This window comes from Arachis hypogaea, chromosome 16, assembly GCF_003086295.3.
Source record: "Arachis hypogaea cultivar Tifrunner chromosome 16, arahy.Tifrunner.gnm2.J5K5, whole genome shotgun sequence".
NCBI lineage: Eukaryota > Viridiplantae > Streptophyta > Magnoliopsida > Fabales > Fabaceae > Arachis > Arachis hypogaea.
This window is the reverse complement of record NC_092051.1, coordinates 19,576,195-19,720,373: the sequence shown is the minus strand read 5'-3', so window position 1 is coordinate 19,720,373 and position 144,179 is coordinate 19,576,195. Positions and strand designations below refer to the sequence as shown.

The 144,179-nt window shown below is 35.6% G+C and overlaps 7 protein-coding genes, 3 long non-coding RNA genes and 1 pseudogene across 24 annotated transcripts; 6 read left to right on the top strand and 5 right to left on the bottom strand.

The window, feature by feature from the left end:
- The first annotated feature begins 34,137 nt into the window (after positions 1–34,137).
- Positions 34,138–37,043, top strand: LOC112758527 (uncharacterized). The gene is made up of 8 exons (XM_025807223.3): positions 34,138–34,554; positions 34,630–34,899; positions 35,074–35,200; positions 35,423–35,484; positions 35,601–35,828; positions 36,050–36,171; positions 36,287–36,425; positions 36,525–37,043. The coding sequence occupies exons 1-8, from the start codon at positions 34,261–34,263 to the stop codon at positions 36,684–36,686; spliced, it is 1,404 nt and encodes a 467-aa protein (XP_025663008.1). The 5' UTR covers positions 34,138–34,260; the 3' UTR covers positions 36,687–37,043.
- A 530-nt stretch (positions 37,044–37,573) lies between these two features.
- LOC112758285 (receptor-like protein kinase ANXUR1) lies at positions 37,574–40,801 on the bottom strand. Its single transcript, XM_025806904.3, has one exon. It carries the CDS (start codon positions 40,475–40,477, stop codon positions 37,898–37,900), a length of 2,580 nt encoding a protein of 859 aa, XP_025662689.1. The 5' UTR covers positions 40,478–40,801; the 3' UTR covers positions 37,574–37,897.
- Positions 40,802–41,069: 268 nt separating this feature from the next.
- On the top strand, positions 41,070–43,989 carry LOC112758289 (uncharacterized). The gene is made up of 2 exons (XM_025806911.3): positions 41,070–43,076; positions 43,816–43,989. The coding sequence occupies exons 1-2, from the start codon at positions 42,494–42,496 to the stop codon at positions 43,896–43,898; spliced, it is 666 nt and encodes a 221-aa protein (XP_025662696.1). The 5' UTR covers positions 41,070–42,493; the 3' UTR covers positions 43,899–43,989.
- A 3,669-nt stretch (positions 43,990–47,658) lies between these two features.
- On the top strand, positions 47,659–48,659 carry LOC140179914 (uncharacterized). The gene is made up of 2 exons (XR_011873984.1): positions 47,659–47,868; positions 48,116–48,659. It is a non-coding gene; the product is annotated as an uncharacterized lncRNA (long non-coding RNA).
- A 7,790-nt stretch (positions 48,660–56,449) lies between these two features.
- On the bottom strand, positions 56,450–71,490 carry LOC112758291 (uncharacterized). 14 transcript variants are annotated; one of them, XR_011873975.1, is made up of 9 exons: positions 71,136–71,489; positions 70,969–71,026; positions 70,795–70,897; positions 70,629–70,706; positions 69,822–69,840; positions 69,654–69,741; positions 69,190–69,262; positions 68,026–68,099; positions 57,255–57,393 (listed from the first exon to the last, which is right to left on the bottom strand). It is a non-coding gene; the product is annotated as an uncharacterized lncRNA (long non-coding RNA). The 14 variants fall into 14 exon arrangements; XR_011873973.1 differs by lacking the exon at positions 69,822–69,840; XR_011873974.1 differs by lacking the exons at positions 57,255–57,393; positions 69,822–69,840 and adding an exon at positions 63,332–63,786.
- Positions 71,491–86,596: 15,106 nt separating this feature from the next.
- LOC112758286 (uncharacterized) lies at positions 86,597–90,407 on the top strand. The gene is made up of 13 exons (XM_025806905.3): positions 86,597–86,795; positions 86,883–86,945; positions 87,023–87,193; positions 87,307–87,438; positions 87,551–87,690; positions 87,879–87,965; positions 88,249–88,374; positions 88,584–88,736; positions 89,067–89,129; positions 89,477–89,578; positions 89,704–89,874; positions 89,980–90,059; positions 90,164–90,407. The coding sequence occupies exons 1-13, from the start codon at positions 86,765–86,767 to the stop codon at positions 90,219–90,221; spliced, it is 1,377 nt and encodes a 458-aa protein (XP_025662690.1). The 5' UTR covers positions 86,597–86,764; the 3' UTR covers positions 90,222–90,407.
- A 206-nt stretch (positions 90,408–90,613) lies between these two features.
- Positions 90,614–93,912, bottom strand: LOC112758287 (E3 ubiquitin protein ligase DRIP2). Of its 2 annotated transcripts, none has more exons than XM_025806906.3 (7): positions 93,577–93,912; positions 93,396–93,495; positions 93,093–93,327; positions 92,468–92,952; positions 92,334–92,384; positions 91,647–91,719; positions 90,614–91,029 (listed from the first exon to the last, which is right to left on the bottom strand). In XM_025806906.3, the coding sequence occupies exons 1-7, from the start codon at positions 93,683–93,685 to the stop codon at positions 90,856–90,858; spliced, it is 1,227 nt and encodes a 408-aa protein (XP_025662691.1). In that variant the 5' UTR covers positions 93,686–93,912; the 3' UTR covers positions 90,614–90,855. The 2 variants fall into 2 exon arrangements, with proteins under 2 accessions (XP_025662691.1, XP_025662694.1); XM_025806909.3 differs by having other exon boundaries at positions 93,093–93,322; positions 93,577–93,784.
- Positions 93,913–94,831: 919 nt separating this feature from the next.
- On the bottom strand, positions 94,832–95,442 carry LOC112758290 (pathogenesis-related protein PR-4-like). Its single transcript, XM_025806912.3, has one exon. The coding sequence runs from the start codon at positions 95,407–95,409 to the stop codon at positions 94,972–94,974; it is 438 nt and encodes a 145-aa protein (XP_025662697.1). The 5' UTR covers positions 95,410–95,442; the 3' UTR covers positions 94,832–94,971.
- A 5,553-nt stretch (positions 95,443–100,995) lies between these two features.
- On the top strand, positions 100,996–103,113 carry LOC112756794 (uncharacterized). The gene has a single exon (XM_025805413.1). The coding sequence runs from the start codon at positions 100,996–100,998 to the stop codon at positions 103,111–103,113; it is 2,118 nt and encodes a 705-aa protein (XP_025661198.1).
- Positions 103,114–113,754: 10,641 nt separating this feature from the next.
- On the top strand, positions 113,755–119,568 carry LOC112758284 (mediator of RNA polymerase II transcription subunit 14-like; annotated as a pseudogene).
- Positions 119,569–135,832: 16,264 nt separating this feature from the next.
- LOC112754187 (uncharacterized) lies at positions 135,833–138,234 on the bottom strand. The gene is made up of 4 exons (XR_003178418.3): positions 137,940–138,234; positions 136,804–136,908; positions 136,604–136,712; positions 135,833–136,108 (listed from the first exon to the last, which is right to left on the bottom strand). It is a non-coding gene; the product is annotated as an uncharacterized lncRNA (long non-coding RNA).
- Positions 138,235–144,179: the final 5,945 nt, after the last annotated feature.

The window sequence follows — 144,179 nt, the reverse complement described above, 5'->3', positions numbered from 1 at the left end:
ATGTATGCTTGCTCAAGATGATGATAATGGCAATGAAAGAGTAATTTATTATTTGAGCAGGGTTCTTTCTGATATCGAGATAGAATATTCTCCTATCGTAAAGTTATTTTTATCGCTTTATTATGCTTGTACTAAGCATAAGTGTTACATGATTGCAAAGACTATTCAAGTTATTTCATGAACTGGTCTTATCAAGTATATGTTGTCCTATTCAGTTTTACATGGTCAAATAGGTAAGTGGATGCTTGCTTTAACTGAATTTGATTTACAGGCTGTTAAAGGTTAGGTCATAGCAAATCTGATCTCCTGGTTGATAGACCAAATAATCTTCATAACCAAGGGGCAAATGATCAAGAGGTGAGTATTGTTAAAGTTGAGTCTTGAAAGTTATATTTTGATGGTTTGAAACACAAAATTGGTGCTGGCGTTGGAATTTTGATTATAACTCCAAATGGAATTCCATCAAAATTTTTCTTTGAGTTAAAATATCCATATTCGAATAATGTGGCTGAGTATGAGACTTTAATATTAGGACTGGAGATATTAATTAGTAAAGGGGCATAAGATGTGCAGGTTTTCGGAGATTTTCATTTGATGTTAAAACAACTTTTGAAAGAATTTAAATGTACAAATGAAGTATTGTAAAAGTATTTATTGGTGGCATGGGAATTATTGGTGTCATTTTAGAAGGTGATATTAACACATATTCCAAGGATTTAGAATGAAAAAGCAAATGAGTTAGCTCAAATTGCTTCAAAGTATAAAGTTTTTCCTAAGACTCTAGAGAAATTGGTAAAGGTAAAACAAATTCTTGTCCCTATAAAGGAACGTGAAATTTTCGTTATTGAGGAGTGGGATGATGATGATTGGAGAAAACCAATTGTTATGTATTTAGAGAATATGAATGTCTAAGTTGATCGAAAAATAAGATTAAGGGCAATAAACTTTGTGATGATAGGAGATGAATTGTATAGAAAATGTGTCAAGAGAATTCTTATGAGATGTTTGAGCAAGTCTGAAGCAGTGATCGCTCTTGGAGAAGTTCATAATGGTATTTGTGGAGCGCATCAGACTGGGAAAAGAATGAAATGGGTATTACGGCGTGACCGAGTGTTTTGGCCAACTATGATTAAAGATTGCATCGAATATACAAAAGCGTGTCAAAAATATCAGATACATGGTGTAATACAATAAGTACCTGCTGCTGATTTGCATTCGATAATTAAGCCTTGGTCATTTAGAAGTTGCGCTTTAGATTTGATTAGTATCATCCATCCGCCATCATAAAAAAATCATAAATTCATTTTAGTAGCGATTGATTATTTTACCAAGTGGGTGAAAGTTATCCCTTTAAAGGAAGTTGGTCAGTGTGAGATCATTGACTTTATTGAGAAAAATATAATTCATCGTTTTGAGATTCCTCAAACTTTAAGTACAAATCAAGGTATTATATTTACTAGTCCATGTATAAGTAGTTTTGCAGCATCTAGAAATATTAAGATGTTGACTTCGACTATGCACAGGCAAATGGTCAAGTCGAGACTGCATACAAGATTTTAATCAATTTGATAAAAAATCATATTAGTAAGAAACTGAGATATTGGAATGAGACTTTAAGTCAAGTTTTATGGGCTTATCAAAACTCGTCAAGAGGGTCAACAAAAACATCTCCTTATAAATTGGTTTATGGTCATGATGCTATGTTTCCTTTGGAAATTAATCTTAATACCATGCAAGTGATGAGGCAGGATCATTTGCCAATGGAAAATTATTGGGATGCTATGTTCGATGAGTTAAATGATTTGGATAGTGAATGTATTCTTGCTCTTGATAATTTTATTCATCAAAAAGAGGATATAGCTCGAGTGTATAATCAACGTGTAAAAGAAAACATTTTGGTATTGGCGAGTTAGTTTTAAAAGTTATTTTGCCATTAAATAGGAAATCGAGAGCTTATGGAAAATGGTCTCCCAATTGGGAAGGACTTTTTCAAGTGATCAAATTGTATTCGGAAAATGCTTATAAAGTTAAGCATATCGATTCAGGTGATGAAGTTAAATCAATTAATAGAAAGTATTTGAAACGATTTCGACATTTGGAAGATAGTACTTAATCATTAATGTACTAAAACAAAACAAAATCAAAGAATAAAACATACATATTGAACCCTCAAAGGTATGGTAATAGAAGCTCTTCCAGATCGAATCGAAGGCATACTCTTTCTTCGTCGAATGAACTATAGACATTGATCTCTTCATGTTCATCAAGTTGAAGCTTTTCATATTTCTTTTTGATCTCATCCCTAGTGTTTTCCTTTTCACATAGCTCTCGAGTCTCGATTGAGGTCTTTTTTCCGTTTATCGACTTTAAGAAATGGTCCTTCTAGTAAAGCTTCTTCCTCACGAATTTTAGCAAGTTCTCTTTCAAGTTCCTCTTGGCCTCGAGCTAGTTGTTCTCGAGCATTGGCAGCATGAGCAACATTTATTTCATACTTCTTGTAAATCTTCTGTGTTGATGCATAAGAAGCTTTGAGTTGCACAGATTCTGTTTCAATTTCTGCCATGCTTTTCTTGAAGTTAGTGAGCTTATTGTGGGAGATGAATAAGTTGTTGACAATTTTCTAGAATTTTTTCACCAATTCAAAAAAGTTGAGAGGAACTCGATATTCAAGAGTAGCACTCAAGATATAAGAGAACATGGACTTTAAGTCATCTCGATTCACCCATTCATCAATAATGTGCTTCAGAAGTTGAAAGAGAATTTTTAGCCCTTCAATAGCACGAGGAGTTAGTTCTTTAGGGATCCTATGCCCTAGTGACTCTTCAGTAGCCTGAACTGGAGATGAAATTTTTATTTTGTAAGAAATACTAAATATAACAGAAAGAAACTCATCTAAATATGCTTTTGGTGGGCTAGAGATTGTAATTGATGAAGGTTGATGGCTTTTTTGAGGTTGTCAGGAGTATGTCCAGCTTGATTGTCAGGATTGGATGTAGTATTGGTTTCTGGATTGGTGTGAGAAGTAGTTTTGCTCATTTCTTTGTCTTTTTCAATTGGATTGTTTTTTTTTAGAAGGAGAGGATACAAGAGTGGGACCGACATCAATTTGGTGAGGAGAAAATTCTTCTTCTATTGCTTGAACCTTTGAGGGATTCTCTTTATTTGGTTTATTTAGAGAATTTATCTCTTCGACAGGCTGGAAAACTTCTTCCATAGGTTCTTCAGTTTGTTCATCAAGCTGTTGGTTTTCTCGATCAGTTTGTAGGTAATGTAATAAGACATGGCCACTTGATGAGGAGTTTGAAGAATTTCCTCTCTTTTCATCGATAGGAGATTTTGTTGTCGAAAATAGTTATGGATTTTGAGGAGGAATCTCGATCTAAAATGGTTCAGTTTTAAAATTCAATTTTAGTTTTGGTTCATCATTACAGTTGTTTGCGGAACAAAAATCGATAGAATACCTCTACTTCTTGGGGTTGAAAGTTTGATGAGTGAGTAGAGCCTTTTGAAGTGCTACTGGAATCCGAAGTACTTGAGGTGGCAAAAGATTCACTCGAATGAATGAGAGTCTTTTTTGGAGATGAGATGGTGGGTTTATCAGATGACCCTTGAGTAGGAGAGCCTTCTTACATTGAAGTTTGAAAGTTTTTCAAGAGTTTAGGATCGAAAGCTAGTGATATTGAAATTCATATTAAAGAATTGAAGTTTGTCTAAAGTTACCTTGTTAGTCGGAGGAGCTTTTGTCGAGATTGGTCGTGCTTTCTTTCCTTGTCGAAGTTTTGGTGATTTAGGTTTCCTTTTGGAAGTTTTTTGAATGGGTACGTCAATGATATTTGGAAAAGTCTTGATAAGGTTTTTGGAGATATCATCAAGTGATTGATTGGAGCGAGAGTAGTCGCCCACCATTCGACAAAGGACTTGGTAACATAAAGCTTCGAACAAAGTTGAGTGGGAAGTAGTGGCTTTGATATTTCTTGTTGCACTCAAGACATTTGTGAATTTCTCTCTTTTTGTTGAAATTTATTTGGCAAAGAGGAGGAGACTTGCTTGGACATAGTGTTGGTATAGCTTGAGAAAAACACATTTGTCTTGTAACATAATAGGGAGCATGTAGTGTGACTTGAACTTGTTCCTTTTTGTATTGAGGAATTTCTGTCGGAAACACTTGGATGGCGAGGAAATTGGACCACATGGTGTTATTTGAGTGTTGTTGTTCCTCATCCTCATATTTTTTAACCAAAGGGAGTCGAAACCAAGTTGGTCCACATTTTTTGTCGACAAACGGAGCAAGCTTTAAGTCTTCATTTGAAAGTCTTTGCATGAATGAAGTTTCGAGAATGCTTCCCAGAAGAGTTCACTAGTAGAGTGAGAGTTCAAAAATAGCGTTCAACCAAAGCTGTAATAACCAAAGAGGGCCTCATGCGCTAATTGAAGTCTTGTTTCAAAGGCTGTCAACCATTTGTCCTAATTCGTCATAGAGACTGCCTAGGAGTAACTTGGCTAGGCTAAATTTGCGCTTTTCATGGATTAGGGCAGCTAATGGAATGAACAATTTTTGTATATAAACCCTTCTTGAGCAGAAAACTATAGCGTTAAGCCAGTAGTATAAAAAGGCAACATCTTCATCATTTGTAATCGAACTACCATCATCTCCCATGTTGTGTTTGATGAATTCCCCATAAGAATTTTTCTCAATGATGTTGTATCTCCGTTCAAGCATCATATTGAAGACAGTCGTAGGCCCACTTAAAGAAAGCCTTATGATAGTTGCAATATCGAAGAGTGTAGGTCTGATCATACCACACGAAAGATGGAAATTATTGGTGTTTTTGTTCTAAAAACATAGCGCATGTTGTTGGTGGAAAATGTGAGAGTCTGAGGAGATCATAAATTCTCCGAAACTTCCATTTTTCTAATTTCAGAGGCTCAATTCTCTTGTACCAAGCAAGAAAACTTGAGTTTTTTAAGGAAATCTTGGGATTATTGCGAAATGGTCGTTTGCTGTCAACAAAGGGAGCCACAAACAAGTCTTGTTTGATAAGTAAATCTTGACCTTCGATACTAGGGAAGTAATGGAAACCCATTTTAGCTTGCCCAAGAGAATTCAAAGGGCTTAGAAAGCAATGGAGTTCATTTTCGTCGAAGAAAGGGAAGAGAATCTTTTTGTTATTTGTTGTATCAATTAGGTCTTCAATAATGGTGTCTATTGTTTGAGTTAGGATTTTCAAGCTTGAATGTTCGGAAACTTGAGTGGTGGCATGTTCTTCTTGTTGTTTTTTCTTTAACTTCTGTTGAAGAGGTTATGAGAGGGGTTGATGTATCCATGCCTGTGAAATAAAGAAGGTGAAATCAGGTTTTGTAAGGAGTATGTTTGGTGAAAATTAGGGAAGATGAAATGTATGAAGTAAAGCATATAAGATGAAATAGAAACATTCCAGAGAAAGTGTGAAATAATGGAGGAGCCTGTAGTACGAAGTTTCTTGTAACAGTCAAGGAGAAACCGCGAAGTAGAAATAAGGAACTTTTTGAATTCTAAAGATGAAATTTTGGGTTTTTATTTTTAAAAAAACTTGTAGCCTTTTGGAAAGTTAAAAATTTAGACTAGAGAAAAAAGTAATTAAGTAGAAACATCCGAAGTGGGCGCAATTAATGAGATTGTGCAGATGTGATTGGTTAAGAGACATGTGACATTAACTCTTCCCATTTTTTAATTTTAGTTTGATGTTTAAGAAAAAAATTTCAATTAGAATTAAATGTTTTACCTTCATGCATGGAAACGATAATCCTAAGGAGACTGATGAGCGGATATTTTATACGCTTTTTGGGGTTAATTCCATATAGTTTTTAGTATGTTTTAGTTAGTTTTTAGTTTATTTTCATTAGTTTCTAGGCAAAATTCATATTTCTGGACTTTACTATGAGTTTGTGTGTTTTTCTGTAATTTCAGGTATTTTCTGGCTGAAATTGAGGGAGCTGAGCAAAAATCTGATTCAGGCTGAAAAAGGACTGCTGAGGTTGTTGGATCCTGACCTCTCTGCACTCGGAATGGAATTTCTGGAGCTACAAAAGTCCAATTGACGCGCTTCCAATTGCGTTGGAAATTAGACATCCAGGGCTTTCCAGAAATATATAATAGTCCATACTTTACTCAAGGATAGATGACGTAAACTTGTGTTCAACGCCAGTTCCATGTTGCAGTCTGGCGTCCAGCGCCAGAAACACGTTACAAGTTGGAGTTCAACGCCAGAAACAGGTTACAGCCTGGCGTTGAATGCCCAAAACAGCCCAGGCACGTGAGAAGCTTTAGTCTCAGCCCCAGCACACACCAAGTGGGCCCCAGAAGTGGATTTCTGCACTATCTATCATAGTTTACTCATTTTCTGTAAACCTAGGTTACTAGTTTAGTATTTAAACAACTTTTAGAGATTTATTTGGGATCTCATGACATTTTTAGATCTGAATTTTGTACTCTTTGACAACATGAGTCTCTAAACTCCATTGTTGGGGGGTGAAGAGCTCTGCCGTGTCTCGATGAATTAATGCAAGTATTTCTGTTTTCCATTCAAACATGCGTGTTCCTATCTAAGATATCCATTCGCACTTCAACATGAATGTGATGAACATGACAATCATCATCATTCCCCCACGAACGTGTGCCTGACAACCACTTCCGTTCACCGTAGAATGAATGAATATCTCTTGGATCTCTTAATCAGAATCTTCGTGGTATAAGCTAGATTGATGGCAGCATTCAAAAGAATCCGGAAAGTCTAAACCTTGTCTGTGGTATTCCGAGTAGGATTCAATGATTGAATGACTGTGACGAGCTTCAAACTCGCGAGTGCTGGGCGTAGTGACAGACACAAAAGGATAGTAAATCCCATTCCGGTATGATTGAGAACCTGCAGATGATTAGCCGTGCGGTGACAGCGCACCTGGACCCTTTTCACTGGAAGGATGGATGGTAGCCATTGACAACGGTGATCCACCAACCCACAGCTTACCATAGGAGGACGTGCGTGCGTGAATCAGGAAACAGAGGAAAGCAGAATTTCAGAAGACAAAGCATCTCCAAAACTCCAACATATTCTCCATTACTGCATACAAGTATAATTTGTGTTCTGCCCTTCTTACTTTTTACAATTCAAATTAAGAATTATTATTGATATTATATCCTGATTAAGAGTTACGAGATAACCATAGCTTGCTTCAAGCCAACAATCTCCGTGGGATCGACCCTTACTCACGTAAGGTATTACTTGGACGACCCAGTGCACTTGCTGGTTAGTTGTGCGAATTTGTGAAGAATTGTGATTTCCAATTTCGTGCACCAAGTTTTTTGCGCCCATTGCCGGGGATTGTTTGAGTTTGAATAACTGACGGTGAATCTTGTTGCTTAGATTAGGAAAATTTTGTCTTTTGGGTCAGAGTCTTTTATATTCTTTTCAAAAAAAATTTATAATATTTTTTTTCTTAGTTATTAAAAATACTTTTTCAAAACAAGTGTTACATTTACTGCCCAATTGGCTAGAGTATTGGTCTGTGTTCTTGGTAATTGGGTACCTTCTTTTTAAAATTCTTTTTCAAAAAATAATTTTTACATTAAATCTTGTGCCAAACTTTAAGTTTGGTGTTTTCTTGTTAATTTTTCTTTGATTTTTGAAAATCTTATTTTGGTTTTCTAAAAATTTTAAGTTAGGTGTTCTTTCTTCATGTTCTTGTGTTCTTGTGAGTCTTCAAAGTGTTCTTAAGTTTTTCTTGTGTCTTGATCTTAAAATTTTTAAGTTTGGTGTTCCTTGGTGTTTTCCCTCCAAAATTTTCGAAAACAAGGAGCATTAGATCTAAAAAAATTTTGAATCTTGTGCTATCTTATTGTTTTTCTCTCTCCTCTTTAAATTCAAAAATAATTTTTTTCTCTCTATTTTAAAGCAAATTTTCGAAATTTACCTTTAAAATTCAGATTTTTATTTCAAAATTTAAAACCTTTTTCAAAAAAAAAAATTTCATATCTTTTTCATAACTTCCTAACTACTTTCTCTCTCCTCATTTTTTTTCGAAAATCTTCACCCATTTTTATTTATTTTATTTTAATTTATTTTGTTTTCGAAATAAATAAATAATTAAATAAATAAAAATATTTCTTCTCTATTTTACATCATCTCCCTTTCTCCATCATGGATCTAAGCAGAAATGAACAGTCCAGAAGGACTCTGGGGTCATATGCTAACCCCTCTACTGCTTCATATGGGAGTAGTATCTGCATACCCTCAATTGGAGTCAGTAGCTTTGAGTTGAATCCTCAGCTCATTATCATGGTGCAGCAAAGCTGCCAGTATTCCGGTCTCCCACAGGAAGAACCTACAGAGTTTCTGGCACAGTTTTTACAAATTGCTGACACAGTACATCATAAGGAAGTAGATCAGGATGTCTACAGATTATTACTGTTTCCATTTGCTGTAAAAGACCAAGCCAAGAGGTGGTTAAATAACCAACCTAAGGCTAGCATAAGGACATGGAAATATTTGACAGAAAAATTCCTGAATCAATACTTTCCTCCAAAACGGATGACACAGATAAGGCTGGACATCCAAGGCTTTAAACAAGGAGATAATGAATCTCTTTATGATTCCTGGGAGAGATACAGAGAGATGCTACAAAAATGCCCCTCTGAAATGTTTTCAGAGTGGGTTCAGTTAGACATCTTCTATTATGGGCTTACAGAAAGAGCTCAGATCTCTCTAGATTACTCAGCTGGTAGATCTATCCACATGAGAAAGACAATTGAAGAAGCTCAAGAGCTCATTGATACAGTTGCCAGAAATCAGCATCTGTACCTAAGCAGTGACCCTTCCATGAAAGAAGAGGCTAAAACAGTAACTGCTGAACTCAGTCCTGTAGAACAAGCTGCTAAATTCAATCAGCAATTGGACTTTCTAACACAACATTTAGCCGAATTCAAAGATAGACTACAAGAGACAAGGATGGCTAATATAAATATGGAAGAACAATTGAAGCAAACAAAACAGCAGCTGTCAAAACAAATAACAGAAGAATGCCAAACAGTTCAATTAAGAAGTAGGAAAATATTAAATACCCTACCTCAAGGCAGCAGGAAGCCAAGAAATGAGCAAACCACCCAAAATCCATCTGAGGACAGTAAGAGCCCAGGAAAAAATAATTCTGGCATTAAAACGCCAGAGATTGGGTGGAAGGCTGGCGCTGAACGCCCAGACCATGCTCAGGACTGGCGTTCAACGCCAGAAACAAGCAAGGAACTGGCGCTGAACGCCCAAAAGAAGCACAGTTCTGGCGTTCAGACGCCAAGAGCAGATGAGGAGTTGGCATCTAACGTCACTCCAACTTCTAACTCTAGCACTCAATTGCCAGAGAGGGATCAGACACACACAAGTGCTGATGACAACCCATCTAAAAAGGCTTCTTCAACCACTTCTGTAGGAAATAAATCTACGGCAACCAAGATTGAGGAATATAAAGCCAAGATACCTTATCCTCAAAAACTCCGCCAAGAGGAGCAGGATAAGCAATTTGCTCGCTTTGCAGATTATCTCAGGACTCTTGAAATAAAGATTCTGTTTGCAGAAGCACTTGAGCAAATACCTTCTTACGCCAAGTTCATGAAAGAGATCTTGAGTCATAAGAAGGATTGGAGAGAAACTGAAAGAGTTATCCTCACTGAAGAATGCAGTGCAGTCATTCTGAAAAGCTTTCCTGAAAAGCTTAAAGATCCCGGAAGCTTTCTGATACTATGCACATTAGAGGGAAATTGCACCAGGACAGCTTTATGCGATCTTGGGGCAAGCATCAACCTGATACCTACATCCACCATCAGAATGCTTGGTTTAACTGAAGAAGTTAAACCAACCCGGATATGTCTCCAACTTGCTGATGGCTCCATTAAATACCCATCAGGCGTGATTGAGGACATGATTGTCAGGGTTGGGCCATTCGCCTTTCCCACCAACTTTGTTGTGCTGGAAATGGAGGAGCACAAGAGTGCTACTCTCATTCTAGGAAGACCTTTTCTGGCAACTGGACGAACTCTCATTGATGTCCAAAAGGGGGAAGTCACCCTGAGAGTCAATGAGGATGAGTTTAAATTGAATGCTGTCAATGCCATGCAGCATCCAGACACACCAAAAGACTGCATGAAAGTTGATCTTATTGACTCTCTGGTGGAGGAGATCAACATGGTTGAGAGTCTCGAATCAGAGCTGGAAGACATCTTTAAAGATGTTCCGCCTGATCTAGAGGATTTAGAGGAATTGAAAGAGCCTCTGAAATTTCCTCAGGGAGAGGAAAAACCTCCTAAACCCGAGCTCAAACCATTACCACCATCCCTGAAATATGCCTTTCTGGGAGAAGGTGATACTTTTCCAGTGATCATAAGCTCTGCTTTAAATCCAGAGGAAGAGAAAGCACTAATCCAAGTGCTAAGGACACACAAGACAGCTCTTAGGTGGTCCATTAGTGACCTTAGGGGCATAAGCCCAGCTAGATGCATGCACAAAATCCTATTGGAAGATGATGCTAAGCCAGTGGTTCAACCACAGAGGCGGCTAAATCCAGCCATGAAGGAAGTGGTGCAGAAAGAGGTCACTAAATTACTGGATGCTGGGATTATTTATCCTATTTCTGATAGCCCCTGGGTGAGTCCTGTTCAAGTTGTCCCTAAAAAGGGAGGCATGACAGTGATTCATAATGAAAAAAATGAACTGGTTCCTACAAGAACAGTTACAGGGTGGCGCATGTGTATTGATTACAGAAGGCTCAATACAGCCACCAGAAAGGATCATTTTCCTTTACCATTCATAGACCAGATGCTAGAAAGACTAGCAGGTCATAATTACTACTGCTTTTTGGATGGCTATTCAGGCTACAACCAAATTGCAGTAGATCCCCAGGATCAAGAGAAAACAACATTCACATGTCCATCTGGAGTATTTGCTTACAGAAGGATGCCTTTTGGGCTGTGTAATGCGCCTGCAACCTTTCAGAGATGCATGCTCTCTATTTTCTCTGACATGGTGGAAAAATTTCTGGAAGTCTTCATGGATGACTTCTCAGTATATGGAGACTCATTCAGCTCCTGTCTTGATCACCTGACACTGGTTTTAAAAAGATACCAAGAGACCAACCTGGTTTTAAACTGGGAAAAATGTCACTTTATGGTGACTGAAGGGATTGTCCTTGGGCATAAAATTTCAAACAAGGGAATAGAGGTGGATCAAGCTAAAATAGAGGTAATTGAAAAATTACCACCACCTGCCAATGTTAAGGCAATCAGAAGCTTTCTGGGGCATGCAGGATTCTATAGGAGGTTTATAAAGGATTTTTCAAAAATTGCAAAACCTCTAAGCAACCTGCTAGCTGCTGACACGCCATTTGTGTTTGACACAGAGTGCCTGCAGGCGTTTGAAACTCTGAAAGCTAAGATGGTCACAGCACCAGTTATCTCTGCACCAGACTGGACATTACCGTTCGAATTAATGTGTGATGCCAGTGATCACGCCATTGGTGTAGTACTGGGGCAGAGGCATGACAGGCTTCTGCATGTCATTTATTATGCTAGCCGTATTTGAATGATGCCCAGAAAAATTACACAACCACAGAAAAAGAATTGCTTGCAGTGGTTTATGCCATTGACAAGTTTAGATCATACTTAGTAGGATCAAAAGTGATTGTGTACACAGATCATGCTGCTCTTAAATATCTACTCACAAAGCAGGATTCAAAACCTAGACTCATAAGATGGGTGTTGCTTCTGCAAGAGTTTGATATAGAAATAAGAGATAGAAAAGGGACAGAGAACCAAGTGGCTGACCATCTGTCCCGGATAGAACCAGTGGAAGGGGCGCCCCCCCTCTATTGAGATCTCTGAAACTTTTCCGGATGAGCATTTGTTCGCCATTCAGGAATTACCATGGTTTGCAGACATTGCAAACTACAAAGCTGCAAGGTTCATCCCCAAGGAGTACAGCAGGCAACAAAAGAAAAAATTAATTACTGATGCAAAGTACTACTTGTGGGATGAACCCTATCTCTTTAAGAGATGTGCAGACGGCATAATCCGTAGGTGTGTGCCTAAGGAAGAAGCACAAAGGATCTTATGGCATTGCCATGGGTCACAATATGGAGGTCATTTCGGAGGTGAGCGAACAGCCACCAAGGTCCTCCAATGTGGTTTCTACTGGCCTACACTTTACAGAGATTCCAGAGAGTTTGTACGTAACTGTGACAGTTGCCAGAGAGCTGGTAATTTGCCTCACAGTTACGCCATGCCTCAACAAGGAATATTGGAGATTGAGTTGTTTGACGTATGGGGTATTGATTTCATGGGGCCTTTCCCACCATCATACTCAAACACTTATATTTTGGTGGCGGTTGACTATGTATCAAAGTGGGTAGAGGCCATTGCCACACCTACCAACGATACTAAAACAGTACTGAAGTTCCTCCAGAAACATATATTCAGTAGGTTTGGTGTCCCTAGGGTACTAATCAGTGATGGGGGCACTCACTTCTGCAACAAACAGCTTTACTCTGCCATGGTCCAGTATGGGATTCGCCAAAAGGTGGCAACTCCATATCATCCACAGATAAATGGGCAAGCTGAAGTCTCTAACAGAGAACTAAAAAGAATCCTGGAATGGACTGTAAGTACCCGTAGAAAGGATTGGGCACGAAGCTTGGATGATGCTCTGTGGGCTTACAGAACAGCATTCAAGACTCCCATAGGGACCTCTCCTTACCAACTTGTGTATGGTAAGGCTTGTCACCTGCCAGTGGAACTGGAACATAAGGCCTACTGGGCAACCAAATTCCTTAACTTTGATGCCAAATTAGCTGGAGAGAAAAGATTGCTCCAACTGAATGAGCTAGAGGAATTCAAATTCACTGCTTTCGAAAATGCCAAGCTTTACAAAGAGAAATAAAAAAAGTGGCATGACAGAAAGCTGTCATCTAGAATCTTTAAACCAGGACAAAAGGTTCTGTTGTTTAACTCTAGGCTCAGGCTATTTCCCGGGAAACTGAAGAAGTCCCGGTGGAGAGGACCATATGTGATTACAAGTGTATCACCATATGGTTATGTGGAGCTTCAAGATATTGATTCTGATAAGAAGTTCATTGTTAATGGACAAGGAATCAAGCACTATCTTGAAGGCAATGTTGAGCAAGAGTGCTCAAGGCTGAGGCTAGATTAAAAACTCAGCAAGGCCCAGCTAAAGACAATAAAGAAGCGCTTGCTGGGAGGCAACCCAGCCATGGGGCATCACTTCCTCTAAGCATTTTGCCCTATTCTTGATTTTATTTGTTTATATAAAGTTCATTGATACTAAGGTAAAGAGTCAATTGTATAAGTTTACAGGGTTACAGAAGGATTCTGCACACAAAACAGAGAAAAAGAGCTTACTGGCAAGAAAACGCCAGTAAAAGTCTGTTTTGGGCGTTCAACGCCCAAAAGAAGCATCCACTGGGCGTTGAACGCCAGTAAGGATAGCCATTTGGGCGTTAAACGCCAGAAAGAAGCATCTTCTGGGCGTTGAACGCCAGAAAGAAGCTCCTTCTGGGCGTTTAACACCAGATTTACAGCGTCCTGGGCGTTCAAAAAAATGCCCAGTGACAAAGGAGTTCCTGGCGTTCAACGCCAGAAAGAAGCAACAGCTGGGCGTTGAACGCCCAGGAGAAGTAGCAGTTGGGCGTTGAACGCCCAAAACATGCAGCGTTTGGGCATTCAAACGCCAGGATGGTGGGGAGGAGGTAAATTCGTTTTTTTCTTCATATTTTTCATTTTAATCTTAATTTTCATGTTTCAATTCATGATTTCTTGCATAAACATGTTACAAACCCTGATTTCTAAAATCCCTAATTTCTAAAAACCCTATTTTAAAAAAATATCAAATGTATCTTAATCCATAAGCACAAATCCTTTTTTTTATCTAATTCAACTTTTTTTTTCAAAATTTTCAAAACAAATCTATCTCTTTTCATTCAAAAATCTTTTCAACTAATCAATATCTTTTTCAAATCTCCATATTATCTTTTTCAAAAATCCAAATTTATCTTTTTCAAATATCTTTCATATCTTTTCAATTTTAAATTATATCTCTTCTTATCATACTTATCTCTTTTTAAATCATATCTTCTATCTTATCTTTCTCCCTATTTTCGAAAACCCACCCCCCTCCCTTTTAAAAACACATTCGGCCTCCTTCCTCTCATCCACCATTCAACACTAGCTCTCCTTCTATCCCTCTCCTTTCTTTTCTTTTCCTTGAGGACAAGCAATCCTCTAAGTTTGGTGTGTTTATCCGTGATCACCAAACCATACCCACTAAGATCATGGCTCCTAAAGGAAAATAACCCACTCCAAGAGGCAAGAAAGAGAGTGTTCCAAAACCACTTTGGAATCAAGGGAAGTTCTTAACCAAAGAACATTCAGACCATTACTACAAAATAATGGGTCTAAGATCTGTGATCCCGGAAGTCAAGTTCGATCTGAAAGAAGATGAATATCCAGAGATCCAAGAGCAGATTCGAAACAGGAACTGGGAAGTCCTAGCTAATCCTGAAACGAAAGTGGGAAGGAATATGGTTCAAGAATTCTACGCTAATCTGTGGCAAACAGGCAGGGAGAGAATATCTGGAGCTGCCCTCTATGACTACAGGACTGTGGTCAGAAGAAAGATTATTCACACCCACCCTGACAAAATCAGGGAGATCTTTAAGCTACCTCAGCTGAAAGATGACCCAGACTCCTTCAATAGGAGAATGATGAGAACAAACAAGGGCCTGGATAAGATTCTAGAGGATATATGCATCCCTGGAGCCAAGTGGACCACCAGCACGAAGGGTGCCCCAAGTCAACTCAAGAGAGAAGATCTCAAACCAGTCACCAGAGGATGGCTGGACTTCATTGGGCGTTCTATATTGCCCACCAGCAACCGTTCTGAAGTCAATATTAGAAGAGCAGTGATGATCCATTGCATTATGTTGGGAAAAGAAGTAGAAGTTCATCAACTGATCCCATCTGAATTCTACATACTTGCCAACAAGAACTCCAAGGATGCCAGGTTGGCTTATCCAAGCCTAATCTCTATGCTCTGCAAAGATGTTGGAGTAAAGATGGGAATAACAGAGTATATCTCAGTGGAGCAACCAATCACTAAAATCACAATGGAAAAACAACAAATGCAGGATGACTCCATCAAGAGGAGGGCGCAAGAATTCCTACCAGAACTCCCTCAATTTGAATACTGGGAGCATCTTGAGGCATCTGTCACTAAGTTGCAAGAAACCATGGACCAATTGATGGAAGAACAGCAAAATCAAAACAGCATGCTTTGCAAACTGCTCAGAGAACAAGAGGTGCAAGGGCGTGAATTAAGAGAACTGAAGCGTCAGAAACTATCTCTTGAAGGGCCAAGCACCCCACAGACTAAAGAAGCATCCGCTTCCCAAAGTCAAGGTTGTTGAGTTCTGATCTTAACCTTAACCTTGTGATAACTTTTTTTTCTATTATTCGAGTTTCACCTTAGGAGTCATATAATGGTAATTAGTATTTATATTTTGATTTTATCCCCAATTAAGCTATAATTTATTTTTCTCATCATCATTAAACATGAATAAAATAGAATATTTTCTTTAGAACAAGGAGGCAATAATTTTTGAGTTTTTAATAAAACAAATTCTAATTGTTTACATGTGGTGGCAATGCTTTCTGCCTTCTGAATGAATGCTTGAACAGTGCATATGTCTTTGGAATTTGATGTTCTTGAATGTTAAATACGTTGGCTCTTGAAAGAATGATAAACATGAGACATGTTATTGGTAATCTGAAAAATCATAAAAATGATTCTTGAAGCAAGAAAAAGCAGTGAATACAAAGCTTGCAAAAAAAAAGAGAAAAAAAAAAGCAAGCAGAAAAAGCCAATAACCCTTAAAACCAAAAGGCAAGGGTAATAAAAAAGGGATCCAAGGCTTTGAGCATCAGTGGATAGGAGGGCCTAAGGAAATCAAATCCTGGTCTAAGCGGCTAAACCAAGCTGTCCCTAAACATGTGCTTGTGGCGTGAATGTGTCAAGTGAAAACTTGAGACTGAGCGGTTAAAGTCAAGGTCCAAAGAGAAGAGTGTGCTTAAGAACCCTGGACACCTCTAATTGGGGTCTTTAGCAAAGCTGAGTCACAATCTGAAAAGGTTCACCCAATTATGTGTCTGTGGCATTTATGTATCCGGTGGTAATACTGGAAAACAAAGTGCTTAGGGCCAAGGCCAAGACTCATAAAAGTAGCTGTGTTCAAGAATCAACATACTGAACTAGGAGAATCAATAACACTATCTGAATTTTAAGTTCCTATAGATGCCAATCATTCTGAGCTTCAATGGATAAAGTGAGATGCCAAAACTGTTCGGAAGCAAAAAAGTTACTAGCCCCGCTCATTTAATTAGAATCTGAGCTTCACTCAAAAACTCTGAGATATTATTGTTTCTTGACTCATTTGTATTCTATTTTATTTATCTAGTTGCTTGAGGACTAGCAACAGTTTAAGTTTGGTGTTGTGATGAGCGGATATTTTATACGCTTTTTGGGGTTAATTTCATATAGTTTTTAGTATGTTTTAGTTAGTTTTTAGTTTATTTTCATTAGTTTCTAGGCAAAATTCATATTTCTGGACTTTACTATGAGTTTGTGTGTTTTTCTGTAATTTTAGGTATTTTCTGGCTGAAATTGAGGGAGCTGAGCAAAAATCTGATTCAGGCTGAAAAAGGACTGCTGATGCTGTTGGATCCTGACCTCTCTGCACTCGGAATGAAATTTCTGGAGCTACAAGAGTCCAATTGACGCGCTTTTAATTGCGTTGGAAAGTAGACATCCAGGGCTTTCCAGCAATATATAATAGTCTATACTTTGCTTAAGGATAGATGACATAAATTGGCGTTCAACACCAGTTCCATACTGCAGTCTGGCGTCCAGCGCCAGAAACACGTTACAAGTTGGAATTCAACGCCAAAAACAGGTTACAGCCTGACGTTGAACGCTCAAAACAGCCCAGGCACGTGAGAAGCTTTAGTCTCAGCCCCAGCACACACCAAGTGGGCCCCAGAAGTGGATTTCTGGACTATCTATCATAGTTTACTCATTTTCTGTAAATCTAGGTTACTAGTTTAGTATTTAAACAACTTTTAGAGATTTATTTGGGATCTCATGACATTTTTAGATCTGAATTTTATACTCTTTGACAGCATGAGTCTCTAAACTCCATTGTTGGGGGTGAGGAGCTCTACTGTGTCTCGATGAATTAATGCAAGTATTTCTGTTTTCCATTCAAACATGCGTGTTCCTATCTAAGATATCCATTCGCACTTCAACATGAATGTGATGAACGTGACAATCATCATCATTCCCCCACGAACGCGTGCCTGATAACCACTTCCGTTCACCGTAGAATGAATGAATATCTCTTGGATCTCTTAATCAGAATCTTCGTGGTATAAGCTAGATTGATGGCAGCATTCAAGAGAATCCGGAAAGTCTAAACTTTGTCTGTGGTATTCCGAGTAGGATTCAATGATTGAATGACTGTGACGAGCTTCAAACTCGCGAGTGCTGGGTGTAGTGACAGACGCAAAAGGATAGTAAATCCTATTCCGGTACGATTGAGAACCTACAGATGATTAGCCGTGCGGTGACAGCGCACCTGGACCCTTTTCACTGGAAGGATGGATGGTAGCCATTGACAACGGTGATTGGTGCACGAATTGTGAATCACACTTTTCACAATTCGTACCACTAACCAGCAAGTGCACTGGGTCGTCCAAGTAATACCTTACGTGAGTAAGGGTCGAATCCCACGGAGATTGTTGGTTTGAAGCAATCTCTGGTTATCTTGTAAATCTCAGTTAGGAGGTCAATTATAATTATCAGTTGACTTGCAAATGAACAAGGGAACATAAAATAAATACTTGGTATGCAGTAATGGAGAATATGTTGGAGTTTTGGAGATGCTTTATCTTCTGAATCTCTGCTTTCTCCCTGTCTTCTTCTTCACGCACGCAAGGTTCCTCCTATGGCAAGCTGTGTGTTGGTGGATCACCGTTGTCAATGACTACCATCCGTCCTCTCAGTGAAAAAGGTCCAGGTGCGCTGTCACCGCACGGCTAATCATCTGTTGGTTCTCGATCATGTCAGAATAGGATCCATTGATCCTTTTGCGTCTGTCACTACGCCCAACACTCGCGAGTTTGAAGCTCGTCACATTCATTCAATCCCTGAATCCTACTCGGAATACCACAGACAAGGTTTAGACTTTCCGGATTCTCAAGAATGCTGCCAATGGATTCTAGCTTATACCACGAAGATTCTGATTAAGGAATCCAAGAGATATTCATTCAATCGAAAGTAGAATAGAGGTGGTTGTCAGGCACACGTTCATAGGTTGAGAATGGTGATGACTGTCACAGATCATCACATCCATCATATTGAAGTGCGAATGAACATCTTAGATAGAAACAAGCGTGTTTGAATAGAAAATAGAAGTAATTGCATTAATTCATCGAGACACAGCAGAGCTCCTCACCCCCAACAATGGAGTTTAGAGACTCATGCCGTCAAAGAGTACAAAGTTCAGATCTAAAAATGTTATGAGGTACAAATTAAGTCTCTAAAAGTTGTTTAAATACTAAACTAGTAGCCTAGGTTTACAGAAAATGAGTAAACTATAACAGATGGTATAGAGATCCACTTCTGGGGCCCACTTGGTGTGTGCTGGGGCTGAGACTTAAGCAATTCACGTGCATAAGGCCATTTTGGGCGTTCAACGCCAGGTTTGGATCCATTTCTGGCGTTGAACTCCAACTTTTAATCCTTTTCTGGCGCTGGACGCCAGAATTGGGCAGAGAGCTGGAGTTGAACGCCAGTTTACGTCATCTATCCTTGAGCAAAGTATGGACTATTATATATTTCTGGAAAGCTCTGAATGTCTACTTTCAAACGCAATTGGAAGCGCGCCGTTTCGAGTTCTGTAGCTCCAGAAAGTCCACTTTGAGTGCAGGGAGGTCAGAATCCAACAGCATCAGCAGTCCTTTTTCAGCCTGAATCAGATTTTTGCTCAGCTCCCTCAATTTCAGCCAGAAAAATACCTGAAATTACAGAAAAACACACAACTCATAGTAAAGTCCAGAAATATGAATTTTTCCTAAAAACTAATGGAAATAAGCTAAAAACTAACTAAAACATACTAAAAACTATATGAAATTAACCCCAAAAAGCGTATAAAATATCCGCTCATCACAACACCAAACTTAAACTGTTGCTTGTCCTCAAGCAACTAGACAAATAAAATAGAAGACTAATAGGTTGAGAAGCAATAATGTCTCAGAGTTTTTGAGTGAAGCTCAGGTTCTAATTAGATGAGCGGGACTAGTAGCTTTTTGCTTCCGAACAGTTTTGGCATCTCACTTTATCCATTGAAGCTCAGAGTGATTGGCATCTATAGGAACTTAGAATTCAGATAGTGTTATTGATTCTCCTATTTCAGTATGATGATTCTTGAACACAGGTATTTCATGAGTCTTGGCCGTGGCCCTAAGCACTTTGTTTTCCAGTATTACCACCGGATACATAAATGCCACAGACACATAATTGGGTGAACCCTTTGGATTGTGACTCAGCTTTGCTAAAGTTCCCAATTAGAGGTGTCCAGAGTTCTTAAGCACACTCTTCTTTTTGCTTTGGACCTTGACTTTAACCGCTCAGTCTCAAGTTTTCACTTGACACCTTCACGCCACAAGCACATGGTTAGGGACAGCTTGGTTTAGCCGCTTAGGCCAGGATTTTATTCCCCTAGGCCCTCCTATCCACTGATGCTCAAAGCCTTGGGATTCTTTTTATTACCCTTGCCTTTTGGTTTTAAGGGCTATTGGCTTTTTCTGCTTGCTCTCTTCTTCTTCTTTTTTTTTTTTGCTGCTTTTTCTTGCTTCAGGAATCATTTTTATGATTTTTTAGATTATCAATAACATGTCTCATGTTCACCATTCTTTCAAGAGCCAACATATTTAACAGTCTTAAACAACAAATTCAAAAGACGTATGCACTGTTCAAGCATTTATTCAGAAGACAGAAAGCATTGCCACCACATGTAACTAATTAGAATTTTTTTTCTTATTAAAAACTTGAAATTTTATTGCCTCTTATTTAAAAGATCTACTATTTTATTCATGTTTGCTTATGATGAGAAAAATAAACTATGGCTTAATTGGGGATAAAATCAAAATAGATACTAATTACTACTATATGACTCATAAGGTGAACTTCTATAATGACACTATCACAGAGTTAAAGCAGAAATTGGAAATTAACAACCTTAGTTCTGGGAAACGGGTGTTCCTCGGATCTTTGGGGTGCTTGGTCCTTCAAGAGATAACTTCTGGCGCTTCAAGTCCCTTAGGTCACGCCCTTGCTCCTCTTGTTCTTTAAACATATAGGTAAGAATTTGACTGTGCTCCTTTTGTTCTTTTATTATTTGTTCCATAGCTTTCCGTATCTTGGTAACAAACGTCTCAAGATACTCCCAGTATTCAGATTGAGGGATTTTTGGGAGAAATTCCTGTGTTTTCTTCTTGATGGGATCATCCTATGCCTGTTGTTTTTTCATTGATGCTTTGGTGATTGGTTTCTCAACTGAGATATACTTAGTTATTCCCATCCTTATTCCAGCATCTTTGCAGAGCAGAGAAATCACGCTTGGATAAGCCAACCTGGCCTCTTTAGAATTTTTGTTAGCAATTTTGTAGAGTTCAGCTGAGATCAGCTGATGAACTTCCACTTCTTTTCCCATCATGATGCAATAGATCATCACTGCTCTTTAAATAGTGACTTCAGAACGGTTGCTAGTGGGCAACAGAGAATGCCCAATGAAGTCCAGCCATCCTCTGGCGACTGGTTTGAGATCTTCTCTCTTGAGTTGATTTGGGACACCCTTTGTGTTGGTGGTCCACCTGGCTCCAGGGATACATATGTCCTCTAGAATCTTATCCAGGCCCTTGTCTGTTCTCATCATTCTCCTGTTGAAGGAGTCTGGATCATCTTTCAGCTGAGGTAGCTTTAAGATCTCCCTGATCCTGTCAGGGTGGGTATGAACAATTTTTCCTCTGACCATGGTCCGATAGTCATAGAAAGCAGTCCCAGATAGTTTCTGCTTGTCAGTTTGCCACATATTAGCATAGAACTCCTGGACCATATTCCTCCCCACTTTCGTTTCAGGATTAGCTAGGACTTCCCAGTTCCTGATTCGAATTTGCTCCTGGATTTCCGGATATTCATCTTCTTTCAGATCGAATCTAACTTCCGGGATCACTGATCTCAGACCCATTATTTTGTAATAATGGTCTGAATGTTCTTTAGATAAAAACTTCCCTTGATTCCAAAGTGGTTTTGGAATGCTCTCTTTCTTGCCTCTTAGAGTGGGTTGTTTTCCTTTAGGAGCCATGATCTTAGTGATCTCGGATAAACACACCAAACTTAGAGGTTTGCTTGTCCTCAAGCAAAAGAAAAGAAAGGAGAGGGATAGAAGGAGAGCTAGGTGCAATTGTTGATGGAAGGGGAGGGAGGCCGAACCCATATTTAAAGGGATGGGGGAGTGGGTTTTCGAAAATTTGGAAAAGATAGGATAGAAAGAGTTTAAAAAAGATAAGATAGAAGATATAGTTTAAAATTGAAAAGATATGATGGATTTTTGAAAAAGATAAATCTAGATTTTGAAAAAGATAATATGGAGATTTGAAAAAGCTATTGATTAGTTGAAAAGATTTTAGAGTAAAAAAGATAGATTTGTATATAGAAAAGTTTTGAAAAGAGTTGGATTGAATTTGAAAAAAGGATTGGTGCTTATGGATTAAGATATATTTGATATTTTTAAAGTAGGATTTTTAGAAATCAGGGTTCTTAACATGTTTATGTAAAAAAAATCATGCATTGAAACATAAAATTTAAAATTAGAATGGAAAGATGTGTAGAAAAAACGAATTTGGCTCCTCCCTACCATCCTGGCGTTTGAACGCCCAAACACTGCCTGTTTTGGGCGTTCAATGCCCAAATGCTGCTCTCCTGGGCGTTCAACGCCCAGTTGCTGCCATTGCTGGCGTTCAACGCCCAGTGGGTGCCCATTTCTGGCGTTGAACGCCCAGATTGCTACCATTACTGGCGTTTTCTTGCCAGTGAGCTCTTTTTCTCTGTTTTGTGTGCCGAATCCTTCTGTAACTCTGTGGACTTATACAATTGATTCTTCACCTTAGTGTCAGTGAACTTTATATAAACAAATAAAAATAAAAATAAAAATAGGGCAAAATGCTTAGAGGATTGATGCCCCATGGCTGGGTTACCTCCCAGCAAGCGCTTCTTTATTGTCTTTAGCTGGACCTTGCTGAGCTTTTAGTCTAGCTTCAGCCTTGAGCACTCTTGCTCAACGTTGCCTTCAAGATAGTGCTTGATTCTCTGTCCATTGACAATGAACCTCTTATCAGAATCAATATCTTGAAGCTCCACATGACCATATGGTGAGACACTTGTAATCACGTATGGTCCCCTCCACCGGGATTTCAATTTTCTGGAGAATAGCCTGAGTCTAGAGTTAAACAGCAGAACCTTCTGTCCTGGTTCAAAGATTCTAGATGACAGCTTTCTGTCATGCCACTTTTTTTATTTCTCTTTATAAAGCTTGGCATTTTCGAAAGCTGTGAATCTGAACTCCTCTAGCTCATTTAGCTGGAGCAATCTTTTTCCTCCTGCTAATTTGGCATCAAAGTTTAGGAATCTGGTTGCCCAGTAGGCCTTATGTTCCAGTTCCACGGGCAGGTGACATGCCTTACCATACACAAGTTGGTATGGAGAGGTCCCTATAGGGGTCTTGAATGCTGTTCTGTAGGCCCACAGAGCATCATCCAAGCTCCGTGCCCAATCCTTTCTACGGGTATTTACTGTCCATTCCAGGATTCTCTTTAATTCTTTGTTAGAGACTTCAGCTTGCCCATTGGTTTGTGGATGGTATGGAGTAGCCACCTTGTGGCGAATTCCATACCGAACCATGGCAGAGTAAAGCTGTTTATTGCAGAAGTGAGTGACCCCATCACTAATTAGTACTCTAGGGACGCCAAACCTGCTAAAGATATGTTTCTGGAGGAACTTCAGCACTGTTTTAGTATCATTGGTGGGTGTGGCAATGGCCTCAACCCATTTTGATACATAGTCAACTGCCACCAGAATATAAGTGTTTGAGTATGATGGTGGGAAAGGTCCCATGAAGTCAATCCCCCATACATCAAACAACTCAATTTCCAAGATTCCTTGTTGAGGCATGGCGTAACCATGAGGCAGATTACCAGCTCTTTGGCAACTGTCACAATTACGTACAAACTCTCGGGAATCTCTATAGAGTGTGGGCCAATAGAAGCCACATTGGAGGACCTTAGTGGCTGTTCACTCACCTCCGAAATGGCCTCCATATTGAGATCCGTGGCAATGCCATAGGATTCTCTGTGCTTCTTCTCTAGGCACACACCTACGGATTATTCCGTCTGCACATCTCTTAAAGAGATAGGGTTCATCCCACAAGTAGTACTTTGCATCAGTAATTAATTTCTTCTTTTGTATCCTGTTGTACTCCTTGGGTATGAACCTTGCAGCTTTATAGTTTGCAATATCGACAAACCATGGTGCTTCCTGAATGGCAAATAAATGCTCATCCGGAAAAGTCTCAGAGATCTCAATAGAGGGGAGGGACGTCCCTTCTACTGGCTCTATCCGGGACAGATGATCAGCCACTTGGTTCTCTGTTCCTTTTCTGTCTCTTATTTCTATATCAAACTCTTGCAGAAGCAACACCCATCTGATGAGCCTGGGTTTTGAATCCTGCTTTGTGAGTAGATATTTAAGAGCAGCATGGTCAGTATACACAATCACTTTTGATCCTACTAAGTATGATCTGAACTTGTCAATGGCGTAAACCACTGCAAGTAATTCTTTCTCTGTGGTTGTGTAATTTTTCTGGGCATCATTTAAAATGTGACTAGCATAATAAATGACATGCAGAAGCTTGTTATGCCTCTGTCCCAGTACTGCACCAATGGCGTGATCACTGGCATCACACATTAGCTCAAATGGTAATGTCCAGTCTGGTGCAGAAATGACTGGTGCTGTGACCAGCTTAGCTTTCAGTGTTTCAAACGCCTGCAGGCATTCTGTGTCAAACACAAATGGCGTGTCAGCAGCTAGCAGATTGCTTAGAAGTTTTGCGATTTTTGAAAAATCCTTTATAAACCTCCTATAGAATCCTGCATGCCCCAGAAAGCTTCTGATTGCCTTAACATTGGCAGGTGGTGGTAATTTTTCAATTACCTCTATTTTTGCTTGATCCACCTCTATTCCCTTGTTTGAGATTTTATGCCCAAGAACAATCCCTTCAGTCACCATGAAGTGACATTTTTCCCAGTTTAAAACTAGGTTGGTCTCTTGGCATCTTTTCAGAACAAGTTTCAGGTGATCAAGACAGGAGCTGAATGAGTCTCCATATACTGAGAAGTCATCCATGAAGACTTCCAGAAATTTTTCCACCATATCAGAGAAAATAGAGAGCATGCATCTCTGGAAGGTTGCAGGTGCATTACACAGCCCAAATGGCATCCTTCTATAAGCAAACACTCCAGATGGACATGTGAATGCTGTTTTCTCTTGATCCTGAGGATCTACTACAATTTGGTTATAACCTGAGTAGCCATCCAAAAAGCAGTAATAATCATGACCTGCCAGTCTTTCTAGCATCTGGTCTATGAATGGTAAAGGAAAATGATCCTTTCTGATGGCTGTATTGAGTCTTCTGTAGTCAATACACATGCGCCACCCTGTAACTGTTCTTGTAGGAACCAGTTCATTTTTTCATTATGAATCACTGTCATGCCTCCCTTTTTTGGGACGACTTGGACAGGGCTCACCCAGGGGCTATCAGAAATAGGATAAATAATCCCAGCCTCTAGTATTTTGGTGACCTCTTTCTGCACCACTTCTTTCATGGCTGGATTTAGCCGCCTCTGTGGTTGAACCACTGGTTTAGTATTATCCTCCAATAAGATTTTGTGCATGCATCTAGCTGGGCTTATGCCCTTAAGGTCACCTATGGACCACCCAAGAGCTGTCTTGTGTGTCCTTAGCACTTGAATAAGTGCTTCCTCTTCCTGTGAATTTAAAGCAGAGCTTATGATCACTGGAAAAGTGTCACCTTCTCCCAGAAATGCATATTTCAAGGATGGTGGTAATGGCTTGAGCTCGGTTTTAGGAGGTTTTTCCTCTTCCAGAAGAAATTTCAGAGGCTCTTTCATGTCCTCTGAATCCTCCAAATCAGGCTGAACATCTTTAAAGATGTCTTCCAACTCTGATTCGAGACTCTCAGCCATGTTGATCTCTTCTACCAAAGAGTCAATAAGATCAACTTTTATGCAGTCTTTTGCTGTGTCTGGATGCTGCATGGCTTTGACAGCATTCAGCTTAAACTCATCATCATTGACTCTCAGGGTTATTTTCCCCTGTTGGACGTCAATGAGGGTTCGTCCAGTTGCTAGGAAGGGTCTTCCTAGAATGAGAGTGGCACTCTTGTGCTCCTCTATTTCCAGCACAACAAAGTCAGTGGGAAAGGCGAATGGCCCAACTCTGACAATCATGTCTTCAATCACGCCTGATGGGTATTTAGTGGAGCCATCAGCAAGTTGGAGACATATCTGGGTTGGTTTAACTTCTTCAATTAAGCCAAGCTTTCTGATGGTGGATGCAGGTATTAGGTTGATGCTTGCCCCAAGATCGCATAAGGCTGTCTTGGTGCAATTATCTTCTAATATGCATGGTATCAGAAAACTCCCAGGGTCTTTAAGCTTTTCAGGAAAGCTCTTCAGAATGACTGCACTGCATTCTTCAGTGAGGAGAACTCTTTCTGTTTCTCTCCAGTCCCTTTTATGACTCAAGATCTCTTTCATGAACTTGGCATAAGAAGGTATTTGCTCAAGTGCTTCTGCAAATGGAATCTTTAATTCAAGAGTCCTGAGATAATCTGCGAAGCGAGCAAATTGCTTATCCTGCTCCTCTTTCCGGAGTTTTTGAGGATAAGGTATCTTGGCTTTATATTCTTCAACCTTAGTTGTTGCAGGTTTATTGCCTACAGAAGTGGTTGAAAAAGCCTTTTTAGAGGGGTTGTTATCAGCATTTGTGTGTGTTTGATCCCTCACTGGCAATTGAGTGCCAGAGTTAGAAGCTGGAGTGACGTTGGACACCAACTCCTTGTCTGTTCCTGGCGTCTGAACGCCAGAACTGTGCCCATTTTGGGCGTTCAGCGCCAGATCCTGCCCATTTTGGGCGTTCAACGCCAGATCCTTGCCCATTTCTGGCGTTGAACGCCAATCCTGCCTTGTTTCTGGCGTTGAACGCCAGTCTTGAGCATGGTCTGGGCGTTCAGCGCCAGCCTTCCACCAAATTTCTGGCGTTTTAGTTCCGGAATTACTTTTCCCTGGGCTCTTACTGTCCTCAGGTAAATTTTGGGTGGTTTGCTCATTTCTTAGCTTTTTGCTGCTTTGAGGTGGGGTATTTAATGTTTTCCCACTTCTTAATTGAACTGCTTGGCATTCTTCTGTTATTTTCCTTGACAGCTGCTGCTTTGTTTGCTTAAACTGTTCTTCCATATGTATATTAGCCATCCTTGTCTCTTGTAGTTTATCCTTGAATTCGGCTAACTGCTTTGTTAGAAAGTCCAATTGCTGATTGAATTCAGCAGCTTGTTTTACAGGGCTGAGTTCAGCAGTTACTGTTTTAACCTCTTCTTTCATGGAAGGGTCACTGCTTAGGTACAGATGCTGATTCCTGGCAACTGTATCAATGAGCTCTTGAGCCTCTTCAATTGTCTTTCTCATGTGGATAGATCCACCAGCTGAGTAATCTAGAGACATCTAAGCTTCTTCTGCAAGCCCATAGTAGAAGATGTCTAACTGAACCCACTCTGAAAACATTTCAGAGGGGCATTTTCGTAGCATCTCTCTGTATCTCTCCCAGGCATCATAAAGAGATTCATTATCTCCTTGTTTAAAGCCTTGGATGTCCAGCCTTAGCTGTGTCATCCGTTTTGGAGGGAAGTATTGATTCAGGAATTTTTCTGTCAGCTGTTTTCATGTCCTTATGCTGGCCTTAGGTTGGTTATTTAACCATCTTTTGGCTTGGTCTTTCACAGCAAATGGAAACAGTAATAGTCTGTAGACATCCTGATCTACTTCCTTATCATGTACTGTGTCAGCAATCTGTAGAAACTGTGCCAGAAACTCTGTAAGTTCTTCCTGTGGAAGACCGGAATACTGGCAACTTTGCTGCACCATGATAATGAGCTGAGGATTCAACTCAAAGCTACTGACTCCAATGGAGGGTATGCAGATACTACTCCCATATGAAGCAGTAGAGGGGTTAGCATATGACCCCAGAGTCCTCCTGGACTGTTCATTTCCGCTTAGGTCCATGACGGAGAAAGGGAGATGATGTAGAATAGAAGAAAAATATTTTTATTTATTTAATTATTTATTTATTTTGAAAACAAAATAAATCAAAATAAAATAAATAAAAATGGGTGAAGATTTTCGAAAAACTGAGGAGAGAGAAAGTGGTTAGGAAGTTTTGAAAAGGATATGATGATTTTTGAAAAAGGTTTTAAATTTTGAAATAAAAAATCTAAATTTTAGAAATAGATTTCGAAAATTTGCTTTTAAAACAGAGAGAAAAGATATTTTTGAATTTAAGAGGAGAGAGAAAAACAATAAGATAGCACAAGATTTAAAATTTTTAGATCTAATGCTCCTTGTTTTTGAAAATTTTGGAGGAAAAACACCAAGGAACACCAAACTTAAAAGTTTTAAGATCAAAACACAAGGAAAACTCACGAACACTAGAACACCAAAAAGAACACCAAACTTAGAATTTTTTGAAAACCAAAATAAAATTTTCGAAAAACAAAGGAAAATCAGTAAGAAAACACCAAACTTAGAGTTTGGCACCAGATTTAATAGAAAAATAATTTTTGAAAAATTTTTGAAAAGGGAAATAAAAGACTCTGACTCAAAAGACAAAAATTTCCTAATCTAAGCAACAAGACTCGCTGTCAGTTGTTCAAACTCAAACAATCCCCGGCAACGGCGCCAAAAACTTGGTGCACGAATTGTGAATCACACTTTTCACAATTCGTACCACTAACCAGCAAGTGCACTGGGTCGTCTAAGTAATACCTTACGTGAGTAAGGGTCGAATCCCACAGAGATTGTTGGTTTGAAGCAATCTCTGGTTATCTTATAAATCTCAGTTAGGAGGTCAATTATAATTATCAGTTGACTTGCAAATGAACAAGGGAACATAAAATAAATACTTGGTATACAGTAATGGAGAATATGTTGGAGTTTTGGAGATGCTTTGTCTTCTGAATCTCTGCTTTCTCCCTGTCTTCTTCTTCACGCACGCAAGGTTCCTCCTATGGCAAACTGTGTGTTGGTGGATCACCGTTGTCAATGGCTACCATCCGTCCTCTCAGTGAAAAAGGTCCAGGTGCGCTGTCACCGCATGGCTAATCATCTGTCGGTTCTCGATCATGTCAGAATAGGATCCATTGATCCTTTTGCGTCTGTCATTACGCCCAACACTCGCGAGTTTGAAGCTCGTCACAGTCATTCAATCCCTGAATCCTACTCGGAATACCACAGACAAGGTTTAGACTTTTTGGATTCTCAAGAATGCTGCCAATGGATTCTAGCTTATACCACGAAGATTCTGATTAAGGAATCTAAGAAATATTCATTCAATCGAAAGTAGAACGGAGGTGGTTGTCAGGCACACGTTCATAGGTTGAGAATGGTGATGACTGTCACGGATCATCACATCCATCATATTGAAGTGCGAATGAACATCTTAGATAGAAACAAGCGTGTTTGAATAGAAAATAGAAGTAATTGCATTAATCCATCGAGACACAGCAGAGCTCCTCACCCCCAACAATGGAGTTTAGAGACTCATGCCGTCAAAGAGTACAAAGTTCAGATCTAAAAATGTTATGAGGTACAAATTAAGTCTCTAAAAGTTGTTTAAATACTAAACTAGTAGCCTAGGTTTACAGAAAATGAGTAAACTATAACAGATGGTATAGAGATCCACTTCTGGGGCCCACTTGGTGTGTGCTGGGGCTGAGACTTAAGCAATTCACGTGCATAAGGCCATTTTGGGCGTTCAACGCCAGGTTTGGATCCATTTCTGGCGTTGAACTCCAACTTTTAATCCTTTTCTGGCGCTGGACGCCAGAATTGGGCAGAGAGCTGGAGTTGAACGCCAGTTTACGTCATCTATCCTTGAGCAAAGTATGGACTATTATATATTTCTGGAAAGCTCTGAATGTCTACTTTCAAACGCAATTGGAAGCGCGCCGTTTCGAGTTCTGTAGCTCCAGAAAGTCCACTTTGAGTGCAGGGAGGTCAGAATCCAACAGCATCAGCAGTCCTTTTTCAGCCTGAATCAGATTTTTGCTCAGCTCCCTCAATTTCAGCCAAAAAAATACCTGAAATTACAGAAAAACATACAACTCATAGTAAAGTCCAGAAATATGAATTTTTCCTAAAAACTAATGGAAATAAGCTAAAAACTAACTAAAACATACTAAAAACTATATGAAATTAACCCCAAAAAGCGTATAAAATATCCGCTCATCAGTGATCCACTAACACACAGCTTGCCATAGGAGGACGTGCATGCGTGAATCAGGAAACAGAGGAAAGCAGAATTTCAGAAGACAAAGCATCTCCAAAACTCCAACATATTCTCCATTACTGCATACAAGTATAATTTGTGTTCTGCCCTTCTTACTTTTTACAATTCAAATTAAGAATTTTATTGATATTATATCCTGACTAAGAGTTACGAGATAATCATAGCTTGCTTCAAGCCAACAATCTCCGTGGGATCGACTCTTACTCACGTAAGGTATTACTTGGACGACCCAGTGCACTTGCTGGTTAGTTGTGCGAATTTGTGAAGAATTGTGATTTCCAATTTCGTGCACCAGAGACAATTTGTTCCCCGAAATAAATCATAAATTAAGAGATGTTGTGATCAAGATGTTGAAGATTGTGTATCATAAGTCTCATCGAGTGTGATAAGTTCTTGTCGAATAAAGGAGGTTGATAAGGAAAAAGGTAATTGGTTCGATGAAAGTTGTCGAGATAAAGAGAAGCAGATATGTTACAAATAATAAGATTAGAGATTCCTTTCAATTGGAAACGGTTATATAGTGTCTGCATTTGGCGGGAACAATTACTTTCCAGAGTTCTTCAGAGGGGACATTTGGCAACATTTGATTGGTGAAAGAAATCTATAAATGCATGAAGTTTAGGATAAGCAAGAGGTTGGAATTCATTTTCAAAAAATACTCTTGCACACTCACATTCCCAGCAGTTTTTTGAGTCTACCACAAAATTTTTTTCTGTAAAATTTATTCCATGTCTTTATATTTCTTTTCAAATTTTTCTGTAATTTTCTTTTATGTAAACTATTTTCCTTTGGTAAATTAATTGTCTTTTCTTTAAAGTTTTCAAATTATTGATTTTATTTTTAAGGGTTTTTTAACTTTGCTGAAGTTTCTTTATTTTGTTTTATTAATCTGTAATTTTCTTCTCTTTTAATTTAAATTTTTAAGTTTTAATTTACGTGATATTATTCTTTTGGTTCTGTTCAAAGAGAAATTTTTGGTGCATATTTAAAAAACTAATATTCATAATAATAAAAAAAAATTTTGTTGTCAAATTATTAGATATCGAATAAAAAATTTGTATAAGAGGATCATGTGAGTTTCCACCTTAAACGGTAGATGGGACTATCATCTAAATTTTATAACGACAAAAATACTGTTGAAAAAATATTTTTGGTCATTTAAATCCAAAATTTGAGGTTGATTGTTTAGGGGATGTTCCGATGCCCACTCTAAGCACTGAGGCTTGTGCTAGGTTAATTGACCCTGTCTCTTTTGCGGAAGTCAAGTCAGCAGTATTCAGTATGAGCCCTTTTAAAGGCTCCTGGTCCAGATGGCTTTCAAGCTTATTTTTTTAAAGAATATTGGGAGGTAGTAGGCACTGAGATTTGGAATATTTTCCGGAGCGCTTTTTTGGGAGAGTTCTTAAATCCTAGCATCATGGAAACTCTGATTGTGCTTATTCCTAAAATTGATAACCCTACCTTTATGAAGGATTTCAGGCCTATTAGCTTGTGTAATGTTGTTTATAAAATTATCACCAAAGTATTGACTAACTGACTTCGGCCTTTTCTTTTAGATATTGTTAGTTCTTTACAAGGAGGTTTTATTCCGGGTCGTGGTGCTCCTGATAATATTATTGTGGCCCAAGAAATTCTGAATTTCATGAAGCACACAAAATCCAAGAAAGGTACTCTTGCTTTTAAAATTGATCTTGAAAAAGCTTATGATAGGGTGGATTGGAGGTTTTTGGAGAGTACTCTCATTGCTTTTGGTTTTCCTATCATCACTGTTAATTTGATTATGAATTGTGTATGTGCATCATCTCTTTCTATTATGTGGAATGGGAATATATTGGATAGTTTTGCTTCTAGAAGGGGCTTAAACAGGGCGATCCAATGTCTCCTTACTTATTTATGCTTTGTATGGAAAGACTTGCTTGCTATATATCTCATAAGGTGGTCGAGGGTGTGTGAAAACCAGTTTCTGTCACTAGGGGTGGCCCAAAATTTTCTCATTTGATGTTTGCAAATGATCTCTTACTCTTCTGTCAGGCTACAAAGAGTCAGGTTCAAATGGTCATGCATTCTCTTAACATTTTTTTAAGGCATCTGGCATGAAAGTGAATCTTGAAAAGTTTAAAACTTTTTGTTCTAAAAATGTGACTGCTCGTAGAAGAGATATTTTTACTAGTGTTTCTTCAATACGTTTTGCTTTGGACTTAGGAAGATATCTTGGAGTTAACCTTAATCATTCCCGTACCAGTAGGGCTTCTTTTCATTGGTGATTGAAAAGGTGAGGGGAAGATTAGCTAATTGGAAAGGAAGGCTTCTAAATAAAACAGGAAGACTTTGCCTGATCAATTCTGTTGCAGCATCCATTCCTGTCTATCATATGCAGGTATCTTTTTTTCCAAATTGGGTTTGCGATAAATTGTCTTCTATGATGAGACAGTTCCTTTGGAAGGGTCAAGTTGATGGTAGAGGTCTTTCTCTTGTTAATTGGAGGACCGTGATCACTCCAAAAAATTTTAGTGGCCTGGGTGTTAGAGATCCTGCGTGTGTTAATATATCTTTACTTGGTAAATTGGTATGGCAACTTTTTCATTGTCAGGACAAGCCTTGGGTTGCTCTATTGAGGGCGGAGTATTTGAGGAATGAGGGAGTTTTAGATGACCCTGTCCCTTGCAATGCTTCTCATGTTTGGAAGAGTATCTCAAAGGCTTTTGGTGCTCTTAAGGATGCCTTCTCTTGGTGCGTTGGGTCACTTGATCAATCTTTTTGGTTTGACAATTGGAGTATTGAGGGTCCAATTGCTCAAGATGTCCCTTTTGTACATATATCTGACTCTGATTTAACTATTAGAGACGTTTGGAAAGATGGTCAATAGAATCTCCATGCTATTTTCTCTATCATTCCAGAAGATGTCAAACAGCATTTGAATGCTTATAATCCGGATTTGAATGCTGGAGAGAGTTCGGGTTGGTCGTGAGGTGTGACATCTTCTAGACTTTACTCAGCTAGGAGTGGGTACAGTTGGCTAGCCAAAAGAAAGTTTGACTGGAACGAGCATGATAATTGGTTGTGGGTATGGCGACTGCATATTCCTGAGAAGTACAAGTTCTTGATTTGGCTCAGTCTTCATAATGCTATTCCTGCGACAGAGTTTCGTTTGGGTCGTGGTTTAGTTTTATCTAGCACTTGTCATCGGTGTCAGAATGGTTATGAATCCATTCTTCATTGTCTTCGGGAGTGCCCTAGTGCCAAGGAGGTCTGGAACCTTTTAGGCATGTATTCAGATAACTCGAATTTACATGATTGGCTCTATAGAGGTGCAAGGAGTGGAGATATTTTTCTTTTCTTTTCGACCATCTGGTGGATTTGGAGAAGCAAGAATCATGACTTATTTAATATAGATGATTCATGGAGTGCTAGTAAAATGGTGAGTTTGATTCGTAGTTTAGTAAGGGAATTTCACACTATTTTTGCTATGCATCAATCTATGTCTCCTCCTTCACTTTGTTTGCATTGGGTTCCGCCTCCAGTTCATTCTGTTAAATTGAATTGTGATGCTAGTTGGTTTGCTCCTTTTGGCTATGCTGGTTTTGGTTGTATCATTCGCAATCCTGATGGATATTGGTTGAAAGGTTGCACGGGGAAAGTCGAAGTGTGCAGTGTTCTTTTTGCTGAATTGTATGCAATTTGGAGAGGTTTACTTCTTGCTTGGGAGAGTGGATTTCGTGAGGTTATTTGTGAAACAGACTGTTTAGAATCTCTTTTCTTGGTAAACTAAAGAATGCTTGGTAAGGATATTCCGGAATGGGATTTGACAAAGCATATACAGGAGGTTATGAATTGGAATTGGAGAGTCTCTATTCTTTTAATTCAGAGGACTGCAAATAGTGTTGCAGATTGTATGGCTAAAGCAGTTGCTTCTGTCGCGGACATTAACTCGAATTGGAGCCAACCATGGAGTGAGCTTCAACATCTAATAGATTTAGATATGACCCTAACCAATTAATTTGGTTTTGTCTCTTTTTCTTCTTTCTTTTCTATTTAGTCACAAAAAAACAAAAAGTCAGAATTGGAGCCAACCATAGAGTGAACTTCAACATCTAATAAATTTAAATATGACCCTAGCCAATTAATTTAATTTTGTCTCTTTTTCTTCTTTCTTTTCTATTTAGTCACAAAAAAACAAAAAGGAAAAAAATTTGAGGAGTGCCTTTCTTCCTACGGACTATTTCCAATCCCACATTTACTGAAATGCCCCCACTTGGCCGTATGTGGAATTTCGCCACCTTATGGGGCCATATTCACATTTACAGTAGTAGAGAATGCATTAAATTAAATAGATGATTCTATCATTCTATCCAAAGCAGGAACCATATTCACCTTGGCGCTTCTTTTTTTGGCAAGTGTTCCAGAATCTCAGGAACCATCAACCATGGTTAACACCTCCAAACTATTTCCCCTTTTTGGATTGTGTCCATTCCCAACTCAAAGCTCCACCATGAATGCCCAAACCCGAAACCCTCACTCAAAAACCCGAAAGAAGCCATCGTCGTACGGCGCTTCTAGAAGATCAGCTCTCAAGAAAACCTTCACTCAGGAACAGGTCACCTTCACCGCCCCGCTCTCCCCCGACCCACTCGTCGCCATCATCGGCGGCGGCATCTCCGGCCTCCTCTGCGCCTCCTTCCTCGAACAACGCGGCGTTCGCTCCACCGTTTTCGACACCGTCAGTGTTCTCTTCCTTCACTCCCCTCATTTTCGCATTCGTCTTGTTTGTTAATAAACTAATTTAACATTGCAGGGTGTTCATGGTCTTGGTGGAAGATTGGGAACGAGGGTTGTTGATCGTAATTCGTTGGTATTTGACCACGCTGCTCAGTTCTTCACTGTCAATGATTCTCGTTTTGCTGAGCTGGTTCATGATTGGATCGATAAGGGTCTTGTCTCAGAGTGGAAGGGTCCCATTGGAGAGCTTCAGAGCGGTGGCAACTTTGTTCCTTTCCCATCATCTCCTCCAAGATACATTGCCACCCATGGAATGCGTTCCCTTGCTGATTCTTTACTTGCTCAGGTTATTCCATATTCAAGAAAGTACTAGCATATTGTTGCATTCCACAATTAGGAGTGAATTTCAGTGTCTGTTACTTGAATTACACTTGTTTGCGGTTGTTGTTGTTGTTGTTGTCAAGATTTTTGTATTTTTTGGTGTTGTTCCCCTAACAAGAATCTAACTCTCTCAGTGCAGGCTCGCATGGTTAATGTGGTGAGACCGTGCTGGGTCAGCAAGCTCGAGCCCTTCAATGGGATGTGGCACTTGAGTGAAAATGGGAAACCGTGTGGCCAGTTCGATGCTATTGTTATTGCACACAATGGTAAATTTCCTTGTCTATCCTTTGCATATCTGTGACTATGATTATCACTATGCTTTCATTTTTAATCTTTAGAAACGGGAGAAGTTATCAAAGGTTTTTGTTTTTCGTACATGTCATCTCGAGTTTGGACTTTACCACAAAAATGTGCGACTGGAGTACCCTTTGCACAAACATTGCTTGATTTTTAGATTCTTCTAGTAACTACTGCTTCTTTGCTGACAGGAAAATGTGCGAATCGCTTGCTCATGACATCAGGGTTACCTTTAATTGCAAAACAAATGAAGGTAAATTCAGGAAATGCCCTGTTGACTTCATTTATAACCTGTACTCTTTTCTGGTTCATTTATTGATAAAGCACAGTTATATACATCTCATACTGTTTTTGTTTTGCTTGTATTAGAGATTGGAACTGAGTTCAATATGGGCCCTTCTAGCAGCATTTGAGGACCCTCTTCCTTTTTGGGATGCCACAGAAGTTCCTTTTGAAGGAGCTTTTGTGCGAGGGGTTGATTCATTGTCATGGATGGCCAATAATACAAAGAAACTACAGAATTCTCATAATGGCGGTCCTCACTGTTGGACCTTCCTGAGCACTGCTGCTTATGGAAAACAGAACAAGGTTCCTCAGGTAAGGGGTTCAATTTTCAGTACAGTATGAGTTAGTTTCTTACTTTCTTTCATAAGTGTGAAATTGGCTAGACTTAGGATATAATGATCCATCGTTCATTACCTAGCGTCAGCCGTCATGCATTGGCGAGGACAATATAGTGACATATATCACATGCATTCCCTTTTTTAAATTTTTCCCCATGTCTCTGGAAGTTGACCCAGCTTTTTATTGTTTATCAGGAAAACATCCCCGCTGCTACAGCATCAAGGGTAACGGCAGAAATGCTAGAGAGTGTTGAGGCTGCTCTTGGACTATCAAAAGGGTCACTTCCAAAGCCGTCTTATACCAGGCTCCAATTATGGTGAGAGTCATGTTCATTTCCTTTGATATCACACATGCTCTCTCCGTTGCATTTCTTGTGTGATTGTTCTCAGTCACAACTCAATCCTCAAAATGTTTCTGATTGAGATTTGCAGGGGTGCAGCCCTCCCTACAAATACACCTCGAATTCCTTGCATCTTTGATCCCTTTGGAAGGGCTGGGATATGCGGTGATTGGCTGCTAGGTTCTAATATAGAGTCAGCAGTACTAAGTGGAATCGCTCTGGCTAACCATGTATGTTATGGCAGTGCCTAGTTGGGCATTTTCAGCATACTGAATTCAATTTTACTCTGCCGTGAAGCGCATTGAAAATATTCTTATGTTGGGTTGCAGATTGCAGACTATTTTCAAAGCACTGGAGCTGATCCTGCAGAATTTGCAGTCGGTTTAAATCAAGAGTTCCAACCACTGGAAGGCCATGATATTGGACAATTCCCAGGTTTGCGGTCAGATGATAAGATAGATGAAGCACAATTATACGAACTTGCAAAATAGGCCATGGTGCTCATGATCACGAGGGTCTCTTCTCTGGAAGCAGAAAATTCATGACAGGTTTGATATCATATCCATGCAAAGGAAGCCCCTGCTCCCCAGCGGGGAAAGTATTAACGTTAGAGATTCAATTAGAAATTGCAACTCTACTTAGGGGAAAAGCTTAGGGGAAAAGGGGCCTTGTTATCTCCCTTAACAGCCACATGACATGAAAATATGATATATGATTGTAATTAACTTGTATATTTTCAAGCAATTAAAATTTTGTAAAATTTTCTTCACTTAGAAATTAGGATAATGATTCTGGAGAGCATGTCATTATTCTTTTGTTAATGAATCAATAGCATCATCTTTGCTCTATTTGTTGTCTGTCTCTTTCACCGGCTATCTAACATACTAATTTTCAGCATTTACCATAATTTTGTTGACTGAAAATTTGATGTCGGAATTAATTTAAAATGATGAGAAGTTATTAAAACATGATACAACTAGTGATCATATGTTGAATTGATGATCTTAACTTTGCCAAGCAATGGCTGGAAACAATTTTAGTACACTTTACTAAAAAATTATCTGAGCTACCTGTTGGTAATATGTTTTAGGATTCTAGGACAACCATTAATCGATAATTGTAATTGTTAACGACTTATATTTAGTTAGTAATAGTATAAAAGATAAAGTGCAACTAAAGATAAATAACATCAAAAGCGTTGAGCTATGACTATCATAACGCTGGTGCTCATTGATCTTTCTCTAGAAAGCTCAAGTTACTTTTTGCTTTTAGTACATGCATATTTGGTGCATAAAGGAAAAATAAGACAGATTTTCTGTTTCTATAATTCTAATAAGATTAACAGTACCTACATAATAATTTGCAATTTGCAAGCAAGTTATCCAAATGCTTCCTTTACTGAGATCTATAGAGTATATAATACATGAATGAGATTCGGTCTATGTAGAACCGAAACTTGCTAACTATAAATAAAAAATATATGTATATAAAATATATATATGTATATCTATATTATGAACAAGAGGCAAGTTGAACATGACAAATAGGAGAGAATAGAAAAAGAGCAATCATAGCATTACATCCTTTGAAGAAGCAACGAAAAGAAGCTGGTGTTTTTATTTTGCTTGAATCCCATGGCTTCCTTGTATCTCCCCTAATTAAACTAGACAATCAAGAATCATCCATAGACCATAGCAGTTCTTCATCTCCCATTGAGGTTGACAAATTGTGAGTAGATGGCACCTGTATTAGCACTGGTAGAATCCTCCTGCTGCTGCTGGCTAAGCTCATTCTGAACCCCAAGGCTCTGGCTCTTATTATGGCTTGCTGTGTCTTTGTCGTCTAAACTTATTTCTTCAAGCTCACCTTCTCCGCTGTCTGACGCTGAAGAGTGAGTTGAACCACTCTCTTGCAGGGTGAGAGCAAATTCAAGATTCCACAACAGATCGTTCATGGTAGGACGTTCGACTCCAACGTCAGACAAGCACTTCTCAGCAGTGTCTACAAACTTCTTCAAGCTTTCTGGATTGATCTTTCCCTTTAAAGAAGGATCAATGATCTCCTCTAGTGTTCCCCTTCTTTTGCATAGTAGTGCCCATTCTGCAAGACTAACCTGTTCCTTTGGAAGATTAGGATTCAAAACAGGCCTAGCACATAGAGCTTCAAACAGAACAACCCCAAATGAGTACACATCGGATTTCTCGGTCAGTTGCTGCCTTCTGAAGTATTCAGGATCCAAGTAGCCGAAACTTCCCTTCACCACAGTACTCACATGGCCGTTATTCATGTTTGGACCTGTTTTTGACAACCCGAAATCCGAAACCTTTGCAGCCCAGTTTTCATCCAAGAGAATGTTAGTTGTCTTGACATCTCTATGAATGATGGTGTACTTAGCTCCAGTGTGAAGGTAGTGAAGCCCTCTTGCTGCTCCAATGCAGATCTCCAATCTTTGCTTCCATGAAAGAGTACCTAGACGTTTGTTTCCCTTGTAGAGATGGTCCCTGAATGTTCCCAGAGCCATGTAGTCATAAACCAGGCACATCTCATCATTGTCCTCACAAAAACCAATCAGTGACACCAAATGCTTATGTCTCAGCTTGGAAAGCATCTCAATCTCAGTCTGGAACTCATTAACTCCTTGCTCAGATTCTGGATTTGATCTCTTGATGGCCACTTTCATTCCATTATCAATGACACCCTTGTAGACCTTTCCAAATCCTCCAACACCAATAACATTGGCCTCATCAAAGTTCTTCGTTGCATGCTTCATCTCCTGCAAGGTGAAATAGCGGCAAAGACCTTGAGCCATGGCAGTGACGTTGGAGCTACCGATGCTACTAGCAGACATGGAGGATTTGCTGGCTCCTGATGAGTTGCCATGTATGGGGAGCCAGCTTGAGTGCGTGTGTTGTCCGGCATATTTCTTCTTCTTATGGACAGCAAGACATATGGCAGCCACCAAGGCAAAACCAGCGGCACCACCCGCGGCGCCACCTATAACAACGGTCTTATTGTATGGTTTGTGGCTTTCAAACTTCTCTTCGCTTTCACGATTGAACCTGTCTGAAGGCGTAGGATTGGGGCCAGACAAGTCTGTGTCACTGAGCTTGAAAATCTCGAGACCATTGAGTATGGCATCAAGGTAAGAGGGCTTTGTAATACCATTTGGGTGAAGAGCAACCCAAAGTTGGTCACTATCAGCCCCATCTTTAGCATAAACCACAAAGTCTCTATATAATGGGATTCCTCTGCCTCCTGCCATTGCAATCACATCAATTCCAGCTTCTGCCATTTGGCTGTTAAGGAAGATATTGAAAGCAAGGTCATTGACTTCCTTGTTAAAGTAATCACAGAAATGCAGCCTAACAAGGTACATGGAGTTGGGATCAATTTGGAAAACCCATGTGAGGTTATAGCCCATATTGACATTCTTGTCAGTACCCATTGATCTTGATGTGAGGTAGACATCAGAAGGAGCAGTGTACTCTGGCATGCTTTGGTAGTTGAGTTTCACATCACTGGGAGCACTTGTGGTGATTCCAGTGGATGCACCATAGATGTAAGGATAGTCATCGTACCAAATCCTTGTAAGGCCAGAATCTTGTGTAGGAGAGAGGTATTTTCCACCAACGTTTAATCTGAACATTGTTTGCAAGTGCATGCTCTTAGCATCGAATGTTTGGTCGAAACCAACCATAGAAGCAGAATCAAAAAGCTCTGGCATTTGGATCAGTTGAATGCCATTGACAAAAGCAAAAGCACCATTCTTGTCAGCAGGCTTGAAAGTGAGAGTCAAGGTGTCAGAACCCAGAGCTGCAAGGGAATACTCCCTATCAATGTAAGCCTGTGAGAGAGCAAGGCAAGTGATTGAGGCGCTGAAATTGCTGAGGAGTGTGATGGAATTTGCTGTGACAGAGAAATATGAATCCGCGCAGTCATGGCTTCCATAGAAAGAAGGATAGAAATGCAGCCTCAGCCAATAGCGCTTGTCAGGTTTGATAGGGAATTTGTATGTTGACTTGGATTCGAAAACTCTTGCAGTCATGTATGGAACTTCTGAGATTAGAGAAGGGTCTTGATAGGTGGCTCTGGATGCTATGGAATTGCTTCCTTTTGATAAGTACTTCTCATCAGGGCTCCATTGCCTTCCATCAAGATCTTTGGCACCGGCTTCATCGCCACAAGTCAAGAGTAATGCCCCTGTGTCCTGGCTCCATACGTGAAGAATGGCATTGGACAGAACAAGAGAAAGAACAAGCAAGAGACCTGCACTTTCTTGCATGGTTGGAGTAGACAAAGATATGAGGCATACAGGAACAAGAAGGGTTTTAATTTCCTGTACGCCAGAAAAGACTATGATGGATTCTTGGCTTTTTTGCTTTTGTGATGTGAGATGATTATGAAATTATGGGGTGTTTAGTTTTAAGGTTTTTGGCTTGGGTTCAAGCCATATTCTGGAGAGTCAAGGAAGACTTACCTGGGTTGGAGACAACCAAACCAGGTAAGAAGGGAGAGAGATGAAGTTTTTCTGTTCGTATGCTCTTTTGTATGATAATGGTATGAAGAATTTGTTTTGATTTTTGTTTTTATCTTTTGTTTTATTTTCTTTTTGTTTTCCACAGTTAAGAAATGGGAGGTGGGGAGTAAGAATCGTGAATGGTTAATAATTGGCTTTGTTTTTTATGAAACAGGTAATAAGCTATGTTTAGCATTAAGATATAGATTATTATGATTTCCCCCCTACAATTTATGGTCTATTTGTTCTGTTTACAGTCTGTAATGATTCACTTAGACTCAAAGAGGAACAGGTGTGTATTTAAATGCATGCATAGTATAATCTCGGATGATTCAAAAACTAGTAGACAGCAGAATGTATAAACTTTTTAAAAAAGTAATAAATAAAAACAAAACAACATAAGTTATACATTATATCGGAGTGTTCGCAACAAAATTTATTTATTCGATTGGTGCTGACAATTTTAGACAAATTGTTGGAATAAAGTATTTTTTTTTTAAATATTTTTGGTAAAAATATAACTCTTTTATAACGGTGATATTTGTGCAGACTAGAGAGACTGAGAGAGTGGTTTGTGTTTATAAACATCAAATTCAGTCTAAAAATAGAAACTATAAGTTAAGAAATTAGAGTATGAAACATAAAATAATAAAAATATAAAGAAAGTGATAAAACGAGTATCACAATTTTTCAAAAATGTTGGTGTGGTCATTTTTTTAATGTTTTTGGGATATGGAATGTCATAAAAGAAATTAACATGCAACAAAAAAGTAAAAGTCTCACAATTCAAAGAAATAAAACCTTCTGGTTGATTAACAAATTTTTTTTATATGTACACTAAAAATCCCTAGTAAATTAATTGTATTTGTACGTGTGTATATATATATGTGTGTTTTTAATATTTTTAACATGTGTTTTATACATATAACTAATTTAATTGTTGACTTCCGTGAGTAGCTAATATGATTGGTTTGTGAATTTGTTTTCATTTCATTGCGAAAAAAAAAAAAGAATAACCATCTATTTTCTTTCTATTGTTTTTTATGTTAGGTATAGAACTGTTATAGCATGATTTTTAGTTATTTGTTCTGGCAGTTCCCTCAAGCTCCAAGTAGCCAGTCAATAAGTGGAACATTGGGGATGAAGGAGTTCACGCAGAGTGAAGAACTAAAGAGGTTTTAAAAGTTAAAAGTTAGAACTAATGAACTATAGATACAGGAAATACCACATAGATCAAGGGAAACTGCATCATCATCATCATCATCATCATCATCTACCTTAATTTTGGGCATGCAGTTTTCAAGTGATAAAAGATTTTTACCGGAATATAGGTGCATGCAAAGTAGCTAGCAACCTAACCTCCAATAAAGGGAAAATAGATTATCCCCTATATCATCGCTCCCACAAATAGTGCTAATTAAATATTACCTAAACTACCTCCCACAAATCACTTGGTTAAATTAAACGCGAGAATATGGCATAAGACAGTTATAAACCAACGGTTAAATATACCATACACCATGATGAAAGCACCATTAATAGCTCATACAGATATATATTAGCACCCTTCATATCTACTTAGCCATAATTCCTTATTCATTTGATTCATATTCTTGTTCATAATTAATTAGTTAACAAAGTAGTAACTCCCTAATCAGACTTTCGGCGAGGCAAGGCCGATTTCAATAATCCTTGCCTCCGCCATTATCACACACAAATTATTAAAAATCTCTCATCTAATTCTTACTTTGTATTAATTAATTAGTATTATTACCGTAATTAATGGCGGTAACCATGTATAGGCCCTTGTTTGTATCAACTGGAAGGGAAGAAGAAGAGCTTCAAGGAAACGTTACCTACTTAATATCGCCATCTTCTTCGTCGGGCGAGTCATTATCGGAGGAGGACAAATTACAATTGCTGCAAGATATTCCGGTGGCGGCAGCAGCGGCGGCCGCGTGGAAGAAGAGGAAGCGGGCGATGTCGAAGCAGCTGTCGATGATTAAGACGGAATGCGAATCGGAGACGCCGCGGGACATGGCGTGGGAGAGGCGGCGGAGGCAGATTCAGACGCAAGAGCAGAGGCGGAACAGTAGCGGCAGCATGCACGACGTGGACGAGGTGACGGACGAGGACCTTAATGAGCTGAAAGGCTCCATTGAATTAGGGTTTGGATTCAACGAAGAAGATGGCCAGACACTTTGCAACACGTTGCCGGCTCTAGATCTTTATTTCGCCGTGAACCGCCAAGTTTCCGGTAGCACGGCGTCAACCCCTCGGAGCATCTGCTGCCATAGTCGTCGCTCTTCCTTTGGCAGCCCCGGCGTCCCTGTTGATTCCGATTCTTGGAAGATTTGTAATCCAGGTAATTAAATAATTTTGAAAAAGTATAGATGAGTAACAAGATTTTTGAACAATGTGTAAACAATGTAATTAATTAGGTTAAAAGACTAAATTTAATTAGTAGTATTAAATTAGAGTGTAGTGTATTTTCATTTGATTAATAATTGTTCATGTTGTTTAAAATTTTCATTGTTTCCCTAGCACTCTCCAATAATTTTTTAATGTGTTTATATGTTTGTTAATTTAGTTTAACAAAGAGCGAAAACTTGTATGAATTTATATGAAAATGGGCTTAACGTGAAATTAATAATTAAAAATAATTTAATTAAATTTATTAAATTATTTAATAATTTTTAAATATTAATTTTATATAAAGATAGTATTTACCTAATAAAAATATTATCTGTAAGTAAAAAAGTAATTACTAAATTTGTTGTTATATTTGTGTATAAAAAAAATATTTTATATATACATAAAAAAATTAACTACAATTTATTAATTTATTTTTAATATTTTATTTTATAATTTAATATACATTATTTTGTAAGATTATTAATTTAATAATTATTTTTTGTATATATTTAATATAATTGATGTATAAAATATTAATATATATTATATTTTTATTTTTAATGTGTATTTTATATTTTATTATATATTTGATATAAATCGTTAATTCGATAGTTAATTTTTTCTTAGCACATAATATGATTGTTCACTATGTTTAATTTGTTAATAATTGATAATGATTAATGGTGCAGGGGATGACCCTAAACACGTGAAGACAAAGTTAAGGCATTGGGCTCAAGCGGTTGCTTGTTCTGTTATAATGCAAACTCATTAAATAAAGTCTGGGATGGGATAAATCCATGCGTGCTTTGAATTTGTACAGAGGAAGATAAAATTAATTAATTAAATATACACATATATATATATACATATGTTTCTATATATAGATGCAGAAAGAAATAGAGAAGATAGAGAGAGCAAGAAGAACCAAGGAAAGGTGGTACCAACAGAAGGAAGAGGGAGTCCCTTCAAGTTTATTAGTTATAGTTTATGGGCATTTGTTGATCTTATTATATATATTAAAAAGAAAAGGCCAAAATATCATAAGAAAAAAAATGTGGAAATTTGTTTTAATTCGTTGGGGTTTTTCCCGTTGGAGCTAAACAAATTCAAAGATTTGGCTTCAATGAGAGTAGTAGTGGTTGACTGGTTGGAGATCAATTATATATGATCTAAGCAATCATGCATCACCTCATGGGGTTAATTCAATTTCCTTTCATTAACGAGTAATTGTCTTTTTTTAATTTCATATGACAATAATAAGAGGGAAAATGTTACATGCAATATATATTGGATTATTGTATTTTGCAACACAATGTTGCAGGCCGCAGTATTTAGTTATTCGTCCTAAGTTCATAATTAAATGAAATGCATTAATTAGCAGTAGTACTGCGTTTTTTTTTTTTTCTTTTTTCTTTTTCTTTTAATCGGACAAGAAACTCTTTATACACAACTAAAAAATCTTAGATAAATTATTTGTCTTTTTTTTGTTTCTTATAAATGATATAAAAGATATATATATATATATCTATAACAATATATAATGCGAGTACATGGAGTTTAGTGTCCAATTTTCTTTCCTCTTTTAATCCTCCCAACATAATTCAAAACTAATTTTGCAATTATTCATCTCATTACAAAAAATTTCATGCATAATTTCTTCCTCAATCCTTCACTCAAATAATTTATTTTTTTATTTTTTTTACTATTTCTCGAATTTTATTTACTTCTTATTCAATTCTAACATTTTCAACCTTTGAATAATTTTTTAAATAGCTTTCTAGAACAGATGATGACTATACTAACAATATATAATGCGAGTACATGGAGTTTAGTATCCAATTTTCTTTCCTATTTTAACCCTCTCAACATAATTCAAAACTAATTTTGCAGTTATGCATATCACTAACAGATATAACAAAATTCACGCATAACTTCTTCCTCAATCCTTCACTCAAATAATCTACTTTTTTTTTTCTTTAATTTTTTTCATTATTTCTCTAATTTTATTTACTTCTTACTAATTCTAACATTTTCAACTTTTGAATAATTTTTTAGATAGCTTTCTAAAACAGATGATGATTATACCAAATGTTGATTTTCGAGCCAATATTTAAAAAGAAGAAAAAGAATAATTATGCTGAAAGAAAGTGTTCAATCATTATCAGTAGTGATAAAGAATTTTTAATCTTATTATATGTTCGAGGTATTCATTAAAATTATATTTTGTTTAGTTTTATGTTAATTTTAGTCTGTATCATTTTGTTCTGAGTACATTGTACTCTGATCAACAGTTTGTTTTTACTCTAATTATTCACAAATATTTTTTTGACATTTTTTTTAAATTGCTTTGTATGGGATATATTTTTTTAAAAATTTTTTAAATTATTGATTATGTAGAGTATTGTATTTAAAATTTGAGTACCTAAATACTTACTTTTAAATTAAACTAAAATAAATAAATCATATTACAAAAAGGTTTATTAATTTTGTCTTTTACAATATTATTTGTTTGGTATATTGACTAAGTTATTTAATTGTCAGACAAAGCATGCAAAAAAAATTCACACCTATTAAGTATTCTTTCAAATATTAGTATGCTAATTTTTTAAATTATTAATTATTTAGAGTACTGAATTTGATATTTAATTATGTAGAACACTGAATTTGCCATTTATTAATTTTCTAAAGTATATTATAAAAATTTAAAAATTAATTAATTTAATATTATTCATTTGACACATAATAAAAGATTATTTGATTGACATACAAAGGACACAAAAAATATACACATGCCAATAATGAGTGAACAAACTCCATATAACATTAAAATACCACCAAATGAGAACTTTGTTAATTAATTTTAATTTTTTAAATAAACTGACAACCCAATAAATATCTAAATATATATTTTTCATTATTTCAACATTTATAATTATTTTCTTCTTTTTTTTCTATTTCATAGGACATGTAAGTTATTATTTTATTTTATCAGGCATTTTAATTTATTTTATTTTTTTACTTTGAAAACTTTAAGTTCTAAAGATCTTCTATTTAAATGATTTCAACCATATGATTAAAAAGTGGTTCAAAAAAAAGGTTTAAATTTGGGCAATTTAATATTTATTATGAATAACTACTAGAAGAGAAAGATTATTGCATAAATAATAGAAATGAGTTGATAATATATAGGCTAATTTAGACAAAAAAAAATAAGTAACAAAAATAAGATACAAAATTTTATTTTTTATTATGTGGTACAAAGATAATATATAATAGGGTAAAGTATTAAATTGGTTCTCTATGTTTGGGCGAAATCCTCTTTTGGTTCTTAAGGTTTAAAGTGTCATATTTGAATCCAAAAAAGTTTTATTTAGTTTCAATGTAGTCCGACTGTGAGATCAAAGTTAAATAATTAACGAAATGTCCTACATGGCAGTGGCAGCAGTAAAAGAACAAGGTCAATAATATGGAGAATAAGTACAAACTCCATAGGCATAAAATCAACCGTGGATGCATCAATATATTTATTTATTATTTTTTTTACAACTTAAATGAAATATTTTCTCTAGAACTAAGGAGAATGATAAATAAATATATTGATGCATTCTCGGTTGATTTTGTGTCACTGGAGCTTCTACTTATTCTCTAAATTATCAAACTTGTTCTTGTACTGCTATCATATAGGACATTTCATTAATTATTTAACTTTGACCTCATGTTGGGACTACATTGAAGTTAAATGAAACTTTTTTGGATTCAAATAGGACACTTTAAACCTTAAAGACCAAAACAGGATTACGCCCAAACATAGGGGACTAATTTAGTACTTTATCCTATATAATATAATAAACTATAATGTTCTCATATATAAGAACATGAAACTTAATATTACCATTTTATATTGTTATAGATTTTTGCCCTTAAAAAAACTAATATCATTTAATTTTCACTATAAGAAAGTATCCGAATAGCGACCGATTTTAGCGACCGAAAAAATTGGTTGCTAATAGCGACCGATACAGAATTTTCAAGACCAAATCAATATTGGTCGCTAAATCGGTTGCTAAATTACATTCAGGGACCGATTTTAGTAACCAATAAGTTCGGTTGCTAATAGCAACCGAATTAGCAACCAAATAATTTTAAATACAACCAAAATAAAATCGGTCGCTAAAATGGCCGCTATTTTTTATTTAGCAACCGATTTTGCAACTAATAGTGAAATAGGGTGAACAATTGTTTGGTCGCTAATTCAGTCGCTAAATTAATAATCGCTAAATCGATTGTTAATTGTTAATTTAGTGACTAGTTTTATACAACTAGAATATAAACGGTCGCTAAACTCGGTCGCTATTTTTTAGTTTAGCGACCGAATTAGCAACCAAAACAAAAGAATGAATATTCTTGAGACTCTTGGTCACAAAATCGGTCGCTATTATTTAATTTAGCGACCGATATTGCAACTAATTTATAGATAAATAGAATAATGTGGTTGGTTACTATTTCAGTCGCTAAAGTTATGATCACTAAATGGATCGCTAAGTTAAAAAAAGATATTATCTAAATTACCCAACCTAACCCTAAGCCACCCATACCATTCTCATCTCCAATTTTCAGCTCGCGTTCACGTCTTCTTCTCTGCGCCTCTCGCCGCCTATCATACGAACCTCTCTCTCTAATACCGTATGGATCATGGAACCTTCTCGAAGCTTCTTCCGTCTTACTATTCCAATTTTGCAAAGGTAATCGGTCGAATTTATGGAACACTTCCGTCTTACTGTTCCAAGCTTGAGCTGTCACAACTAGATTTCTTCTAATTCCTTTAGCTCGGTTATTTTATTTTGGCGCTGGTGAATTTATGAAAATTTTTGTTTTGTAATCAGCTTTTCATGTGGTGGATCTGTAATCAGCTTTTCTTCTAATTCCTTGAGCTTCTTTTTGCTCTCTTCTTTAATGCTTTTCATGTGGTGGATCTGGCTTCGACATCAGAAGCAAAGCAAGCGTAATCTTTTCTCCGAAACTTGAGAGAAACCATCATAGAAGAAACATAGAGAGTACCTTAGAAACAAAGCAGAAGGAGTCTTTTGCTGGCATTGAAACAGCACGCACACCAAGTGTTTGCCTTACATGCACAACTAAATTAAGTCAGCAACTTCAACAGAGAGCAGAGTCCCCCACTTTCTTAGGCAAGTACTTCTTCTTCCTTTTCTTTGCTTTGACAACTTTCCTTCTTCACTGTCACCATTGCATTCAATTCACATAGCCAATGAACTTATCAACAAGTTCGGCTTCTTGCGTCTTAATCAATCTTCATCTTCCCCTTCCCCTACTATTTGATTGCTTTTCCCAAACTATTTCATAATTTGTGTTTACGTTTCAACTTCAACAAGGATGATTAACTGTAATAGAAACAGCTTATCGCATTAGGAATTAGCTCTTTAATTTGTCATATGTTGGCAAATATTCTTTTGTTACAAGAATAGTGTTAAGAATCAATAGAATGTTCCTCACCGAGTAAAGTACTTATTCTTCAGCTTCTTACCAACACGAAAAAATGGCTAATTTTTTTTATATTGGATTAGTGTGTGAGTTGTGTTTGGTTATGGTGTATACAGGTGTTAGACACAGGTGTGAGACAGGGAGAAATTGGACCGTTCCGAGTTCTTAAAAAATTTATTGACCACAAATCGGACCATCCAATTAGTTTTTGTCTTTTTTTTTTATATTTGAAATCAAATCGGTTCAGATTTTTTTTTTAATTTTTTCCTTAAAAGAAAATGAACCCTCCGTTTTTAGATTTTTTTTTAAATTCTTCCCTTAAAAGAAAACGGACCCTCCGTTTTCAGATTTTTCTTTTTTTTTATTTTTTTTAAATCAAAACGGACCCTTTGAGTTCTTTGCTGCAATTCTCGCACAGTCCGATTTTGCTTTGGCAAGTCCCTCGGTCCGATTTGCATGTAAACTGACACCATACGAATGTAAAGTTCTCATCATCTCCATAACGCCATCCAGCACCAATATTAGTTCCATAATAAAATTAATTTCCGCAAAAAAATTATGTGATGCTATATATAGAAAATTAATTATTATAAAAATTAGTTAATAAAAAAAATTCTTGTGGCCTCTCACTACTTGTCAAACGCGCTCATACTTACTACTCAGTGGACTACTAATAAATTAATTTGGAAGTGATTTATAATTTACTAATAAATTTGTTGTTTCTTTTTCATTTTCTTAAATTAGACTGAAATTAATTAGTTAATATTCTTGTTTCCGTAGGCATAAATAAAATTCTGAATATACAAATTCGGTTTTCTAATTTTAAACAGGAGGAGCTAGATACAATGGCTTAAAATAAAAAGTTATTTAATGAAAAAACAAAAATATATAAATACAATAACTAACACAAAAAATGGTACTTTTTTGTTATTTAACATTATCAGTTTAACTGTTTCAATTCATACGGTATCACCAAAACAAGAAATTTAAAAACTAGTGTTGCATTCTTTATTACTCATGCATCAAAGAATGATTAATGGTTTTAATAATAATAATAATAATAATAATATGTAGGAAGAACTACTGAAGAAGTGGTGCCTGGTTTAAATAATTGAATATGATAACTTGTAACAAAAGAATATTTGTCAACATATGACAAATTAAAGAGCTATATATATTTATAAATAAAGTGTGAATTTATTTATTTATAATAAAAAGCTTTTTCAGCATCTATTTATTTATATTCGATTTAAGTAGGTTTTATTTTATCTTTTTCTTTAGGTTTGAAGTTGATTGCGTAGCTTCCATTCTATTTTCAAGTTTTGTAATTGTGTGAGAGTGTCCAACAAGTTAAAGTACTTTATTTTTATTTACTTAATTGTTTATCAACTGATGTTTTATTATAGTTTTTAAAATGTGATTTGTTCATGCATTTAGTTAAGATGCACTATTACAATGGACAAATTATGAATATGAGTCAGAGTCGCAATTGGATGTACAATAGACTAAGATCTGGTCGAAAGGGTTTAACTAGTAAATTTACAAAAAGGGTAGAAGAATTTATTTCTTTTGCTGAGAGATCAGCAGATTTGTCAAGTGGACAAATTAGATGCCCTTGTTCTAGGTATAAAAACAAGGTTTATATGAAATCTGAAGATGTAATAATCCATCTACATAGGAAAGGATTTGTTCATGATTATTGGCTTTGGACAAGTCATGGAGAAAATAACCCAACCTTATGTGAGATCCTAATAGGACGGGGGAGCTGGGAGTTGGGAGTTGGGAGTAGTGCACACCTTAATAGGACGGAGGAACTGATTTATGAAGCTTTTACTGGATTTGAGTTTGAAGGCCATGGTGATTATGAGGACGAAGAGTCTCCAAATGCTGATGCTAAGAATTTCTATGACTTGTTGCATGCCTCAAAAAGCCTTTATGGCCAAGATGTGAAAACCACACTGAATTTTCATTTACTGTGAGATTAATGACAATTAAATCTGAAGGAAATAGTGAATGGAAGACACAAGGAGATTCCTGTTAAAAGGATTCACCTCTTATTCCTAGGTTAAAACAATTATATGCTTCTTTGAGTTCTGCTCCACATATGAGTTGGCACCATGCACAACAGAGGAAACCAGGAGTACTATGTCACCCATCGGATGGGGAAGCAAGGAAACAATTTGATCTCAAGCATTCAGACTTTGCAGCTTGAACGAAGGAATGTGAGATTAGATTTATGTGCTAATGGATTTTTCCCTATAATCAATCAGCTACCCCTTACTCTTGTTGGGTTGTGATTGTGACTCCCTACAATCTTCCACCAAAACTATGCATGATCACACCATATATGTTCTTGACCTTAATAATTCCAGGTCCCCATAATTTCAAGGAAAAAATAGACGTTTATTTGCAACCGTTGATAGATGAGTTGAAGCTGTTATGGAATGAAGGTGTCATTACATATGACATATCTCAAAAGAAGAATTTTTTTATGAAAGCTGCACTCATGTGGACTAGAAACGATTTTCCTGCATATGACATGTTATTGGGTTGGAGCACTGCAGGTAAATTGGCATGTCCGTGTTGTATGAATCAATCAATTGCTTTTACTTTAAAACAAGGTGGTAAATGCTCTTGGTTCGATAGCCATCGTCAATTTTTGCCCTTGGATAATCCATATCAAAGAAATAAGGTTTCATTCTTAAAAAATCGAGTTGTGACAGCTCAAGCTCCAGTTAGATTGACAGGCGAGGAGGTTTGGCGAAGTGTTTGCAATCTTCCAAGAAGTACAAAATGTGAATCTTATTCATGTCTTGGTTTTGGTATTTCTCATAATTGGACAAAACGAAGTATATTTTGGGAGTTACCATATTGGAAAGGCAATTTGTTAAGACATAACTTTGATGTGATGCACATTGAAAAAAATGTCTTTGATAATGTCTTTAATAAGGTAATGGATATTAAAGACAAGAGAGACAATGTGAAAGTAAGAATGGATTTGAAGGAACTTTGCCGATGGAAGGATTTAGAGCTGCAATTGTTACCGAATAGAAAATACATGAAACCCAAAGCAAAATTCACTCCCTCTATGGAACAAAAAATGGCAGTTTATAAATAGGTTAGTGAGATTAAAATGCCAGATGGATATGCTTCTAATTTGCGTAGATGCATAAATATTCGAGAAGGAAAACTGTTTGGGATGAAGAGCCATGACTGTCATGTTTTTATGGAACGTTTGTTACCAATTGCCTTTACCAATCTTCAACTCCAAATCTGGAAACCTATAGCTGAATTAAGCAAATTTTTCAAGGATTTGTGCTCTACAATTTTGTACGCGGATGACTTGTTGTTGACAGAGCAAAATATTATCACCACCACATGTAAGTTGGAGCAAATTTTTCTCCAGAATTTTTTAACTGCATGCAGCATTTGCCCATTCATCTTCCGTATAAAGAAAGAGTGGGAGGTCCAGTCCAATATCGATGGATGTACCCATTTGAGAGGTATAACTTTAATTCAATGCTCTTAGTCATTTAATCTCAATCTTATAGCTGCCACTCTATGCTTACATGTTATGTTGCTTTAAGTACTTGAATAGATTAAAGCGAATGGTTAAAAATAACTCACGTGTTAAAGGATCCATTTGTGAGGCATACATGAGTCAAGAAACCTCTCATTTTTGCACTTATTATTTTGAGCCTCATGTACAATCAAGGAGAACTAATGTGGGCCGAAATGATGACGGTGGAGCCATCAACATTCAATTTTATCAATATTTAACCATCGTGGACGCGCATCTAGGATAATTAAGAGCCGATACTTAGAGGATAAGGAGTTGGTTGTTGCACATTTACATGTTCTACTTAATTGGGAAGAAGTTGAACAATACATCGAGTAAGATCACCAAATACTCCATTTTTATAGTTTAGTAGTCTTGTTTACGAGGTACTTATATATATATATATATATATATATATATATATATATATGAAATTTAGATATTTTGTGAAAGATTTGAGAGGTGAAAATCCAAATATCAGCCAAGATGAAACCAACCGAAGAATAACATTAGAATTTCCAACTTGGTTTGAGAATTATGTAAGTTTCCTAGCATTTCTTGTTAAATATTTTCATTTTTTAGTTATTAACACCTTGGATCTTTTCTAGATTCATGATAGCAGAAATTCAGTAATGAATCAAAGTCTACACCACTTGGCATGGAGTCCTAGTAAAAAAGTGCAAAGTTATTCTTGGTATATAGTAAATGGTTTTAAGTTTCACACAAAAAATTAGAGTGTGGTAAAAAGACTTTTAATGCTGGAGTTTGTGTTAAGGGAGATGATGACGGCAATGAGGTGAGCTATTATTATGGAGTAATTAAAGAAATCATTGAGATTGTATACTCTGGATGTGAATTGAATAGATTAGTGTTGTTTAAGAGTAAATGGTTTGATTGTACTCTTAATCGTGGAGTCAAGATTAATAAACAACTTGGCATTGTGGAGGTGTGTCACACTAGAGAATATTCAATATACGATCTTTTCATATTTGCTCAAAATGCAATTCAAGTTTATTATGTCTCATATCCTGAAATGATAAGAGAAAAGACCAATTGGTGGGTTGTTATCAGAACCAAATCAAGACGTACAGTTGATGATCGGTATACACTAGAACATGCATATTAAGATGAAACAACACCTGAAGAATTTGTAGGAAATGATGAACCATTAGGAAGTTTAAGAACTGAGGATGGTGCATACGAAGAAGTTTAAGTGAATGAAATAAATGTAGTTCACACAGATGATGGGGAGTTTGAGTTTGACAATGATTCTGAATATGACAGTGAAGATTAGATGGATACATTACTTGATGATAATGAAGAAGATAATAATGATGAGAATCAAAACAATATTGATGGTGATAGTGATAGTGAGGATTATTAGTCTATTGCTACCCCCAAAATCAAAGCTTTCTTCTCTTCTTCTCAACATAGGTTAACTTACTCTTCTCTTTTGTTTTGTGGAAAGGAACTAAATTGTATTTTGATGCCCTTGAGACCTTATGCACTTAATTTTAATTTGGTCTTTCAACTTCATTTCTATTTATTCTGTGTTAGTAGTTGTATGAGTGTAAGAGGAAGATAAAATAGAAATGAAGCAAATAGTATAGGAAGTGGAAGTAGAGAAATAACAGATAGAGATAGGTGAAGAATGCAAAAATTGCAGAGGGAATATCAGTGAGATAGTTCCCAAATTCACAAATCAATTGGTTTTATAGAGGCCAATCTCTCCACAAATTCCCACTCAATTCAATTCTTTTTCTACTTCCAAGTGAATAAATTGTTAATTGCTTATTTTATTGAAAGACTATTTATTTGAATTAATAATACATGTTGGTGCTTATTTTATCTGAAATTATGCAGATGCCTGACAGTGACAAAAGAAAAAGAAAACAAAAGATGACATCCAACAATAAAATAAAAAATGTAAAATTGACACGACTTGCTGAAAGTTTAGAAGAACCAATAACATCCAATTCTACCACTACTCCATCTGCTACAGCGGCTAATACACTTTCGTCATTAACTCCCAATCCAAGTACCTCTGAAAACGCTCAAACAGTGTCAAATCAAAGAGAGCAAGTACCTAAAAATGAAGTTGAAACCGAAGGCAATCAATTGGAGTGGTTATCTACTCCGGCGTCTCAAAAATTGACGTGGCGAAAATTGGCGAGTTAAGAAATTATTATAAGAAATACGTTGCAAGTACAGTTCTTAACCAACCAGAAATCCACGTATCAATTTAGAAGGGTTGTCACTAAATTTAAATTAAAATACTGGGAGTATGAATCTCAGGTCGTCTCCCAACGAGTTGCAGATAGATGTGCTATTTTATTAATCAGATGTTTTCAAAAATGGTTTGAGTTGAATAACAGGAAATTAAATTAGAGAATTTATGTAATGTTAAATAAAAACCTTGACTGGGAGTAGATTAGTTGGAAGCCCTATTCTTGTTGGAATACTCTCAAGATTAATTGATAATTAAGGGTTGTTCTGTTTAGTTATCCCTTACTAGGTAAGGGAAAGTCAAGCAAGTTGGAAAACTATTTCTATTCACAAATTCCAATCCGCTCAATTGAAAAGGATTGGTGTCAGTGACTAGAGGGCAATCCAACAATAAACTCAATTACAATTTTTCTTTTAAGCGTTCCAACTCAAGGTCTTCCTTTCAATCAACTCCCATCCAAGTTATGGAACTACTCGCTCATTGTGAATGTAGAATTCATAACATAAGAAAGGGAAATATAGAAAGACATGATAAATAATAATCAAGGGGATCAATTAAAAATAAAAATAGTTTTCGTATTAATAAATTCTAAAAATAATCCAATAATAATTCTGAGTAAACAAAGGACATGGAAGAGTAAGAGACAGGTAAAGAAAACAAACTAAAATGACGAAATCTTGCTGAGGTAATAACTCTTCTCAATATCCGAATGGGAAAAGCAATAAAAATAAAATCCTAAAAATTATGAATGTGTAGAGAGAAAACCTAGAGGAGTCAAAACTAGATCTAAAACTGAAAAAATTGTCTGTAATGAATGTTCTCCTTCGTTTCTACATGTTTCCTAACTCTAGTCTGCTTTTCTGGGCCGAAAACTGGGTCAAAACAGGGCCCAAAATCGCCCCCAACGAATTCTGCAGATCGCGCGTGTCACGCGATCGCGTCATTCATGCGGACGCGTCATCTGGCGTTTTGCCTTGCCACGCGTACGCGTCGTCCACACCTCCGCATCACTTGTGCAATTCCGATCCGCGCGGTCGCGTGAGCCATGCGTCCACGTCACTGCAATTTCCTCTATGTTGCGCGGTCGCATGAGTCATGCGTCCGCGTCACTTCTCGCTGGTCATCTTCTCAATTTCTTGTGTTCCTTCCATTTTTGCAAGCTTCCTTTTCAATCTCCAAATCATTCACGCCCTATAAAACCTGAAACAATTAACACACAGATCACGGCATTGAATGGAATAAAGGATAATTAAAATACATAATTAAAGGTCTCTAGGAAGCAAGTTTTCAATCATAGCATAAAATCAAGAAGGAAAACGTAAAACATGCGATTAGTATGAATAAGTGGGTAAAGAGTTGATAAAAATCACTCAATTAAGCACAAGATAAACCATGAAATAGTGGTTTATCAACCTCTCACACTTAAGAGAAGCTATAAAGGAGTGAAGAAAAATGATAGAGAGTATGCAATGCAACCTATCTATGTGAATGCAACTACATGCAAAATGTTTCTACCTACTTGGTTTAAAAGTAAATAAATTTTCCAAGAATAAATATGAACTGGATTTCACTAATTCAAATCATAAAAATGAAGTACAAATAGACTTGTAGAAGAAAATAGCTCATGAAAGCCGGGAACAAAGAATCGAGCATCGAACCCTCACTGGAAGTGTATGCACTCTAATCACTCAAGTGTTTTAGGTTCGATTCTCTCAATTCTCTACTAACCTTGCTTTCTAAGGCTTGCTCTTCATCTAACAATCAACATAAATTTAATACATAGATACACATATCAAGAGGTCTTTTAAGGGTTGTAATGGGGTTAGAGTTAAAGTAGGATTGTATTTGGCCAAGTGGACTAAAATCTGAATCCTTAATTAACTTAAACTTTCCACCTAACTTTAGACAATCCATGTAATCATAATGCAAAATTTAACTATCTATTAACCATGTTTTCCACATATTCATGCATTCTAATTTCAAGTACAACTCATATGCATTGCTACCAACATTTACTTTAGGGCATTTTGTCCTATTTTACTTATTTGCTCTTTTTCTTTTCTTTTTCTCTCTTTTTTTTTATATATGTATTTTTTTTCTTTTTCTTTTGTTTTTCTCAATGCATATGATTAAATTATTGGATGCATGAATCATGTCCTAAACATTTCTTTCACATTTTCAGAAAATTCTAACATACTCAATTTTCAAACCAAATGTTTCCAAATTCGACTTCCCCACACTTAATTCATGAGCACTCTCACTAGTCTAAGCTAACCAAGGATTCAAATTAAAGACATTATTGTTTTCCGATTAGAGTTAATGATGTGCTAAAGTAAAGAACAAAGGGATATAATAAGCTCAACATTGGTTTGCAAAGAATAATGAAAGGGTAAGGCCATATGAGTATGTAAGCTCAGTGAAACAAAGGCCTCAATCATGTAAGTGTATGCGTACATCAAACCATGGAAATATAGAATTGAGCAAGAAAATGATCACAATTTTAGAGAGAAAAACACACACCAAAAATAAAATATTGGTTGATAAAATGCAACCAATTCAAATAGGCTCAAAAATCTCACAGGTTTTATGTGTTCGAGCTCTAAACCATGTTCCAGTATAATATTTCTTCAAACAAGTGTAACATTAAATTTTATTCAAATTAGTGAAATGCTCTAAAAGGTTTCTTGAAAAAGAAAATATTACTTCAACCAAGTGGTAAAATATGCACGAAATCAAATAATCATGCAAATGCAACAACTAACAAGGAAAATAAACCATTGGTGTTGAGATAGAAGAGTAACTAACCCATGGAGATCAGTATCGACCTCCCCACACTTAAAGATTGCACCGTCCTCGGTGCATGCTAAGATGTGCAGGTGGACGGGTTGTTTCAACTGATGCTTTTCTTTAAGGATTGTGCAGATGAGCTTGTTTGTCTCCCCTTTTAGAAGTTTCTCCCTTTTTCCGTCTTCAGTGGCCAGCCTGAAAGAAGAGAAAAAGAAGAACAGTAACTCAGAAATAAAGATAAGAAAATAAATAAAATATGGGTTGGTTAATGCCAAGTAATAAAGGTCTCAATTACATGGTAGCTACAACATGCAAGTGAGAAAATAAATAGAAGCACATGGCAATTCAAGAGTGCAAAAAATTACAACAATAGGGAAGAGAGTGTGGGTAAGGAGATATAATATAAATTCATGCCAATACAAAAATAATACAAGTATAAAAGATTGGCATTGATTTAAATAATATTACCTAACTAGAATAAAACAAGTCACTGAGCACTAAAATAATACCAGAAAAGACACAACAGTTGAATATGAACAAGTGACACCAATGAAAAATAATAATTTTTAGAAAAGAAAAAAATATGCACAAAATTAAAATGCAATGAATGAAATATGCAAATAAATTAAGTAAAATAGAATGAAGGTGAAAAAGAATGAGAAGTGAAAGAAATAAAGTAAGAAAGAAAGAAGAAAGAAGAAAATATAGAAGAAATTAGGATTAGAAAAGAAAAGATAAGATAATTGGCGCTGATCAGGATAAGTTGTGCGGCGCAGGCGACGCGGTCGCGTGAGTGACGCGGACGCGTGGGTCACGCGATCGCGTGGCCTGATTTGTGCGATTGGCGCGAGTGCAGCCTCGCGTTCGCACAACTTTCTGTTTGAAATGCATTTTGCCAAAAATCTGGGTGACGCGTTCGCGTGGGTGACGCGATCGCGTGGATGGCCAAGATTGGAGGATGACGCGGACGCTTGGGGCACGCGTTCGCGTGGTAAGGCTTGTGCGTTTAGCGCCAGTCCAACCTTACTCCAGCACAACTTTCGGCCATGCACCCCTTTCACGTCGATTTTCAGGTTACGCGGCCGCGTGGGTGAGGCAGTCGCGTGGGAGGAAAATTTTTCCACCTGACGCGGTCGCGTCGATCGATTTGTGCCAAAGGCACGCCCCTAGCCACGCTCCTGCGTGACTCTGTTCGCTTTCTTAATCTTTCTGAGCCACCTGCGACGCGGACGCGTCATTGATGCGGTCGCGTCGCGTGAAAATTTTTTTTTAATTAATTAAAAATATGCAAATGCAGATGCAAGTTATATATGCGAATAAGGAGAAAAGTTATTGAAAAAGAAAACTACGAATAAAGAAAAGAACGATCGTACCATGGTGGGTTGTCTCCCACCTAGCACTTTTCTTTAACGTCTGTAAGTTGGACGCTCCACTAGCTCAGTCTTCGGCTATGTGTGGATCTTCCAAGAGGAAGATCTCGAGCTCCTTGTCTTTCTTCAACTTCTCGCCATGGTACAGCTTTAAACGATGTCCATTAACTTTGATGAGTTCAGAGCTTGAAGGATGACTAAGGTGAAAAACTTCGTACGGCTCGGCCTTCTCTACTCTATATGGACCTTCCCATCTTGATCTCAACTTGCCTGGCATGAGCCTCAGTCGAGATTTGTAAAGGAGGACTAAGTCCCCAGGTTGGAACTCTCTCCTCTTGATGTGCTTATCATGTACAGCATTCATCTTCTCCTTGTACAGCCTCGAGTTCTCATAAGCTTCTAGGCGAAGGCTCTCTAATTCTTGCAGTTGCAACTTCCTTTCAGCTCTAGCTTTCTCAAATCCCATGTTGCACTCCTTTACTGCCCAAAAGGCTTTGTGCTCTACTTCCACTGGGAGATGACAGGCTTTTCCATAAACTAGGCGAAAAGAACTCATTACAATGGGTGTCTTGTATGTTGTTCTGTATGCCTAGAGTGCATCTTATAGCCTGGTGCTCCAGTCTCTCCTATGAGGTTTGACTATCTTCTGCAATATACGCTTTATCTCTCTGTTAGACACCTCGGCTTGCCCATTAGTCTGAGAATGGTAGGCGGTTGCAACTTTATGAATTATCACATGCTTCTTCATTAATCCTGTTAGTCTCCTATTACAAAAATGGGTGCCTTGATCGCTCATGATTGCTCGTGGTGATCCAAAACGACAAATGATATGGTTTCTAACAAAGGAAACAACAGTGTTAGCATCATCAGTGCGGGTAGGAATTGCTTCCACCCATTTGGAAACGTAATCCGCAGCTAACAATATATAAAAATAACCATTAGAATTTGGAAATGGACCCATGAAGTCAATGCCCCAAACATCAAAAACTTCACAGAAAAGCATAATTTGTTGAGGCATCTCATCCCTCATGGATATATTACCAAATTTTTGGCATGAGAAACAAGATTTACAAAATTTAGCAGCGTCTCTAAGAAGAGTAGGCCACCAGAATCCAGAGTCTAAGATTTTTCTAGCTGTTCTTTGAGGGCCAAAATGTCCTACACTCTCAGATGAGTGGCAGGCCTCTAAAATGGATTGGAATTCTGATTGAGGCACATACCGTCTAATTACCTGGTCAGCGCCACATCTCCATAAATATGGGTCATCCCATATATAATATTTAGACTCGCTTTTCAGCTTGTCTCTTTGATACTTAGTAAAGTTTGGAGGAAAGGTGCGGCTAACTAGATAATTAGCTACAGATGCATACCAAGGGACTACCTCAGATACTGCTTACAGGTTATCAAATGGAAAATTATCAGCTATAGGAGTGGAGTCATTCTTAATATGCTCAAGGCGACTCAAGTGGTCTGCCATTAGATTCTGGTTACCACTCCTATCCTTAATTTCTAAATCAAATTCTTGTAGTGGCAGTATCCAACGTATAAGCCTTGATTTGGATTCCTTTTTAGCTAATAGATACTTTAGAGCTACGTGGTCGGAGTACACTACTACTTTTGTACCAAGTAAATAGGCTCGGAATTTATCCAGAGCAAAAACAATAGCAAGAAGCTTTCTCGGTAGTAGTGTAATTAGACTGAGCGGCATCTAAAATTTTAGATGCATAAACAATTACAAAGAGGTCCTTACTTTCACGCTGAGCCAGTGCTGCACCTACTGCATGGTTGGAGGCGTCGCACATTATTTCAAAGAGCTGGCTCCAGTCTGATTCTCTCACAATTGGAACTTGAGTCAGGGCAGTCTTCAACTTATCAAACGCTTGTTTGCAGCCCTCACTGAACTCGAACTCAATATCTTTCTGCAGTAGTCTGAACTTGAGACATAGATAGGTTGCATACATAGTCTGGACTCAATATCTTTCTACAAGTCAAAGGAAGCTAAAACTGGACTTGGCAGGAGAAAGGTACATTTATATAGAATAAATGTACATAACAATTAAACTACTTATTAATAGAATAAGAAAATAGATACTTATTCAGAATATACATAATAAAGAATATAATGATTGAATAAGAAATTAATTATTATTTCTTAAAAAATAAACAAATCCTGAAAATCTTTATTAATTTGTTTTGAATGGGTCTAATTAGTTATTATTATATCTCAATCTCAATGATATATATTTCTGATTAGTTATTAGTAGTTTTTAAGGGTATTTTAGCATTTTTTGGTAATTTCTGATTAGTTATTAATTTGTAATATTCCATTGTTCATTTAATTTATTGATGTCCACTACAAGAAGATTTCACTCCTTTGGTGCTTAATCTGTTGTCATCAACAGATTTTGTTTTGTGGGGATAGATTTACTTCCTTAACAAATTTTTTAGATTTAGGATAAATTTATTCTGTTTTTACTATTAGAATATGGCCTTATTATTCTAAGTTTACTTCCTTAACATTATACAAGACTGCAATAATTTTATTTTTTGAAGTTAACCTCTTATATTGTATTCCGATTGATATTAAGTAATATCTACAGATTTTTACCTTCACCTACCGCGGCTCATGCAATTTCGGACATTATTAAAGGGCATTACTCTCAGCCGTGGCCTTCATAAAGAAATACCAGATGCTACTAGGAAATTTTGGTGGAAAAAAATTGAAGTAGGTTTTAAAGAAACATTTAATCTTTGGTAGATTAAAAATTAGTTCTAAATTTGAAAAATATAATACATATCAACTTATAACTATTCTTACTTGTGTTGATTATCCAGAGCAAACATCAGTTTTTTCTCCCGATCTTCATTGGGCTCGAAAAAATTTTGAGAAGCTAAGTGCGGCTTTACTAAAAAATTTGTTGGGAAAAGCTCGTGTAAGTCGTGTCAAACCTCAATGGATAGGAAATGTTGTGTGGGATGCTCTCTGTGTTTATTGGAATACTGACGCTAGGTTTCTACAAAAGAGCGCGCAAGGCAAGTTAAATCGAGCATCTGATTGTAGCGGATTTGGAGCGGCTCTTCGTATTGCTGGCTCAATTTCCGTTATCCAACACAAAGCTAATATGGTGATGTTATAGAAAAACTTAGATCTTTTATGTTATAATTTTATACACTTCAATTAGTAGTTGATACTCATAGGTTTTTTAATTTATATGTTTGGTAGAAAAAATCATTAAAGAGCACTCCAACACGGTTAGAATTATTTGCGAAAACCCACAAACAAAAGGATGAGACATGGATGAATAAGAAATCAAAACATGTTGAAGTGAGTCTATCTTAATCAAAATTTATATCTCTCCATCTGTATGTATTATTTTAATATTGCATTAGGACTAGTGTTTCAGCTCATAGGGTTGTAACATCCAATAGAAAGAGGCCTTGCAAGTTGTAATTAAACTATAAATATAAGAGGGAATGAAAATATCATGTTAGTTTAATTACAACTTGCAAGGCCTCAACACTAATCCTATGAGCTGAAACATTAGTCCTAATGCAATATTAAAATAATACATAGAGAGAGAAATATATATTTTGATTAAGATAGATTCACTTCAACATGTTTTGATTTCTTATCCACCATGTCTCATCCTTGTGTTTGTAGGTCTTCGCAAATGATTATAACGGTGTTGGAATCTTCTTTAATGACTTTTTATACCAAACATATAAATTAAAAAATCTATGAATATCAGCTACCAATTAAAGTGTATAAACTTATAACATAAAAGATCTAAATTTTTCTATAACATCACCATATTAGCTTTGTATTGGGTAACGAAAATTAAGCCAACAGTATGAAGAGTCACTCCAAATCCGCTGCAATCAGATGCTCGATTTAACTTGCCTTGCGTACTCTTTTGTAGAAACCCAGCGTTCAATATTCCAATAAGCACAGAGAGCATACTACACAACATCTCATATCCATTGAGGTTTGACACGACTTGCACGAACTTTTCCCAACAAATTTTTTAGTAAAGTCGCACCTCGCTTCTCAATTTTTTCGAACCCAATGAAGATTTGGAGGAAAAAACTGATGTTTACTTCAGGATAATCAACACAAGTAAGAATAGTTATAAGTTGATATATATTATATTTTTCAAATTTAGAACTAATTCTTAATCTACCAAAGATTAAATGTTTCTCTAAAACCTACTTCGAACTTTTCCCACCAAAATTTCCTAGTAGCATTTGGTATTTTTTTTCCACGAAGGCCACAGCTGAGAGTAATGCCCTTTAATAATGTCCGAAATTGCATGAGCCGCGGTAGGGGAAGGTAAATATATGTAGATATTACTTAATATCAATCGGAATACAATATAAAAGATTAACTTCAAAAAATAAAATTATTGTAGTCTTATATGGTGTTAAGGAAGTAAACTTAGAATGATAAGACCCTGTTCTAATAGTAAAAACAGAATAAATTTATCCTAAATCCAAAAAATTTGTTAAGAAAGTAAATTTATCCCCACAAAATACAAAATAGAATCTGTTGATGACAACAGATCAAGCACCAAAGGAGTGAAATCTTCTTATAGTGAACATCAATAAATTAATGAACAATGACATATTACAAATTAATAACTAATCAGAAATTATTAAAAAATGCTATAATACTCATAAAAACTACTAATAACTAATCAGAAATATATATCATTGAGATTGGGATATAATAATAACTAATCAAACCCATTCAAAACAAATTAATAAAGATTTTCAAAATTTGATTATTTTTTAAAAATAGTAATTACTTTCTTATTCAATCATTATATTCTTTATTATTTATACCTGAATAAATATCTATTTTCTTATTCTATTAATAAGTAGTTTAATTGTTATGTACATTTATTCTATATAAACGTACCCTTCTCTTGCAAAGTCCAGTTTTAGCTTCCTTTGACTTGTCTCAATATTTGAAGACGCGTGAGTAGATAACCACTCCAATTTGATTGCCTTCGGTTTCAACTTCATTGTTAGGTACTTGCTCTCTTGGATTTGACACTGTTTGAGCATTTTCAGAGATACTTGGATTGGGAATTAATGACGGAAGTGTATTGGCCGCTGTAGCAGATGAAGTAGTGGTAGAATTGGATGTTTATTGTTGGAGGTCATCTTTTGTTGGAGGTCATCTTTTGTTTTTTTTTCTTTTGTCACTGTCAGACATCTACATAATTTCAGATAAAATAAGCACCAACATGTATTATTAATTCAAATAAATGGTCTTTCAGTAAAATAAGCAATTAACAATTTATTCACTTGGAAGTAGGAAAAGAATTGAGTGGGAATTTGTGGAGAGATTGGCCTCTATAAAACCAATTGATCTGTGAATTTGGGAACTATCTCACCGATAGTTTCTCATCTGTGATTTTTGTATTCTTCAACTATCTCTATCTGCTATTTCTCCACTGCCACTTTCTATACTATTTGCTCTATTTCTGTTCTGTCTTCCTCTTTCACTCATACAACTACTAACACAGAATAAATAGAAATGAAGTTGAAAGACCAAATTAAAATTAAGTGCATAAGATCTCAAGGGCATCAAAATACAGTTCAATTCCTTCCCACAAAACAGAAGACAAGTGTAAGTTATAACCTACGCTGAGAAGAAGAGAAGAAAGCATTGATTTTGGGGGCAGCAATAGACTAATAATCCTCCCTATCACTATCACCATCAACATTGTTTTGATTCTCATCATTGTTATCTTCTTCATTATCATCAAGCAATGTACCCATCTGATCTTCACTGTCATATTCAGAATCATTGTCAAACTCAAACTCCCCATCATCTGTGTGAACTACATTTATTTCATTCACTTAAACTTCTTCGTATGCACCATCCTCAGTTCTTAAACTTCCTAATGGTTCATCATTTCCTACAAATTCTTCAGGTGTTGTTTCATCTTAATATGCATGTTCTAGTGTATACCGATCATCAACTGTACGTCTTGATTTGGTTCTGATAACAACCCACCAATTGGTCTTTTCTCTTATCATTTTAGGATATGGGACATAATAAACTTGAATTGCATTTTGAGCAAATATGAAAAGATCGTATCTTGAATATTCTCTAGTGCGACACACCTTCACAATGCCAAGTTGTTTATTAATCTTGACTCCACGATTAAGAGTACAATCAAACCATTTACACTTAAAACAACACTAATCTATTCAATTCACATCCAGAGTATACAATCTCAATGATTTCTTTAATTACTCCATAATAATAGATCTCCTCATTGCCGTCATCATCTCCCTTAAAACAAACTCCAGCATTGAAAGTCTTTTTACCAACACTTCAATTTTCTGTATGAAACTTAAAATCATTTACTATATACCAAGAATAACTTTGCACTTTTTTACTAGGACCCCATGCCAAGTGGTGTAGACTTTGATTCATTACTAAATTTCTGCTATCATGAATCTAGAAAAGATCCAAGGTGTTAATAACTAACTTACAAAAATAAAAATATTTAACAAAAAAATGCTAGGAAACTTACATAATTCTCAAACCAAGTTGGAAATTCTAATGTTATTCTTCGGTTGGTTTCATCTTGGCTGATATTTGGATTTTCACCTCTCAAATCTTTCACAAAATATCTAAATTTCATATAAATATACATATATATAAGTACTTCGTAAATAAGACTACTAAACTATAAAAATGGAGTATTTGGTGATCTTACTTGATGTATTGTTCAACTTCTTCACAATTAAGTAGAACCTGTAAGTGTACAGCAACCAACTCCTTATCCTCTAAGTATCGGCTCTTAATTATCCTAGATATGCGTCCACAATGGTTGAATATTGATAAAGTTGGAAATTGAATATTGATGGCTCCACCGTCATCATTCCGGCCCACATTAGTTCTCCTTGATTGTACATGAGGCTCAAAATAATAAGTGCAAAAATAAGAGGTTTCTTGACTCATATATGCCTCACAAATGGATCCTTCAACACTTGATTTATTTTTAACCATTCGCTTTAATCTATTCAAGTACTTAAAGCAACGTAACATGTAGGCATAGAGTGGCAGCCATAAGATTGAGATTAAATGACTAAGAGCATTGAATTAAAGTTATACATCTCAAATGGTACATCCATCGATATTGGATTGGACCTCCCACTCTTGCTTCATACGAAAGATGAATGGGCAAATGCTCCATGCAGTTAAAAAATCCTGGAGGAAAAATTTGCTCCAACTTACATGTGGTGGTGATAATATTTTGCTCCATCAACAACAAGTCATCCGCGTACAAAATTGTGAAGCACAAATCCGTTTGCTTAATTCAGCTATAGGCTTCCAGATTTGGAGTTGAAGATTGGCAAAGGCAATTGGTAACAAACGTTCCATAAAAACATGACAGTCATGGCTTTTCATCCTAAACAGTTTCTCTTCTCGAATATTTATGCATCTACGCAAATTAGAAGCATATCCATCTGGCATTTTAATCTCACTAACCCATTTATAAACTGCCCTTTTTTGTTCCATAGAGAGAGTGAATTTTGCTTTGTGTTTCATTTATTTTCCATTCGGTAACAATTGCAGCTCTAAATCCTTCCGTCGGCAGAGTTCCTTCAAATCCATTCTTACCTTCACATTGTCTTTAGTGTTGTCTTTAATATCCATTACCTTATTAAAGACATTATCAAAGACATTTTCCTCAATGTGCATCACATCAAGGTTATGTCTTAACAAATTGTCTTTCCAATATGGTAACTCCCAAAATATAAACCAAGACATGAACAAGATTCACCTTCTGTACTTCTTGGAAGATTGCAAACACTTCGCCAAACCTCCTCGCCTGACAATCTAACTGGAGTTTGAGCTGTCACAACTCAATTTTTCAAGAATGAAACCTTATTTCTTTGATATGGATGATCCAAGGGAAAAAATTGACGATGGCTATCTAACCAAGAGCATTTACCACCATGTTTTAAAGTAAAAGCAATTGATTGATTCATACAACACGGACATGCCAATTTACCTGCAGTGCTCCAACCTGATAACATGTCATATGCAAGAAAATCGTTTATAGTCCACATGAGTGCAGCTTTCATCAAAAACAACTTCTTTTGAGATATGTCATATGTAATGACACCTTCATTCCATAACAGCTTCAACTCATCTATCAACGGTTGCAAATAAACATCTATTTTTCCCTTGGGATTATGGGGTCCTGGAATTATTAAGGTCAGGAACATATATGGTGTGATCATGCATAGTTCTGGTGGAAGATTGTAGGAAGTCACAATCACAAACCAACAAGAGTAAGGGGTAGCTGATTGATTATATGGGGAAAATCCATCAGCACATAAACATAATCTCACATTCCTTCGTTCAGCTGCAAAGTCCGAATGCTTGAGATCAAATTGTTTCAACGCTTCCCGTCCGATGGATGACATAGTACTCCTGGTTCCCTCTGTTGTGCACAGTGCCAACTCATATGTGGAGCAGAACTCAAAGAAGCATATAATCATTTTAACCTAGGAATAAAAAGCAAGTACTGAATCCATTTCATAGGAATCTCCTTGTGTCTTACATTCACTATTTTTGCATCATACCGTGGTGCACCACAAAACTTGCATTCCTTTAAATCTTTGCAATCTTTCGCATAGAACATGCAACCATTAATGCAACAATCAATCTTTCCTGAAGTTAACCCCAGTTTAGAAACTATTTTTTAGTTTCATAGAAGTTTTTTGGAATTACATTATCTTTCAGGTGGGTCTCTCTCATGAGTTGAAGCAGTTGATCGATAGATCGTTTCGAAATATTTCCTACAGATTTAATTGTCATTAATCTAACAGCAAATGAAAGTTCAGTATGGTTTTCACATCCTGGCCATAAAGGCTTTTTTGATGCATGCAGCAAGTCATAGAAATTCTTAGCATCAGCATTTGGAGACTCCTCGTCCTCAGAATCACCATGGCCTTCAAACTCAAATCCTGTAAAAGCTTCATAAATCAGCTCCTCCGTCCTATTAAGGTGTGCACTACTCCCAGCTCCCTCGTCCTATTAGGGATCTCACATAAGGTTGGATTATTTTCTCCATAACTTGTCCAAAGCCAATAATCAGGAACAAATCCTTTCCTATATAGATGGATTATTACATTTTCAGATTTCATATAAACCTTGTTTTTACACCTAGAACAAGGGCATCTAATTTGTCCACTTGACAAATCTGCTGATCTCTCAGCAAAGGAAACCCCTTTTGTAAATTCACTAGTTAAATCCTTTCGACCATGTCTTAGTCTATTGTACATTCAATTGCGACTCTGACTCATATTCATAACATGTCCCATTGTAATAGTGCATCTTAACTAAATGCATGAACAAATCACATTTTAAAAACTACAATAAAACATCAATTGATAAACAATTAAATAAATAAAAATAAAGTACCTTAACTTGTTGGACACTCTCACACAATTATAAAACTTGAAAATAGAATGAAAGCTACGCAATCAACTTCAAACCTAAAGAAAAAGATAAAATAAAACCTACTTAAATTGATTATGAATAAATAGATGCTGAAAAAGCTTTTTATTATAAATAAATAAATTCACACTTTATTTATAAATATATATAGCTCTTTAATTTGTCATATGTTGGCAAATATTCTTTTGTTACAAGTTATCATATTCAATTATTTAAACCAGGCACCACTTCTTCAGTTCTTCTTCCTACATATTATTATTATTATAATTAATATTAAAACCATTAATCATTCTTTGATGCATGAGTAATAACGAATGCAACACTAGTTTTTAAATTTCTTGTTTTGGTGATATCGTATGAATTGAAACAGTTAAACTGATAATGTTAAATAACAAAAAAATACCATTTTTTGTGTTAATTATTGTATTTATATATTTTTGTTTTCCCATTAAATAACTGTTTATTTTAAGCCATTGTATCTAGCTCCACCTGTTTAAAATTAGAAAACCGAATTTGTATATTCAGAATTTTATTTATGCCTACGGAAACAAGAATATTAACTAATTAAGTTCACTCTAATTTAAGAAAAAGAAAAAGAGACAACAAATTTATTAGTAAATTATAAATCACTTCCAAATTAATTTATTAGTAGTCCACTGAGTAGTAAGTATGAGCGCGTTTGACAAGTAGTGAGACGCCACAAGAATATTTTTTTATTAACTAATTTTTATAATAATTAATTTACTATATATAGCAGCATATAATTTTTTCGTGTTGGTAAGAAGCTGAAGAATAAGTACTTTACTCGGTGAGGACCATTCTATTGATTCTTAACACTATTCTTGTAACAAAAGAATATTTGCCAACATATGACAAATTAAAGAGCTAATTCCTAATGCGATAAGCTGTTTCTATTACAGTTAATCATCCTTGTTGAAGCTGAAACATAAACACAAATTATGAAATAGTTTGGGGAAAGCAATCAAATAGCAGGGGAAGGGGAAGATGAAGATTGATTAAGACGAGCCGAACTTGTTGATAAGTTCATTGGCTATGTGAATTGAATGTAGTGGTGACAGTGAAGAAGGAAAGTTGTCAAAGCAAAGAAAAGGAAGAAGAAGTACTTGCCTAAGAAAGTGGGGGACTCTGCTCTCTGTTGAAGTTGCTGGCTTAATTTAGTTGTGCATGTAAGGCAAAGTGGCTTAATTTCCATTCAATTTTATTTGTCAGTCACTACTTAAAACATAACTGAATAAATATATCTGGATAAAATTCTATCTATCTAGATACATTGATTTATGTATCAAAGTGTTGATGTCAGTTACAAATCAAAAGGAAATGGGAATAACAAATTTCAAACAAATAATTTCCATTCATGTTTGAGCTGAACAAAAAATGTACATAACAAGGCAGAACATTTTTCTTGATTACACATTCCAAAACTATTGAAAACTCATTGCAATAAACATAAATGACGAATAAAAATAGCAAGTCTTGTGGAAATTGAAGTACATCAATTTCTACAGAAAATGGACAAATAAAATATGAGAACAAGCATAAAGGAAGCAGATGCTCAGAAAGCAATGACTTACAGTGATGGTATCATAGTAGTTCCATCCAACCTCAGATGACAATCTACCAAGCAAGCAGAATTTGTGTCCCTTTTGAAGCCTTAGAACCCTGATTCCATTTATTAGTTTAATCATCAGTATTCATAACAGGAAGGATAAATAATTAAGATAATTATGAGTAATACTTACTGAAGGATGTGAAATTCCACTGCACCAATATCATGTTTGCACAAAACTCGTATCTTAAATATCAAGAATGTGAAATTCCACTCAAGGAAAAGTATCAAAAAGCTAAAGTACTAAACAGGAATCAAACTTTCATAACAAGCTAAACTACTAAACAGGAATCAAACTTTCACAACAAGCTAAACTACTAAACAGGAATCTCATAAAATTAATTTGTACCCGCAACAAGCACAAATCGATTCAGTCTCGTATCAGACAAGTACAGCAACACAACGTTAACCTAAAGCTGCAATGTCCATCGACACAATATGCTGCAAACCCATGGAGAGTTGCAGACTACCAGTTTTATCCTAAATGCAAAATAGCTCCATTTTAATAACCCTTCTCAGTGCTCTCCACCCATGCATCTCCCACTACACAAACACTAGCAATTATTTCCCTATTACAAAGTGAACAATACAATTGAAATGCAAGAAAAAAACAAACAATTAGGTAATTCTAACCAAAGGTATGTACTATGTAGTAGATATTTGAAAGAGAAAATAAAAGTTAAAATTCTAACCACAATAAAAATATACAAAAAAATTAAATAATCACTAAATGTGGATTCAACCGCAGCCGTCAATCCATATCATATTTAAACCCTAGAAAACAAATGTAAAATTCATGTATCTGTGCATGCAAAATAAACATCATTATAATAAGTGCATGCAAAATTTGCTGATTATAGTGAAGAAGAATGACGGGATCCCAAAAAGGGGAAGGGGGAGCAGTGATGTTTAGAATATCTTTCTATATTTTGGATCGTACTTTTGCTATGAGGTCTCTTCTGAGTATTTTTCCTGAAGCTGTCTTAGGAACACTGCTGATGACTGCTCACTTCTAAACCTGCAATGCACACATTCCAACCATTCAGATAGGATCAATTATGTTTATCAAAAACTGATTAGCAATAATAATGTTTATGTTAATTAACCTGATTAGCAATAAACTTCTGAACATTTTGTTCAGTGAGTGAAGTGTTGGGTGAACGAACAACAAGGGCAATTGGAATCACACCAGCCTCATCATCTAGATATCTAAACACAAATTAAACTAATTAATTAACCCAATTATTAGCATAATAATTAAATATTAATTTGTTACTTACGGGATGACAACAGCATCTAATATTTGAGGGTGAGAAACGAGAAGTCCTTCAAGTTCTGCTGGTGCATATTAATATTAACAAAGTTAATTACACAATCATGAATAACAAACATCTATTTAATATGACTAATAGTTTCATTATCTATAGTTAATTTGATGGTTATGTACCTGAAGACCTTTATACTCGATGAGTTCTTTGAGATTGAGCAAACTGACCAGCGATGGAGGAATCCAACTGACGGCGCTTCGATCTGCAAGTCCATGACGATGAAGACGAAGACGATTTAGAGAAGACGGCCACGAAGAAGCCTACAAGGCCAAAGGCGACGAGGAGGAGGAGAAGAGGATCGACGGCCAAGAGCTTCGAGCTGACCCTCTGTCGTCAATGCCGGCTGCGAGGCACCCTCTGGCTGACGAGAAGAGTTCGGCAACGGCGGTGGCTGCTGCTGGTGGTGGCTGAGAGAGAGAGAGAGGGGCTGCTGGCTGAGAGAGAAAGAGGGGTAGCGCCGTAGTGGGTTAGCCGGTTGGGTTTTTGGGGGAGAGAGGAGTATTTATAGTCTCTTTTTGTTTTTTTTTTTAAATTATAATTCTGAAAACCGTTAAAAAACCGTCCGGTTCATCGGTTTACCGTCGGTTCGACTAGTTTTTTCGTCGGTTTTTTGTCAAGTGGTTTTTTACATCAACCGGACTGACTATAAGACCGGTTCCCAATTAATCCGGTCAAATTAGTCGGTTCGGTTCGATTTTTAGAACACTGGTTTTGGTTGCTAAATCGGTCGCTAAATAAAAAAATAGCGACCGATTTTATTTTGGTTGTATTTAAAATTATTTGGTTGCTAATTCGGTTGCTATTAGCGACCGAACTTATTGGTCGCTAAAATCGGTCACTGAATGTAATTTAGCGACCGATTTAACGACCAATATTGATTTGGTCTTGAAAATTCTATATCGGTCGCTATTAGTAACCAATTTTTTCGGTCGCTATTCCAATACTTTCTTGTAGTGTAGGCATTAATATATGTATGTTTTGTCTGTCAACTCTTGCTTAATTTTAAATTCAATTTAGTTAGCTAATATTTTAAGGATAATAAATTTTAAGAAAAAGTATAAGTGATTAATTACATGTGCAATTAACTTGAAATTATTTTTTTAAATTTTAAAAAAATTAATTTCAAAATTTTTTAAATTTAAATTTGCATTTAAAAAACCTCTTTTCATAAGAAACGGCGCAGAGCCATTTTTCTCATATTTTGATATGACGTTGTTTCTACTCTCTCCCTACGTGATTTGCCTCCTCCATATCGCGTCATGCCGTTATTCTCAACTCTAGACTCATGACAGAGTTTACAGAGGTTTAGAAAGTTTGAAAAATGGTTGAGAACTTAAAAATTTATTTTTCAGTAAAACAGGGATGGTCATGTATGCATACGTATTTTCGCGTATGCATGAGTGTAAACTTGCAAATCTCGCATATGCGGACCACTTTCGCGTGCGCAGGGATGTTGGGCAGAACGAATACTCGTGTATGCATGACATGTGCCCGCGTACGCATGAGTGTCAAAAGACATATTCGCATACGCGAGCAACTTTTACGTACGCGGGAGCACTTAGTCAAGCCAAATGCTCGCGTACGCATGAGTGTTTTCGCGTACGCATGCATACCAAGTTTTCAAAAAGCTGATATGCTACATAATTCAGTTTTTCATCCCAATTTTTAAACTTTTATACCTTTTGTACAACATTCATTTTTCAATCATTCTTGAACCATTGAAAAGATTGTCAGATAAATTTTCATAAAAGTCTACTTTCGTTAAATTCTCAACTCCGATGATCGAGTTACGATCAGTTGAAATTAGTCAAAAATCAGTTTTTGCCTAAAAACAGAATTTATCAATTTTTCCAAAGGTTCACAAGCCACCTCAATTTCTACTCAATCGAATGACCCCTGAACCATCTAATTCAATCATTTACAATCAACCAAGTTCAAACCTACTCAATTAACACATTACAAACTCTACATCATCAACTTCACATCTCAATTTCAAGCCTAATATTCCAATAACTTACCGGACTTACCTTTCACAGCCTCCGACCCAAAATTCACGGCCTTTGGCCTAACATTCATCAATTCAACTCATAATTCATAAATACACAATCATCAACCAAATTTAATTTTTAACAATACATCAATTACACATATTCATTCCATTCAATACACAATTCAAACCTATTCCTAGGGGCATCGAGCCTAGGATTTCATGCCACATTACAGGTATTTAAATGAAACTTAAATCATACCTTTAGGAAGCCAAGATCGACCCTCAATTTTGGATTTCACCAAGGTTAGGCTCTAACTTTCACCTCCACCAAGCTCAGCACCACCAATGATCAATTCAAAGCTTCTACTCAATTTACACTAATTTCACATAATATTCACAATATTTAATAACTAGGACTTTGTAAAATTTCATAAACACATGGAAAAAAATGGTTTTTATCTTTACCCACTGAATTTGGTGATGAAATTTAGCTGTAGCTTATACTAGAGTACCCCTAAACCATCAAAATCACAAATTTTTCAATACCCAAAGCTCAAACTCAAATTTGCCATATATAGCGAAAATGGGATAAGAAAATTCGAAATTTTTACCAATCTATTTGGATAGAAATGTAGAGCACGAGATGGGCTTCGCGTGGCCATAAACGATGTGGCGGTCGAAACTCCGGAGAGAAAGCTATGGTAGTTTGAAGAAGGAGGTGAATAGTAATAATGGTTTCACTTTTACCCCTTTCCTCTTTTAGGGCATGGTTTATGTTTGAAATGAATGGAGAGTGTATGTGCTAAGGGTAGGTTGAGTAAGGGTGCAAGTGAGTGGGTCTTGGGCCCAATTGGGTCTGATTCACTCGTTTTAGCCCGTTTGCCTAATTTTGAACCAAAACCTTTAAGATTAATGTTTTAATTTGTATTCGAATTATTTTAACTTTCCAAATTATAAATTCTAATTTTTTAACCCTCTCCACTCATAATAAATTTTCTCTGTTGCAGTACCGGACAGATTTAAGCTGATACTACCAGTTATAACACCAATATGCATTTTTACGAAGAAAACTATGTTTTCTTACTCGAAAAAATCCTTTGAATCCAAATATCATCGTTAAATTTTCAAATTACGGCCGCTAAATTTTTTAACCCTTTTTGCCCATATTTAATTAATTACTTGTTTAATTATGGTTTAATCGAATTTTTACACATTTTGTGCCTATTTTTTCTGTTTTTCCTCCAATTATTACTGGTAATGATTTGACTTGACAAATTCGACACCTAAACCGTCAATAAATTTGTCGGTAAAGTCGACGCTAATGTGCAACATTAAATCCGACAGTATTCAGCATTTTTCTTGTAGTGGTCAGCTCCAAGACGACGGTTAGGGGTATCTGTAAGAGAAAAAATATTTTATAAAAACTCTTGTAATTAAAAAATATGTGAAAAAATAGAATTAAAATTAATGCATTCAAAGATATTGAAAATTTTGAATTTATAAAAAAAAAAGAGAAAAAACTAGTGAAGGAACTAGTTTGGTACACGACATTCAATTTTAGAGACTAAAATGAGTCACTTAATGCAAAATGAAGGACTAATTTGGTGCATCTACAATGATGTCATAGCGAATGATGTAACGACCCAACTTCTAGCATGTCATGACCAATGCTAGCTGACAAGCACTACTACACGGTTTTTCCTAGAGGCTCTAGACCTTATATTAAATATTTACATATGAGCTTGTAGCGCTAGTCGAGATTGCGTGTCAGATATATAGATATAATGAAATAGGTAACAGATAAATAGATAATATATACATAAAACATAGAAAATACAGAAAGCATAGTAATATCATACATATATGCTCGAAAGCTCATTTAGTACATCATAATTCACACCGGGTTATGTCGTTGCTTATTCATGAAAATATTTACAGACTCCATATTTATACTAACAGGTCTCGACTCACAAGAGTCACTCTAGTTTGGAACCTGTTCTAACTTATTTATATAGGTATTTACAAAATCACCTAACCCTCTAAAAGTCTATGCAGAGCGAGGGCAAAGACTACTACTACTGTTACTATTATAACTATTGTTCTGAAAACTGAACCGGATTGGCCGGTTTGATCGGATTAACCGGGAACCAATCATTTGTCCGGTTCGATTGCTGTGAAGAACCATCTTGCAAAAAACTGGCTTAAAAACTGGTCAAACCGACAGTTAACCGGTGAACCGCCATAACTGTTCGGTTTTTCCTGGTTCAGTGATAGACTGGCTTAAAAATCGATCATTTGGGTTTTCTCTCACTGGGCAAACCCAAACCATAATAGCGGTAGGAACCCAGCCCCATCCCATCACCGAGCTCTTCTCTTCTGATAAACAGTGTTGTCGCTACCGGCAGAGACAGACTTGGGTGCCGTCTTCGCTCGTGGAAGGTCTGCTCGCTTCTCAATCCTCTTCTCCTCGACGTCGAGTGCTTGCTCGGAACTGTTGGTGACGCCGCCGCGAAGGCTTCTCCATCGTCGTCTCTACTCGATTTGTTGGTGCCCATCTCTCTCTTCGAGTTCTCTCTCTCTATTTGAGGCTCCGAGCTCTCTCTTTCTCACTGTCACGTGTCACTCTGCTCGGCTGTGGAGTATTCACCGCGCCGTCACTTCTTTCCTCCCTACCCGCCGGTAAGCACTACTGCCTCAATTTATTTTTGGTTATTTTGTTAATTTTATTTATTCTGATTTTTGAGTTGTTGGCCGTTGATATTTTTGATTCTGCGTTGTTGATGAACATTGTCAATGCTAGAATTTTTTCTGATTCTGAGTTGTTTATGTTAATTGTGAGTTGTTTATGCTGGTTTTTCTGATTCTAAGTTGTTAATTTTGGTTGCTGATTTTTGCTGAATCTGAATTATTGATGGTGGTATGGTAAAATTGTTTTTCATCATTTCACATCTTTCAGAAGCACAAATTACATTTCTTTCTTGTACATTTTTGTTTAAATTTATACTCTTCTTTGAACTTTGAAGTATGTTAGAAAGTGTGTTTCAAATTGTTTTGCATTGAAAATTTCAAGCAAGTTCCTTTGTACTGGGTTGGTCAAAGTTTCTAGTTTCAATGTTGGTGAAATTCTCAATGCAAGTGGATAATAATAATAACTCTTGCTTTATATCATTTATGATTATGAATATTTAGTTTATTTGTTGTTATTCTTTGTTTTTGTACTGATTTTCCCAATTTATGTGGTTTGAAAATTTGTAGGAGAATGAGAGGGAGAACATCACAAGCAATTGTATTCAACAAATTTGATATTGCTATTGTAGAACATTATAATTTTTATTGTTAATTTTTTTTTCTATTGATATTTTTTATTTTTATAATTTTTATGAAATTGGAATAATTGTTTGTGGTTGAACATTATTTCTTTATCATTTAAGTGCATTTTGATTTTTATTAGTTATAAAGATTGATGTTTGAAGTTATTTATGAACTTTTAATTATAAATTATGGACAATTTATTATGTAAACTTATAAAATTTTAAATTTAATTAGTTTAAAATTATTGAATTTAAATATTTAAAATTATATATTAAATTTTTAATAATTTTATATTTAATTATACCGGTTAAACTCTGGTTGAACTCCGGTTGAACTTTTGAACCATTGAACCAGTCACTCGACCGGTTTGGTTCTCGCAACCTTGATTATAACTACGGCTGGTCATCGATCCCTGGTAGCTGAAGAAACACAGAAGTGCTATATGGAAGTAAAATAAGTTTTTATGATCCTCCGGTAATGCCATTGCTGCTCGCTAGTCGCAAGGCTGGAAACTCAAAGAAGATCTCGCCAATTTGCATCTACGAAACGGGTAAGTAAGGGATGAGAACCTAAGATTTATAGCAGGGTGCTACACAAAAATTCAATGGGGTTCCGCAGCCCTAAGTCTAAGACTTTGCACAATTATGTAGGTAACTCACGCAAATAGGTATAAGCACGAGTATATAGCAGAATAGTAATCAAGCACGAAATACAAGAAGCAGAGATAAAACACAATCACATGTACAAGTAAGCAATCATAAACATAGAGAATGCAATAACCCAGTATGATTTATATCTGGTTCTATGCAGGCCATGAACTCATGCGTCGGTTGACTACCTGCAACCCGACGTTATCTAGGAACTATTCCTAGATATGGCTTCTTGATTGCGTTCGTTCATGCATATATATCTATATGGTTAAGAATACCACCAGTCCATGACAACAGGCAATCTTCGCAAAAATTGGTGCCATAATATACGCACAAAGGAGAAATTGAGTTTTAGCAGTCAATGAATAATACCCGCCTCCAAACAACCTCAAGCACATTGGGGTTTACAGTTCTTTTCTGCCTTTCTTTTGAAAATTTGTACCCAATCATTTCTTAAAATATTTCAGCCTTGTCACATATTTTACCATTTTACCCTTTGTATTTTGTACATTTTTTATTTTACCCTTTTGTACATAACTTCATTTTTCTAGTTTTTTTTAGACTTTTAGTGACGCTTTCACCACTAGTATTATTACTTCACCATTTTACCCTAATATTTTTTTCTAAAAAACTTTTTTACCCTTTATTAAGTTAATTAATAATTTTAAATTTTGTCTTTATACCTAAGATTACTAATATTCCCCTAAGTAATCTAATATTACCGTTTAACCTGATTTAGCGTCAAAATATTATCGGGTTAATTCTAACATTTTTCTATGATGAAATTATCCAAAATACTTTTAATTAACGTCAATTCTACCCTTAAGGACCTAAAATATCATTTTATCCTTTATTAATTTATTTACTTATTCTAATTACTGTTTTTTACCATTTTACTTCTAATTTTTACTAAAGATTTTATTTAGACTCGAGATTTTATTGTAATTATAATTTTGATACAATTAATTTATATAATTACTAATTTATTCTTCATGACACTAAGTTCAAAAATTTTACTTATCTTTCAATTAAATTATATTTTTAACTCTCTTTTTACCTAAAAATGATTATAATACCCTTTTTAATTTTATACCTTTGTTCCATAGGATTAAAATCAGTTTTTTAACCTCTTTTAAACCCTTATACACGTGACTTTCATGATCATTTAGTGGCTGAATTTCAAGGGGTGCAGTTTTTTATTTTTATTCACTTTTAGTGACTTTTAAGGCTTGAAACTTAAACTTCAAATACTCCAAATAATTTTAGTGGTTTCATACAATTTTTAGAAGCAAATAAGATTCATATATCACTCAAATAATAAGACAAAATAAAGAAGCACCGCTGAATTTACAGATTACAAAATTAAGTACAAAATTACCACAAAGTGACTTATATGAATACCAAATCAAGCATAAACATATTCTAACTATTCCTAACCTACCCTTACCTCTTATTTAATTCAATTCTTAAACCTTTCACACGCTAAGAAATCTGCACACAAAGGAAGGTGGTGGTGGTGCAGTTTCTTTTTTGGTCGAAAAGTGTGATAAAAATGTCAAAATCCAACCACATTGAGCTCGAATTTCTCTAGCTTCTTAGGCATGCTACATGGGTGATTCAATACTAATTTTCTATACATGAAGGAGAGTAAGAACTCATCATAACTACTGTTAAAAAAGTAGAAAAAGAAAGAAGAAGGAACAACAATTTACCTTGTCAAAATTTTGGTATAAACACAAGAATTATCGAAAACGGAAAAAAGTTTGTGTGTTGTACGGATTGAATACTTGAAGAACACATGAAGAACAATGAAAGAAGAGTTGAAACAGGGGGCTGGGGCGCAGAGAACAAGTGCAAGAATTTTTTTTTCTCTTTCTCTCTCAAAAATTCAGTCAAAAGAGTGTAAAAATGTGTAAAGTGTTTTCTAAATTTTGTGACCAATGCTTCCTTAAATAAAAAATAAAAGTCTTGCTGAATTTATGATGATAAAAGAGGTTGAAATTTTCGTGGTCATGGATTGGACTTTAATGAATAAGGGGCGTGAAAATGAGAAAGCTTAGTCAGCGCTTGCGTGTCGAGCTTATCCACAATTAACCGAGTTAGTTACTCGAGGTTAAAAATACAGCAGAGAGGGGTGAAAGGTTGAGATAGTCTCAGCTTAGAGGCTGAGAAGGAGAGACAAGTTACTTGAGTGGCAAGTAAGAAGATTTGGGGTCTCTAGAAGTCGTTTGCAGAATACTAGACAGAAATTCGGTTCAGAATACATTTTACCATGTGATAAAATAATTAATGGCTAAGATTTATTGTTAAAAAAATAAATCATGAATGAATATCTAATATTAATCTTGGGACACAATTACTAAGGTAGAAATTATTTTTACTATTGGTTTCGAAGTTTTCGGTTAAAATAATTTTTCTCAACGCACACAAAACCGTCGTTAAAAGTGAATTTCTGTCTCAAAAAGTATCGAATGAGGAAAATAAACCAATGGTAAGCAAATATTTATTATTTACTAGTCAAACTTGACTTAGGGGGATTAGTTATTCTCATAAAGTCAATTTTGACCTTATTAATGGCATTTTTCTATTTATTTTTTCTTTAATTTTTATTTTTTTTACCATTGTGTCAGCCTCACTATTTCTTATTGGGCCATGATTCGAAATTTTGCAAAATAAATTTTAAAATGGCCAGAAAAGTCTATTTACTGAAAATTGGATTCTTACAGATGATACGTGAACGAATACTGTTGCGACACATGGCACAACTGTCCACATCAGCATGTCATGTGTCATTGGTCAACACATTATCATACCATTACACGTGTCCAAACTATGGAGTGACACGTGTCACTAACAGTCCATGTCATCAAGTCATGTCATTACACCGTTAACGAAAAATAGGTTAGATATTAACATAATACACTTTTATCAATCTCAGAGACGTAATTAATGCAATTAGATATTCAAGGATGATTTTAATGTAGAGTAAATGCCCAAAATGGTCCCTTAAATTCAAATCGGTATTCGATTCAGTCCTTAATTTTTCTAAATGACCAAATAAATCCCTAAAATTCAGAAACGTGCGTCTCCATTAGTCCCTCCCAGAATTGCCGTCTTAACGTTGCTGATGTGGAACGTTAACTGCCATGTGGGCATTCCAGCTGTATGCTGATGTGTGCCAAGGTTGAATTTGTTTCAACTTGGTATCTGGAATTGCCTAATATTACCCAAATTAGTCCATTTCAATTATAAAACCCTAATTTTCTTCTCTTCTTCAAACTGTATGCTACGTTCTTCTGTTCTTCGACTCTCCTTCTCTTCTCCGACTCTCCTTCTCTTCTGTTCGACCTCTCTTCTTCGCCGTAAAACCCAAATTAATTTTTTGTCTGTGTGAGTGATGATGGGTGGTGGCGAGAAAAGCCAAAGTAGCTCAAGTAGGAACAACTCTGCAGGCAGACCTTATGGCAACAAAGGAATGCGAAATAGGGGAGGTAAGAACGCTGTTTTCTGTAATTGCGGGCTTCGAACGGTGATAAAGCACACAACAACTGCAGAAAATCCTGGTAGACCATTTTATGGTTGTCCGAACTATGAGGTAAGGTTATAGCTGTGAAGAAAATGTTAAGATGGTTTGAGTTTGAGTTTGGATTCACCTGCATTTTTTACTTTGCAGTATAGAATTCACTGTAATTTGTTTCACTGGGCTGATGGATGTGAAGAACAAGTTTCTGCAGCACCCATTCCACTAGAAGTTTTGCATGAGTTGAGTTGGAAGATGACAAGCTTGGAGAGTGATGTTAAGACAGTGAAGATGATGACAATGGTGCTATTGGATTTTGTAGTTACTTTTGGTGTGTGTTTAGGTTTTAGTTTGTTGGGGTTTATATTCAACAAATGATGATTATGTTATGAAATTTTAAATTTCTTAAGTGGTATGTATTGTCTTGATGAAGATGGAATGAAATGAAATGAAACACTAATTTGATATGAGTTCAACTCTTGATGCTGCACTTATTTTGCTAAAATTGTGTTCAACTAAACCAGAAAGAGATAAATCACAACATGAACTAAACCAAAAACTTCATTAATTTAACATAACTAATTCCGGAACATGGAACAAGTGTTGTTTGTGCTAAAGCACATTGTGCAAAACATACTATCACAACCCAAAACATCATATGCCATAACAACATTCAAAGGCCATACATACAAGTTTCAAAGGTTACATTACAAAAAGACAGCATTGTTTAACCATAACATTCAGCTACAACAACATGAACTCAAAAAGCCACCACACTTTGTGCTAGTTAGACATTTTTTCTTGGTGGGTTGAATCTTGGAGTTGGAACAAATTTCAAGAAGGAGGCCAGTTTTTCAGAGGTTGCTGCACTAGCTCCCTGAATAGTCTCTCTTGAAATCTCAGTCGGATGTGGAGCAGCCGCAGTAGTAGCAGCAGTGGATGAAGTTGTCCTCTTAACAGGGAGTTTGTCTATGCGTCTCTCACATTTAGTTCTCAGATGGCCTTTCTTTGCATTCTTTGTAGTCTTTACAGCATATGATATCAATAACAACAATACAAGTGTCATTATATGGATTTGTTTGTTTCCAGATTTATTAACTCAAGCTCTAATTTTGATTAATGTTTGTTTTTAATACTATTACTACCTTAGTTGCAGGTTCTTGTTCATCTCCTAGACCCCCTTCAGCAGCAACTTCTGTTTGAGTATCAATTTGTCCTCCTTCAGCACCAACCTCACATTCTTCAGTAACAACCTCACCTTTGTTACCTTTAGAACCAGTGTCACCCTTATTTGCAGCATCTTCAGCAGCCTTTGCAGTAGCTGCTAGCTCATCAGCCTTTTGTTTCTTTGCTATTCTACAACTCCTTGTTGTGTGACCAACATCTCCACATGTCCCGCATGTGAATTTGTCATATTTTCTCTTCAATTTTGTTGCTGTGCGCTCTTGGCTCCCCTGAACAGGTGCCTCATGTGCATCTTTTTTTCTTGCATAATGTGATGGCCTGCCACGGGGTTTGCTCCTTACAGGTGGTAAGCAATGGAGGTATTCTGATGTTTCCCACAACTGTTGGCCTCTTACCGGATTGATATGGTACTCATAAGTCTTGTTGTATGAGCCCATTGTTAGCCATGCATGGACATAATTCTCGGGTCTACCATTCATGATTGAAATCGCAGCTATTGCATGATGACAAGGTAACCTTAGCACATAATAAATTTGAGTAACTAAGTGTGTTGATAGGTATACTACGGTGCAATTACACAAAAAAATAAAAACAATCAAACAAAATAGTACTTACCCGATAACTGCCAAGACCTGCAGCTACATGTTTGGTTTCCCAAATCAACCACCACATTATGTGGTTCACCATGCACTCCAAACATCACTTCAGCCGCATCTCCAGACTACATTAGTGTATAATACCTGCTGTAATACCTTTCCTTTGCAAGTCTACTTTATTGAATCGGAGGTAAGTGTCCCACATGGCTAGAGAGTTTCAGTTTGTTCCTTGCCATACTAGTCATGGCATACCTCCTAACCTCCTCCAGTAAAGTCAAGACGGGCTTACATCTGTATAGTTTGGTGGCAGCGTTGAACACCTCACACATGTTATTGCAGACATTGTAAACCTTTGGAAAGTCCTTGTAGTGAGCCCTAGTCCATGCCTGCCTAGAAAACTTGTCTAAATATGCCCACGCCTTCTCATTCACCCTCTTTATAAACTGCATATGCCCGTTGAATTCCTAGACAGTCATTGCTCTAACACACTTCCAAAGCAAACTCTTCAAGTGTGAGTCCTTCCATTGTTTCTGAAAGTTTTACCAAAGGTGCCACGCACAGAAGCGGTGATGCGCACCTGGCATAACTTCACGCAATGCTGGGATTAAACCCTACAAGATAACAAAGTAATCACCTAAAAACCTGAGCAAATAACAGATTCTTGATTTTTACCAGATATATAATAATAAATTGAAAAATAGGGTCTATTTTGAACTTATGCGCTTAAGGATTCTTAAATTCTGCAATTGCCATAACAATAGTATATAGGTTACCATATACTTAAATTCTTAAATTCTAAAGTTCTTAAATTCCTAAATTCTGCAATTCTCCAAAATAGTCCTTCGAATTTTGTTCATTAATCCAAAATGGTCCTTAAAATCATTTATCGTGCCTCTAATTGAAGCATATAGGTTACCTTCTGCATGTCAGAGATGAAGCACCAACCATGCTCTGTCTGATCTCCAATGTCTTCATGCAAGGGCTCCAAGAACCACTTCCAGTTGTCTTTATTCTCAATATGAAAAATTGCCCATGCAATTGGGTACACATGACTGTTCACGTCCTGACCCATGGCGCACAGCAGCCATCCTCCATAATAGGTCTTCAAAAAAGCCTCATCAAGTCCTATCAAGGGTCTGCAGCCACCCACAAAACCTTTCTTGCATCCATGCAAACACACATAAAACCTTTCGAAGACACCTTCTCCGTTAGGCATTGGACTAACACCTAACTTGACAGTTGAGCCCGGCTTAGATCTCAACAGCTCCCCTGTATAATCTCTGAGTTTAGCATATTCAACAGCTTCATCACCCCTCACTATTTTCCTTGCATCACCCAAAGCTCTTGTAATTGTAGTCCTAGACAGTTGTATTCCAGTTTTTGCTTTAAAGTAATTAAACACCTCACAGTGTCTAAAAGCTGGGAGCTTCCTAACCTTCTTAACAAGTACATCAGTTACCCAAGACCTAGTTGCACATCTATTCTTAAAAGTTCTCTCACATGTATGATCATCATTAAAGGTCTTAATCTGCCAACATCCATTCGGTTTGCTATAAGAACAAAACACCATCTAGGGACAATCTTCATTCTTGCATACCACCCTACATCTAGTAGTATCATTTTTCTTGTACCTTACACCCCTACCCTCTTGCAATGTATAATTTCTAACCCCTTTCTTAAAAGCATCCCTAGTGGTAAACTCCATACCTAGCTCTAATCTCACATGTCCAAACTTGGCAGTATCATTGAAGATGAGATTCGCAGCTGGGTCTGCTTCATCTTCAGAGTCTGGTGGAGTCTTCAGTTCATCAGATTTCCAGCTATCATCAGAGAAAGACACTGCCATACAGATTCATACATTACATCACCAACAGAAACAGAATAAAATCAATACATATGCACATTAATTATAATATACGTTACATACATTGCAAGTTTTCTTCATTCTCATCATCATCTACCTCCTTCTCATAATCAGATGCATCCATTGATGGGGACGAGAAGTATCTTCATCATTAACAACCTTTTTCTTGCCTTTGTCATTGTCACTGGCAGTCTTCCTTTTTCTCCTATCGCTGCTAGGACCAACATCATCATTGTTGTCACTGCTTGAGTCCAGAGAGTCAAGTGGCATGTGTGGCTTGCATAAACTGTCCTCTGCAGACTCATAAGAATCAGATGAGCTATCAACATTCAAGTGAACTGGCTCCTTGCTTGCTTGTTTTCTCCAGCCTTGTGATCTTGTGATATACCTTCTAGGCATTTTAGTAGACGTGTTGAATTTAAAGTTAATAGGCTTGGATTGTTTCTTTGATGCGCTGTTTTTTTTTATTTGTACATTCTTCGTTGAGGGAGTGGGTTGAGACCAAACTTTCTGAGATACAGGTTTGGATGTAATGGGATTTGGTTGGGATAGAGATTTAGGGGACTTCGCCTGTGAACATGATTTGTGGCCATTAAAATTGAGGGCAGTTGAACTTCGTGGACTGGGTTTCGAGGGAGTGGGCTGGGAGGCAGTGGGCTAGGGGGAAATGGGCTTGGGAACAACGGGCTGTGTCACACTGGGCTGGGAGGCAGTGGGTTGGGGAGGGGGGGAATGGGCTTGGGAGCAACGGGCTGTGTCACAGTGGGGTGGGGGGCAGTGGAGATGGGGCAGTGGGTAGGGGACAGTGGACTTGGTGCAGTGGATTTTAGTTCAACTGGGATAAAGGTAACTGGTTCTTCAAGTTGACTTAATATTGTACTGGTTTTCTTCACAGATTCAACACCTTCTACTCTATCTTCTTCCATGCCTTCCATTCCGACCTTCTGGCCTATAGCATGATCCTCCTCAGACAAATCCATTACATCAATTATCTCAGGAATCGAAGTTCCGTGCTCAAAATAGATGTGGATGACGTTGTTATTCTCATGGCAGTGCTTGATCATACTAATAAAGTCCTGGTCTACTTTCAATCTCCTAAGACCAAATTCCAACACATGTTTAGGCTCTAGATACCAACATGCTTTAGCCTTATCATACCCCAACTCTTTATAATAACCTGTTACCACAAACACGTCAAGATAGTCTTCATCAACTCCAACCCATTCATCATACAAGTCAGAAGTGTAGATAAAATTTTTCCCAGGATCTGTCTCAAATGCTCCACCATGGTGGAAAACAAGTTTCAATCGATCAGGCATCTGAAGTTTACAGCACAATGCACAAAACAGACAGGATTATTCATTTTGTCACAAAACAGCCATATTGCAAAGAACTAGAAATCAAACTATATTTGTAATAAGAATGCATATATTTACTTCCTATTGACTATAACTTAAACCAGACTATGATTTATGTGGTTACAACTCTCATATTAGAAACCCTAAACCCTAACATTTGCGCCATCAACAACCACAACACTCTAAACCACTCCCTTACATATACAACAACGCATTCACACATAAGTATCAAGAACCCTCAATGAAATACAAAAAATGGAAGAAAATGATCAAGTTGAACTGTTACCTCTTACCGTCGGCAGTGTACGAAGGTGATGCTTCGTCGATAACTTCTTCACTGACCGGAGAGAACAGATTCCAAGGATGATCCTCGGCGAGGAAATGTTGAGTGGGAAGTATGGGAGAATGAACGGACGTCGGAGAAGAGAAAGCTTTTCTGAAGTTTTGGTGGGAAACGTTGAAGTGGAAGGGGGGGACCAACAACAATTGTTTATTCAAAGGGGGAGAAGATGTTATTTCAAACGACGTCGTTTAATGGAATGCCCACATGGCAGTTAACGTTCCACATCAGCAACGTTAAGACGGCAATTTTGGGAGGGACTAACGGAGACGCACGTTTCTGAATTTTAGGGATTTATTTGGTCATTTAGAAAAATCAAGGACTGAATTGAATACCGATTTGAATTTAAAGGACCATTTTGAGTATTTATTCTTTTAATGTATGACTCCAATCTTAAAAACTATTTTAGAATTTAATTCTTATTATTCACGTAATAAATATAAAAATTAGTCATTTTTATTAATTTGACAATACTTAATTAAATCTACCGTAAATGATTTACATTAATATTATATTAATTTTTTTAATTTAAATTTAATAAAATAATAAAATTTAAATCTATACCAGATTAATCTTTAACCTGTTAAATTAGAGAATAATGAGAGAAACCAAAAGTATGCGAGGGAGAATAAAAAGTTAAAAAATAAAAACTAATCAAGTTGGGTTATGAATTATGTTTGGGCTCTAATGAAGCGTAATCCGAAACGGTTCTTCATTGAAAAAAAAAAGGGTGTGTATAAATACGATACATTTTGAGGCTAACAAAGTCACAAATACGTCAAACCTCAACGACAACGTGTTCAAGGTTTTGGGTTTTTGTTTTCCATTGACACCGAGAGACTCACTCACCGTTCATTCATAAACCCCAGAAACCTCCTTAGCTTTCTCTCTCTCACTCACTCTCACTTTCAAGTCAGTGTTCAGTCGACACCTATGGCTCCCGATGCTTCCGACGCTCTCGCAGGTTTCATATCTCTCTCTTTCTCTTTCTCTCTCTTCATATCTTATGAGGTTGTATTGTTTGTTCTTCAAAATGTAACTTTTGATGCAGTGAGGCAGAAAGTTCAGCAATTTCTGAACGCTGCTCGCACCGGCAATCTTGATATCCTCAAGAGTAAGAGCTCACTTCACTCCGATTCATTGTTCATCATCGCCCTCCAAACTGCACTAATCTTTTCATGCTTTTTCTAGATTTAGCGACTCAGCTGGACGAGTCCAAGGATTTGGCCAAGACCGTGGACTCAATTAAGGACGCAAACAAGCGAGGAGCCCTGCACTTCGCCGCCCGCGAAGGCCAGACCGAGATTTGCAAGTACTTGCTTGAGGAATTGAAGCTCCATGTCGATTCAAAAGACGATGATGGTGTGTGCTTCTCATTCTCATACACATGCTTTGCAATTGATGTATTTGAAGTTTGAACAAGCTCTTGCTGATTAGCAAGATTCTAACTTTTTGGAATTGGGATTGCTTTTCAGGGGAAACTGCTCTCATTCATGCTGCTCGTCAGGGGCACACTGCCACTGCTAAATATCTCATTGACCGTGGTGCTAATCCCACCATAGCTAGCAATTTAGGGGCTACGGCCTTGCACCATTCTGCAGGGATAGGTTGGTTCTGACACTGTGTGATCTTGCAAAACTATTATTAAATTTTGTTACCTGGATTCTTTTTTGTTCTGTGTTTTCTGACTTTGTTTTTGTAACTTTTGCTTTGTTGTAGGGGATACTGAGCTGCTCAAGTATTTGCTTTCTACAGGAATTAATCCTGATTTGGAAAGTGATGCCGGAACGCCTTTGGTTTGGGCTGCCGGTCATGGCCAACAAGCTGCTGTCAGTGTTCTACTAGAACATGGTGCAAATGTAAGTGTATCTGTATATTGCCTTCTGTTTGTTTGGGATTTTTGTTAAAAGCAGGAAAGAAAATGAGATTTTTCACACATCCCCCATAATCTTCAAATGCTTTCCTCTAGTTGATCTTTGGAGCTCCCCATTTTTGTAGAAGCTATGTAGTTTTTTTAACGTTTCATGTTGTTGGTATTATTTTGCAGCCTAATGCTGAAACCGATGATGGTATTACCCCACTCCTTTCATCTGTGGCAGCCAGCTCGCTGGCATGCTTAGAGGAGTTAATTCAGGTAACCAGACCATTCTTAAATTCTCAGTTTTAGGTTAATTGAATGTAAATGGTTAATCTAAACCGAAATACTAACTAGTTCAGCTCCTAAAAGGGAGTAGGTGAGAGATGGCAGGCACAAACTGATTTATTTATTTGTTATTACAACTTAACTTTTATGTACTGTTTTCATGGGTGTATTAGTATGTGGGTATATCTTTGTTGGTAACATGTTACTTTCTTCCCTATGATTTTTATCTTGTGCTTCTTTCTGGATCCTAATATTTGAATTTTATTGTATGCAGGCCGGTGCGAAAGTAAATATTAGTGCTGGCGGAGCAACTCCTTTACACATTGCAGCTGATAATGGCAGTCTGGAAATTATAAATTGCTTATTGAAAGCTGGAGCTGATCCTAATGTGTCCGATGAGGTGAGAGACAGATATTGTGTTATCTTTTTCGCTCATCACCATCTTTTTTTAGGAGCTTAGCAATCATTTAGTTTGTGTCTCCATGATCTATCCAAACTTTCAGTATCATTCATTTTTTTTGTCATTGTCAAATGGAGTGCTTCTGGTTGTTGTAAACACTGTGGTTTTGTTAATATTTGGAGTAAAATTTGAATCTGTTTGCATTTCAGGATGGTGTTAAGCCAATACAAGTTGCAGCTGCAAGGGGCAATCGTGGAGCTGTTGAGATATTGTTCCCCTTGACATCCAAGATTGATGCCGTTCCTAATTGGACTGTTGATGGGATAATCGAGTATATGCAGTCTGAAATTAAGAAGCAACAGGTACTGAAAGTCTTGAGTTCTCATTTTCCAATTGGTTTGAGCTACGCCATATCAGTGCTGCAGGAAAATCAAATAATTACAAAACTGCGACGGCAATAACTACATATTTCTTTACTGCGCCACTATTGCTTATAGCTTTTTCAGTTTCCTGAAGTAAATATATTCGTATTATATTATTTTACAGAGAAGAAGGCCTTGAATTTTACCATGGTTTTACAATTTTGTGCCGACAAACAGATTTCACTACTAGCCCTCTTTGATGTTTGTTTGCATTTTTTTCCTGGCCTTTTTTTTATAACTATTTAATAAAATGATAAGTACGATTTGCAGGATGAATCAACAACTAGCCGGCCGAAGGATACTACTGTGTCTCATCAGAAAAATGTCCCTGAGGTGTGCATTTCCTTTCTTAATTGCATATTAGTTTTACTATAATCTGTTTTATCTGTACTATTTAATGAATATAGCTGCCTAGTGTAAAAATTACAATACAATAAAATAGACAAGTACAATTCAATTATGAAAGTAAGTACAATTCAATTATGTTTAGTCAATCGAGACCCCCCCCCCCCCCCTTCTTCTCTCTTTCCCCCTATTTTACTCTCTTAGATAATCGGTAATGCAATATTCATTGTTATAATACATGGTCAACTATCTCTCTAGCGAAAGTTTTTAGGTCTGCACATGAATGACTTTTTATTTATCATTGCATCTTGCATAATCGGTTGTGAACTTATCAGGTGGCACCTGAAGCCAAAAAGAGAGCAGCAGAAGCAAAAGCAAGAGGGGATGAGGCCTTTAGGAGGCAAGACTACAACATGGCTATAGATTCTTATACCCAAGTAAAGTCTCCTGTTCTCTCATTTGACTCTTGAATTTCTTCCTCTTCTGTGCTTTCATAATGTTGTGTACTTACCTAGTGATGGGTTCCTTTGAATAACTTCTATTCTTTGCCATGGGTTCACAGGCAATTGATCTGGACCCTAGTGAGGGTACTTTGCTATCCAATAGAAGTCTCTGTTGGATTAAGTTGGGTCAAGCTGAGCATGCTTTAGCCGATGCAAAGGCGTGCAGAATATTAAGACCGGATTGGCCGAAAGCCTGTTATAGGGAAGGAGCAGCTTTGAGAATTTTACAGGCATGCCCTTCTATCAATCCTTTTTCCCTTTTACATTAGCATCAGGATGTGTCAACGTAGTTACTATGTATTTGTAGAAACTAAACTTGGCTATACTTGTTGCAGAAGTTTGATGAAGCTGCAAATGCTTTTTATGAGGGAGTAAAGCTTGATCCTGAGAATAAGGAGCTAGTAAATGCATTCAGGTCTTCATACTATTTCATAGAGTTATAGACAAATACTTCATACGTATCACTATTCACTCACTTTGATCTTGGATGATTGTATCTCGATGTGTCATTTTTTACAGGGAAGCTGTCGAAGCTGGGAGGAAGTTTCATGGTACAAAAGCTCAGAATAATTCATAATATGGTCTTTACCAATGTCCTTGTTGAGGGAAGAGAGACCAACATTGCATATAGAGCAGCATTATTCATGTAATACTATTTGCTATAAACAAATATTTAAGGGGAAAAAAGAGAGGTGGTGTTTTCCACTTGTAATGAGTGTACTCTCGTACGGTTAGTTAGCCATTAATTTCACTTATTTCTTGAGATTGTTTGGTGCTCTGTTTGACATCATTTTTTTGTTTACTTAAATGAAATATTTGAGTCATAAGACCAGAAGATTTGCAAAATTTCCCAAAGGGTTTATGGGTTTTAAGAAAACAAACAAACTAACCCAACCAATCAGTTTTGCCGTAATTTTGATTTTTGCGGTATCACTATAACACCATGTCATATGGAAAAAAGGAAAGAAATAAACAAAAGAAAAGAGGATAGGATAGAGTACACTCTTCAAGTAACAGCATAATAGAGTATAAGGTGCAAAATTGGAGGATACACGCTATCGGGTTGTGAGGGAAACAAACTAAAGGGATTAAGAGCTCAACAGAAATCAAAGAACATATTCCTTTGCTTGGATATATCAGATATTTTTATCAAGTAGTTGAATGTCTATGTAAAGAAGGAAGGCAACATTGTAGTAGGGCGGATGATAATCTCAATGAGGTACGACCTTTCGACAATATGATAAAACCATGACAAAGTCCTTAGCCGAGGAGCCCACAGATGCCGGCATCTTCTTTGTAGTTGACCCTGAGCAGAACCACAAGTCTACTAAGTTATGCAGCTGCAAATTTGGCAACACAGGCTGACCCCGGCACATTATTTCCACCTGCACAAGAAACATACCATGTTACTGATACTCATGTCATGATGTCATTTCTCTCAGAAATTTAAGCTAATAGAAGGAGACAATATAAATGTTTGGATTTGGATTCTCTAAAGTTTGAATTTCACTTTAGAGAGGAAAGTGTGATCTCTCACCATTGATTTCATAGGTGGGATCAATAATAAATATGAAAGAAAAACTATTCAATGGTAGAAGATTACACTTTAATCTCTAAAGTGAAATTCAAACTTTAGAGGATCCAAATCCTAAATGTTTATATCTCTAACATGCTCCCTCAAGCAAGAACCTCTTTTGGCTTTGCTTATTTTTTTGTATAGGACTTATTTTCTCTTTTTATTTGTTTTATGCTATTTTTTTTCTTTGTTGGGATTCACCAAGAATCGAACTCTAGACCTTTCGAATATAGAGTTCTGATACCACATTATGGTACTACTTCTTCCAAAAGCTTAAACTAATAGGAGAAGACAATGTGAATAGTTATATCTCTAACATCCAGCAAATTTTGGTATCATCCATGTAATTCCAGTTTATTATTTGGCCTCTCCTGTAGCAATTTTTCAGAGATAACCAAGTAGCAAAATTAGAAATCATAAGCTCACCTCTGCTTCATTTGTTAGATTAAGTTTCTTCACAAGATACTTTTGTATAAATGAGACAGGCACAGTACCATCCCTGCAATAATATTAAAAGGAATGAATCATATGCTTACGACCAATGTGAAGGGGAAAAAACCTGTTATGCTGTCCAAACATAGATATAGAAAAGACAGTTGCTTGCTACAACATAAATTGTGGGTGAACATACAAAATATGATCAATGAGGCAGGCTTGTGTATAACTATCCAAGTTCTGTAAAAATATAAACGTAATATGTCAACTTAGATGTACAAGTTGAGTGCGCAAACTGTAATTCATGATGAATAGAGTTATGTATTAGAGACATACATATCTTTCATACAGTTGCAGTCTTTTTGTTTTCCTCTTAGGTTGCTTTTAATCTGCAAGTTTGAATTTTTTTTTTTTTGGCCTAGCAAAATTGAAGCGCAATTTCAACTACACCAACAGCTTTGAAAATCCGTTTACAAAATTATGAATGAACAAACAAAACCACATATTTGTATATTTTTGTTGAAATATAGAGGAATTTTGGCACATAGAAAAAGGAAAAATATGTTAACTCATGCTCCAAACTCCAAAGTAACAGTTTCTAAATTGCAAACTCAAGCAAAAACTTTAAGGGTAGGGGAATTGGACAAGCAAAAAAAAGTAATGAGTTGAGAATATTACTTTATTCTTAAATAACATGCTGAAATCTGTGGCAAAGGAACATCTCCCTTCCTGAATCATAACATCAATCCAACTCATTAGGATCCACAGAAAATAAAAACCTCATGGTTTATGCATATATCAAATTAACTTACTGGTCTTCCGAAGCAACTAAGGAAAACCAAATAGGACTGTTTTTCCCATCACACCTGCTCCCTGTTGTATCTGAGGCAGATGTCTCAGATGCTTCTGCTCTTTCCTGAACAGGACGCAGCGGCCTTTTTTGCTTCACTGCAGATCCTGAATGCAGGGTGTGTCCCTCCTTGTCAGCTCCGAACCTTTTATGTCTATTATCCTTGATTTTAGTTTTAACCATGTGAAATGCACTCTTCAATGAAGTAGGTAGGTCTGATTTGGTTGTGGTTGCAACCATGTCTAGTCCACCATAAGCAGTTGATGGAGACTCTAACTTGGCATGAGGAGTCCCTTGTGAGTTTGATTTGGAGGACTTTGTTCGATTGGCAGCTTCAACGAGACAGTTCAAGGGCGTCCAGAGATCACCCTTCCCTTCTGCAAGTTCCATACTGTTTTCTGTATCTTCATTGGGCCTCTTCTTAGAAGGATCAGCTACAAAAGAACCCTACAACAATGTACTGATCATGCATTGCCAGTATCACAGGAAAACAGTAACAACTATCAAGAATTGAATTCCATGAAGTTACAAGTTCAGTCCCAGTGTCCATGTCACATGTATGACTTTCATTTTCAACAATCAATTACCAGATTATGTTCACCATATGTTTCTTCAGCTGCCTTTCTTGTGCCAGATTTTGTTCTCTTGCCTGTGAAGCCAGTCTGATTTGAAACCTTGGGAGCATTAACCACCAATGATGAAAGTGATCTTTCCTTCCTCTTTGCAGGCAAGGTTATTGAAGGAACAACTTGGGGAGCATCGATTTTTCTTCGCCTAAAAGGGAATATTTTGGCCCTAATATCTTGCAAATTGTGGTCTGGCCTGCATGATTACTTATGAACAGAAGGAATTTAACTAGAAATTGCAGAGAAACACGAATTTAAATGAACCTGAGTTTTTGGAGTGGAAGGCATCCGAGATCAACATAACATACTGGACAACAATCCATCTCGTCATCTGAAAGCTTCTTATATATGCACTTCCTGCAAACTGGTTCAGAACTGATTTCAGTTCTCAGAATATATGAACAAGTAAATGGTGGTGTTATAGAAGGAAAGAAGAAAGACCGACAAGTGTGAAGGCAGAGGGAGATGGTGGTGGCGTCTCGGAGGAGTTTGTGGCAGAGTGGGCACGTGATGCATGCTTGCAGCTTCTGCCTCTTCACCTTCGCCATAACCATCTCAATGCGGATCTGCTTTCCAACACACCAACCCACTCTACCACTTCGTTTCTGGATCGCTTTCTTTTACTGTTTTACCGTTTCACTTCACTTTGCACCAACTCAACTCAAATGCGCCTATTGTTAACTTAAATCTAAATCCAAGTTATCAATCTCAATTTACAAGATATTCTTTTTTGGTCGGCGGCGGGCGGTAAGAGTTAATTTATTACAAATCTGAAGACACTTGTTTAATTCGAACGAATCTGTTTATAGGATACTTATTACGGTGGCACACAAAGCTAAGCTAGCCGCAAACCACATCCTTGAAATGTTTTTTTTGTTTTTGGACTGATCGAGCATATGTTACGAGTTTTTTTTTTTGATCAACTGGATTAGACAGTCTCTAATTTTAGGCATTACTCATGTATTACACACCCACACAACATACTTACACACACTACATGAATTCATTAAGGGTTCATTTTTTCTCTTATAGGACTTGAACCCGGGTGCAGCTATTTGCGAGGCAGCCTCGGCTGCAGCATATGTTACGAGTTTAAGCATTTGTTGCACTAAATTAAATATTCTTGAGGACCAACAGGCCCACAGTCAGTGCCCTTGGGAGCACGTCAGCATGGGCTAAACCTTTGTTTAAACACACGCCTTTGTTTAATTTCAAGATATCAAGAAAGTGATAGGGTCACTTGGCAGATAGGATTTGATTGAATCCTTCCCCGATTTCAATAAAATTCTAAAAATTCTTGCGTCCTGCTTGCATGAACATAATCATCACGGAGTAATGCGCTTACTAACGCCATAACAAGTTGATAAAGATTTGAGTCACCATAAGTTTATTATTACCATAGTGTTCCTTTTAAAAAGAAAAAAAAAAATCCTACATGACGAGTTACGTGAATCAACTAACATTTGGATATTTTAATAGAATTTTTTAATCATAAATATAAAATTGTAAGTTAATTTTTTTAATTTATTATTTAAAATACATAAATGTAATTGAATGATGGTGTAAAACTATTTATATTGTTTGTGTGTCAATATTAAAATCATTTTAAAATTTGTAAACCGTATAATTAAAAAGTTGCATTAATAATTATACCATTGTGTTTAATGTTTATGGCTAATTATAGACAAGTCTACAAATCATATATCACATTGTTATTTTATTTAGTCATAATTCGTAAACGAAACACCATACCAGCACAATGGTAAAGGGTATAATCAAGATGAGTACATTTATTTAGTTACTAATAAGAAGGGCATATAAAAGATAAAAAGAAGCAAGCTTAGTCACCACAGTCAACAAAGTCATAGTTGACCGTGAGATGGCCCTGAGCATTCCCATTACCATCCGTATCCAGCTTCTGGAAAACACCGATGTCCAAATCCAGCCCTCCATTGCTGCACTGATCAACGATCCTAACCGTTTGTTGAGCATTCGTTCTTGTGTTAGTGACCTTCAAGCACTTCCCACAGGCTGCTTGGCCCGTAGGCCCAACAGGCCCACAGAAAGCAGTCCAGCCATATTTCTGGCGCCATGCGAGGGGCTTACCGGCGTCCCAGGTGGCGCAGTACGCACTAACCGCATTCAAGTCCCAGTTATGCTGCTCCGGGTAGTATAGGTTATAAGTCGCTCTCACATTCGTAGCACTCTGCCCTGAAACTACTCCCACTAAAGCACAAATTGCACACACTACCAACACAACAAGCTTCGCCATTTTCATTTCAATCTCTCTTCACTACTTCTAACACACACTTGCCTGCTTCTATTTATACTGCTTATTGCTTAATTAGTCTTCAATTAACCGTGAAATTATGGAAATGCCTACCCTTGTTGAAAAGTATATGATGCGTGAATGTCATGACTTTTACTAGCTTCACATCTTATCATTACAAGGAAAAAAATTTCAAAGTCGTCAGTCCTACCTGCAGTCATTCTTGAAAATGTCTTCATGATAATTTAGATCTGGATGTATTATATATTAAATAGTTCAATCAAATATGTTAAACTAGTTAATGATTCTCAACTATTATTTTTATACGACGAATATTAACGCGTTATGAGTATTTTTCCTTAGTTACGTGAAGCTAAGGGTTTAAGGATGTTGTCTACTAGCTTCGTAGACAGCACGCTGCACACATGGCTTCTGCTGATCCCATATCTTATCAAAGAAAAAATTCCAGAGTCTTCGAGGATGAAACAAGTAAAAATTCAATGAGGTTAATCTAGAAAAGCAATAATGGCGGTTTTCATTATAATGAGTGTTCTGATGGCGGATGGGTTTGAAGTAGTCATATTTCAGAGAACTACTTGTACGTTTTGGAAAGCATGATGGTAATCTCTAATACTAGGAAGACAAAAGAAATAGTTAGAATTTATTATTTATTAATTATCGTAATAATATTAATAAATGATAAATAATATAAGTTTTAATTTTTTTTTTTGCTAGCATTACTGATTAACTATTATTTTTGTTTGTTTTGAAAAAGTATAAGTATATAATAAATTTAGTGAACAATGTAGTTAAATATACAGTAACTTCTCTTCTTTATTTTTTTTTATTAGGTTAATTTTACAATACATTATTCACATTGTTTACTAAACAAATAACTATTTTCAGATTAATTTCTATGCTATTATGATGTATAATAAAAAGAGTTTTACTAAGTAATTAAGTTGATCGATATAATTATGAAAAAAGAGAGTAAAATTTATTATAATGAGAAGAATGCTAGAAGTAACAATCTATTATTAACGGGTAATATATATAAAAAAGTCCACAAATCGTTTGCCGTGATAGTGTGAGTATTTGTACATGATATAAGCTAAGGTAGATGCTATAACAAAATGGAGTAAAAATATTTTTGGACAAGATATTATATATGATTAAACGATAAAATTATGACATGCGATATATATTCGTTCAAACTTAATCTTTTTTAATCGAAAATGACTAAATTAATTGAATTGATCGATTTTTAAAAAATAAAATAAAATAATTAATATTAAATAAGGATATTTTTACTCTTTTATATATATATATATATAATTTTATTTTACCTTTTCTAAAAAATTGGTTAGTTTAGTTGGTTTTATAATTTTCAGTTCTGATCTTACCTGGGAAATAGATCGGCTTTAATTCCTTAGAATCCGCCGAGCTATGGGTTGCAAGGTTGAACGTCCGTCTCTTAGAATCCGAGCTTCTTGTCTTTGTTGTTTGTGTGAGAGCACGAGCAATACAAAGAGGGTGGAGTGTACCTGCAAAGGCACTCCAATGCTTAAGTCAGTATAGTGTTAAATTCAGAACTGTCCTTCAAAGAGATACTTTACCTTTCTTTTATAGATATTTCTTCGTCCGTTACATTCTGGGTGATCAATTGTCGGTTTCTGCGATGATTGGTTTTGTAACCGATTTTGTCATACCGTTTGAGACGTCGGTTATGATAAGAGTATTGATGTCATCGAGTTATAGCTCATAAGATCAGAGCAGTAACGAAAAATGACGAGTTATGGTGACTGCCAATAACGGTCATGAGGCCGAGTTATAGCTCGTATTAATGGTGACCATATCACAGCCCCCAAGCTTAGCCTGAGGAAAGTTTTTTAATGAAGCAGGTTGAGCTTTTGTGATGAGTTATAACTCGGTAAAGTGGATTACTGAGTGAGCCCCCAGTTCAACGTACTTCATTAAATTAACTTTGTATTGTGCCACGTGGGAAATCGTGCCCATTTTTTATTGAGGAGAGAGAATGAGTGGTAGTTCATTAATATTTTGATGGTTTCCAATGCTCCTTTCGCCGTTTGATGTGATTGAGGCAGGGTGATATTTGGAACGTTTTCGATTGTGATTAATTATTTCTACTGATTGGAATTTGGGCGTTTTGATTTTCTGCTTCTGTTTGAAGAATGAGCAAGAGAGGTATGGTTATGTCTGTGTTCTTGTGATTTCTTTCTTCCCTCGTCTCTTTGTATTTCTTGGTTGCATGTTTGTTTTACTGTTTCTGATGGAGTTTGAGAAGGAGAAGAAAGTTAAGATAGATTGGTCTTATGACTGGGTTGGGGATGATGTGAGGTCTCGGGTGTCGTTGTTCTGTAATGAGGCTGCGGTTAAGGAGGTGGATGTGAATAAGGTAGTGAGGCAGAATGCTGGAGTTGGGGTTGAGTTACTGCCATGTAGTGTTAATGATATGGTTTATCACCGGGGTAGAGGCTTTGAGTTTTTCTATATGCACAGCTGTGTTCTTGAAGAGCTGAGAGTTAGGTTACCCTTTACTGATTTCGAATGTCAGGTTTTGAGACAGTTGAACTGTGCTCTGTCGCAGCTTCATCCAAATGGGTGGGCATTCCTTCGTTCTTTTGAAATTCTAATGGAATTTCTGGAGGAGGTGCCGTCTGTGGACCTGTTCTTTTCGTTATTTCAAGCCAAGGGGGTGTGGAAAGGTGGTTGGATAAATTTCAATAGCACTCCTGGATTTGGCATTTTCAGATTGTACAAATCTTCTTTCAAAGATGTTAAAGAGATTTATTTCAAGGTTAGAGGTCTGGAAAAAGATTTTTCTTTTTTCGTAGATGAGAATCTGGCTGAGAAGTTCCCATTGTATTGGTGCTCGGAACCTCAAAATATACTCGGACCTGAAGTTATCTCTCAGAGAAATATTTGTTTGATTGAGTTTCTTGTTGAAAATATTGGTCAGGGAGACCTGATTTCAATGTATGAGCTTCTGAAGTGGGAAGAGGATAAAGATGCTGTTGTAACATATTTGGGTGAGTTATAGGGTTGTTGCTAATGTGTTTATTTCTTTTCGTCATATATCTGATGTTATTTGTGTTTTGCAGGTGGTAAATATCTCGGTGTTTCAGCCGCGTCCCTTAGGACACGTTTCAAAAATAAGAATCTGGAGAAGGAGGTATCATCTTCTAATGCTGAGAAGGTTGCTGGGACTAGCGAAGTTACTCAGCCTCGTCAAGGTCGGAGGAAGGTGATTGCGAAAAAGAGAAGGAAGTCCGACCTTGTTGAGTTGTCCGATGATTCTGATGAAAAGGAGTTAGGGGTTCCTCTGGAGGAAATACAAGCTTTTATGGGTAATAAAAAAAGGCTCCATGAAATTTCTGAACAAAGTGAGGCATTTTCTGTGTGGGGAAAAGAGTATTCTTATATGGCTGTGGTGGACGAGTATTGTCATTCGTCGGCTGATGTTTCTCTCGCAAAGGAGGTTGGGGACATGGCTATTGGGCAGTATATGCAGGTAATTGGTGACCGTGTTTGCTTTATTTCTGTTTTCTCTTTGGTAGTCTTATAAACTTTGCTTTATTGCTTTCTCTAGGTTGTTGGTCTGCGCCTTGCGAGTCTTGGGCGTAGCCAAGAGTTGAAGTATAAGAGAGTTGTTACAGAAAAAGGAGAGGTTTCTGTTTTGAAGGAAGAGTTGGTTAAGAGTAAAAGTGCTGCTGCCGAGCTTCAGGCGCGTTTAACTGAGACCGAGAAGTTATTGAAGGAGACTAAAGATAGTTATGCTAAGGATGTGGAGGATTTGAAGAAAAAGGAAAGTGATTTGGCGAGTATACAATCTCGTCTAATTGAGGTGACTGCCCAATTAAAGGAGTTGGAGAAGAAAAAGGTTGATGAAATTCTGGATTCTTTTGTTGAGGGGTTTGAAAGGGCTTTGTTACAGGCGAAGTTTTTGGCGCCAGAGGCTGATCTGTCCGGGATGGACCCTGGGAAAGTCGTTCGTGATGGCAAGATGGTCGAAGATGATGGTGACGTTGAAGATCAGGCTGATAATGTGTAGTTTTTTATTTTGTTAGTTATTTTGTTTTATTCTGTAATGGATAGCTATTTGAACTTTGATGTTTGTTATGGATTTGAATGTGTTTGAATGGTAGTGTTTTCCGTTTAGGGAAAAGCTGTTTGTTGATTAATAGGAAATGATCATGAGGATATTTCATTTCGGTTTGAGAAAACTGCCGAGTAGGGGCAGGTTGCGATTTTAGACGATTATTGTCATTTTCCGAGCTATATTGATAATTGATAGTACATGATTGAATAGAATTAGGTGTTATTGATGATAAATTTGTATTTATTTTGAATACAAATTTGCAGGTAGGCTAGCCTCGTTAAAACCTCTCCAAGCAAAACCATTTGGGACAAAAACTTGGTAGTAGGATTAAAAAGAAACCTTCCAATTGATCAATCAGTATTGATCAATCAGTGTAGGAAGTTTTTTTGGTAGTAGGATTATTCAAATGGACTAGGAAGTTTTTTTGTTATCCTGCTATATTGATAATTGGTAGTACATGATTGAATAGAATTAGGTGTTATTGATGATAAATTTGTATTTATTTTGAATACAAATTTTCATATGCTAATTTATTTATTTCTTTTCGTCATATATCTGATGTTATTCACATCCACGGGAAATAGATAATTTCAGGTCCGAGTATATTTTGAGGTTCCGAGCACCAATACAATGGGAACTTCTCAGCCAGATTCTCATCTACGAAAAAAAGAAAATCTTTTTCCAGACCTCTAACCTTGAAATACATCTCTTTAAAATCTTTGAAAGAAGATTTGTACAATCTGAAAATGCCAAATCCAGGGGTGCTATTGAAATTTATCCAACTACCTTTCCACACCCCCTTGGCTTGAAATAACGAAAAGAACAGGTCCACAGACGGCACCTCCTCCAGAAATTCCATTAGAATTTCAAAAGAACGAAGGAACGCCCACCCATTTGGATGAAGCTGCGACGAAGCACAGTTCAACTGTCTCAAAACCTGACATTCGAAATCAGTAAAGGGTAACCTAACTCTCAGCTCTTCAAGAACACAGCTGTGCATATAGAAAAACTCAAAGCCTCTACCCCGGTGATAAACCCTATCATTAACACTACATGGCAGTAACTCAACCCCGTCTCAAACGGTATGATAAAATCGGTTACAAAACCAAACATCGCAGAAACTGACAATTGATCACCCAGAATGTAACGGACGAAGAAATATCTATAAAAGAAAGGTAAAGTATCTCTTTGAAGGACAGTTCTGAATTTAACACTATACTGACTTAAGCATTGGAGTGCCTTTGCAGGTACACTCCACCCTCTTTGTATTGTTCGTGCTCTCGCACAAACAACAAAGACAAGAAGCTCGGATTCTAAGAGACGGACGTTCAACTTTGCAACACATAGCTCGGCCGATTCTGAGGAATTAAAGCCGATCTATTTCCCAGGCAAGATCAATTGGCGCCCACCGTGGGGCCGAGAAGATCATATTTTTTCTTTTGGTCCCATCACCTCCATATGCATTCATGGCTGACATGCCGCCTCCTCCACTGTCCGAACTCATGCGAATGGTAGCTGAGCTACAGCAAGCCAATCAACGAATGGCCGACGAGAACCAAATAATGGCTGCCCAGATCGCTGAACTAAACCATGCTCAGATTGAGCACAACGATGCTCATCGTCAACAGATAGAAAACGAGGAACATCAGTCCCAACCCTCTCATGTCTCGGAGACTGCTCGAGGCGAAGAGCAACAACCCGAAGATGAAAAAGAAGAGGCTGACGACCTTGTAGGTCCCTTCACGGAACAAGTGATGAACTTCGAACTGCCGAAGAGGTTCACTCTGCCACTGACCCTCACGCCTTATGACGGACTCGGAGACCCGAAGAAGTTTCTAAAGAAATTCCGATCAATAATGATCGTCAATGGTGCATCAGATACAGTTTTATGTTGTTGTTTTCCGAATTATTTAGACGGCCCTGCACTTGATTGGTTGTGTGCTTTGCCTGCAGGTTCCATTTCACGGTTTCAGCAGTTGGCGAAGTTATTTGAAGAACATTTTGCCGGATCCGCAATATACTTGCACGATTCCGATTACTTGAATACTATCAAGCAAGGACCGAATGAAAGCTTAAAGGACTACATGACCCGCTTCACCAAGGTCGCAATCAGTATACTAGACCTCCACCCCGAGGTCCATCTACACGCAATTAAAAGCGGCCTTCGACCCGGAAAGTTCCAGGAGACAATCGCAGTAGCCAAGCCGAAGACTCTAGCAGAATTTTGCGAGAAGGCAAAGGGACAAATTGATATCGAGGAGCTCAGACAAGCTCGGAAGTCTGACAAGTCACATTTCCGAGAAGACGATAAGAGCTCAACCCCTAAGAAGAGTTTTAAACTAACACCTCGATTTGATTCTTATACGCAGTTTAACACTAAGAGAGAAGACATAATCAAAGAGATCTTGAATTCAAAACTGATCAAGTCACCAAGAAAAGCCGGTACCTACCAAGATGCCAAGAACGTTGACAAGTCGAAGTATTGCGCCTTCCACCAGAAACACGGTCACAATACTGATGACTGCGTGGTCGCCAAAGACCTTTTAGAGCGACTGGCAAGACAAGGACACCTCGACAAATACATCGGGGGTCACATACAAAAGCGCGGATCTAGCTCCACAACAACCGACCTCTCTGAACAAAACCGAGGAAAAGAGAAGGCATCTCCAAGACAATATGAAAGACCACGAGGTATAATCAATTGTATTTCAGGAGGATACGCTAGTGGAGAATATTCGAATTCGGCAAGGAAAAGGTCGTTCCGAGCAATATGCTCGGTAAACGGACCACAGCAAGACGCAACAATCACCCATCAACAACCAGAAGTGACTTTCACACACGCCGACTTCAACTCCAGCATACAAAATTTAGACGACCCTGTGGTAGTCACCCTTCAGCTAGGGGATCTGTTAGTAAAAAAAGTACTCTTGGATCCCAGGAGCAGTGCCGATGTTCTGTTCTACTCCACATTTCAAAAAATGAAGCTCAGCGACAACATGCTACAATCCACAGGAGGAGACTTGGTCGGATTCTCAGGAGAACGAGTTCCAATACTCGGATCAGTGTGGTTACAAACCACACTGGGTGAGCATCCTCTTTCAAAAACTAATGATATTCAATATTTAGTTGTTGATTGTTTCAGTCCATATAACCTTATTCTTGGCCGACCTTTCTTGAACAAGTTCGGCGCCATTGTTTCTACAGTTCATCTCTGTGTTAAGTTTCCACTGCAGGACGATCAGGTTGTAACAATCCACGGGGATCATAAAGAGGCACGACAATGTTACAACATCAGCATGAAATTCCAAAACCGCTCAACTCAACAAGTCAACAATGTCGACCTCAAGCAAAACGGCCATTCACTAGCCGACCTTGACCCAAGAGCTGATTTTCTCGAACGACCAAAACCTTCCGACGACCTACAAAAAGTCTATTTTAATAATGACCCTAACAAATTTACTTACGTAGGTACATCAATCAACAAATTTGAGTTACAGGCCATAACAACCTTCCTGCAAAAACAAGCCGACCTTTTTGCGTGGACACCTTCAGACATGCCCGGCATCGACCCCAAATTATCAGTCATAAACTAGCAATAAACTCGGCGGTACGATCGGTCCAGCAGAAGAAAAGAAAACTCAGAGAGGAGAAAAAGAAAGCGTCACTAGAAGAAACCCAAAAGCTCATCAACGCAGAATTTATCAAAGAAATCAGATTCACTACCTGGTTAGCCAATGTGGTAATGGTAAGAAAACAAAACGGTAAGTGGCGCATGTGCGTTGACTTCACTGATTTAAACAAAGCATGCCCAAAGGATTCTTACCCTCTACCATCCATAGACTCTTTAGTAGATAACGCCTCAGGTTATGCTACTTTAAGTTTTATGGATGCGTATTCAGGGTATAATCAAATACCCATGCACCCCTCCGATCAAAATAAAACGGCTTTTATCACTGATTTCGGTAACTATTGTTATAAAGTTATGCCATTTGGATTAAAGAACGCAGGTGCAACTTACAAACGCCTTATGGATAAAGTGTTCGCTAAACAGATCGGCAGAAATATCGAAGTCTACGTCGATGACATGGTCGCCAAAACAAAAGTCGGACATAGTCACATCAGCGACCTTACAGAAATCTTCGGCCAGATTCGCCAATACAACATGCGCCTCAACCCCGAGAAATGTGCATTCGCCGTTCAAGGGGGTAAGTTCTTAGGGTTTTTACTAACATGCAGGGGAATAAAGGCAAATCCAGACAAATGTCGAGCAGTGCTGGACATGGCCAGCCCTAAAACAGTCAAAGAAGTTCAGCGCCTCACAGGACGACTTGCCGCACTTTCCAGATTTGTTCCTTGCCTAGCATCCACTTTTATTCATTTTTTCCAAACAATTAAAAAGAAAAACAGATTCGAGTGGAACGACGATTGTGAGAAAGCCTTTTCAAAACTAAAAACAACTCTCTCACAACCGCCGATTTTGCAAAAGCCCCTACAAGGGGAAGACTTATTTCTATATCTGTCAGTTACTGATTGGGCGATAAGTTCGGCCCTTGTTACAGAAAGAAACAAAGTTCAGCATCCGATATATTTCGTCAGTAAAACTCTCCAGCACGCCGAGCTCAATTATCCACGGATAGAGAAGCTCGCACTAGCACTGATATTTTCGGCCCGCCGTCTCCGACCTTACTTCTAGAGCCACGTTATACATGTCAGAACCGATCACCCACTAAGACAAGTATTACACAAACCAGAAATTGCAGGAAGACTTATAAAATGGGCAGTCGAATTATCTGAGTTCGATATCAGATACCAATCCAGAGGACCAATCAAGTCACAATTCCTGGCAGATTTCATCGCTGAGCTCACAATACCATCAGAGGAAGATCATACAAAACAATGGACTTTGTATGTAGACGGCTCTTCAAATAATGGGGGCTGCAGAGCAGGAATCCGTCTGGAGGCCGAGGACGGATTCATATTGGAACATTCAATACGCTTAGCTTTCAAAGCCAGCAACAACCAATCCGAATATGAAGCATTAATCGCTGGACTCCGACTTTGTCTAGATCTCCAAATCTCGACGATCAAGGTATATTGTGATTCTTTATTAGTGGTACAACAGGTAAACGACCTTTTTCAGGTAAAAGATCCTCTCCTCGCTAAATATCTGCTATTAGTAAAGAAATTATCAACAAAATTTGCCAAATTTGAAATAGAACATATACCACGCAAACAAAATCAAAGGGCAGACATCTTATCTAAACTCGGCAGTACACAGTCCGAGTTATCTACACTACAACAGTTCACCATAACATCACCCACTGTTACTCTGACAAATATGTTAAGTGTTACACAGGTAAAAGACTGGAGAGACGACTTTATACACTATCTACAAACAGGTGCTATACCAGAAGGGGTCGAGAACCATAAAAAGTTCCGAAGACAAGCATCTTCCTTCACAATATTCAACGGGACACTGTATCGACGAGGTTATACTCGGCCTCTACTCAAATGCCTTAACAAATCGGAAGCTGAGATAGCATTAGCCGAGGCACATGAAGGAATCTGTGGCACACATACAGGTGCTCGGAGCTTAGCATCTAAGGTCCTCCGAGCTGGTTTCTTCTGGCCTACTTTGAACCAGGACAGCCAACAAAAAATCCGATCATGTAACGATTGCCAAAGACACGCACCACTGATACACATACCCGCAGAGCAATTACATCAATCAGACATCAGTTGGCCATTTAACTGATGGGGTTTAGATATACTCGGTCTGTTCCCTACGGCACCGGGCCAGGTAAAATTTCTCATTGTCGGCATTGATTATTTCTCCAAATGGGTGGAAGCCCAACCTTTGGCAAAAATAACATCCCAATAAATGATTTCATTCGTTTGGAAAAACATTATTTGCCATTTCGGCATACCTCAACATATCATAACTGACAATGGTCGCCAGTTCGCCGATCAGAAATTTCAATCTTTTTTGCAGAATCTCAAAATAAAACACATTTCGCTTTTGTTGAACATCCTCAAACAAATGGACTAGCTGAGGCCGCAAATAAGGTCATCCTACATGCACTTAAAAAGAAGCTAGATGATGCCAAAGGGCTCTGGGCCGAGCTTATACTTGAAGTCCTTTGGGGATACAACACCACCAACAAACATCAACAAAGGAAACACCGTTCAGGCTTGTATATGGCTCCGAGGCTATGATACCACTGGAAATCTCCCAAAGCTCATTCAGAACACAGCTCGGCAACCAGGAAGAAGTTCGGAGAACCGAACTCGATACCATCGAAGAAGTCAGAAACATCGCAACATTAAGGCAACGCGCAGCACAACAAGCAGTAGCTCGCCAATACAACAAAACGGTTAAAAGCAGATCCTTCATGCAAAGAGACTTAGTACTTCGTAAAATGGAAACTGCTCGGAAACCAACCTCACATGGAAAGCTCGCAGCAAATTGGGACGGTCCATACCGAATATCAGAAGTTCTCGGTAATGGAGCATACATACTCGAAACAATAGATGGTAAACTACTACCCAATACCTGGAATGTATCCTCCCTAAAGAAGTTCTATAGTTGAAAGTCAGGGACAGGCTAGTACTCTTTTTCCTACTACCAAGTTTTTGTCCCAAAGGGTTTTGCTTGGAGAGGTTTTAACGAGGCTAGCCTACCTGCAAATTTGTATTCAAAATAAATACAAATTTATCATAATAACACCTAATTCTATTCAATCATGTACTACCAATTATCAATATAGCTCGGAAAATGACAATAATCGTCTAAAAGCGCAACCTGCCACTACTCGGCAGTTTTCTCAAACCGAAATGAAATATCCTCATGATCATTTCCTATTAATCAACAAACAGCTTTTCCCTAAACGAAAAACACTACCATTCAAACACATTCAAATCCATAACAATATCCAAAAAACAAACATCAAAGTTCAAATAGCTATCCATTACAGAATAAAACAAAATAACTAACAAAATAAAAAACTACACATTATCAGCCTGATCTTCAACGTCACCATCATCTTCGACCATCTTGCCATCACGAACGACTTTCCCAGGGTCCATCCCGGACAGATCAGCCTCTGGCGCCAAAAACTTCGCCTATAACAAAGCCCTTTCAAATCCCTCAACAAAAGAATCCAGAATTTCATCAACCTTTTTCTTCTCCAACTCCTTTAATTGGGCAGTCACCTCAATTAGACGAGATTGTATACTCGCCAAATCACTTTCCTTTTTCTTCAAATCCTCCACATCCTTAGCATAACTATCTTTAGTCTCCTTCAATAACTTCTCGGTCTCAGTTAAACGCGCCTGAAGCTCGGCAGCAGCACTTTTACTCTTAACCAACTCTTCCTTCAAAACAGAAACCTCTCCTTTTTCTGTAACAACTCTCTTATACTTCAACTCTTGGCTACGCCCAAGACTCGCAAGGCGCAGACCAACAACCTAGAGAAAGCAATAAAGCAAAGTTTATAAGACTACCAAAGAGAAAACAGAAATAAAGCAAACACGGTCACCAATTACCTGCATATACTGCCCAATAGCCATGTCCCCAACCTCCTTTGCGAGAGAAACATCAGCCGACGAATGACAATACTCGTCCACCACAGCCATATAAGAATACTCTTTTCCCCACACAGAAAATGCCTCACTCTGTTCAGAAATTTCATGGAGCCTTTTTTTATTACCCATAAAAGCTTGTATTTCCTCCAGAGGAACCCCTAACTCCTTTTCATCAGAATCATCGGACAACTCAACAAGGTCGGACTTCCTTCTCTTTTTCGCAATCACCTTCCTCCGACCTTGACGAGGCTGAGTAACTTCGCCAGTCCCAGCAACCTTCTCAGCATTAGAAGATGATACCTCCTTCTCCATATTCTTATTTTTGAAACGTGTCCTAAGGGACGCGGCTGAAACACCGGGATATTTACCACCTGCAAAACACAAATAACATCAGATATATGACGAAAAGAAATAAACACATTAGCAACAACCCTATAACTCACCCAAATATGTTACAACAGCATCTTTATCCTCTTCCTACTTCAGAAGCTCATACATTGAAATTAGGTCTCCCCGACCAATATTTTCAACAAGAAACTCAATCAAACAAACATTTGTCGGAGAGATAACTTCAGGTCCGAGTATATTTTGAGATTCCGAGCACCAATACAATGGGAACTTCTCAGCCAGATTCTCATCTACGAAAAAAGGAAAATCTTTTTCTAGACCTCTAACCTTGAAATACATCTCTTTAAAATCTTTGAAAGAAGATTTGTGCAATCTGAAAATGCCAAATCCAAGGGTGCTATTGAAATTTATCCAACCACCTTTCCACATCCCCTTGGCTTGAAATAACGAAAAGAACAGGTCCACAGACGGCACCTCCTCCAGAAATTCCATTAGAATTTCAAAAGAACGAAGGAACGCCCACCCATTTGGATGAAGCTGCGACGGAGCACAGTTCAACTGTCTCAAAACCTGACATTCGAAATCAGAAAGGGTAACCTAACTCTCAGCTCTTCAAGAACACAGCTGTGCATATAGAAAAACTCAAAGCCTCTACCCCGTTGATAAACCCTATCATTAACACTACATGGCAGTAACTCAACCCCAACTCCAGCATTCTGCCTCACTACCTTATTCACATCCACCTCCTTAACCGCAGCCTCATCACAGAACAACGACACCCGAGACCTCACATCATCCCCAACCCAGTCATAAGACCAATCTATCTTAACTTTCTTCTCCTTCTCAAATCCCATCATAAACAGTAAAACAAACATGCAACCAAGAAATACAAAGAGACGAGGGAAGAAAGAAATCACAAGAACACAGACATAACCATACCTCTCTTGCTCATTCTTCAAATAGAAGCAGAAAACCAAAACGCCCAAATTCTAATCAGTAGAAATAATTAATCACAATCGAAAACGTTCCAAATATCACCCCTGCCTCAATCACATCAAATGGCGAAAGGAGCATTGGAAACCATCAAAATATTAATGAAGCTACCACTCATTCTCTCTCCTAAAAAAAATGGGCACGATTTCCCATGTGGCACAATACAAAGTTAATTTAATGAAGTACGTTGAACTGGGGGCTCACTCAGTAATCCATTTCACCGAGTTATAACTCATCACAAAAGCTCAACCTGCTTCATTAAAAAACTTTTCTCAGGCTATGCTTGGGGGCTGTGATATGGTCACCATTAATACGAGCTATAACTCGGCCTCATGACCGTTATTGGCAGTCACCATAACTCGTCATTTTCCGTTACTGCTCGGATCTTATGAGCTATAACTCGGTGGCATCAATACTCTTATCATAACCGACGTCTCAAACGGTATGATAAAATCGGTTACAAAACCAATCATCGCAGAAACCGACAATTGATCACCCAGAATGTAACGGACGAAGAAATATCTATAAAAGAAAGGTAAAGTATCTCTTTGAAGGACAGTTCTGAATTTAACACTATACTGACTTAAGCATTGGAGTGCCTTTGCAGGTACACTCCACCCTCTTTATATTGCTCGTGCTCTCACACAAACAACAAAGATAAGAAGCTCGGATTCTAAGAGACGGATGTTCAACCTTGCAACCCATAGCTCGGCCGATTCTGAGAAATTAAAGCCGATCTATTTCCCAGGCAAAATCAAGTTCAATAAAAAACTAAAGTTGACAAACAATAAAATTATACCAAATGTCATACTTTCGTTGCTTGATCGTAATATAATTTACTTAAAAACATTTTGCCTTCATTTCATTTAAGAATTCTATGGTTTTATTGTATAACTAATAACTTAATGAAAAGAAGTGTAAAAGAAATGTAAGGTAGCTGACGAAGGCTACCGTAAGAAGTTTAACTTCTTTGAAATTTATCACCTCATCGCAAAGAATTGAATTTTAAGACCGTTTATTTTTCTAATTCCTTAGGTGGTTGAAAATCAAAATTGTCTTTAACCTTTTTTTAATTCAAAATCATTCTTAATATTAAATTTTGTTTTAAAATTATTATTTTTTTAGTTTCCAAACAAAAATATTTTTTGTTAATTTATCACATCTATTTCTTAAAATCACCATCACTAAAGCAAGCAGCATTAATTTTCTCAATTTTTCTTTCGCACACATTTATCATACACCCATAATCTTCTCATTACTTTCACTCACCACACACACCTACACATCATTCGCACCCACACTTAGAGAAATACAAAAGAGAAAGGAAAAAAAAAAATACCAAAAGACGAGAAAAGAATGAGAAAAGGAGAAGATAAAGAAGAGAAAGAGAAAAAAAAGAATTGAGATATAAAAGAGTGAGTGAGGAAGATCCACTACAAACAAAAAAAAGTTTATGATTACGCTCTTTTTTTTTTGTCACGCTTTAAAAGTATGGCTAAAAATGATCAATGGCCACGCTTTTATGAGGGTGACGATTGATTAGAGATTTAGCCACGTTTTTTCTTGTTACGTTTAAAAAACGTAGCAAAAGGGATCTATGGCCACGCTTTTATGAGAGTGGCAATTGATTCCAGATTTGACCACGCTTTAAAAGCGTGCCTGTTTCTCTCTATGGCTACGCTTAAAAAGCCTAGCCGTTTCTTACAATTCTTTTGGCACGCTTCAAAAGTGTGGCAAAAAAGTTGCCAAAAAAAGTTTCAAAAAAGATATAATTAGTTAATTACATTGCACACCTTCTTCGAAACTCTATCTTTCTCCTTCGAACCATAAACTCTTGGAACCCTTTGTATTCACCCTAAAAAGAAAGGCCCTTCAAAAGAACCCTAAACTCTTCAAAAGAATCCCAGCACTCCGCGACCCCAGCAATCCAAAGAACATCGCCGGCGCTTGCAATGCCTCTGTCGGCGCTCCCTGTTCTGGCACTCCCACCATCGCTGCTCCCACCCTAAACCCCAAACCCTCATTCGGCGATGACTCTCTCTGGCGGTGACTCCCTCAGCGCTCACTATTCGTCACAAACCCTCCGTTGATGCTCCTTCCGCTGCCTCTGCCTTCCGTCGGAGCATTGGAGATGGTTTGTTGTTCAAGGCCGCTCCCTTCCATCGTCAAGCTCGAGGGGGTTGTTGTCACAACCGGCGAAAAGGACGAAGATGCCATCCTCGATCTGTAATCCCTAACTCATACTTTTTCAATAAATCTTCGATCATCATTTAATCATTTATTTTGAATATTACAATAAATTTGTGCTTTTAATTGTTATTACTCTTTTCCAATTTATTTTAGAAAATTGAAGTTTTATCGATTTGAAAAAGAAGGGAACCGATGAAAGGAGAGAACCGCAGGTACCATCAAGTTCCCAAAGAACAAGGTTACCAGCAAGGTTTGGCTTCTCATCTAAACAAAATTCATTTGTGCTTATTTGTTTATGTTGTTTATTCTCTGGTTCATTTGTGCTTTCCTAGTTCTTTGATTCTTCAGTTCATAAGTAGTTAGAGAAGTTTAAATGATAAGTATTTGAGCCTCATATAATAATGTCGAACGTAGTTCTTTTGCTGTTATTATAGTAGTTAAATCTAAGAAAGTTAATTGGTTCATTTGTGCAACTAAATTTTGTTCTTTTTTTGTGTGTGTTTTTATGCAACACAAAATCATTAGTGAGTGTGGTTCTTTAACTATAAGCATTCTAAATCATTGCAAAAGATAATTCATGTATTCCATATTTTTTTTTATTTGAAAATCATACTGGAACAATATAATCTGATATAAGAAGCTATTAATGCTCTAGCTTGATTTATATTTATAAGAAATTATGAACTGATTGGTTGAATAGCTTATCCTAGGATCCTAAACACTTTTGTCTCTCATGTTTCAAAGTGACCATATATAAATATTGATGAACTCAACATATTGCTATTTGCTGTCGCTGCTACCTCTTATTCTGCTTCTACTTTGCTGCTGCTATCTGACTTTGTGTTCCAATCTCAACTTCAGATGTCCTCTTCCCGTATTTGCAGAACTTCTCTCAAGAGCTTCAACAACTTAAGGAGTATTGCATGAACCAAAAATTCATTGATTCAATGGTAAACTGCATCTAAGTCGACTCAATAACAACAAGTTCAATCTACATGGTGTCGCCCACACGAGTCGAAAATAACTACCGTCTCGAAAAACAAGTTAGAATCCTTAACTTTAAGTGTTTGGATCTCACGTCCATATTCAAAACCCATCATGATTTCAGATTACAACTCGGAATAACAACTTTTTTACCGTTAATTTTTTAAAAAATAAATCTAAAATAATGTCATTATAAAATTAATTCATCTTGTTTGATTGTATTAGAAATTAAAAATTAAAAATTGATTTAAGAAAAAAAACTTAATTACACTTTTAATTCATTTTAAAAAACCAAAATACCTTCTTTATAACTCAAACAATGTTAAACTTTAAGAAAAATTTAAAATTTTTTTTTCGTAGATTCTATTTTGATTTTTGAGAGACTAAAAAATTCTTGTAGCATTAGTTTAAAAACAAAAAACAAAAACAAAAAATTCCCTTGTAGTTCATATTTAAAGTACTAAATGGTCAAATTAGTCCCTAAAAGATCACTCGTTTTTCAAATTGGTCCTAAAAAAAATTTTATTAATAAAACTCGTTCCTAAATACTCTTATGTTTAATTTTTAAAATATTAAAATAGCCTTTTAAAATTAATCTTGGAAATAATAAAATGCTCCTTTAAAATTAAGGTTGTTTAATTATGTTTAAAATTTTATATTATAATTTTAAAATATTAAAATATTTTTTTAGAAAAAAATATATTTAACTATTTTTGTTTATTTCAGTCTTTATATGTATCTTAAATAAAAAAGATATTGAGACATAAGTCAATATTATACACTTTACACTAAATACAATAAAGAGAATTATGTAGTTTCTATCGTCTTTCAATTTGTATCTTTCAATTTCTCTCTCTTAGTATTAGCCTATCATTTAAACACAGTCTAATAATTTTATTTATATCTAAAAAGCTACATTTAGCTTTAGATAAATAACTAATGAGATTATTATTATTATTATATTATGTTCGTTTGCTTTTTACCTAAGTATATATGTTTTTTTAATTAAATTTATATAATATAAATTTTTTTATTATTGTATTTATATTTAATATTATAATTTGGTTTCACACAAAATAAAATTATTACATATTTGTTTGCTATTTATATATATATATATATATATATATATATATATTTTAAAATTAAATTTATATAATATAGAATCTTGTATCATTTTGTTCATATTTAATATTATAATTTTATTTCACACAAAATAAAATTGTTATATATTATTTGCTTTTTACATGAGCATATATATTTTTTTAATTAAATTTATATAGCACAATATTTTATCATTGTGTTCATATTTAATATTACTTTTTCAATATTCTAATTTATTTTTTTTTCTGAGTTTGGTGCAAGAATTTTAACTTATTTTTTATGTATTATTTATTTTAATTCTAAAACTCAGTTACTTTTTTTTTGGTATAAACAAGTTACTTTTAATATTTATATACTATTTTTTTGTTTTAAACTTCAGCCCAATATCTAAAATTTATAAAAAAAATTCAAAATTTATAAAAATAATGATTAACCTGATAAAATATAGACCATTCAATTAAAATATAATAAATGAAGAGTTTAGATTTAATGAATTAATAATGTGTGCAGCACTCCATACTTAACCAGAAGCGTTTAAGCATGAGCTATTGTTTTGGTGTCATTTTCGAAAAAGATCTTTTTTTTTAATGATATTTTTTAAAAGATTTTGTTATAAAAGTAAAAGTAATTTTATGTTTGAATATCTCATGTAAAAAAATCTTTTTATCTATCAATTATATTTAGATAAAATAAGATAAAAGTATTTTTTGTTCATTTATTATGTGAAAATATCTTTTTTATTTAAGAAAAAAATCTTTTAAAAAATAGATATAAATTGTAGTTTCTCAAAAAAATATATTTTTTATTTTTTTAGTACTTTAACTTTTACTATTAAAAGTATGTCAAATATACTAATAAATAAAAAAAAATTTTATTAAAAAAAGATTTTTTTTAAATATTAATTTTAAAATATTTATTTTTAACAAAAATACGTGAAAGGTATAAAAAGGGGAAGGTCACATGGCGGCAAGGAAAAAAAAAAAAAATCGAATTGAGATTTGGTTAGAGGAGACCAAGCTTAAAAACTTCCCAACTCAGTTGAAAGTAGCACCACCGCTTGGCTGAATTATATTATATCAGTGTATATGGTCAGTGAAGACAAATCATATTCACTCAAGCACAATCTTAATCATCTTAACCATTTACATTATTTATATTATATCTGAATGGTAAAGACTAACGGAACATCGAAGTTTCGCTCAACTACAACGGGATACCAGAACCGCTTCCTAAACTATTAGTCCAACGAAACCATATAAGCCCTGTTCTGCTTCCTACTCATACCTGCTTCTTGCTTCCTTGCTCGCTCTCATTGGAACAAAATTGGGGAAATTTGCTGCGTAGGCTGCAACGAACGGAATAGAACGGAACACAGATCGGAAAAGAGAACCCTAATTTCTGAGGATTGAGAGACAGACATGGCTGCGGAGTTAGGGCAACAGACGGTGGAGCTGTCGACCCTGGTTTCCCGAGCTGCCCAAGATTCATACAGCAACCTGAAAGAACTGGTTGAGAAATGCAGGTCCACCGAATTGTCCGATACAGACAAGAAGATCAGTATCCTCAAGTTCCTCAGCAAGACCCAGCAGCGCATGATCCGCCTCAATGTGCTCTCCAAGTGGTGCCAACAGGTTACCCCGCCAAAAATCAAATCTTGCTATTTTTTCTTGCATAGCACTACTCTTCATTCAATCCATTGGTCTCTCTACAAATTCCAAAACTTTGTGTATTTGGGAGATACATAATTGATAATGAATAGAATTAAGGGGTGGTTTGGGGCACTGGTTGAGCTGAAAACTAAAAGCTGTTATAAATCAGGGAAAGGAAGTTTTTTCTTTCTTTCTTTCTTTGTTGGATGGGATGTGCTTATAGGTTTTTTGCTGTGTAGGTTCCTTTGATAAAGCACTACCAGCAGCTGGCTTCGACTGTTTCAAATCACGATATGTGTTTTACTCAAGCTGCGGATTCTTTGTTTTTTATGCACGAGGGGCTTCAGCAAGCCCGTGCTCCGGTTTCTGATGTGCCCTCTGCCATTGACATTCTCTTAACGGGGAGTTACCAGCGGTTGCCTAAATGTATAGAGGATGTTGGTACTCAGTATACCTTGAATGAAGAACAGCAAAAGCCTGCTTTGAAGAAGCTGGACGCGCTTGTGCGGTCGAAATTGCTAGAAGTTTCTCTTACGAAGGAAATTTCCGAGATAAAAGTTTCCGATGGTACGGCATTGATTAAGGTGGATGGAGAGTTTAAGGTTTTAGTGACTCTTGGTTACAGGGGAAACTTGTCCATGTGGAGGATATTACATTTGGAGCTACTTGTTGGTGAGAAGAATAAACCTATCAAACTGGAATTAATGCGGCGCCATGTTCTCGGGGATGATCTAGAGAGACGAATGGCTGCGGCAGAAAATCCATTTTCAATATTGTACTCGGTTCTTCACGATCTATGTGTTTCACTTGTCATGGATACTGTCATCAGGCAAGTGCAAGCTCTTCGACAGGGAAGATGGAAAGATGCAATTCGATTTGAGCTCATATCCGAGGGTGGAATGGGTCATGCGGCAGGTTCCAGTTCCATGCAGAACCCTGACGGGGAATCTGATTCATCCGGTCCTCGAACTCCTGGTTTAAAAATCATATACTGGCTGGAGTTCGATAAAAATGCTGGCATGTCTGACTCAGGTGCATGCCCATTCATAAAAATTGAACCTGGGCCAGATCTTCAGATAAAGTGCATACACAGCAATTTTGTCATAGATCCACTAACAGGCAAGGAGGCAGAGTTTTTCTTGGACCAGAATTGTATTGATGTTGAGAGGTTGCTGTTAAGAGCTATTAGCTGCAACCGGTATACTCGTCTACTGGAAATTAAAAGAGAACTGGGAAAAAATAACCACGTCTGTCGAGCAGCAGATGATGTTGTATTCCAGTCTCACTTGGGTGGACCTGATGTTGAATATAAACAGGTTAGTGTACATTTGTTAGGGAACATTTGGAGTATCAATTTGATATGCTACATCGGGCAATTTTTTTATTTTTATTTTTATTTTTATTTTTGGGTTTTGGCATATGTGGTTTGATGCTTCTTGTTTGGTATCACCCCAATTTGGGGTTTTCCTCTGTTAACATTCTTGTAACTTTCGAGAACTATACCGTGAATTACGGATATTTGACTATTTTCGTACTTTGCCACCATAAGTACTTCTCATCATTCTTGCATGGACTATCTGTAGCTAGATTCTGATATCTTCTGTCTGTTATGTATGTATGTATGTGTGTGTGTGTGTGGAATTTCCGCTGCTTGGTAAATACTTTGCTGCTGAACACTTTTGACATGTAGTTAATTTTCCAGTAAACACAGTTGGCCTTTAAATTTTGCAACCTATGATACGATTTGTGGCTGAATTTGTGATACCCTTTTACAAATCTTGTAATATTATATCCTACCTCTTTCCCATTCAACCATTCATTAAATTTTAAAAGATGAAGCTGCTTTTGTCTGTAGAAGGATGATAAATGCTTCAGCAAGGAATCTGAAGGGTATGAGGTGTTGCGTGTGCGTGCCTATGCCTCATGTTTTTTTACTCTTGGAGTTAATATCAGGTACCTTACTTTTCTAAGATGCTTTTAACTAATATCTTAGGCATTTGAGTTTAGTTTCTCAAATTTATGTCCCTGTTATGTTATTCAGAAATGGCCGTTTCCTTCTTCAATCATCGCAAAACATAGTTGCTTCTTCAGCATTGTTAGAATGTGAAGAAGCTTTGAATCAGGGATCTATGACTGCAGCTGATGTATTTGTAAGCTTGAGAAGCAAAAGTTTATTGCACTTGTTTGCATCTATCGGAAGAGTCTTAGGGCTAGAGGTATATTTCCCTGTTTTCATTCCTTTTATTGTTAAAAGAAAAAGACAAATTCCCAAACTATTTTGGACTGAATTTAAGTTGGTTATTCAGAAATGACTTGCCTAAGACCACTGGCTTATTGGGCATTCTTGTAGGTATTCGAGCATGGATTCAGTACAGTTAAAGTACCCAAAAACATTTTGAATGGTTCAGCAATGCTAATTATGGCGTTTCCAGACTGTGGGAGCTCTTATTTCCTGATGATGGAACTTGATAAGGATTTTAAACCTTTGTTTAAGCTGTTAGAGACTCAGCCAGATTCTTCTGGAAAAGATACTTTATTTGGTGTCCTTAATCAGGTGCTGCGGGTCAAAAGAATTGATATAGGACAGCTGCAGGCACTTGAAGATGAAATGAATTTAAGCCTGGTTGACTGGGGAAAATTACACTCTCTTTTGCCCAATGCTGCTTGTCCAAATCAACAATCTGTACGTGAGTTTCTCTCTGATATTCGACTTGAGAGTTCCATACAGAATGCAAAAGGTCATCCTTCAGGTTTTTCATCACTTGTTGATGAAGTGTTTGGACTCGAGAAAGGTTCTTCTGCATATCCATTCTCTGTTCAAAATCATGGATCCCTACCTTCACATTATGGTTCTGTCCCATTGAATCTCCATAGTCTAAAAGCTGGGACCCCATCTCCAAAGTGGGAAGGAGGCATGCAAATATCTCAGGTTAACAATGTAACAAAACCTTCAGGTGTTACAAACCACTATAGTGATTCCATGTTCTCATCAGGCAGTGTGAAGGGCCCAGTTCAATCCAATTCTGTTGGATCAATTTCCACAGGACAAGGAAGGAGCGCAGCTGGGAAAAGGTTATTTGTTTCAAAGTCTGAACAGGATCTGGCTTCTCTTAAATCTCCGCATTCAGTTGACATTGTGTCCTCAACTGCTATGGATGAAGATCAACATAGAGTACTGAGTGATTCCTCTAATGATGGTTTAGGTGGAAGTCTGTCATCTCGACTATTATCTCCTTCTCTACCAACTAGTTGTCGCATATCTGTACCTAATTCCAAACCTAATGGACCTCAAGCTGAATCACTCAAGGCTGCTGGAGCCAATTCATGTGCTTCAACTCCCATATGTAAGATACTTTCTTTCTTCTCTTCAACTTTATCATATAATGTATTTGCATGCTGTTATATATATTACCTAAAAACACACATCACTGCCGAAATGACTATTTGCAGCCCAGGCAATGGAATCCACAGGCAATGAAGATGTTATACCCAAACACGATAAAAGATCTTGGAAGAGAACAGCTTCAGATATGTTGAATTTGATTCCATCTCTTCGGGGTCTTGAAAACAACTCAGCAATTTGCAAGAGGAGAAAGATTTTGGATTCATCTGGCTCTCAACTGTCTTTGCCACAAGGGTTTGTACCTACTGAAATGATATCTAGGGCTGAAGGATACAGCTATGGAAGTTTGATTGCAGAAGCAAATAAAGGGAATGCCCCATCTAGCATTTATATAGCAGCCCTGCTTCATGTGGTCAGGCACTGTTCACTTTGCATTAAGCATGCTAGGCTGACGAGTCAAATGGATTCATTAGATATCTCATACGTTGAAGAAGTGGGTTTAAGGAGTGCATCCTCTAACATTTGGTTCCGACTTCCATTTGCCGGAGGTGATTCATGGCAACATATATGCTTGCGACTTGGCAGACCTGGTTGCATGCATTGGGATGTTAAAATAAATGATCAGCACTTCAGGGATTTATGGGAGCTTCAGAAAGGGAGCAGTGCTACACCATGGGGCTCAGGTGTTCGAATCGCCAATACGGCTGACATTGATTCACACATACATTATGATCCAGATGGTGTTGTTTTGAGCTATCAGTCAGTTGAGGTAGATAGTATAAAGAAACTAGTGACTGATATACAAAGGCTTGCTAATGCAAGAACTTTTGCCCTTGGCATGCGGCAATTGCTTGGGGTAAAAGCTGATGAGAAGTCAGAAGAGACAAGTTCTGATTCCAAAGTATCGGGTACAAAGTTTGCTTCAGACACTGCGGAGAAAGTTACAGAACATATGAGAAAAGCATTCAAGATTGAGGCAGTTGGACTGATGAGCTTGTGGTTTAGCTTTGGTTCAGCTGTCCTTGCTCGTTTTGTTGTTGAGTGGGAATCTGGTAAAGAGGGTTGCACAATGCATGTATCTCCAGACCAATTTTGTCCCCATACTAAGGTAGATTTGTTTTTTTGTGAACTGATTTCTGTTTGTTTCTTTCCTTTGACTACAGCTGGTCGATTTCTTACATACTCTGGTTACTTATGCTACTTATTGGGTGTAGATACAACAATATCATTTGATCAGAATGTTTTTTATGCTTTTACTTTATACAGTTTCTAGAAGATTTCATAAATGGAGCTGAAGTTTCATCGCTTTTGGATTGCATTCGGCTGACTGCGGCTCCCTTGCATGATCTGGCTGCTGCAACCAGGCCAGCTCGAGCTGGTCCTGTTCCAGGAGTTGCAGCTGCTCTATCTTCCATACCTAAACAAACTGGTTATATACAACCACAAGGACTTCTTGGTAGCTCAACTTCAAACATTGGCCAGCCTACCTCTGGTCCTGCGGGAAACACTGCCATGTCTGCTCCTGGTGGTCTTACCAATCAAACCCTATCCATGTTAGCTGCAGCTGGGCGAGGTGGGCCGGGCATTGTTCCAAGTTCACTTTTACCTATCGACGTCTTTGTTGTGCTCCGCGGTCAACAGGAAACAGTTTGCTGTTGACATGGGTTGCTTTGCCGGTGATCAACACCGCCTAAAGTAAATAATTATTCTATTTAATATATATTTAAAAGTATTTTTTTGTTGTATGAAAAAGAAATATATGTTACAAGAATGAAAAACTACTCCGGGTAAATGTATTTTTTATTCTATCAATTATATTTAGATAAAATAAGATAAAAGTATTTTTTTGTTCATTTATTATATGAAACCATCTTTGCTTTTAAGGAAAGAAAATCTAAAAAAAAAAAGATGTAAATTGTAATTTTTTAAAAAAGATATATTTTTTATTTTTTTAGTATTTTTACTTCTACTAGTGTATGTTCCCGTGTTCTATACGGGATAATACATAAAATTATATAAAATTTTTTATTAAAATTTAAATAAAAAAAATATATAGTAATTATTTATTGAATGGTTATCTCATTTGTCCGCTTAAGTAAGTATTTGGAGTTCGAATCTCGCCTTGTGTGTATCACAATTCATTAGTTAGCGACAAATCCTTAATAAATAGAACATCAATATGTGGTGGATTAATTCTCGACTTGCCAAGTTAGAAAATCCATATAAAAAAATTATATTTGTTTTTAAAATAGATTAATTTTTTATTAATAGAAATACTTATGAATTTTTGTCTTTGTTGAAATTTACTTGGGACAATTTTATTTATTGCTATCGTATTCATTCTTGAAATCAAAACAATATGATCAACATTGTTACTTGTTAAAACTTTATATTTTATGAAATAATTTTTAAATTTTCAAATTCATAAACTTATGTCATTACAAAAGTTATTAGATCGATTAATATTTTTTAGTAATATAGTGTATCGAAACACCATCGTTGAGTATTAGTTAGTGTGAAAAGAAACCGATAACAATTTTGTTATTCAATATATAATTTATTCTATTGAAAAATAAATTAATATTTTCTAAACTTGTAAATACATTTTCTTCTAATTTCTTACACCATTTTATTTGACAATATTTACCATTAAAAAATAACAAATGACCATACTATCTTATAATATATATGATGTACAAAGTAATTTCTTATCTTAAAATTAATTTTGGTTAGTGAGATAAAATTTAAAATATTTTTTTATTTTCTTACTCAAATTTAAATTTAAATTTAGAATTGATTAACAACTCATCATTTTTTAATTTCAATAAAAAAATAAATTGGTTAGATGCAAAATATTCCTCATTTAATAATTTCAATCATTTAAATTTTAATTACCAAAAATTGAGTTAAAAATTAATTATAAACTTAATAATCGATAATATATATATATATATATATATATATATATATATATATATATATTAGTACGTAAATAATAATATCCAATGTATTGATTATTTATTTTTTTGACAGAATTAATGTATAATATATTGAGCATTGATTTATTATCCAAATTTTTTTTTATAAACTTTGTAATATGTGAAAATAACAATCTTATTTTTTATTATTATTTAAGAAATTCTTCATAATTTTTTAATTATATAATTAACTTAATTAATAATCTTTATTATTGCTTTTATACTAAAAAATGTCAATTTATACTATTTACATATTTTTTTACTACTAATAAATAAATAAATATTTGCACTATTATACTTGTTGTCCTAAATAATAACTTAAGTTATTTATTTTGTATGTTAAATTTATTAAATGTTAAGATGAAAAATTAAAATTGTTCAATAAATTATATAAATAGTCATTACAGAAAAGAAAAAAAATTATATATCATATATAATAATCCTTGATATATATAGTGTCATGTATATATTAAGATTCTCTATTTTAATTATGTGAGTGATTATTGTTATTTTCATTTTTTCGTTACATTAGAAAATAATATTTAAAACTAAAAAAGAGATAATTAATTTTTTTAATTTGAATTAAAAATGTCTTGTAAATATATCTAACTTTTACATATACTAAGTGTTATAATATTAAATAGTATAGTATTTGCTATAACAATGATTCAAAATATTAATTTAAGATATATTTGGGTCTAGTAAGACCTCAATGCAAGCAAGATCAACTAAAATCTATTGTTAGGGTCCCAAATCTGACTTAGGTTCATTACCTTAAAGGCCCAATGTAGATGAAGTCCACGCGTCCCCTCTTAAATCGGCTCAGATTGGATCTCTGTTGCTAGTTAGATATGGTAATGAGGACTCGGGGGAGCGTGAGAAACCCACTTTCCATCCCTCATTCCTATTTAAAAAAAATGTCATCGTTCTTTCTCCGTCATTACAAGTTCCTGTTTAATTACCCCTTAGAGAACGTAGATCTCTTCGGGTATCTACAAATATTCTTTGAAATTTTTTTAAAAAATTAACACAAAAAGACATAATATAATAAATCATAAAATAATCAATTCAATATAATTCAACACAATTTATAACATATTCGTTAGGAAAAATAACATTTCAAAAGGAGAAAACATAAAAAAATAATCCAACATAATAACATAACATAATTTTTTAGGACGATACTGAGCGAGTAGTGACGGACTTGATGAGAGGTAGAGAAAGTGAGTTAGAGAGAGAGAGAGGATCAAGGCTGAGAATGAGTCTGGAAGAAAAAGAAAAAATTCGAATTGGAGGCAGAAATTAGGGTTACTAAATTCAAGAAATGGATTTACGTATATATAAATTAGGATAAATTAATAATTTTATATTCGCGTATATTTAATAAGTTTTATGGGGGCGGGTACTTATGTCCGTGCCCCTATTAGGAGTGGCAAACGGGAAAGTCCGCCCTGTCTCGCCAAAAGCCCGCCCCGCCTAGTAAGATGGTCCTGAATTTTCCCCCCGCTCACCTAATGGTAGGCTCGCGGGATCTCTTTTTTTTTATAAGCTATTAAATATTAAACAATATATATAATTTCACAACAATTTCAATAAATTTATAATTTTTAAATTCACGCACATTAACGTCTTTATAATTATAAATATGTAATAAATATAATTATAAATCAATTTTTTTGAAACAAAATAATAAAACCAGCATTATCCAAAACAAAACAAATATTATCCAAAATATATAATTAAACATCTTCAAGTTTATAATCAATCAAATATAAAACATAATCCAAAATATAACTTAAAACTTCTTCAATTATCATCTTCATCCTCTTGTAGATCAATAACATCATAGAAATTTGTAAAAAAATGGCTCTACCAAAATAAAAGCTTGGCCCAGCGGGAAAGCCTGCCCTGCCCTGCGGAAGCCCACCAAATCTCGTGGATTAAGCGGTGCAGGGTAGGCGGGATTTTTAAGTTTGGTGGTTATAAATTTCCAGTCCAACCCGCATTTTTTTGGCGGGTTATGCGACCAGCTCGACAGGTTTCGACCCGTTTGCCACCCCTAGTCCCCATCCATTTTCGCGTGGCAGGTCGTGAGGATTTCAGGAGTCCCCATCTAACTCCAAAACGCGAGTAATCCCTGCAAATACCCGTTTCGACTGTTTTTGTGATCATCCTTATTGCTAGTATTCATTGGTTCGTGACGTGGAGCTATTTTAGCCACTCAATAAATTCTCATATAATCAAAGTTTAGGTTATATTTTTATAAAGTTACATGTATCCTTGTTATAACAATATTAATAAAAGATAAATGGATAAACACTAAACTATTGTTTGGATATAAGATAAAAAATAAGAGGAAAAAAATGGAAAGAAAAGTATATTTTTGTGTGTGTTGTTTAGATGAAAAAAATGAATGAAAAGAAAATAGAGGAAAAAATTTCTTTTGCTTAAATGGAAGGAAAATTAAGAAGAGAAAAAATTATAATAGAAAAAAATTATATTAATGTTTTTATATATTATATATAAATTATAATTCAAATAGTAACTCTGTATTTTTATCCATTTGCACTTTTGAATCAATTTTCTTCGCAATTTTGAAGAGAAAAAATTTACGTGAGCTCCATATACACTTTTATGTTTTTCATTCAATTTCTTTGTTGAACCAAATAATGAAAAATTAATTTTTCCATCCATTTTCTTCTCCAGCATGTTATTTCTCTACAAATTCTTCTAATCTAAACAATGCATAAATATGTCACATTTTTATATATATAACAATAACTAATATCACATATTAGGCTAATTTATGTTGATAAACCAAAGTCACCCTAAAATTACCTGAATCCCTAAACCTAATAACGTTACTTAGTTGTCTCCATTTACATTTTCATATAAATCGAATTTAATGAATTCGAATTAGGGTAATAAGTAATAAATCTAATTTATATTTAATAATTTACCTCTAGCTTATGGTAAAAATGTAAGATATGATGCCAAAAAAAAAAAACTAAAGCGTCATAAATTTTTTACTAACAAAAAAAATATTTTTTTTTATTTTTTAGACACGTATCTATTTTTTTAAGTTATACATTTTGATTTATATAAATTAATGATAATTAAATGTACAAAAAATACTAATTAATAAAGGAATAAAATTTAAGATAAACATGTCCTGAACAAATTGAAATAAAATAAAGACTTTTAATTATGATCATTAATTATAATTACATATATTTATTTCAAGATTTATACTTCAAAAACACAGTATATTAATATTTTGTATTTTTATTTTTTAATTTTATACTATCACAAACATTAGTTACTTTTCAATAATGACAATACTTTTAAAAAAATAAACATAACTAAATTATCTTAAAATTATATAATAATTTTCAACATAACAAAAATAATATACAATTACCTAAAATATAATATTTGTGTAGTAACTGAAATTTAATAGTCAATATAAAGTAATATATAATATCATTTCGTAATCAAATAAGTTTTTAATCAAAAAATTTAATATTTATATATAATAATATGACAAAATAAATTAAAGTTTGCGTTTAATCATAGCAAGTGTTCAAGTTTAAATTTTTATAAATTAATTTATTTGTGTTAAAGTGAATTGCGCAATAAAAAATTCATAAAAATTTCATATATTGAAGTAGACAATAATTTATTTATAAATACAAAAAGTGTATTGAATAAGTAAAAAATTATTTTATTTTAATTTGGTCCATAATTCACATGATTTGAATTTAGCTCAATATATATGATTTGATTTTATTTGATTTAATTATTAGTTGAAAATATCTCAGTTGCCTATTTTATTCATAGATTTATTATTTTAATAACTAATAAATTAATCAAATTAATTAATTAGTACACACAATAAATTTGGGTTAATAAATTAAAAAAATAAATTAAAAATACTAACAGAATATTAAAATAAATAAATTAAAAAATACTACCAAATCAAGTTGATATAAATTACAATAAATTATATAATATTTAAATATTTAATCAAATTAATTAGTTGATATAATTAATTTATCGTAATAACTTATAGTTAATGAGTTAAAAGAAATAAATCGAAAAACATTCTCAGAAGCATGCTACGTTAGCTTTATCGCTAAATACAAAAATTCGATTTTTATATAATAGAATAGATAAATTTAAATACGTAATATTATTCTTATTAAAATTATCTAATTATATTTATGCACCTTAAACTTTTAGAGAAGATTATTAATGACATATTATTGGTCAAAAAACTTATTAATAACTCTAGAGTCTAAATAATAACTTGATGTGAATTTTTTTTTTATTTTTTACATTAACTTTAGATAAAAAAATTAGTTCTGACATATAATTGAAAACTTAAAATGCAATTAATAAAAAATTTTATCTATAATTATTAATGAGATGTAATCTAGATATAATGAGAAATAAATCATATAAATAGAGATTTTGCATAATAGGTAAAGTTAAATTCAAGGATAACGATATTTTTTAATTGATTTTTTTAATTTATTTAATAATAATAATAATAATAATAATAATAATAATAATAATATTTGTCTAACTTAATTTAACTTTCTCGTAGATAATTCTTAATATATTTTATATTCATCTACATTTAAAAAAAATAAGAAAGAAATGAAGGATATACAATCTTTAACACGGTACTCTTTTAGGAATTTAGAAATCTGGAAAAAAAAAAGCCTTGAAAAACCAAATAGTCACCTAACTTTCTTTGCCCTCAATTCTGTGACCTCATTATGTGACCTCATTCCAAAAAACCCAGGAGAGTAAAATATTGCTTGACTTGCTTTTAAATACAATAGAGAAGAGCATACAACTTTCATCTCGTCACCGTAATTCCACCTACCCAATTACTACTGTTGTCGTGTCTGCTCCGCCGCCGTGTGCGTTGCTATGCGTCATCTAATTTAATGAATTTAATTAGAATAAATAATAAATTATTTATTTTATTTTAGATTTCATAAATGAAAAAATCAATTCACTGATATAATAAATTACAATTAACGTAGTCTAATTGATTAAGTAATATAAATTATAATAAATTATATTAATATTTAAATATTCAATCAAATCAATTAGTTGATATAATTAAGTTATTGTAATAAATTGTATTGAATGAGTTAAAATAATTAAATCGAGAAACACTCTCTGGAGCATGCTACGTCAGTTCCATTATTAAGTGCAGAAATCCAATTTTTATATAATAGAATAAATAAATAGAATAAATAAATAAGTAAGTATTTGCACTATTAGACTTCTTGTTCTACATGATGACTTAAGATATTTGTTTTGTATGTTAAATAATATAAATAATATTTTGTATCTTATATTCATTAAATATTGATATTAAGATGAGAAAATTATGTAATAAATTTTATAAATAGTAATTATAAAAAATAAATACTTATTTATTATAATAATAATTCTTAGTATACATAGGATCATGTATATATTAAGATATCTATTTTAATTATGTGAGTAATTATTGTTATTTTTATTTTTTTATTGTATTAGTAAATAATATTTAAAACTAAAAGAAAGAAAAATAACTAAAATATTTTCTTAATTTGAATAAAAACTCTCTTATAAATATAGTAAAAATATAAGATGTGATGTAGAAAAAAAAGCTAAAGCGACATAAATTTTTACTAAAAATAAAAATATTTTTTTGTTCATTTTTTTTAGACACGTAACTATTTTATTCAAGGTATAAATTTTAATTGATATTTTACCAAAAAAAGCAATCAATACAAAAATAAAACTTAAATAAGGCAAACATATTCTGAAAAAAATTAAAATAAAAATAAAAACTCCAATTATAACCATTAATCATAATCATATATATTTATTTTAAAATTTATACCTCAAAAATTCAGAATATTAATATTTTATATTTTATATTTTTTCAATTTTAAACTATTATAAATATTAGTTGTTCTCTAATAATAGCAATCCTTTTAAAAGAATAAACATAATTAAATAATTTTAAAAATATATAATGATTTTTAAAATAACAAAAAATGTACAATTTCCTAAAATATATTATTTTTGTGTAGCAATTAAAATTTAATTGCCAATATAAAAGTTATATATAATATCCTATCATAAACAAATAAGTGTTTAATCAAAGAATTTAATATTTATATAATATAAAAAATAAATTAAAATTTGAGCTTAATCATAGTAAACACTCAAGTTTAAATTTTTATAAATCAAATTTTATCATTTTTTTCTCGAAGTAACTTATACAATGAAAAACTCCTAATGCATGATTGATACTCAAATAATAGAAATAATATATTAATAAATAAAAAATATTATTAAAAGTTAAATATACAGATAAAAAATTATAACTTGCAAAAATATTTCTAGAATTTATTACATAAATATTAAAAGTCATGTATTTATATAAATTAAATTATATTAAATTGTAAGATACTTAGATATTTAATTAAATTTAAAAATAAATAGTATGCCAATTCAAATAATTTAGATTGAAGATAAAAAAATATATATAATCAAATTATATCATATAACATAAAATTTCTATAAGTTTCTTTTATAAGAGATTTAATACAAAAATATTTATCATCGTCTGTTTAACGTAACAATTTAAATTTAGGTGAATTGTTCCAAAAAAACACTTTTTTCGAATTATTTATTGTTAATATCAGGTCAATTTTATAACATTCAATAATGACATAAATGATTATATTTGAACCATAAAGTTAACCTAAAATAAAATATAGAAATTGTTAGAAGCATAAAAATAGAAAAAAATATCAAATTTAAATAATGTAAAAAAGAATCTAATATATAAAGATGTGAATTGTAAAAATAGAGGGATACATATAGAAGAATAGCATGTATAAACTTTTTTTCACTATATCATAATTTGCTCCCGTTATACGATGAATTCAGCGGCAGTCGGCAGCTCCAAAAGTTTGCATCGATGCACCTCGAACACATGACCTGATTTCTTAAGCCGCAAGTATGCCGAGCACATTGTCGTCCAATTCCATCAGCAATGGTAATGCCTAAATTGAGACATTTTCGAGTTATAAACAAACAATTAACGAAACACTATTTATCCATACCTTCTTATTTATCCATAAAAGAAATTTTACATAAAGAAAAAAAAAGAAGAAAAGAATAGTTGAAATAGCAAGAGCGATAAAAATGATGATTATTATCATTTTGTTTGGCCGTCTATATATAGAAGACCAGAAAATCATGATTATCTAACAAAATTAATTTGTATTTATTGCATTTAATTTGAATAAGCAAGAAATTGTCATATTTTAGTTTATTATTTAATTCACATGATTTGAATTTGACTTAATACATATAATTTAATTTGATTTAATTATTAGTTAAAAATATCTCAATTGCTTATTTTATTTATAGATTTATTTTTAATAATTTAATCAAATTAATTAATTAATATACATAATTTATACCTAATTTGATTTAATAAATTAAAAAATACTACCAGAATATTAAAAGAAATAAATTAGGAAATACTATTAAAACAAATTGATATAAATTATAATAATTATGTAATATTTAAATATATAATCAAATCAATTAGTTGATATAATTAATATCATAATAAATTGTATTTAATGAGTTAAAAGAAATAAACCGAGAAACACTCTCAGAAGCATGCAACGTTAGCTCCATCATTAAGTGTAGAAATCCGATTTTTATATAATAGAATAGACGTTAATTCATATATAGTATATAAATAAATTTAATTAGAATAAATAACAATTTATTTATTTTATTTTAGACTTTAAAAATGAAAAGAATAATTCACTAATATAACGAATTATAATTAATGTAGTATAATTAATTAAGTAATATAAATTATAATAAATTATATTAAGAAAAGAAATATTTAAATATCTAATCAAATTAATTAGTTGATATAATTAAGTCAGTGCAATAAATTGTATTGAATGAGTTAAAACAATTAGATCGGGAAACACTCCCCGAAGCATGCCACGTCAACTTTATCATTAAGTACAGACATCTGATTTTTATATAATAAAATAGATTTTTTTAATTACAAAAAAATCTTTTGTTACAAATTAATTGTAGCTTTTGAAACAAATGAATATTTTACTACAAAATATTTCGAACTTTTGTAACAACTTCATCTTTTGTCACAAAACATTATAAAATTTTACAACAAAATACTGATTCATTACAAAAGCCAACATAATTTGTAACAAAATGTATTGTTGTTACAAAATATTGTTATTATGTAACAGTCACTAATTTTTGTTACAAATACTTCATTTTCTTGTAGTGCATTCTCCATCTCCTTCCTCTCATCGATCTCCTCTCTCACTCCCTCACTCACTCACTTCCATCCAGTCACTGCCCTGGTCGCCATTGCAACTTCTGGAAGCTGCCTCCATCGCACAGCCATCGTCGCTGCTGCAACTGGTCTCGCCTCTTGTCTTCCTCACGCAGTACTATTCCGTCGGCGCCAGCTCTGTTCCACCACGCTCCTTCCCTTTAGTCGCGTCAACCCTTTCAGTCGTGTCCTGTCCCCTTATATGCTCACTGCTCAGTCTGCTCTCTTCTAGGTATTTTTTTTAACTGTCATTGTTGTTAGTTAATCCGTGAACTGTGATTTTTCATTACTGTGTGGTGTAGGAATGTGAAGAATTTTGAATAGTTTATCATATGACATTTTATGGTTTTTTTTTTTTTAATTTGACTTTTGAGTTTGTATTTGAAAGAGATCATAACAATGTGGTTTATGTAATATCTTTATTTTGGATAATATTTTAAGGTTAATATTAGATTATAATTATGTTTTAGTGTGTGTATCTATATTTTATGTATTATTTTATTAAAAACGGGTTTTCGGTTGAATTACGGTCGAACTAATTGAACCATAAATTAATATTTAAAGCGGTTCGATGACCAGTTAAGTTTCAGAACTTTGTTCTAATAACACATGTATTGTAGGTACCCGCAGTTTTCAACTTTTGTTTTTAATGAGAGAGTAGCTTTGCAAGAGTGGTTATGGCTAATAGACTATCTTAGAGTGAACTTTGCAAATTTTTATGCATAGTTTTCATTATGCCTTTATGCAATGAAAATGGACATTATTGGGTTTGTTTGAGATAAAATTGAGTTGGATTTTTTTTTCTTAAGTAAAAAACATTTACATGGATGAAACATAGTTTATCAAAAGACATGTAAATGTTTTTTACTTAAGAAAAAAAAAACATAAAAAAATTATATAAATTCATTTTTTAAACTGAAAATATATAAATTTGTCTCTTAATCAATTAAAAAAATTTGGATAATCAAAATATAATCTATAATTTCTTGTAAAAAATTATAAACAAATTAGTCTATCTAATAAAAAGCAAGCTATGTCACCAAAAAGTAAAAAAATAAAAATAAATTACTAAAAATATTTTTAAGAATCTAAGTGTCAACAAAAATAATTTTAAATGACAAAAATAATAAAAATATCACCAACAATTTTAAAATTATGATAAAAATAATCAAACGTGAATAAAAACAACAAAGCACATGTCTAAAATGTGAAAATAGCATATTATTTGAATTTTTTGGTATAATTATACTTTAATTTTTCAAAAGGATTAAAGCTTTTTTTAATATTATTAAAAGTTAGTATTCTAGGATTAATATTAAATGGATTAAAATGCTCCTTTATGTTTAAGTTTTTTTATTATATTACAAATTAAAATTTGAATTTAATTACAAAAAGACTAAAATACCCACTAAATTCATTTAAAAATAATTATTTTTTATCATTAATTTCAAAAACACTAAAATACGCTTTTAAAATAAAATTTATTTAATTGTATTAAACATAGTAAATGTGAACTCTAAAAATTAAAATTCTCTCGTAATAATTTTAAAAAGAACAAAGCAATTATTCATACATACACCCATTAAACATGGGTCTAGTCTACACACTGAATAAAGACTGTATAAACCACAGAATAAACTACATCTAAGTCAACTCAATAAGGAGAAGTTCAATCTACATGACGTCGCCCACACGGGTCGGAAATAACTACCGTCTCGACAAATAAGTTAGACCCCTTAACTTTAAGTGTTTGGATCTCACGTCCATATTCAAAACCCACCATGATTTCAGATTATAAGTCGGAACAACAAATTTTTACCGTTAATTTTTTAAAAAATAAATCTAAAATAATGTCATTATAAAATTAATTCATTTTGTTTGATTGTATTAGAAATTGAAAATTAAAATTTGATTTAAGAAAAAAAACCTTAATTACACTTTTAGTTCATTTAAAAACAAAAAAACAAAATACCTTCTTTATAACTCAAACAAAGTTAAACCTTAAGAAAAATTTAAAGTCTTTTTAGTAGATTCTATTTTAAGAGACTAAAAGATTCTTGTAGCATTAGTTTAAAAACAAAAAATAAAAACAAAAAATGTCCTTGTAATTCATATTTAAAGTACGAGTAAATGATCAAATTAGTCTCTAAAAGATCACTTGTTTTCAAATTGTTCCTCAAAAATTTTTTATTAATGGAGCTCATTCTTTAAAGATTTAAATTATTCATGGTAGTCCTTTCGTCATTTTCTTTGTTAATGGGTAAAAAATTTGCTAATGTGACACGTTAAGTGACACCACAACATACATCTAGGTTGTGTTTGGTTAGTGGGTGTGTCTACACAAGACAGAGACTCTGTTTGATTGTTAAGGCACACAATTTTAAAAGACACGCTGGTACACAAATTGACATAAATTACATGTATTCACTGTACCTCTAATAAGTTGAGACACAAAATTAATGTTGAGACACTAATTATTTTGATAATTTTACCCTCCCTTCTCCTCTCCATTTCAACTTCCGTTTCTTCTCTCTTCATGGCCAACCAAACAGAATCTCTTCTCCCCTCCCTTCTTCTCCCCATTTGAACTTCTATTTCTTCTTTCTTCATGATCAACCAACCTCCTCTTACTGAAGTGTCTCTGCCACTGTCATTGCTACGGCCTCACTTCCTCCTCATACTCTCCATCCAGATTGGGTTTGTGTCTTCTTTCTTCTTTCAAATCTCCAGATCTGCGACTTGTGTCTCTGCCATGTCGCAGGCGAGCCTCTATCATCGACCCATCGTGCCTCCATCTTCATCTCTGTTCATCCTTCTATTTGCCCCTTTCTGAATTTTTTCCTAAAATAAAGTTTTATTATTAATCTGTGCTATTTTTAGAAAAAAAAAATTATTGTCTGAATGCTATGAACAATTTTTTCCGTTGGCTTCTATGTTGTTGAAATATCTCACCTCCAATTAATTTCTTAATTTGATATTCCACTTGTTCATAGTCGCTTCAACAACTTAAAATTGACGCAAGGGATTCAAAATGGGAATCATGCCAATTAATTACTTGCTGTTTAATTAGAAAGATATGTATTAAATTTGTTGTTGAAATTATTAGAATTTTTGTTATTTGGATTTTTTTTATGAATAGAGATGAAAGAAAAGAATCAGTGTAACTGTTGAAAAAATATAGATAGTGGTGATGGTGATAAAGATAGATGATGAGGGTATTATTGATTTTTTAAAGTTTGATATGTATACGTATATTTTGTAACTATGTCTATATAGTTCATGTCTCTGTGTCCATGTCTCATGCTATACACTAAACAAACGGAGCCAGGATGCGTTTGTTTACAGCCACGAGACATTGAGACAGAAACAAAGAGACACAAAATCGTATTTGACATATGAAACATGAACAAAGACATTGTGTTAAGAGACACCGAATTAGTGTATTTTGTGTTTATCTAATCAGGAAAGACACAGAGACACTAATAAGAGATACAACTTATTTTTTACTTTTTTCTTTCATTATTCTTATTAATTTTTACTAATTATAACTCTTATTATTATTTTTTTCCTAAATTTTTTGAATAATAAAATTAATAATAAATTACTCTTTCATAATTTGTTCTAGTTTATCACCAAACAAAATACAAGAACATCAATTTGTGTTTCTGTCATTTCTGTCTAGTTCTCAGTGTCTTGTCTTGTCCTGTTTTCAAAATCCAACGCAACCTAAGAGTCTTAATTGACTATTAACATTATAAATTTATGAAAATTGATCAAATCAAAGTTTAATTGAGGGGAGAACTTGAGGTATTGGAATTTCTCAATTTGGGGTTCATTTAATCTAATTTCATTAACTAATAATGTTAATAGTCAATCACTACAAAAAAAAGGTTTAGCTAGTGAAAAGGGTGACCATAGGTCTATGGTCACGGTTTTTGACCTATGATCACGGTTTTTCCACCGTGGCCTATTCTGCCATAGCCATAGACCTATGGTCACGGTTTTTTTTATCTATGGTCACTGTTTCTATGGTCACGGTTGTAGTGTTCATATTCTGGTACTTTAGACCATATTTTTTTACCGTGACTATAGGTTAATCTATGGTCACGCATAAAAACTGTGACCATAGCCTAATTTATGGTCATGGTTTTCACCTTGACCATAACCTCTATGGTCACCCCCACATTAAAACCGTGACCATAGCCTTATCTATAGTCACGGTTTTTACCGTGACGATAGCCTCTGTGGTCACCCCACATTAAAATCGTGACTATAGTATTATTTATGGTCACCCTTCCTTAAAACAGTGACCATAACCTTATCTATGGTCACGGTTTTTACTATAGTCACGGTTTTTACGGTGACCATAACTTATCTATGGTCACCCCACCTTAAAACCGTGACCGTAGTCCATAGTCTTATCTATTGTCACAGTTTTTACCGTGACCGTAACCTATTTTGTTTTATGAGAATTAATTTTTTTTAAAACATAATCACATTCCAAAATGATGGTAATCAAAAAATAAATCTAAAAATGAAAAATGATAATCAACAATTAAGATAAATTGTGATTAAAGTAACCAACTAACATATAAATATAGTTGAGTGAATACACTTGTCTCAATCTCAGTTTTATATAGTGATATATACACTAACACTAAGTAGACACTATTAACAGAATTGTTCCATAGGCGTGAGAGCAATACAATTTAGACTCTGCCAAGATAGATTGTTTCTGGTATTGCTATTCTTCCTTCTCAACGCTCGAGAACTTTTGTTTCAGCCAATGTTCTGAAAATCGGACCGGATCGACCGGTCGGACTGATTTAACCGCGAACCGGCAATATTAATGGTCTGGTCAGGCATATAAAACCGCTAATCAAAAAACCATTGAACCGGACGAGAACCGGTCGGTCAGACCAAACCGAAACCCGGCCGGTTTACACAAAAGAGGGTAGCTCCTTCGTTTCTTTCTCCCGTTCTCCCTTTCTTTCTTTCAGTCAGAGAAATCACACAAACGCAATCACAAAACCCTAGCACTGTAAGCCTACACCACCGCCACAAGGAGTGGCATACTGCCGCCGTCCGTCGCACTCAAAGTTCGCCATCCGTCATCTAGCTTCTCTCGTGCTCAAAGTCTTCAACCCCTGTTCGCTGTCACCGATCGCGGTTGCTTCCTCGAGCTCGGCGTCCGTCGTCTTTGTCTGCTCAGCCGCGCTTCCGTCGCCGTTTGTTTGCCGTTCACGTTCGCGTTCGCTCGGCGTTCACCGTTCGCGTTCACTCGCTGTTCACCGTTCGAGTTCGCGTTCGTCTGGAAGCCACGTTGCTCTGCTTCAAACTCTGCGACCAACCCGCGCCTCCACTCAGCCGTCGAACTGCTCTCTGTTGTCCCCGTCGTGTGTTTCCTAAACCCGCCACCAGACAATACACTCACACAACACCAATACTCTTCTTCAAACTCTGCAACTTCTGATTTCTATTACAATAAGTAATTATTTGATTTGGTAGTGGTTTGGATTTTTTCATAGACTAAATTAAAGTTACAATAGTTATGTTCTCTTCTCTATCACATTGAAATTAAGCATTGAATTCTCTTATTGCGTTTTAATTTTACCGCACTCAACATGTTTGATGAAATGCTTTAACCATATTTCTGGTTGGTTTTATAATTTCTAGCTTTTAGAAACTTACTAAGTTGATTGCATGTGAAATTAAAATAATTGGATCATAGTAATTAGGAAATTTTAGCTGTACAAATAGCATCTTTGCAGAAAATATATTAGCATGATGATTCCACTTGCATTAGTGTTCTTCTGGTAAATTTTTTAACTGTTATTGTGAGCTTGTTAATTTGCTAATTGTTCTTGTGTTCTTCTGTTACTTTTAATTTTTTTTGTTTTGTTGTGATTTTCTGTTTTTGAATTTGTTAAGTTGATAATTTGGTAAATTGTTGTGCTGCTATTGTTTTAATTTGTCAAATTGTTAGGTTACTGCGACTTAATTTGTTGGATTTTCTATTTAGGTCTTGTTCTTGTTTATTTGCTAAATTGTTGTTGTGTATTTATTGTTTATTTGCTGGATATTGGTGATCATTGTCGTTGAGATTATTTACTATGCAGGTTTAGTGTCATCACTGTTTTGAAATGTTTTATAATGTACTCATGTTTGTTGCTGTTTTGTAATTGCTGGTTATAAATTTAGTGTGATTATTGGTTAATGTTTTGTAATGTTTGGTACTGAATGCTGATTATTGAGTTCAGATATGGTTGTTTATTTTGACTTAGGTAAAGGGACTTATGGTCATTTTTTCCTGCGTTATACCGATTCAAATGATTATTTTCAGAGGATGAGCACTTATTTATGTATCTTGAGAAACTGTCTTTCTGTGTGTTATGAGCATTTGGTGAAGCCTGTATTGTACCTATTCAAAGCTTAGTTTTACCAAATGGTCTTCAAAACAACTCATCCAAAATGCTACTGCACAAATCCAAGTCTATTGTCTCTAAAAGCCTGCATGCACCTTCATTTGGTAAAGCCTTTCTAGCACTAGTCCACTACCAACTTTGTTATTAATAACGTTATCAAATTTATTTATCCGAGTACTATGTTTATTTTTTAGTTGGATTTATGATAATTCATTTGATATTCTTCCTATTCTTGTCAGATATTTCTTTTAACATTTTGTGTACTAATGAGGAATTGTACTTGCTTGGTATCATGCTTTCATCTGGCAATTTTGCATTTAATATAAAAAAAGAAAAATCCTAAGAGAGTAATTCACCACTCTATTAGAAAAGCTTCATACTACCTTATACCCTCAACTTAATACTTGCATATTTATAATTTATTTATTATTCTATTTTAAAACGGTTTTTTCGGTTGAATCACCGATTAGACTGATTGGACCAGTAAACCAGTGAACCAGTAACTAAAGCAGTTTGATGACCGGTCCGATTTTTAGAACCTTGGTTTCAGCCACTTTACCATATGAAAGCTCAGCACCTGCTTCATTAACATGCAAAGCAAAGTTACATTAGACATAAATTAGTATAACTAAGCTAAAGTCACATTAGACATAAAGAGAACTACTTCTAGTTCAGAAGTGCTCCACAATAAACTACCAAACAATAGGGAGAACGTCATTTAGATGTAATTAATACTAAACATGAAATTAAAGAACTGACATGAAATTAAATGTTCAGGCAATACAATCCAAGAGAAAAGACTTCTTTGTTTGGAAGTCTAATTACACACTAGTAAATTAAGTGCAAGGAATAAGTTTAAATTTATTTTACATTGGCAGACCTGGATACTAAGAGCTTGAGGCCATGTTTATTATAATTAAAAATACTGTGAAGCAGCTTAAAAACAGTATTATCTAAGCACAATCCTGTTTCGAATTTAAGGTGTGAAGCAATTTCAGGCAACCAATCGTGACAACATTTAACAGTAACGGTTAATGTAATCATAATGATAAAATAGTAAATAATGGAGTACCTCAACCAGAGCGACTTCCTTCCTCGGCAAAGAACCCAACGATGGAAGGGGAGAGTCCAACATCCTTTGCTCCTGCAATTAGCGCAGCTTCAGTCCATCCCAACTTTATCTGCAAAATTAGAACCACCGCAATTTCTCACTCAATTAATTCGTAACATAAATGAATTAATGAAATGAAAGAAGGAAGAGAGAGTACGAACAACATGAGTGAGGGAGGCATGGAGCACGCGAGATTGTTCGTCCTGGTTCTGGGATCCTCATCAGGCGACGGCGATGGCGATGAAGATATATTAGACGTAAAATTTCTATGTGATTACATTAACCAAAAAAAATTTAGATAAGTATAGGGCATTACTAAGGTATCTCAACTCTTACCGTCATCTCATTTAAACGTAGCCTATTCCAACTTTGTAATATAACCTTTAATGTGTTACGTACATGGCTTAAAGCTACTTAAGGCATCCATGGATCCCAGATGGTTCTCACGAGCATTTCTTAGCTAGTTAGCCTGATGCTTCTACCATCTTAAGAATTTAAATTAATAGTTTAATATCTTCTATGAGATCGATATGGCTATGTTTTCTCTCCTTTGGTTTATTTCATGCTTCATGTTGGGTTTGCTTTGAATTAATATTAGGACTGCATTTTCTTTGTTTTAGATCGTGTTTACCCTTTATTATTTATGCAGCTATCAGACTCTATTATCTCCTTGTCAATTCGTTTCTAAGTTTTTATCTTCTGTTTATTTATTATTAAGTCTTCTCCTTTCTACTTCTGGTTTCCTTTCTTCACAATCAAACTATGAATTTCAATCTTGCAAAGCCCCATTATTTGGTTGTAACAAATTAACTAAGTAACAAATTACTTTCAGCAAAAAAGATTTCAGCAACACATTTCACGCTCTAACTATTTGGTTGTAACTATTATTACCCATCACATTCTGTCCCCAGTTAATTATGAAAACGCACACGATATTCATTATTCTTTTCAGATATTGAAGGAAAGAAGAAAAGACACCAATCGTGACTTTCTTGACAGCTAAATGCATAAATAGTATGTCTACTTTGGGACTCTGTTAATTATTTCTATTTATGAAGTTTTTGCAGTGCACTTTAACAATCTTAAGAAACAATTAGTTTATTCCAGGGAGAAAAGAAACAGAAATGGTAAAGGGAAGATTCCACATTGAAGTGAAAACACAACTGCTTACCAGTACCACATACCAAAGCAAGTTAACTCTCTAATATCTATTCAAGAAATTTAGTACAAATGCAGCAGAATATACAAGTCGAAATAAACAGCAAAATATTGAATAAGCATCCAACCAAGTAATTACCTCTTGTTGCAACCGCCATTTCCCTCTTACTTGTCCGCAGAGCCTCTATAATTCCCAAAAGAAAAGAGTGAAAAAAATGCACAAGTAGATAGTCAATGCTAAATCTTTGAATTCCTAATTTTGATTAAAAAAAAAAAAAACTTATAATTTCTAATTTTTCCACCTAACCAATTTTTCCCAGCACTCACAATCTACAGAGATGTATTATTTTATTTCCTTTTTTCAAAAAACAAAAGGTACGAATTTGAATGCGAGTTGCAAAATTCAGAGTGCGGAGAAAGTGCAAAAACGAAAGAATGACACGATATGAGAAATGAGGAGGAAGAAAAGGTGGACCTTTGGGTTTTCTTCTTGAAGAGTATAATAATAATTTTATAATTATACTCTTGTATTATAAAATATGGTTATTCCTCAAATTATTTAACTAACAAATTAAAACAATAAAATAATTTACAATAGTAAATAATTTAAAATTTCATTTTTTGGGTTTTATATTTTGAAAAGATTGAATAATCTTTTCGTTGTCAATACAATTAAATATCTCTCTTTTTATATATGTCACTAAACAATCATTTAAAAATTCATCTCTCATACGGTTGCGAAGCCGACTCTTTATGAAATAGGAGAAAAAGTTCTTTCAACTGATGTAGTTGCTACAGGCCAAACTAAAGCTAACTTCAAAAGAAAAAACACTAATGGATAAACAATATTTTTTCGAGTCTCAACCGATTTCTGGAGTAATACCCCAAATAGGTCCCCCAAGAAATTTACTGTCGGACATATTTGTCCCTAACAAAATTTAACTAAAATTTTTTCCCTGACATTTTTAGTTATACACCAGATACGTCCCTATGGCAGTTTGACCCGGTCAAGACGTCCTACGTGGAGATTAACGGACTGACGTATCAGGTTAACTGCCACGTGTCACCTCCAGGACAATTTAGTCCCAATCCAAGATGGACAAAACCACGTCGTATTGGATCATGAGGCGAACGACGTTGTTTCGTAGAGGACAAATTCGTCCCCACCATGAAAGACAGAGTTGCGAAACGGCAACGTTTTAAATGAGGGACTTATCTGTCTGTTTGAGGGGACTTATCTGCCTGATCATTATGCTTTTATAGGGACCTATTTGTGTGATAACCTAATGTTTGGGGACCTATCTAACCTATAATTGGTGACATTACCCTCAAATATATTCATTGTCTTTTTTTAGTTTCATTGAAAACACAAGCTGATGTATCTGGACCTGGTAGCTTGCAAAATTTTAATCCTCCCTCTCATGACACTCAAAGTGAAGATTCTCCTTCACATGTCACAAAAAAATATCTCAGGCAAGCCAAAAGTATGCTAATTTTGAATGACTTAATGCGTATGTTGAACGATGACTTGGAGGAGAGAGTGAAGCAATCAGAAGATCTGTTGTTGAAGAAGAATGAGGATAGCCAACTTGTGAAGAAGCATACTGTTTTTGCTTTGTTTAGGGGTATAATAATTGGGGACATTGGTAGCTGTAGTTGTGTTTTGTATGTATATAGTGATTGTTTAGGCAAATTTTAAATTGTGTTGATTATCAAATTGTTAGATTGAAATGTCTCATTATATTTAGATGGATATGCATGAAATTAATTGTGGTGAAATAGTATAAAAGAAACACATTGCTTTTGGTTTGAACAATCTAGATGCCACTGGTTGCAGCTGCCATGGTCTCAACACTAACACTCTTCTGAGCCTTGGGCCGGATTACTATTTGCCTTGGATGTCTAAAAGGTTGCTGAGCCTGGAATAAACAAAATTATTATGAGGATGTTTCATACAGATTTCAACATACGCATTAAGTCATTCAAAATTAGCATACTTTGGGATTGCCTGAGACATTCTTTTGTGACATGTGAAGGAAAATCTTCAATTTGAGTGTCATGAGAAGGAGGATTAGAATTTTGCAAGCTACCAGGTCCAGATACATCAGCTTTGTATTTTCAATGAAACAAAAAAAGACAATGAATTTATTTGAGGGTAATGTCACCAATTATAGGTTAGATAGGTCTCCAAACATTAGGTTATCAGACAAATAGGTCCCTACAGAAGCATAATCATCAGGCAGATAGGTCCCCTCGAACAGGTCAGATAGGTCCCCCATTTAAGACGTTGTCGTTTCGCAACTCTGCCTTCCATGGTGGGGACGAATTTGTCCTCCACGAAACGATGTTCGCCTCATGATCCAATACGACGTCGTTTTGTCCAACTTGGATGGGGACCAAATTGTCCTGAAAGTGACACGTGGCAGTTAACCTAACACGTCAGCCTGTTAACCTCCACGTAGGACGTCCTGACGAGGTCAAACTGCCATAGGGACGTATCTGGTGTATAACTAAAAGCGTCAAGGACAAAATTTTAGTTAAATTTTGTTGGGAACAAATCTGTCCGACGATGAATTCCTTGGGGACCTATTTGGGGAGAGCACCAATCCCATTTAAGTTTGAGAATTGACCATCAGAATGCACATCTAATATGAAATTCTCAAGTTGACTATCAAGTGCCAAAAGTTGAGTAGAAGAAAATTCTAATGGATAGAATTGAGCTAACTGGATCAACTTCTCCTTATCAAATGCAAGAAATGAGTGTCTTGGATTCAGACAAGTTATACAAAGAAGTAATTCAGTATTCACCTCTGTAAACCAACACAAGTAATACACAATACCACCTGACCTAAAAGCTATTGATTCTTAACTATTGATTCTTATTCAATCACAAACCATTCCTTTATTCTAAATCCCCATTCAGCCATTTCCCACCCCAAAAGCTTCTTTATTTATAATATACATATGCTATAATTAATTGGTTACAGGATTGAGAAATTTTTGTTGTTTACCACTCTTGATAAGTTGATAGGTTGATTTGGGTTCCCAATCATGTACCAAGAGACAAACTAAACTCCAGGAGGATGACCCAGTAGCGGTGTGGCGCCAACGACAACAGAGAAGAGGATTGTAGACTAAAATAGAAGAACCAGTCAACCAGAACTCCAGAAATCCAGAAGAAATTGATGTTTGTTGAAGAAGAAGGCAGAACCGCAGAATCAGATGCTGAATTGCTGAGTGTCAAAGGAAGGATCGCAGAAGAGGAACGCAGCGGCAGATCCACACAAATTAGAAGCAGTGACGGAAAAGAAGGTAGAACCTAAGAAGTGAGAACCACTAGACGCGTCATGGCGGCGATGCAAAGAGAAACCGACGAAGGACGGTGACAGAGCCACGTGGGAGAATCGCGGCGATACAAGGAGTCGCGGAGCCGCGGAGTCGCAGGGAGCAGAAACGCGGAGTGACAGCCTAACAGGGGAGCTAGTGACACTGCCACACAGCCCACACTGGCGGAGCCCCGGAGCGGCAGAAATGCGAAGTAGCCGAGTAGCGATCTGGCGGCAGTAATTCTGACCTTCTGGGGCTTGGAGGTTGGAGGGCAGAGGCTGGAGTAATTAGGGATTTGAAATTGGAGAGAAAGGGAGAAGCAGAACAGTTTAGGGATTTGGGGCGGGGGAAAAAGTCATTATATAATGGAGGCAATCTTGACATTTCACTAAGAATTACTCTTTATTATTTAAAATTTGACTGGGGGCAGTTGCCCCCACTGACTTATGCATAAATCCGTCCCTGCTTGTGATCATAGTTATCAAAACTGGATCGTACCAGACCGACCAGTTCGACCAAAAAACTGATAAACCGGTGGTCTGGCCGGTTCGGCTTACAATGCAAACCGCTTCTGCAATTAATCCGGTCAACGGTGGTCAAACCCGTTGAAAACCGGACGGGTCAACGCGAACCGGGCGAATGAACCGCGCGTCTCCACGGTGCACTGGCGGGCATGCTGAATCACAGTAGAAGCACCTTGTGCTCCTTTGCCATTAAGCCAATCATTCTTCTTTGGTAAATATAGGCTAATAATAATATATATAATAAGAAAGTTCACATGAGAATGCTCTAAGTCTACAACTATACACTAATTCATATGTCTAAGATTAATTTTATTTATATGTAACTTTTTTTTAGATTAGACCTATTAAATTAAAGGCTAATTTATATATATATATATATCATATTAAAGTAATAAGCTAATGAAATTTATATATAATTTATTTAAATTTAAATAATATGAAATATTAAACCCTAATTTTTATTTTTCAATAAATATTATATTATAATTTTATATATTTATTTAATTATTACCGAGTTAAACGGTTCGACCACTGACCCATCGGTTCAACCACTAACCCAGTGACCCAATAACTTCACCAGGTCGATTGCCGGTTCGGTTTCGATAACTATGCTTGTGATTCGTGAGTGTACAAAGGGGTTGGAGGCGACCAGTTGGACTGTGGAGAGACGACCGGACCATAGTGACGGCGATAATGAGAAGAATAGCAGCGACAATGGAGGCTAGGATTGAGCGCGACCAACGTGGTGGTGGTAGAGACTCAGGCTTCCGTTTTTCTTTGGAGACTGGGGAGAAAGAAGGAGAAGGGAGAAAGGAGGCTCTAGCGCTAGGGGGCACTCGCATGCTTTCTGAATGTTCTCTAAGCGATACAGCGTCGTTTCATTTGAACCGGTCGGGTCTCGGTTCAGTCTGACCGACTGGTTTAGCGATTTTCATCTGGTTTTTGAATCAACGGTTTTACCTAAAGAACCGAAACATAAAATCTATCGGTTTACGATTGGACCGGTTCGACTAGTCGGTTTGATCTGGTTTTCAGAACCATGCTAGCAACTGATGAGCAGAGGAGAGGGGCTGGCGACAGGCAACGCTTTGACGGCCACGAGGAAGAAGCTAGTGACTAATAAGCAGACGAGAGGGGCTGGAGCACGACCAGAGGTGGCGCTGTGCGTGACGGGGAGGAGGGTGCGTGGCTGACAGAGAAGGAATGGGGATTTCGGCACCAAGGAATATCTTCACCCTTTTCTCCTACGGGGAGAACGACGAGTAAGGGGTTTAAAAAAAATTGAAAAATTGTACTCTATGGTCACCCCTTAAAATCGTGACCATAGGTATCTTTAAGTCACTCTCCAAAACCATGACCATAGATCATTTTAGGTCACCATTTCGTAAAACCGTGATTATAGACTCCTTTTGGTCACCCCTTAAAAACGTGACCATAGACCCTTTTAGGTCACCCCACCATAGACCCTTTTAGGTCACCCTTTTTTAAAAAATCGTGACCATAGACCATTTAAGGTCACCCCCCAAAACCGTGACCATAGACTCCTTTAGATCACCCCAAAAAATCGTGACCATAGAACCCTTTAGGTCACCCTTTCATAAAACCATGACCATAGACTCTTTTAGGTCACCTCTCAAAATCGTGCCCATAGATGACTTTTGGTCACGGTGAAAAACCGTGACCATAGACCAGTTTAGTTCACCCCCAAAATTGTGACTATAGACCCCGTTAGGTCACCCCCAAAACCGTGACCATTAGACCCTTTTAGGTCACTCTTTTTTAAAAAATCATGACCATAGACCATTTAAGGTCACCCCCAAAACCGTGACCATAGACCCCTTGAGATCACCCCAAAAAATCGTGACTATATACCCCTTTAGGTCACCCTTTTTTAAAAAAATATGACTATAGACCCTTTTTGGTCACCCCCATAAACCGTGACCATAGAGACTTTTAGGCCACCATTTTTTAAAAACCGTGACCATAGGTACTCTATGGTCACCCTTTTTTAAAAAACCGTGACCATAATTTTTTTTGTCACGGTAAAAAACCGTGACCATAGACCCAAAATGTTGCAGTGAATTAGAACTAATATGTGTGTGTTGTTATGTTATTTAACGTACTACGTCAACAAACTCTGATACCATTAATAATGAAAGTGACGAAATGACTAACATGATTAATTTAAAATCTTTAAAAGACGAATTTGATTAAAAAATTCTTCAAAAACCAAATTAGAGAAAGAGTGGTCTTTCAGAAATTAATTTAACTATTTACTCTTTAAAATACTAAAATATATTTTACATATTAATTTTAAAATACTAAATTACACTTATAGAATTATTTAAAATTCTTTGATTGCATTAAAAATTAAAAATATTAATTTAATATTAAAATATAATTAATCTTAAAAAAATTTAAAATATCCTTTTGGAATAAAGATTAAAATACTCTTTGAAAATAAATATTTTTTAATTATATTAAAAATTATAAATTTAAACTTTAAATAAAAACTAAAATACCCTTGT

Excerpts from the sequence above, each read along its gene's own strand:
- LOC112758527 (XM_025807223.3), top strand. The coding sequence starts at position 34,261 with ATGGTTAACACCTCCAAACTATTTCCCCTTTTTGGATTGTGTCCATTC. Across the intron at positions 35,829-36,049 it reads AACAGAACAAGGTTCCTCAG|GAAAACATCCCCGCTGCTAC; the intron begins GTAAGGGGTTCA and ends ATTGTTTATCAG. Across the intron at positions 36,172-36,286 it reads TATACCAGGCTCCAATTATG|GGGTGCAGCCCTCCCTACAA; the intron begins GTGAGAGTCATG and ends TGAGATTTGCAG.
- LOC112758285 (XM_025806904.3), bottom strand. The coding sequence starts at position 40,477 with ATGCAAGAAAGTGCAGGTCTCTTGCTTGTTCTTTCTCTTGTTCTGTCC.
- LOC112758289 (XM_025806911.3), top strand. The coding sequence starts at position 42,494 with ATGGCGGTAACCATGTATAGGCCCTTGTTTGTATCAACTGGAAGGGAA. Across the intron at positions 43,077-43,815 it reads TTGGAAGATTTGTAATCCAG|GGGATGACCCTAAACACGTG; the intron begins GTAATTAAATAA and ends TTAATGGTGCAG.
- LOC112758286 (XM_025806905.3), top strand. The coding sequence starts at position 86,765 with ATGGCTCCCGATGCTTCCGACGCTCTCGCAG. Across the intron at positions 86,796-86,882 it reads TGCTTCCGACGCTCTCGCAG|TGAGGCAGAAAGTTCAGCAA; the intron begins GTTTCATATCTC and ends CTTTTGATGCAG. Across the intron at positions 88,737-89,066 it reads CTGAAATTAAGAAGCAACAG|GATGAATCAACAACTAGCCG; the intron begins GTACTGAAAGTC and ends TACGATTTGCAG.
- LOC112758287 (XM_025806906.3), bottom strand. The coding sequence starts at position 93,685 with ATGGTTATGGCGAAGGTGAAGAGGCAGAAGCTGCAAGCATGCATCACG. Across the intron at positions 92,385-92,467 it reads TTAGTTGCTTCGGAAGACCA|GAAGGGAGATGTTCCTTTGC; the intron begins GTAAGTTAATTT and ends GTTATGATTCAG. Across the intron at positions 91,030-91,646 it reads ATCTAACAAATGAAGCAGAG|GTGGAAATAATGTGCCGGGG; the intron begins GTGAGCTTATGA and ends TTTCTTGTGCAG.
- LOC112758290 (XM_025806912.3), bottom strand. The coding sequence starts at position 95,409 with ATGAAAATGGCGAAGCTTGTTGTGTTGGTAGTGTGTGCAATTTGTGCT.
- LOC112756794 (XM_025805413.1), top strand. The coding sequence starts at position 100,996 with ATGCCGCCTCCTCCACTGTCCGAACTCATGCGAATGGTAGCTGAGCTA.